This window comes from Blennius ocellaris (assembly GCF_963422515.1).
Source record: "Blennius ocellaris genome assembly, chromosome: 4".
Lineage (NCBI taxonomy): Eukaryota > Metazoa > Chordata > Actinopteri > Blenniiformes > Blenniidae > Blennius > Blennius ocellaris.
In genome coordinates, this window is record NC_137653.1 from 9,565,171 (window position 1) to 9,685,563 (window position 120,393).

The 120,393-nt window shown below is 38.5% G+C and overlaps 1 protein-coding gene across 1 annotated transcript; it reads left to right on the forward strand.

Moving 5' to 3' along the window:
- Nucleotides 1-15,904: 15,904 nt before the first annotated feature.
- On the forward strand, nt 15,905-113,391 carry LOC308129339 (A-type voltage-gated potassium channel KCND3-like; the record flags this gene model as incomplete). Its single annotated transcript, XM_080495263.1, has 6 exons — nt 15,905-17,007; nt 90,130-90,292; nt 100,816-100,917; nt 107,119-107,211; nt 108,989-109,248; nt 113,148-113,391. The coding sequence occupies 6 exons, from the start codon at nt 15,905-15,907 to the stop codon at nt 113,389-113,391; spliced, it is 1,965 nt and encodes a 654-aa protein (XP_080351389.1).
- Between the last annotated feature and the right edge of the window lie 7,002 nt (nt 113,392-120,393).

Below are 120,393 nucleotides of genomic sequence, written 5' to 3' on the forward strand. Positions count from 1 at the left end.
AGGTCCTTGGTACCAGTGTGTGTAGGTCTTGATGAGACGATCAATTGTGTTTTGGTTTCATCTCTGACATTCCTACGGGCCATGGTCGCAGTTTTAGTGTTTTAAAGTGGCCGTTGTAGTGTTTGTAGGTGGCGCGAGAGAGCACATTTTGGCCCTCTGGGGGTTATTTTTTCCATTTCCTTACTGTTTTCGCCAGTCTTGATAAGCGTGCCAAATTTGGTAAAATGCATACATACATACATACATACATACATATATACATACATCAAATAAATCATGGTGGGCTGACTTTATTGCCCCTACAGAATAGTTTTGCAAATTGTCCAAACTAAACTGTACCCTCAGTCTTTTACAGAATAATGTGTCATAATTTGTACTGGTACTGAAGAAAGGATTGTAACAACCAATCAGGTGATAATTTTGGTCTTTTTCAATATAATTAAGCTAACAATGTAATAATTTGCCAATAGTGGAATGCGATCTTTGATGAAACAACTGCAGCCAATTAAGTAATATTGAATAAATAGGTCTGCATTTCTTGGAAATGAAAGTGTTTTGTTTTTTTTTATTTTGTGTTGCTTGCTTATGAAAAATAAATATGGTGGATTGAATAGTCATCAAATTCATTCATTGAGGATACACACTCTCTCAAATTCACTATTTTATTACATTATTGGCAAATTATTACATTATTGGCCATTATTGTGTTATTGGCTGGATAATATTGGAAAGCTGCTCTGCTCTTATCAAAGTTTCCTGTTTAACTTGTTTCTGTCTTTGACGTTTGAAGCCCATCGGGTTCATAGCATGCATGTAAGCTTTCAAGCTACTATCAACATTGTCCGTGAAAATATCATCTAAATGTCATCACAACATCATACCTCACATGTCTTTGTGCGGGTGCAGCCACCGACCTGTGGCTGATTGGGCCACAGTGTTCACATGCTGGTATGAGAGTGTCCTTGTCTTTGATTTCTGCGTTTGTATTTTGAAGCCTCACTCAGTACAACGTGACGCCTACTGAAGCCCACTCTCACACACTTCTGTAGGTTTTTGCACACGGTTAGTTAACTTAATTTCTTCATGCTGTCAATCAAAGTTCTATTTTCTCAGCTAAATTTGCATCATTATACAATGGCATTTGCATACATTTCTATATTTAAAAAAAGAAAAAGCACATGTACACTACAACTTGTCCAAAATGCTTTAGCAACTGCACAATGTTGGTTGGAGTCTGCTTTTAGGCCTTTAAACTTTTTTTAAATCCCTTTGAAAATCCTCCTCATTATTTTTCAAATTACAAATGAAGATATAGTTGTATATTTGAACTGTGAATATTTTTTGTTGTTAGTCTTGATGCTTTGACTTGTGTTAAGTGTTCCTGGTTCAAAACCTACTGGGAATATTCTGCGTTCAGTTTACACATTCTACTTGTGCCGATGTGGTTGGTTTTTTTATTTTTTTATTTAATCTTTAATTAGATGTTTACTGCCTATAATTCAGCAACTGCAACAGACCAGGTCCTTCTACTTTGTAGTAAAAACGTACCTGATCGAAATCAAAGTATCCCAGGAATTTGAACCTATTAAAACAATTGCTAAACATGTTAACACAAGAAAAAAAAGAACAGCTCCACTGCAAATTTGTACAACTATAATGCAAAAATAAAGTGCTGAAGGCAGCTTAATTATTATTTTCATGTTGATGCTGTAAACTGAGGAAAATTCCCAAATGGTAAATTATCAGCATTATTTTCACATGACTCTGTTTTTGCATGGCGGGCTCCAAACTTTGTCATTACATTGCAAAAGTTATCAAACTCAAATGTCAGAGATTTGAAAATGATGTAAAAGTGAGAAAATGAAATCAGCAGTTCATCACATCAGTGAAAGTGGAACTGAAAAACATCAGTAGCGACACGGCTCTGGGGAGAACAAAGTTGGTCTCTCGACCAGGCGCCTCCGCGCTTTGATCCAGACTTAAATATCTCAGCAGCTCTTGGATGGATTAACATGAACTGTGGCAATGATGTACACGGTGCCCAGAAGAGGAATCTTAATTACCCCAGTGGTTCACCAACACATACATTACGAGGAGACTTTCATGATTTAAAGACGAGCCATGGTAATGTGAGGTCCACCTCTGTAGGTCTAATTGAAAAATGCCCACAGGTTCGATACACATGAAATGTATTGCACATATTTACATATTTTATGATCCATTGTGACTTCTTCAGGACATTTTGTCTCACAACCAAAACCGCATCCAACACTGAGATGTCCCAATAAAAGATGTCAATTAATTAACTCCCCTTGTCAACAATTGTTGCTCAGCTTGCCTCCATCCAACAACAATGATGTGACGTCTCTGAATGATTGTTAACATAATGATGCAAACGATTAGTAACTAGGTCAAGACAGCAGAGACCTGGTTGGACTTTTACAGCCTCCCGCTGTCACTTTGCCATCCTGCAGTGCAGCTTGTGGGTTTTCTGCTCATTAGAAAGGCCAAACATACATCTGTTTAAAAAAAAGAGAGAGAGAGGGAGAGCGAGAGAGAGAGAAGAAAGCAAACATCGCTGACTCCCACATGAGATCCAGCTGAAGCTGGTCAAAAGGTTGACTCTTTTGAGCCCATGGCGGGTGACAATTTTGTCAGCCAGGACTTCTATAATTGAAATTATTCATTACTGTATGTAATTTATTACTTTGTCATAAATCAGCCAAGGAGTCCTTGGTCTGTGCTCATTAAAGTTTTAATTAAACCATAGAACAACGATAACGTTGAAAATTCCTGAAGGGAAATAAACGTAATGGATGGGGAAAAAAACGTTATCTGCTGTTCATTGTTTTCTGATGTATAATAAAAGGTATCACCATATTGAACAATGTGTTGCTATTAAATTAAGTAGACATCTCCTCTATGCTCACCGTTTCTTTGTTTGCAACCTGGAAAGTAAGATTCTATGAAACCTATTGGGCAATCTTAAAAGAAAATGTGTAGGTTGAGAGGCAGTGAGTTGTATATATTTTCTGTAGAATTACTACTAAGTGAACCATAACTAATAATCCTAAAAAAAAAAAACTAACAAAAAAACCCAACAACTAAACACCCCATTAGCCTTGTCTAATTAATGCCTTCATTTAAAAAAAACATGACATTGTCCATATTTGAAGCTTGATTTCTATTCTCAAAAAGAGGAAAAAAGCCCAGAATGTGAGAAAAACAAAACTACGACATGAGCCCTCATGGGTAAATAACAAACACACTTTTGCATTTACATTCCCTTTAATATAAAATTGCTTATATTTATTCTCAAAAACACCTGCAACCATTTGCTGTTGACTGATGAGCTTCTAAAACTTTGCATCGATGCTTTCTTGTTATCTGTTCAGTGGATTTATACTCTATTATACCAGGATATATCAGTTTTCCCGATCTGATTTGAATGTGTGAGTTTTTGGCTGCTTTGAATTGCACATAGAACTCTGTATGCTGTTTGTTTGCTCTGCAGCTTAAGAGGTTCCCGCAGTAAAAAAAAAAATTCATTTCAAGTGGATGAGCTTTCATGAGCAGCTGCAACACGACAGCCAGCCCGGTGATGTTGGTCGACACTGCAGTCAATCCATCTTTTGTCATTGATTCTGAACATCTTCAGATCGGATGAATGGGATTTACAAATATGTGCTGTTCTGTATTGTGACTTGGACTGTGCTTTGGACAATGGAGGCCGGGCTCAGTTGTTTCATAAGTGAGTCATCAAATAGCTGTTTAAAAACACAATCAATGCTTTTTGGTTTTCATGTGAACTCATTTATCCATGCCCACTCTGTCTATTCAGCCTCGTAGCCTGTCAGCCTGCTGGTCGGTCTTCCACTCTCTCTTCAAGATATGCCTCTCTGCATTTCTAGGCTCAGAATTCACACCTCGTTTCTTTAATCTCTTTCCTGTTTAATTTCCCTCTTTGTGCTAATGCCTCTCACGCTGCCCATGCTCTGTAACACTGTTTAAAGACACCTGTGGGCCATATCCACAATCTGACTCTTCCTTTCTCCATTGAGTTGTCATGCCTCAGCTGCTCTGTATGATTGTGAACGTTTTTAAGGTATTCATTGAAATACTTTGGAATTTCAACCCTGAAGAGTTGTTTAAGCAGCTCTTAAGACTTTCTTAAAGTTTGAAACTTAAATCAGCTTTTTTAGATGCTATTTTGCCAGAGCCTTTATCTGATTTTCCTTTCTTAGCTTTCATTTGTTGTTACCCCTCTCCTGTTTAGACTAAATGGTTTGTATTCACGGTTATTTTCTACTTGCATACATATTGAATCCAACCAACATAGAAACCAACCAACAAGAAACCGACATATTGATTTCTTGTCTCCAGTTAATGTTGGTGTGTTTGTGCTTGGGTCCTTCCTCTTTCCCCATATATTGTGTCTTGTCTTGTGTTTTCAGTCCATCCCACTGCTGGCCTATCTGCTTTATTCTGGATGATTTGAATCTCTGTAGTTTCTCCCTCATTTCCTTGGATAAATATTACTTTACTTTAACCAGGCTGGGAATTTGAGTCCTTTGTCAATCTGTCAGACAATTTATATACGCAAGTATCAGTTGGAAAATATGAAATCAACCAAAAATCACAATTCAAGATTCAAAACAAGATTTCTGTAAAAGACTGTTGATAATCTCACGAGTCCCATTGTCTTACAAAATAATCTTTTTGCAACAAAGATGTGAAAATATGACTTCCTAGAATCTTTGGATGTATGTCTTGTAGCTGACATGACATTCCACTTAACTTGGAAGGAAGTTATCAGATAGGGTCACTTGCTTCAAATTGGTTAAGTTGGTAAGTGGTTTGTCCTTCACTCCACCAGTTGATGGTTCAATCCTCCTCCTCACCCTGTCTTTTAACAAGACACCAAATCCAAAGTAATTCCCAGTCGTGTGCGGACACTAAGGCAGCCATTGCTGTGTGAATGTCTCTATCAATGTGTAAGCAAATGGATGAACGTTACGGATGTAAAGCACATTGGGACAGACGACACATTAAACTGTGCAATATAAGTCCATTTATCCTCTGCCTTTGATTTCCCAAATCACAGTATTGCAGTTTTTTCTGCAAACAGCAGTGTGATGGATGATAGATGTACACAGATTCCGACCAAATAAAAAAAAAAATCAAAATATCAAACCATCTATATTTACAGCATTTCCACTTATGATGAATATTCAATAGGCTGGGGCTTAGCAGAAAGATTGCATGAAAGCATTCGTGATTATCATGGGTCATATGAGGCATGTTTTATATATGAGTTGTGCGGCGTGAGATGGTGCAGAGTAAATTATGAAAATACAAGCTCCTTTTGGTTTTAATTTCCAAACCAAAGATTTTAAACAATGAATGACGATAACGACGGCTTGGCTTATTGCAGTCGTGCAATGGCTCTCTGATGTTGAAAGCAGCTCTATTCCTACATTTAGATAGTTAGACATTACAATATTCAAGGAAAGGAATTTATAATCACACAATAAAGTCAGCAAGTCTCTGAAGATTGTGAGTAAATACGGGACTCATTTTGTCATTAATACGCTGGTGTAGGCTACCCACACTGCCATTAATATGGCAATTTTCTGTATGTAAGTTCGTTTTTCTTTAACCCATTTTGCCTTCTTCGAAAACGTCTTGATTTTTAAAAGTGACACTGTCAAAGTAATAGCATACGACTGAAACTTTTCTGTGGATCTATGAACTCTGCCTTCAACGCTTCAGAGTCTTTGGAGGATTTTTGAAAGACAGCAAAATCAGGACATTTAAATGATTCCACTGTAAGGACAAGGATCTGTGTTTTGGATTTCACATAATTGCCAATTTGTTCAGACCTAGTTGCCTCAGCAAAATCAGCCTAAAAGCCAAATTGTTGATAAAAAAATGTGTGTCAGATAGAACAACCCTGAAAGTATATTCCTGGTTCTGAATTATGCTTTTATTTGTATTGATTTTTCAAACACCTCCACGCACAACAAAACAAAAGATTGTTCAAACTCTGTGGTTTTCCACTGGTTGTTTGTGACCATTGCTCATTGCAGCTTGCACAGGGAGCATGGAAAAGTGACAACAAGATGTGAATCAGTCCTTGGGAAAACATGACAATGACTGAATACTCAGAACTTAAACTTAAAAAACCCTAAATGAAAAATAACCACAAAAAAACCCCCACTAATGTGGCTCAGAGGATTAATAGAAGTTAAAGTTTTAGCCTTTTTTGCCTTCACCAATTTAATAATAAGTCAAAGTAAATTTCTGCTTTCCAAAATCATTTACATGCACTTGATATTTTTACCTCTCACGGTTGGGTTGAGCTCACCAGAGCACAGTCAAAAAGGAACACTTTTTTAGTACTCCACAAAGTCTTATGTGTGTGAACAAAATGTCTGGCTTTGAATGACTTTAACCCATTTAATTTCTCTCAGTTCAAAAATATAATTCATAAAACCAGTTTTTCTCTCCAGTGATAATTCGACACGTCACTATAAACTTCTCTTTTTCAGCTGAAGTGTGATGCTGAATGTGGAAAGTGTCGCAGTCAGCCGCTCGTGAAAGGAGGTGTTGATAACCATTCACTTCAGTTTTATTCTCACCGAGGAGGTGAAGTCAAGGTAATAGCTTGTAAAAGTTGTGAGTTCAGAGAAAATTGTGAGTAAATGTTGTGTATGACAAGTTCTGCGCACAAGCCAACACACCTCCAAATGTTATGTTATTCCATGGAGCTTCAGTGCAACTGAAGAGTGGTGATGGAAAATGTTTGTTCTTGTAACAATGAAAAATATGTGGAACAGAGACCGAAGAACACTTTCAACACAATGGTTATCAAACAACTGAATACATTGTTTTTTTTAATTGAACTCAGCTCAATCAAACATAAGAGAGTTCAGATAAAAGGGCGCATGAAGGTTGTATCAGTTTGAGTATTCTTGTGGCACTTGGGCAATGTGCATGGTCGCTATATATGAAGTTTTAAAAAAAAAATGGTTGTCAGTCAACCAGCAAACTGTAGCTTGGTTCAGCACTGCCAGAAGAAAAAGCCTGATGTCTCGGCTGCATTTGCGCCGGTCAACTGAAATTCAATGATGTGATGTGACAGAATTGTTAACAATTATATTGTAGGATTTACATGACATGCATAATAAAATGATGATTGTTTATATCTGTTTTTCTAAAGGTCAACGCTCTGAACCGATTAAATTTAGCTTTATAGTGCACAGCTAAATGACACACGCTGGTGCATTGTATTGTGACTATTTGAGCATTAGTATGACCAGATGCATATACAGTATAATGTGTGTGTATGATGTGTATTACTCTGAATATGTATGCAAAGTACACTTCATAGGTACACCTTGCTGTACTGACATGAAAGGATGGATCTATCCTGCCTTACAATGCAAGAGTGTAGTGTGTGTAGAGACAATTGATTTCATGCAGTTGGCAAGAGCAAAAACAATGAGAAAGGTGAACAAAAACAAGGAAAGATAAGAACATGAACACATTACAATAAAACACTGAAGAAAAAAATAATACAAGGGTACACGATACAGTGCAACATAAAACAAATGCTTGCTTTACTGAAGGTCTTCAGCCTGCTTATATTATAACTCAGAATTGTGGATTCTCTGCAGGTCTCAAGGATGTCACCAGTTCAGATGGTGTCATGCTGTAGGCTCTTTCTTGGAATAATTTATTTTTTTTTTATAAACTTCATTCTCATTCTGATAATTACAGTAGAGATGCATTGCAGAACGAAAATTCAATGCGGTGTCAACGATAAAACACACAAAATGTACAGGGGATAAAATTACTTAAAAATTCGTGGCATAAAATAAGGTTCCTAAAATACAGTGCAAGAATAAATGAGTGGAAATAAGTTAAAATAGAAGAATACATAAGTATTTACAGTCCTCTGTTTAAAAGACGGATAGCGGTGGGAACCATCTATGTGTCGTTCAAGCGCCACAGCCTGTAGCTGATTATTGTTTCACACCCTGTCCATTCCTTTATAGTGACAGCCATCTTCAGATTATTGTTCTTCAATGGCATCCACTGTCATCAGATCTTAATCCAATCCAGTACCTTTGAGATGTGCCGCGACGGGACATTCACTTCATGGAGGTGCAGCCGGCAAATTTGCATGTGTGTGAGACGCTATCATGTCAATATGGACCAACATCTTGGAGAACTCTTTCCAAAACCTTGTTGAATTAAAGCACCAACAATTAAAGCAGTTCTAGAGGCAACAGAGGGTCCAAACCAGTACTGGCAAAGTATACCTGATCAGGTGGCCAGTGAGTATACTGTAAACTGTAAAAATAAAGTAAACACACACACACACGTGCACAAATTTCATTCCATTTCTTTCATTTCACTTTCTATCTCGTCTATAATGGTGCAGCTGTGACATACAGATTTCCCCTGGTGATCATTTGATTTACTCTGAACAAGAAAATTCCCTTAAAATATCCACACAGCAATTTATTACAAATCAGCACCAACAAGCAACTTGTTTATTGACTTGTTGGCAAGGTATAGTGAAAGAAAAAACAACCCTGATGGATTAGCAGGGAAACAAGAAAATATGCTGCAGTAAACAATGATGCATTACCTCAACACAACTTTCCAATACTGTTGACATAATTGTTTTTCTTTTAGTCATTTGCACACCAGTTTCTCTCTCTGCGATGTATTCTCGTCTGACTTTCTCTTTTCTGTACTTCATTCTACTCAGATATTCTTTTTTTTTTAATATTAGAAAGCCTTTACTGTCACTATAGCATGCAAAGAACCGTAAAAAATTGCAAGTAAATGTTCTTCTCTAAAGTTCAACTGCCACCCCAGAGGTTTGAACATGTCAGAGAAAGGAGCGAGAGTGGGAAAAATGATCCGCAGTATAGACGGCAGTATATTGGCATTTGGCAGATTGAGGTGATAAGTGAAAAAAAAAAAAAGAATTATTCTTCTGCAGACAAATGACGGCAATGTCAGAAAGTCTAACTTCATTGTTTCAGCTTTGATTTGTTTTGTATGCACTAATATTTCTTTCAGAGCTCTGTGAAGCAGAGAAGGTTGTGATATAACTGTGAATATTGGTATTGTCTAAATTTATTGTGTTCCAGCTTCTGCTTTAATGATACAGTGTTGAAGCAAGCCTATGTGGTTAAACCACAGAGCGAAATGTAAAAAAGAAAATAGGAAAACACACCTAAAAATATTTCAATCTAACACCCCGGGGAAGAGAACAGATAAAACAAAAAGAATAGTCTGTTTGCATGATAAACCATGAATTAAAATATGTTCAAAGACTTAATACATGAATATTTTACTTGTTGTGCCAGAACTTCATCTGAATATTTGAATGTACTGGAGTCCATCAATAGCCTCTCTGTCTTGGAACTGACGTCACACAGCCTTCTTGCCTCTTCCCCTTTTTTCTTTCTTTCTCTCTCCCCTCTGCCTCTCCTTTCCAACGGCCACACACACAAGGCCACCCATTCAAAGGCCCTCGTCATGCAGCCACAGCAGCCCCCTGAGGTGTCTCTGTATGGACCGCGCTGGATAGAAGGAGCCAGTAGGGCTTGTTTCTTCTTCTGCGCATGCAGGCAACGAGGCTTTGCAGGGCTTTCTTTGACACCCACTCTGTTCTGCTCAGTTTCATGATGAAAGCATGCTTGAGAAAGATGCAGACGAATGGTGCTTTTCGTAGTGGTTAACATTTATACTTATATCTTGTGTAAGAGAAAGAAGTTGAAAGCATCATTAGACGCTGACACTATGCCACAGCATAGCTCAAGCTTTAGAAAAAAACAAAAAAAAAAAGTGCCTGGCTGGATTTATTTTTGTTGTCGTGTGTAGAAGTCCATAAGGAGAGGGAGCATGCTGTTTTGTTAACTACTACACAATATGCATACTGCAATTTCAGGATGCATTAACATGAAAGCCCAAGGATGGATAACCCACCAGACTGAGCAGGGAACCGCCCCATTGCTCTAAAACTTTACACCGATATAATTGAAAATTTGTTGAATAATATGCAATGATAATGTTTGACATTCAGGGAATGTTTTTTTTTTTTTTATATTCTTTTTTTAAAATTATTTTAATGCTTATATTTTGAGTCCATCAAAATTGTCTAAAATGAAGACTCACAAAAGGTTGGAACATTTAGTGTTATAATAGTATGTATCTATATGTTACATTTGAGGGGGAAAAAATTGCAATTAATGCCATTTTTACATCCTTGTTTATACCATAGTCCTATCTTTTAGGACCTCTTTCTACCAGCCAACTAATGAATATATAAATAGGAATAAATCATTTTGTGTTAAGGGTTGTTAGCCTATATGTGCGTGTGTGCATGGTTGTGTAGATTGGAAAAATATGTCCATCTTTCTTCGTTTAGAGCTGTGGCTCAGTACGAACCGTCTTTCAATAACAAGGTTGAAGGTTTGAGCCCACATCTCCATCGGCCTATATGTTGAAGTGTCCTTGATCAAAATGCTGAAGCTCAAATTGCTCCCAATGGAGGCTGGGTGCCTGTCTTTTGTCACTCTCTTTTGTGTGTGTGCGTGTGTGTGTGTGTGTGTGTGCGTGCGACCATAAATAACGTTGAGAACATCTTGCGCGGTAAAAAAAAAAAAAAAACATTCCTGCTTTCACATAATTTAAATGTGCAAACCTACAGTCAGTACAAATACAATAACGAAGGTTAACTGTAGTTCTGAAGATCGCTCGACGATGCGAGCCCCTCCACCATGTCCAGGAAGGCGATCATATTTCAGTATAATTTTTTTCATTACTGTGTCTGGAAAGAAAACCAAAGCACAAAGTGTCCTGCCTCACAGTGCTACATTGTTCGAGGCAGGATTGTAATGATGGCAGCGAGGAGATGATTTGAGAAGAACCCTGCTCACAGAGCGAATGCCTGAACATGAGAGGATTAGCTTTTGCCGTATAAAAGTTGCATGAGTTGCCAATATATTCAAGTCCATGGCGAAAACTTTTTCACCTTGATTTCTGTGTATGAATCAAGGTGCCTGCTTGGATACAATATCAGCATTGCCTTGTTTCCTTCTAAAACACTCCCCTGAAGCTCTCTGCTTTCTGGCTTTTGTGAAATTGAGAAATTGCCCTTGCTTGTACACTTAAACTGGCACATCTTGTGGTATGGGTTTATAATTCTGAATGAATGGATGAATGAATGAATGAATGAAGCTTCACGAGCTCCAAAAGGAGGAGGAGGAAGAAAAAGGTTATTCAGTCATATTCTTTCTCCAGTCAGTCTGTTTGTATCCTGTAATTGTTTTTCCTGATTTTCTTTACTCCTCCTTTCAATCACATAGTAAACAACCATAAAATAATAGAATAAGCAAGTAAATAAACGCAATTGCAAAGCACATAGTGCAGGTTACATCCTTCTTCTTTCCTGTACTTTGTAAACACCATTTGTTTGTACTGCTGTCTCATGCCTCGGCTCCACCGTCAGTCTGTTCCACAATTTCACTCCACAAATGGAAACACAGAATGTTTTTAAGGTTGTGTGAGCACATGGATTTAACATTTGGCTTCGCTTTCTTTTATATCTCCCCTCTCTTTGAAATAACTTCACTGGGAGTGAGTTATCTGATGCTTTGTGCATGATTTGTGCAGTCTGGAAATGAACCAGATCAGTGATTTTTAATGTTTTAGGGATAGTGGGTGGTTTGTTTTCTGTTATGGGTGTTGTGAATTATTCTTATGGCCTTTTGTTGGAGTGGAAACAATGATTCCAATGTACATTTGAAAGTATTGCTCTGAATCTCTGCATATCTGCAATATTAAGGACTATTGTGTTAATTGTGGTCCGGAAAGTGTTTTTGACAGTTTGCCTTGCACGTGTCTAACATGACATTTTTGGTGGACATTTTTCATCACATATGAGGCTCATGTGATCACACAATGTAAACGCCACCTATCTCTATTATTGAATAAGCATTCCTTTTAACATATTAGAAATTTTATATGTCATTTATATTTCAGGAGTCAATGATGGACTCAATAATGGACTCAATACTGACCCCTGGGGGACGCCACAAGCAATGTCCAAGTGTTGTAACCATGCTAAAGGCCTTAGCCAGGATTTCTTTAGGGGAGGGCTGAACTCAACATGTGGTATGCATTATACACAGCTTTCTTTATGAAAGGTACACACAGGTTTTCATAAGTCATAGACATTACATGTATGTTTCTTGCATAATTGCCCACAATTTGAAATTGTTTAATCAGACTAAACGCGAGTGGGAAAGAACAGCCATAGCCAGACTTTTTCAGTGGGGATGCATGGAAATCCGTCCCACCCCATCCCATCCTGCGGTGGGACCACTGTTAAAAGTTCCATTTTGAAAAGCCGGTCTGAAAAAGTTAGGTTTGCAATGGATCTGAGCACTGGTGTCATGTAAACAGACCCCCTAAAAATGAAAAAGGTTTTGCAGTTGCCCTCGCTTTCAATGTCATGTTTGTGTCATCTTTTTATGGATTTACTTAATTGAGTCCATTAATGACAATAACATTACACTGTTTCATGGAACAACAGAAAGTAATTCATGTTATTGATAAATTTGTGATTCCAATTTGTGATTTTTTTTCTTTCTGATCTGCACACAAAGTTCTTGCAACCTATCATTCTTTCAGTATTTGCCAGTCACCTGGTGTGGGAGCCCTGGTCTGCATACCCAACTGGGGAAAAGTGTGAAGTCAGAGTCTTGGCATTGGCAAGACCCACCTTCAAACCTCCTGCAGCTCTGCAAGCAAACTCCATTTAGTGCCAAACTTCCTATATTCCCATGCACAGAAGACAGTTGAAATTAAGCATTTAGCTCAATTAGTATTCACAAAACATGTCTAATGAGCCTTTTTTTTCTCTCCGAAAATGTCCAAAATGTTCACTCTTGTGTGCCCATAAGGAATGCTCATTATGTGTCTTTGAGAATCAGACCTCAGTGGGCAGTTGCTGAGAGTTTAACGGAGTAACAGAAGAATGTTTCCTGCTCTGTGTGGCGTCTTCATAGAGAAAAGGCTTCAAGGATGAAGACAATATCTTCCAATAAAACCCATGTAACACAGTGGTTCAAGACAAGGAGTCATAATTGAGAACTAGATCAGAGACATGGCTTGATCTTTATACAACATCATTAATTTTGAACAAAAATAAATGTATGTTGTTTGGATATTGTTAACATTACTAACTTTAATTGTCAATAAAGCTACTGTAGAAAGATTGTAAGAAAATTAGGGTGAAAAACATTAGACCATATCATCTGCTGGAAGCTATGTTTAAAGTATATCAGTGCAAAATTGAATGACGCATAAAGTGAAGAGCAAACTCCTTTGTTGAGAAGCAAAACATTGCATACACTATATTAGACACTTGATTTATGGGTAGATGTATGGCATCACGGTTTGCACGCACAATATTAATAGAGTATATAAAGAGAAAGTGATTATATTTATATAGGAACAATACATTTCTACAAAAGCTAAACTAAGTAAAAACATTATATAGTTTAAAGAGTGTTGAGATCATTGTTAACAGAGATCTCTTGATCGCATGTTTTTGGTTCTTTCTACTGCTTCTTATTCTGCAGTGGCGGGACTGGAGTAGTAGGAAAGCCAGACTTCGTCAAATTCCTTTCCAGATAAAAGTCATCCTCAATGTACTGCAACAGTTCAACTGTATGTAAATTGTTTAATTTATATTGTAGTTGTTTTTATTTTTTTTTACTCGTTTATTTTTTCTGGAGTGATTTTCCCCTTCTTTCTTGTATTTGGTACACACCAAAAACTGATCCTACAAGTGATCATTGAGGTTGAGGTCAGGATTGCTATTTCATTCTCTCCACTTACAAATGTCAGAGGTATGCCTCTGATAAAATCCACTCTGTGGGGGCGACCTGGATAGTTTGGGCTCAGACTGTGGAGAGATTGGACTGCTACTGGTTGCAGAATCTCATCTTGATCTCTCTCTGCATATAAACGTGCCAATCAGATATAGGTTGTGCTCAAAACAAGAATGGATAACAGCAGAAAAGAGAGCTGTATCGCACTGGCAGGGAATATTTCATATTTTTACTGCTGATTCCACAGATATGGCACAATTAAACAGAGAAATAATCAGGCTTTCAAGTTGTGTGAGATGCATAATTATAACAAAGAGAGATGCAAAGATTTCAGCTGCTCTGACCCGTCCAGCAACCTTTATTACAGTACCGTATTTGAGCTTAATTCAATAAGCCTATTAGCGCTCCTTTAAGTTCACATGCTTTATTATTTTTAATATATTGTGTCGGTTTTTTTTTTTTGTTTGTTTTTTTTTTGCTTTAACCAACACAGCAGAGCCGAAACAATATTGGATTCAGCTGGAGTGGCAGGTGAGTCTGTCACAAATGCTGGTAAAGTGAGGCAGAGGAGGAGGAGGAGGAGGACTGGAGACAAGGAGGAGGCGCAGTGAGGGAGGAGAGACGCACATTGTACTTTGTGCAGGAGAGGAAGAGGAGGCACGCGCTGTGGCTCCTCACCACGTTTCACTTTACAAACACTACTGACGGGGAAACAAACAAGCCAGGATGTAATGATCCATCAGGGGGGACAAAAGCCCTCGATTCCCGCTGCAGACAGTTTCCAGTGAGTCCCGCTGAGTATCCGTGCCTCGGGGGTTCGGGAGCGCTCGGCTCGGCTCGGCTCGGCGCGGCGGAGAGGCGCTGCTCGCTGCCTCAGCTCGCTGGATGGATCCGCGCTCCTTTCTCTCACTTGTAACTGACGACTTCGTGCAAACTCTCCGGTCTTTGTTTGGAAGAGTTGGGATTTTGTTCCCTTCTCCACTCTGCCTGATTTCGGTGAGTGTTTCGACACATCTTTTTTTTTTCTATCTTTAATCTTTTCTCAACTCAATTTCAGTGTTTTGGAAATGTTTAAGATTTGTCATGTGTCAAGAAACCAGATGTATTTTCTTATTGACTTTCATCGGGATCGGAAGGGGGATTAACTATGGAAAAATAGCACAGCGGTCCTTTTGAATGCAAAAGGGATTGTTAAACCTTGTTTGCTTCATATGACAACTTCATGAGATGTTCAGAGCCAAATATGATCGTATTAGAATAAAAAATAAGTATATATATATATATATATATCAGGATGATGCTGTAATATTACAATATCAGATAAACCTTGTGCTTATTTACATTCAACAGGTTTGTCCCCCCCCCCCCCCCCCCCCCCATCAGTGAGTCTCAATAATTCTGCCATAAGACAGCGTGGTGATAGAGATGTCATTATTAATAGTATGGACAGTGATTCAGAGCTTTTCATTCACTGTACAACAAACTGTACTTTAAGCAGACGTGGCTTGACTCACAAAAAGGTATTTTGGTTCACAAATGCAGCTCTACAAATGGGTGTCAGTCGTGCAAACTGTTTCAGACACATTGGATTTCATTACAAGTGTATTTGCATTATGTATAGTTTCCTTTTCTGTGAGCTGCCCACGTTTCACGGTTGGTTGACATTTGTGCTTTAGTTGTTGCCATTTGTCAGCTTTCTCTTTCAAATTGGGTGACATTTTGAGCAGACACTGTTGGATTTGGAATAGAGCTGCACAGAGTGAGAGAAGATATAAAGAGGGTTGAAACTGTTTTGGAGCCTGAAATATAACACGCTTCAATACCACCATTGCCAAAGATTGATAGCTTGGTCTATCACTGCATGTGCAACTGGTCATTTTCACTTGTTTCTTATCATTTATGTCCTTCAGATGCAAGTTCAGCTTGAGGACAGTCGAGTCTGAAGGACAGGGAGACTGCTTCCAGGACTCTGCTTCATCATGGCAGCAGGAGTCGCGGCATGGCTCCCTTTTGCCAGGGCTGCAGCCATCGGCTGGATGCCTGTGGCCAACTGCCCCATGCCTGTTTCACCACGAGACAACACCAAGAGACAAGATGAACTGATCATCCTCAATGTCAGTGGCCGTCGTTTTCAGACCTGGAGAACCACATTGGACCGTTACCCTGATACCCTGCTGGGCAGCTCTGAGAAAGATTTCTTTTACAACGAGGAGAGCAAGGAGTACTTTTTTGACCGAGATCCTGATGCCTTTAGAAGTATCCTCAACTTCTACCGGACAGGGAAGCTGCATTACCCTCGTCACGAGTGCATCTCGGCCTACGATGAGGAGTTGACTTTCTTCGGCATCATCCCTGAGATCATCGGCGATTGCTGCTACGAAGAGTACAAGGATAGAAAGAGGGAGAACTTGGAGCGGCTGCAGGATGATCAGGAAGAGAACAAAGACCTGAAGCTGCCCAAATTGAATTTCAGAGAAACCATGTGGCGAGCCTTTGAGAATCCCCACACCTCCACCATGGCCCTTGTCTTCTACTACGTCACCGGTTTCTTCATTGCCGTCTCGGTGATCACTAATGTGGTTGAGACGGTGCCCTGCGGTTTAACGGCCAACCAGAAAGACATGCCTTGTGGCGAACGCTACACGGTGGCGTTCTTCTGCATGGACACTGCCTGCGTCATGATATTCACGGTGGAGTATCTGATGCGCTTGTTTGCTGCGCCGAGCCGTTACCGATTCATGCGCTCCGTGATGAGCATCATCGACGTGGTGGCCATCTTGCCGTACTACATCGGCCTGGTGATGACCAACAACGAGGACGTCAGCGGCGCCTTTGTGACGCTGCGCGTGTTTCGGGTGTTTCGCATCTTCAAGTTCTCCCGCCACTCACAAGGCCTGCGGATCCTGGGTTACACGCTGAAGAGTTGTGCGTCAGAGCTGGGCTTCCTCCTCTTCTCGCTCACCATGGCCATCATCATCTTCGCCACTGTCATGTTCTACGCGGAGAAGGGCTCCAGCTCCAGCAAGTTCACCAGCATCCCAGCTTCCTTCTGGTACACTATTGTCACCATGACCACGCTGGGGTGAGTAACCTCTAACACACTGTAAGCAAATGTGCCCTTGAGCTACATTTCTATTTGTTAAAGGACTAAAGTGTTGGGATTTGGGTTTTTTTTTCTCTAAGGATTTTAGTAAATACTCTCGATGCATTTGTGGAGGAAAACTGCTTTGCATTTCAAATAAACATTAACCCCCGATATTTAGCACACTACAGCTTAGTTGAGACTGCCAGTGTGAGTAATGGTGGGCAGTGTAGCGTTTATCTATCAGCACAAACACTCGTGGCATTTTGTATGCCTCGCTGAGAGCTCGCCAAATAACGAGACAGTGTTTGAATACATACAAAACATCCGAGTAGTGAATGGATGCCCAGATGCTACACAGATTTACGCGTGGACTCAGCATTTGACTGATGTGAAGCTATATTCAGTGTCGACTGCTTTCTGTTTTTGGCTCAGGCTCAAATGACACCTTTTGTGCTCCATTTCACATGTTGCCGGACCTGAAACGTACCCCCGGGCTCCATGATTATCACGTTTATTCTGATGATGGGAAAGAAACACTTTATTGTCAGCCAAATTCGTTTAACTAATACTTTTTTCAAAGATGTCCCATTTTATTATCTCAGTGAGGAGATTGCATACATTTCATTCTTTGACTTAAGTCAATATTTATCTATTCTGATGTGTGTTTTAGGCAGATTTCTTCACTGGGTCCACCATAAATATCGCCCCAGCATCCAGTGGAAAAATGCTTTGCGAGGGAAATCATTTTTCTGCATTTTAAAGTGAGATCTCTTCTCTGTATGCCGGGAGGCAATGTGTCCCACGAGACATCCTCTGTCACCTTTATTATGATTCCCCTCTGTTCTTAATCTTTCCTTCAAGCTTGCTGGGATTTCACTGCCATGAATGGCAAGGTGAACTTAAAAGTGTTCCTCAAGTTTAGTGCTCTTTCATGAAAGGCAACGTCAGGAATAATTATGAGTTGCTAAAAATCAGTCCTTCACTCAGGCTGTCACTGTAGATAACGCTGTGGATGTTAATGAAAAACGTCCTTTTCAGACACTAAAATAATAATAAAAATAAAAAAGGCAAAGACAAAATTAATTTAGGTTATTTCAGTGACTCAGGTGAGTAATATAACTCCACATGAAAACAAATGGCTTGATTAACAGAGGGGAGAATCATTCCCACTTTGCAAAAGGTATCAAATATCTGTCGATGTTTCTCATACTAACAGAATGAGGCTATAACCAGCAATTCATAACTCTACTAAAACCTTGATGATTGTATTTACCACTTGTTGGTGGTTTGAGGTTCAAAACACCAAAAAATAAAGAAAAGCTGCCATATTTCTTTAAAAGAGCTGAATATGTTGACTTCACATAATATTTATTATGTTTGACCCAAAGAAATGGTCCAAAAATATTATTATTTTATATGAAAGCAGCAGTAGAGGAATCAGCCTGTTATTGTTTGCTATTTTTAAAATGGAAAATGACTCACTGATGATGAAAACAGCTGAACACCTCATCATCTCGGCCCATTCTGATTTATCTTAATATCTAACTTTGCTCTTTGTGTTGTCTTCGAATCACCTGAGTCACCGTTTGAAAATACAAAAAACTAATGTGCTTAACTTTGAATTACAAGAGCGACATAGTCGCTTCAGGTAAAATGTAGAAAAAGTTTCAGAAAGGAGATCGTCGTCATGCATGCTGCTGTTACTGTGCCACAGTCTGGACATTAACTGTTTCTATTCACCTTCATATGCAATCCGCTCCAGTTTAATTTAAGCACATGTGGACATTTTTTTTTAAAGCCATGCAATAAATATTTCTGCATCAATCCAACAAAGACACTTGGAAAAAATATTAGCTGTCAGAAAGAAGTAATACATTATTTGTATGATTTTTATTGAAGCCAGTGCCTTCTTATGGATTGTAAAAGGGAGTGTGGGAGGGTGTAACGCAGTGTGACTGAGCTGCACGAAAGGGATTTATTAAGTGAAAACCAACTTTTTTTTTCTTGTGATTTATTTTACAGACGTTCCCTGAATGCTGAGTGTTAATCAGGTGTCGACTCATAAAGATGTGTTTATGCTGTGATAGAAACTGAAACGTGTGTGGAAGGAAAAGTTGCATTCAAAATCGACTGTTTCCACACAAAGTATTAATTGCTTGAGTTTTAATAATGTGATTCTGTCAATGTTTTCTCCACCACATTGCTAATATCTCCTCAGCATATATTCTGTCACTACTGAAAAAACCTTTACCAGTACTTGGAACTATTTCACTGTAAACCTCCAGAGGGCTATTTTTTTCCTAATGTTTGTCATTGAAAACTATCTTCTCAGAGGCTGTATATACTGGACAGGACAATGCACAGGCAGCTCCTTATTTGGCCTTTAGCGAAAGACCTAATGATGTGACCTTGTGGCTTTTACGCTTTCTAACAAAGTGTGTTAAGCTTCCTTGTTGAAGAGTTACACATTCTGCTGGCAGTCCCTAAACTTTCCGTCCTTTAGAGGTGGCATTGCAGCAGTTCTTTTCAGAATCATGACCTGTGGAAAACCGCTTCTTTATTCCTCAGGTTATGGTCAGTGTGTCAGAGATTTGTCTTTGGCAAAAGGACAGACACCCAATAAAAAAGCGAGCATGAATCTCAACATCAGAAAAGCTCTATTACTCACACTGCTGTGTAATAGCTGAACAGATTGCCTGACCTCACCTGTGCGTGCGTGCGTGCGTGCGTGTGTGTGTGTTATAAGTGTTACCTTTTGTGTCGCACATACAAAAGGACAGAAATGCCAGGGTGCAAGCATTATGTAAATTGTGAACCTGAACAATGTGTTTGAGTGTGCAGGCATTACATTTGACACACAATAAGCAATTGCACTGAGAGTCTATCCACGGCCCCCCTGCCGTCTTCATCACTGGCCAAGAACGATCATTTGTAATCATGATCAACTGATGCATGGACCAATTCCATACAATCCCTTTTGTGATTGCTGCCATTCAGCGTTTTATGTTCAGTTTTAAAATACCTATAAAATACATTTGAAATGTGAGGCCAGATGCTTTCAATAATAGTGTAACTTAAATTAAAAAAATCCATCAGTCAGCCTAGCTTCATGGGTTGAATTCAGTATGTTCATATTTTCATTTGCCTTGTGAGACAAAAATTTGTCGTGTGAGACAAAAATGTGTTTATTTTTCCTTGAGTCAGAGTGAAAGTGGAAATTGTCAAAAAAGCTGATCTGACACATAAAAAGCAAAAAGAAAGTTACTAGAAAATGAAAACCAGACAGTAATACTGGAAGAGACGAGAATTATTCACACTTTAACACAAGCGCTTTTGAAAACACTCCCTCTTAAAGTGATAGTTTAATATAAGATTTTTATTTTTAACTTCCTAACAATGGTTGTGTGTTTTTTTTTCTTAAATATGCATACAGGATTTTTGTGTTCACAGTACATTGCACTTTAACCTTATTTGATGAAAACAACCAAAACAAGCATTTTTTTTTGCAAGTTGGGAACAGATATTTAAAAAAGAACCCATAAATGTGTTTTTATAACGCACACAATTTATATCTCTGTGCACCTGATATCACTGTATATGGCCACTGATTCACTCAAGCTTCTTTTATTGTGCAGTAAAAGGAGTTCAAGTATGTGTAATTGCAATTCGAGGTGAACAGCCAGGAGCCTTTTATAAAGCTCAGTACTTCCTCCTCCTTGCTGTTGCCTGTCGATCTGCTCACCTGCAGAATGGACATATGCTCAGGGGATGGGGTCACTGACATCCCATCTGTCAATGCACATAAACACAAAGAGAAGGAAATATTGTACATAATGCTGATCCTGATATCAAGTGTGTCTGAAATCTCTCATGAGAACAACTTTGTCCAAGTTTTTCCTCAATTCGTATCAGTCGTTTTTTTTTATTATCTCCAAATCATTCTCTGCGTTTATTTTGAGACCATCATTTATCAGATACTGTCGGGCTCTAAATGTGATTTGTTGTTCAGTAGTTCCTCAACCTGATTTTGCCAGACGTGAGTCACAGTCCTGGATGGTTTTAATCTGTCCCTGCTTTAAACAAACCTCAATGAGAGGATCCTAATCAGGCATTCTGTGGAACTTCGCAAAGATTTTTTTAAAACTAAAATTCTATTTGGCTGTGTTTGAGCATGTTTTTTTTTTTTTTTTTTTTTTCTCCAATGAACGCAACTACTGGTTTTAATTCATTCTGTCCTTGTAAGAGTAGTAGTGTTTTGCACGAGAGAGTAACAACTTAATGTGAAAACTGCAAACATTTTTTTTATTTAAAAAATATACTTGCTCATCAAAGAAGATGCAAGCTGTTTATAAAGACAACTTTTTCCAAGCCCTTTGAAATAAGCGGAAGCTTGGAGATTGGCCTGTAGTTTGCAGTAAGTGAATAATGTGTAAAACAACAGATGTCATTGACTTATTGATCATGGCAATGAATAAAGGACCGGTGGAATTTTGTCGTGGAGTTGGAATGATGTCTGATGAGCTGGAGGAACCAACCAGTTGATAAAAGTCCTGTAAGGTAATGATAGAACAACTTTCAATAATTGTTGGCCAAGACAAAATGGGCAACAGAAGACAATCAGTTGGACTTGTGTTTGGCCGAATGGTGGTATGTTTGTTTTTTTTTTCTTTTTTAAGAAAAAACAAACTTGTTCAGGTATTGTAAAATGCTATTTAATAAAATGCACTGGTCCACCTCTGCACTGAATAATTGTCAGTATTCATCTGTTATTATGAAGTCTTTTTACTGCTCCAGTCCACTTAAGATCAAATTATCCTATGCACTTAGATCAGTTTGGATGTCTGCTTGAAACAAACATACAGGTCTGTGATCCTCCAGGACTACTGAACTCTGCTGTACGTTTTGACCCAAATGAGCTAGAAGAATAACAGAAAGCCCCAATAAGCCATCAAACATTGTTATCTACCCTCTTCAAACCACGGTCATTGGATCTGGAGTATTTCTAATCCAACAACGTGCCACGAAGGGAGAAAATGCAAGTTCCACACAGGAAGGCCCTTGGACCACAGTCAAACCCAGATCTTCAGGCTGAAGTGTCAATCACTGGTCCTCCTACTCACTCGGTTACAATATAATTGTCATCACCTTGTTATACGCAAAGTATTGCCAAAAGATGCAGTATATAATCTATTCTTTGCGCAACAGATAATCATGTCCCCAAAGAAAAAGTTTGTCAACATTTGTCTCGCCAAATGAAATAGTTTTCAGTCTGTTCATCACACTTCACTCATTTTTATTGCGGCAGAATGGGGGTTGTCAAGCCGACAGACCAACGCTGTCATAAAAATCTGCCATCTGCTTCGCAATTACCTGACAAATATATTTATTTCTTTTTACAATAAAATATTGATACAAGACATTTGTGTATTCATGCATAACTGCTATGCATATTAATGTTTGAGTCTGTTTGTACAAGTCTAATATCTCATGAGTGTAGCTTTAACTGGAACACAACTAATTCCAGCCTTGAGTTTTAATCCATGTCGCTGTGGCTTTTATTGTTATTTTTAGGTAATCTTTATCCTAGTAGGTAGTAAGGTATCATGGAAGACATAGCTGGTGCAACTTTATTCCAACATTAACCTAATTATACAATATAGTGCTATTGTAGTTGAAGATGGGGAAGACACATTAACAGAAGACATTTTAGTTTTTTCGCTCACAGGCACCACTAGCATATTGACCACATAATTGTCACACTTCCTTTTGCTGCCTTGGTAACAACTAAAACCTTTCAAACTCCACAGTCACATTTTATGTTGCAGCTTTTCAAGTATCACAGACTGTGCCTATTGAAATCTATAAATGTGTGCGATTCCTGTGGAGAGTAGTTGTCTATAATATTGGTAAAGTGCCCTTTTGAATTGATTTAAAGATGAAATGCATAATGAATCTACATTCAATAACGTAATATTTCTCTATGTCTCTACTAAAGCTCCATTTCTCACCAGGGTGTCAAACATGAGGCTCGCAGTCAAATGCTGGTAGCTCAAAGGTTCAGAAAAAAAAAATAATTCACTGTAATGAGCATCCATAAAAAACAGAATTATGTTGAAATTGCAATTGTTTATATTTACAAAAATTAAATTGACTACCTCTGTGTAATTAAATGTACATATTTTCCAAACTGTTTCACTCTAAATCAAAACCATTTGGAGTTGTTGTCATACCTCTGTAAGTTATCCTATTTGAATCCATATATATCGATGTACTTTACAATGTTTCAGATCATATTGGGCTGCATGTGTAAAATGAGTCTGACACTTTGGGGTTAAACCGTAGGACAAAAACTTCAACATTAAACACACAAATGTCCATTTCTTCAGCCCCACTGTGAAACAAAGCTGCAGAGCTTTGATGTTGACAATCAAGCCTCTCTGCTATTTATCAGATGAGTGAGGTATATCCCCTGAGGAGCAGATTCGCACGTTCAGATGCTGATTCATTTTTCACACAGGAATAGTTAGTGCCTTTGATCTTGTCTGGGCTTTATGACCTGCCACCGTGCGTCCTCTCTGTGTCTGCATGAGTCCAGACAGCAGAGCGCAGCAGTTCTGGGTAATGGTCTGGAGCTGAGGGAGATGAGGGGGGAAAGTCACTGACTGGCTGTATAATCAGCCGCTTTCACTGTCCAGGGCCAGGGGTGTTAAATCAACCTCAGGTGGCTGATAAAAGGATCTGGATTGAATCTCGGCAAGGTCCGCTCCCGGCGGCCGACGCCGGCACTGCCGGAGCCAGACGGATATGTGGCCACGGGCATCCATGGAGCGGGATCCAAAAAGATTGATGAGGAAGGAAAAAACCCTTTCTCTCACTCTTTTATCCCTCTTTGACTGTCTTGCGCTCCTTGTTCCTCCCTTCATCCCCCGTGAGTCTCCCAGGGGAGCAGCTATTTTGAGAACACAGGCACTATGTGTGAAAGGGAGTTTGCAGTTTCAACTATAATCTGATACACGATCCAGACACAATGGACGAGAGCAGCCCGACAGGTGCACTGTGAAAGCAAAGGTTCACTGCCACACCACCGGTTCTCCTAGGTCTCCCACGCCTTCTAAAAACATGATTAACCCAATAATGAGAGAAATATTAATGAGGTGTGCATTGAAATCTGACTCTGGTGTTATAATTAGAGTGATTCTCCCAGTTGTGGAGTCCTGGTCCTGGACGGAGGCTTGTTCTGTAGCTGAAAGTGAGAGAAAATGTTGTTATGCATGTAGGTCATGTTCCCATCTCTGCCTTAATCAGTGGCTATATATAATCTGCTTCTTTCTTCAGAGAGACTTTTAGCTCACTCCCATCTGTGTTCTCTGCTCAATGTCTCTACTAGACAAGGTGGACCGGGCCTGGGGGCCGCAGCTCGGATGGGAGAGTTCATCGAGTCAGGCCTCAGGTTCACTGAAACGCTATAAAGAGGAGTGGTGCTTAATCTTTCGTACACCAACCACAATCCTAAACTTCACAATCATCCATATGCATGTGGAAGTACTGATTAGTTTCCCGATCAACCTATGAGCTAATTTTTTTCTCTCGTAAGTCCATTAAGCCTAAATTACAGAGTACAACTCTGTGCAGCTGCGAAGGTCCTTGAGATGTAAATACTGTTTTTTGTTTGTGCCTGGAAAAGTTTGTCTGGATTGTAAGATGCAGCAATAAAGTCTGTGGATTTATGCCACAACAAGTGTGGCATAAACGGAGATGGTAACGTCTAAAATTTACCCTCAGTCAGAAATCAGTGTAGAGTTTATGATCTTGTATCGTGATTTTATGGAATCAGTGAACTTTCTAGTGAGGAAGTATGAGAACATTGGATCAACATGATTGTTTTTGAAGTGTGAATCTGGTTTCTTTTAACTCTGAGCTTTCATCACAGCATGTCAGTTTCCAATTAAGTGGTCAATTGATTTAATTTATATAGCTTCTATACTGATTTAACTTTACCCAAGGCACTGAACCTGACCAATGGGATTGATTATGGGTTCAGGGTTTTGCTCAAGGATAATTTGACATTTGGTCAGGGGGTGATTGGGGGTTGAACCTGCAGCCTTGCAAATGAAAGATGTCACTACAGTGACCCCACTTTGAACTTGCATACATTAAAGGGCCTTTCACATTGGGATAGTCCGGGACTCGGTTCACTTGGGAGATAGGGGAACTGAGAACTTTCACACCTTCATTTGGTTTGGGTGGCACTCACTTCCACTTTGGAGACCAGATCAAACCACCTGGAAAATGTCACTCAATTACCACAGCTGCTTGTTTGGGGGCGCTGTAGCCTGAAACAAACGCTGACCAGAGAGGAAGTAAAGAAGAAACGTGGCTCATTGATTGGGCCAGACCAAAACCGGAAGTCCTGCCGCTTTAGCCCGTGGTGGCTTGGCGAGTTAGCTCGTGGCTAATGGGTCACCACAAAAAAATTGCAATATATATTCTTCAGACCAGATATCAATAAGTGCCTTTTTCACCACTTCTTGCTCACTACTCCACATCAGACCACGAGATATTTTCCAACTTTTTCTTTCTGCGTCTAATTCTTCTGATACGCGTGGTTCGCTTTGTTCGTTCACTACCCAGAATGCATTGCGTCACGTCCTCTTACCTCGCCCGCTAAAAAGGTCGTTTGCAAAGGGACAAAGACCGAGGTTTTTAAAGGGACTAGAAATCTCTCGTTTGCTCTGGTTCAGAGTTCGTGGGCGTGTTCTCGTCGCCCAAATTAAATGGGTTGTTCCCACTGCAGTCCGGACCAAACGTAAACGTGAATACACCCTATAAAGCAGTAAAATTTGTATTTTGGTTCATCACTCTTCAATCTTTTTGTTCGTCACGCATGCATCCATCATACCGCTCTACCCTACTTAATGTAGAGGGCTGTTGGAGCGAATCCCAGCTTACTATGGGGGAGGGCAGGCTAGACCTTGGACGGGTCTCCAGTCCATCACAGGACAAACTCAGAGAGAGACGGACAACCACACACACTCACATTCACACAGAGGGAAGTTTTTGGACTGTAGGAGGAAAATAAAATACTAAGCCTTTTTTATTCCAGCCATATTGACAGATATCGCTTGTCTAAGCATTAAGGATAAACATCCCATAGTCATATAACCATGGTTTCTTTAACTAAGTTGTTTCTGCTCAGGAAAGAAACTTTCATAATAATCACAGCAGTTGTAGTGAACTAACTAGTTAAATTTTTCCTGTTTGGACTTGTAATTAGTTTTGAAGACAGTACCGGTAATTATTTGATTTTGTCATTAATGGGTCAGATCAGGCGATTTGAGTAATGTAAGTCTCCTTATCATGCAAAGCGCCATGACAAAAGTTACAGGGACAACCTCAAGAAATGTCCCGTTTCATTCCCACAGTTGTCAGTACTAAAAGGTGCTTAGTGCAAAACAACTTTTACCAGCGAAGCCATCAAAACTTCACATTTAACAAATGTGATCACAAAGTAGTGACAAGCATACTGAGTGAAATGCTGCTTGTCAAACGTTTTATCAATTGACAGATTATGTTTAGTGCTTCATGATATGTTTTGTAAAGACAGAGGGAGAGAGAGGGAGAGCGAGGGAGAGAGAGCCTTTTATCTGTTTTAGCAGATCAGCATTGCTGCTTAGTCACATCCTTATGAAATTTGCATCCTTCAGCAGCTGATGAGCAAGATCCAGCCATTCTTTATCGCCAAGTTGGTGCTCCCCATGAATATTTCACAACATGTAAATGAGGTTAATTGTCTCACTTGACCAATGATCCCCATGCTGCCTGCACTGCTGTGGAACTGCAGTAAGCAAGTCTGGAGCAGTGAGTTTGGTGACTGGAAAAGTCCCAGAAACATGCACTGGGGGTCCCTGACCCCCAGTCCACCCAGCTCTCCAGGACACACTTGTAAAAGAGACTAGTAATCTCAGTGTGGTTCTGCTGGCTAAATAAATGTTAAATAAAATAAAATGAAAAGAGGCAAAAGAATATTTTATGAACTGAATTCTTAGCTCGAATCCCAGTTCGGGATTAAGGGGTTCAATAACAATGGGAAGAACAACTTTCACCATCAGGCTGAATTAAGAGTCTATTCAAATACTTTTAACACGTATATTTGATGCCTGCCAATTTTTCATTTTATTAAAATATTGTATCCTGCATGTTAACATTGGTCTGGGCTGCCTTTTGTAGTTTGATATGTGTAAACAAATCTATACGTTCAAAGTATTTATGCATTGTATATACTTTGTGTCCATAATAATGAAGTTGGATTGCATTAAGGGAAAAAAAACAAATGCTAATTAGGCTTGGAATGACATACATTGTATTGTGAATAATTCAGGATCCCTGCACCAAGCTGAAACAGAACGGGGATGTAGTGCTACATAGTTTGTAAGTGGTAATGTTCTTTCACACAAATCATCAGAGGTTACAGATTGTGGTGGTTTTCTGTGGCAGTCTGCTTTCAGTTGGAATTAATGGGCTATTTTGTTGCCTTGCTGAACCCCTGGGGTCAAAATGAGTGCAGCTTGTAGGAAATTAGAAATATTTCTGCCTTTATCGGGCCAAGATGCTCTTGGAGCCAATTTCCCAACACAAGGCTCTTTAATAGGAACCTTTCTAATGATAGCTGTGGAATTTAATTTAGCTCTAACATGGGTTCATTTAACACCTAAACTCATTTAAAAGGAATTAAACTCGCAAAGGATAGTGGAGTCTGGCAAGCTTAATGACCTTTACTCTCTGTAGCTATCCCTCTCTTTTCCTCTTGCTGGTGTGGCAAAATGACCAAAGCCCTTATCCCATTGTACCACATGGTTTACCCTTAACATTCGCACAGGCACAACGCTGACCTCTGGTTTTACAGCAGTAAACAAGAGAAATTGGCTGATAACGCGACAGCGCTGTGTTTTTATTCACACTGCATTTAACCTGCCTCAGTACCCCTGTCACTTCTCCATTGGGGTGCAGCAGCAGCGCAGCCGGTGAACAAAAAAACATTTTAAAAAATCCACTGTCAAATTATTGAATTGTGTTGCTTCTGCGTGAAGCACATTATAAGATTGGCCATTAGATTGACAAGCTCTGACTGAAGCTGTGATAACATAAGTACTCCATCAATTCCTTCAGTGCAGCTGGAAAAAGAATTGTGCGGTTCATGTGGCACCTCACTGCCTCATGTGGTGAAGATGGATGGATGTCTGGCATTTGAGGCCATTTGACATACTAGTATAGTAGTATTGTATGAAGCCAATGACATAATAACTTGCCAATATTGTAATGAAGTAGTATAAATCCAACCAGTGCTGAGAAAGAGTGCTGCATAATATGTCCTCAATGAATTAATATGAAAATGTTTCTCTTTTTCATATTTACACTTCCAATTACGTTCCTTTACATTATCTCTTTCATTTCTTCAAGTTATATATTTGTGATACCCAACCATGTATCTGGATTTTCAGTAATAATACAAAAGCAAATGTATACTAAGAAGACTATTAGCAAAGGTTTTTTAATGCTACATCAATAAAGTAATAACCAACCAATAATGTTCTAACAATTAAATATTTCAAAGAAATAGTAATATACATACATCAATGATTTTATTCACTACTGGTAAGTCACTACTCTATTAGTTCGTTCCATCACATTTAAAATAGACAAAATTGTGTCATTGTCAGATTTTGCTTTAACATTGCATTGTCGATGGCCACATATGTAATCTAATCTTTATATAGCGAACATATAATATATATTCATTTATTTGTCTATTTTTTAATAGCAGCCAATTCTTCAAATCATAAATGGATGGATATATGGATTGGACTCTCCTCTCCTCCTATGATATACTTGAATTATTATTCAGTATGGAAGTCCTAACTTAACATGAAGTCATGCAACGATGAACTAAAAGGAATAATTAACGTAAATGAAGTGTTTTGTACAAATAATGACGAAAGAAAGTCGTAAAGTCATCAGACTTTTCATATTAGCAACTGACAGGGTCTGAAATAATAATGCATTTCTTTTTATGTAGTATATTAATTCTTCTATGACTGTTCATCTGAAAACTCTTTGGCCTCATTGAACAATCCTTCATCCACCTTCAGGGCAATTCAACTTGAAAAGGCTGAACTGTTCACTCTTATTTTCTGCTGTCACTGGACTCCAATTTTTTACTTTTATCTCTTTTCTTTTATCTATTTTTCTCTTTGTAGCCCTTAATGTTCAGGACTCCCCTGCTGCCATTTATGTATAATGATTGTATATATATATATATATATATATATATATATATGGATATAATATGACCCTGATTTTATTACAGACTATACAGAAAACGATAATAGCTTTATAATCAGCACAGTATGTTCTCCTGTTCTCATGTATGTTTGTCTGAATGGTCCAGTAAACATGACTCTTCTATAGCGAGAACTTTCTTGTATGAAAAAGCAGATTGTGAATATAGTTCTTCATTCGAATTGTCAGTAGTTATGTCATGAAAAGAACACAAGTTCAAGGAGACTGTCAGATCTGCATTTTGCGAATACGCTGGGTTTTGCTTTGTGTCAGCATGCTTACAAAAGTCTTTCTGCTGTAATCAAGAGCTGTCAGTGTCTCTGATCCTGGTTCCCACCTTCCACATCAAATACGGAGGCGGCTGCTATTGTGTGCATGCTTGGAAGGAGAAATCAATTTTTCGTGACAAGAACCAACAAGAAGTTTGGTTTAGTGCCTCGAAACACGTTTGAGTTGTCACATTCGAAAATGTAAAGTCACAAGTGTTTGGTTTTTCTGCTTTACAAGGCTGAAAAAGGAGCCCTGGCGTGTTTTCTGAGCCCACTTGCAGCGTATCAGCGGCGTCTCATGCTCAGGTTGGCTGTGTGGCAGTGGAGTGGTGTCATGCTGATTTTTAAAAGTGAGTTGTCTGTAATTGATTTTGAATTGCTAAGGTCATGAAAGTGAGGGGAAGTGAAGGAAGAAAATTAGGTCACGAAAAAGGGTTATAGTCTAAGGTGGCAAGAGGAGAATGGAAAAATGTACAATTTCACAGTGTATAAAAGTATCTTGACAATGTGACATGGGAGGAAAAGGTAAGCGTTAGATTAGAGAAGGTAAGAAGAAAGCAGCAAGTCGTAGGAGGAAGGGGAAAAGGACAAGGGAGTGAATGGAACGTCAAATTAAAAAAAAAAAAAAAAAAAAAAAAAGGAAAGACAGAAAGGCCAGCTGCATGGAGGAGAGAGGGTGCGATGCTATCTCGTATAGTTTCCGACATGCTATCTCAAGATGTTTGCATTGGGGCACAAAGAGGAACCTTGAATGACATGGCACGCTCTGTACCCCGAATGAGCGTCTTATTTTTAGATGCTTGGCCCCTTATCTCACTACACAGCTGGCAAGAGTTTGGCTCAGAGAAAAGGTGACGGAAACGTACTAATAACCTTCAAGGTGCTGTGAAGGAGGGAGGGAGGGAGGGAACGGGAATAAACGGGACTGGTACAGTAACAGTCTGACAGGACTGTGAAGGTTAATTGACTGCGTTAGAAATGAAATGAAGCGCATTGAACTGTGGTGGAATACTGTTAAGTGGTTCTTTCCCTCAAAGTGAGGAAATCCACACTTTGAGTTGTACTGAGTGGTGTAGTTTGCATGTTGTTCCCGTGTGTGTTCAATGATCTTCTAAAAAAAAATGCATTTGAAAGCGACTTGGTAACTTTAATTTGCACGCATGTGTGAATGTGAGTGAGTGTGGGCGTCTGTCACTCGACCTGTCCAGAGGCCTGTACTACAAACCATGATGAACGTATCCAGGATCTCTCTCTGTTTCCTGGGTTGACTTATCCAGACAAGCACGATCCTGATAACCGTTACTATGAAGCAGGTTTTCAACTCACAAGTTCAATCCAGACCTCCGATGCATGTTCACATGAAAGGGGCGGAGTTTGCAGCATTGACCAATCACACTTGTGTGAGTGTTTTGTTTTGGAATATTAATTCATCACTGTGATGACATGGGTAGTTGTGCGTTCAATAAATCCATGTTTCGGCCGTTCTGTCAGGTGAGGTCATTAACCTCATTATTACAGCTCAACCCTCGTGGAGATAAACAGACTTGGAATAAGTCAAGAACAAAAACGTCCTTCAAATTGTCAGTGACGAGGATTTATTTGATCATGTCAAAAAGATCGCTCTGAATTACTTTCTCATCTCATCTCTGCTACAGCTCAGCGCTGAACTTGCGCACCAATCACCATCATTTATGAACGGGCAGGTTCTCTTCCAAGAGATCTCATTGGTCAGGAGGCGGAGCTCTGACTTCTTATCGAGAACGTAACCTGCTCTGGGGCAGGTTAGACATTCCGCGTAAGCAGGGGTGATTTAGAAGTGAGTGAGCGTCATAGTGTGGAAAACCCAGGGTTAATCCTTGAAGTTATCTCGATAAGAGAAAACCCAACGTCGTAGTACAGGCCTCAGGTTGTATCCTGCCTTCACCCTTGGTTTGCTAGGATCGGCCCCACCCGACCCTGAATTGAATAAAGTGGTGTAGAAGATGGATGTGTCCATGCATGATACGAGAAGAGAGATAAGAAAGAAATTTGATTTTGCCTCACAGGTAAATCAAATTTGAATTGCATGTTAGTGAATGTTTTATGACCTTTGTATGTCAATCTTATCTATGCTTGAGATGCATATGCCGGTGCCTGCATTGTAAATCAACCCCATATGTTTATTTATGTTTTCTATTACAGTCCCAAATGCAGTCCCTCAATACAGTCACATGCCTCCCTTTTCTATGTACCTTTAAATATCAATATATATGCAGTCGGACTTTAAAAAGAAAAAAAAAACGATAGTTGTGAGATTTCTTGCATTTTTTTTTTAAATCCTGTGAATTATTCTTTAGTATCAGATTTGAAAATGGGGAGATTGCTAAGTCTCTTCAATCAAACTGAGCCATTCGACTGCACATCAACAATAATCCATCGTCGTAGCGAAATGCTAAGCTTGTCACAATAAAGGCATGCAGTATATTGAATTTGAATGGAAATGTTGGCTTTGTGTGCCCTTAAATCTCGACTGTGTCATGTTAAATTTAAATGAACGCACCATATATTTCTATGACATAATATTTTATTCCTAATTTCACATGAGAACATATCACATGATGAAAATGTTGCTATTTCATGGAGGATATTTAAATGCTTTGAAATTGATTGCAGCTTTAGATCTCAGAAAAAGTTGAAACTGGGACAGTATTTATGAGCATGTGTCATTCCACCTTCATTGAACAACTTTCTTTAAATGTCTGGGAAGTGAGGAGACTAGCTGCTGGACGTTTTGAGAAGGAATATTGTCTCTTTCTAGCAGCTCAACACTTTTAACATCTGGACAGCAGGCAGGTCAGTTCAGCACCTGGGATTTTGTGCTAAAGCTACGCTTTGTGATGGATTCAGTATGTGTTTTGCTTGTATTTGTTGAGCTGTTGTTTGTTGTGTTCTATTTAATGCTATGTTTCTGTATTGTCTTGCTGGATTTGACAAGGTCTCTGAAAGCCACATCGGTCCTGATTTACCAAAGTCCTGCATAAAGTGTTAAATTGCTCAGCTGACGAAACAGTTTGTACTTTAATTTTGCATGTTTTGCATGTGAACAGGAGCATTAGATGCTGTTTTCACAAGTGTAACTACATCGTGCACTCGGTAGAGCACATACCTTCACCCCCACCACATTTGTCATGTTTTCATTTTTTTCCTTAAGTGCTGTGGCTTGGATTCAGGAAATATCAGTATTTATATCAGTAAATATCTTACCTTTCCGGAAGTTGTTCGATCCCAAAATCTAATCGATTGGTCTTTGGGATTATGACAAATCATGCCTGAAGATTTCATGCAGATCATGTGAGTATTTTTTTTTTATGAAGAGTTGGTAAAATACATACAAACCAATCATGCATGTGGACAAAAACACAACCTTCACCCCAACGTTCGTTCCATTCTCTCAATCTTTTTATGATGTTCTACAGTGTAGAATCTACACTGTAGTGGGTTGCCAGCCTTCTGTAGCCTGTTCCAACTTTATAGAGTTATGTGACTCACATGAAATTCAAAATGAAATATTATTTAATGTGAACATTTCAAATGGAACGTAGTGAAATGGTGACATTTCTCAGTTGTAACATACATCTTGTTTACCGGTATTTTCTTTTGGGAATCATATATGAGAGTTACAAACTTTGTATGTATGTTTAATAGAACGTCTCAGTCGTTCTGGAATTGGGGTTGTATTCTGTTCTAATTACAAAGTAATCAACTCTGGCTCAGTTTCACTTACTTAAAAGTAAAGTGTAGAACATTTTATGACATCTAACGGGAAGCGGCTACTGCCTGCAACCTACTAAATCCTCCCTTTCCTCCCACATCCTCCCTTGTGTGTGCAGTGAAAAAACCTGCACAAGATGAAAAAGGTACTTTCCAGAGTCAGTTTTTGGTTGTTCATGACAATGTGATGCTCTCCTCAGAGAAGGACTTGCTCCTTTGGTACTCGCTATAAAAAGCTCATAACAATGCAACAAAACTCCACTTCTTACTTTCAGGTAAATATGCTCTGATGAATACAAAGCACAGTCCCCTCTTTTGTGAGCATTCCCTCATAAATCTCACATATTGGTCCTTTTAGCAGTTGCAATTTGTGGGGAAAAAAGTGTTTGTGTAATTTAGTTGTAATATAGCCTCAGACAATTTTTATAAATAGCCACTCATCGGATTATTTTTACTCCTATATGTCCCCAAAACTCTCTTGTTCTTTATGGTTCACACTGCACAAGTCCTTGGTATACTGTACACTTTACTATCTAAATCAACAAAAACTCATCATTTACAATATGGGCCATGACGACTGCAAAGCAATATCATTGTCTTGGTGTGAGAGTGATACTGACACAGAATAAAGAGTCATTAAGATGTCAAATACTACTACTAGTAATACGTTTCTCTGAAAAACAGCTGCATGGACTTTTGAGATTCTATAAAACACATACAAAGTTTGTTTTATCTCTAGAAAGGAAAACATTTATTTTTTTTACAACTGTTTGAAAACATTTGAGATCATTGCTTACGTTTTTCTTCAGTCTGTCAATTGGATACTTTCTTTTTTCCTTCTTCTAAGCAAGTTCAGGTGGAAAGTTTGACCCTGCAGCAGTTTTCTTCAGTCCAATTCAGGTAATTTGGAAAAACCTGTAACCCAATGGGATTCTGCATTACCTCAAATTGGTAAATACAGGTTTCGAAATAAATCTCAAACCCTACCTTGAAGCATCAGGCTCCCTCTGTCTTTGGTAAATACACTTCCGTATAATCACAAATCCAAATAATCCACAGGGAGAGTCATTTAATCATTAAGTTTCACTTCAGTGATCTAAAAGCAAGAGAAAGTTTCCTCAGAAATGTTCGACATTAAAAAGAGACGGGTCATAAACTGTGAAACTACATAGAAGTTACCTTATAAGGTAAGTCAGATGACAGATTTGAATTTGATACCTAATGTCTCCATTTTTAAAACAAGCAAGAGCCAACCATCTTTTAGCTGAATGAGGAGCCGTGACATTGATACTGAAAGAAAAATTAAGAAGATAGGTGTGAGGAATTAAACAGATGTATCACACAACAACGATGGCAACAATGTCAAACTTGGCAGCAAGTAGTTGTTGTGTTCAGCTCAGTATTTGGGTGCTATGGCAACTTATAATACATCTGTACTTTATGCAACTCTTTGAGGCTGTGACACTTTACTTTATAGTCTGATTACTTGGATAGCAGTAAAATTGCATTCACAGAACATGGTTTACTTCTATGAAAGGAATATAGGTTATTTCTTAGTTATTGTCTTTATAATTCAGTCCTATTGACAGTACAGTGACCAAATTATCCTTAACAGTATTACATTGGGTTGTAGAAGGAAACCAGCATATCCAGAGAAAACACATTTAGCCACAGAGAAAACATGCACACACACAAAAGTTCGAACCGATGTCTGCTTGACATGAGGCAGGAGTGCTCACCACTGTAACATCACCCGTCCATCTGGAGCCGATTCCAGTCAGTCACATGACGAACACCTAAGAGGCAACTGATGCCACTTTCAGAAAGAAAGTGAAACGAGACGGTGTTTGAGACACGTCAGCGTTTCACAAATTTCACATTAGCACTGACCCGGGTTTATATCACAAAAGATGGATTGCACTCCTTACCCCCTACCGCTGCTGTGCAAGTCAGGATGTCATAACTTTGCTGCCATGATAGCTGACAAGACACAGCAAGGTCAACAAAGCGGAGCAGGATGAATACTAACAAGAGGGTTTTGTACTTTTTGTGCTCTCTTGTCTCTGCGACTCAATCTATGTGATATCTGGTAATGGCCCTGTGTCCATTTACGATGGTTGTGGGTGCATTATAATCATGTTTAAGGCCAATTTATGGTAATGCATCATATCAACGATGTCACAACACAGGTGATTTCTGACTACATATCGAAGCAACTACATCACTTTTGGTATGTTTTTCCAGTTTGTTGTGTAGACACAGGAACTAAAACAATTTTTGGTAACAGTTGGATGTTTATTTCTAATAAATCATATTTTTATCAAATTGCAAAGGCTTCAATCATTGTCAAAGTGTGCCACGATGCACCATCTCGTAAATTAAACACTCTTCCGATGAGTTTCATACAATTTCACAACAGATCATTCAGAAACACCCCCCCCCCCCCCCCCCCCCCCCCCCTTTACTCCGCCGTGCCTTGTTATGCTAATTTGGCATTATAATAAAATAACAGTTCTCCAAACTATGAAATAAGTCTTTTCCACAAAACATGTTTAATTGAATTCAAGAGATTTTTAAGAGCGGTTTTGTAATCAGACTTTACTTGGAAGAATCATATCTTGTTAAAAAACAAGACAACACATTGTTTACTTTTGTTTTTGCTTCATTAGTGCACTTTCCAGAACTGGTACCTGCTGTGTACGTTTAGTTTTTATCCGCTTTTTCCATTAAAATTTGTACGTTGTTCACTGGTAAAACTTTGAGTGACATTCCTGTCAAATGTTGCTGGCAGTGGAATAGCTATAATGCAATTCAAAGTATAAATAAAGCACATAAACAAGTAACTCAAGCTTTTCTCAATTACTGTTTGAACAGCCTCAAAGCCTTGTTGAGAGGCTCCATTCAGAATCGTTATCCTCTGTCAAACAGGAATGTTCCTCCATTTGTGGCCACGCCAACATGACACATCTCTCTTCAAGTGATTCAGCTGCTCTCGATGCCAATTATGTAGACATCCCGAGGCTAAGATGACCTCCCTGTGTCCTTGCAGTATGAGAAGCCTCTCGAAGGCTTGTTATTCTCACACTGGCGGAGGTACTTTCTTCACCACTGCATTTGTGCTTCGAGTTCAGGTGCTGGTGAAGTGTAACGCACAACGCCATTCATCTCCGGATTATTGTTTTTTCCTCAAGCTTTTATTAGGCTTTAAGATTGTGCTCCAGTTTACATTTGATTCACTTTGGAGATATGCAGTTGTCAGGGATAGCCTTCCAAAATAATAGCATAAGTATGCAGTCGCTTTCTCACTGTTCAGTCACTCTTTTATTAAACTTTTGCCAGTTGGATAAAATTTTATTGCACTTTAAAATATCTCATGAAGTAAACATTCATTCATGATTCAATGCAGTCACTGTGTTGTTTGGTTGCTATAAGGTAATTGCAAAGTTATGTAGGTATAAATAATTATCCTTAACGAGCAAATCTTGAAAGGGTGGTTCATTTCCAAACATTCTCAAAGGTTGGTAATGCCTTCCTTGGCATTTATTGACTATTAGACAGATTTACATTTTAAAATGTGCCGCACAACAAAATATTTCACGTTTTTGCATGTTTCTTATTTCCCATTATCTTTTTTGCTCCAATGCCATTGTCATTCTTTCCTATAACTTTTCCCTTATGCTGAAGGTGCGATTAGTTCCGAGGAATAGGGGGGTATAGATCCCGCATCTGGTTGACGCATCCCACCTTCTGCTGAATTATTTCACTGCAGGGGGGGATCAAGTATATCTCCCTGCATAGTGATTAAAGCTACTTCACCAGCAGACTGGAGCAAAAATAAGACATCAAATGAAATAAATGTCCTCATAAATTAAGTAAACCAGAGCTGCCACCTATCATGCGTTGAAAATGAAACTCACCAATTTACACACACACTGGGTATTAACCCTGCTTGGATGAAGTGTGTATACCTTGGATTGAAAGAAAAAACAAATCAAATTGCTGACCCATAAACGGTAATTGACAATTTGGATGGCTGATTGTTAGATTATTTTACTATCTAGATTTTTAACTGTTGCAGCTGCAACATTTATTATGGTCAGATATTTCATTTAGACTGAATTAAATTTACTAAACCATATAAAGATGTAAAGCCTATTTTGAATGAAATTGATATTTTTACCCTCCATCTACTGATTTTTTTTTTTTCATGTTATACAGCAGCCCCCAACCCTCCATTACCCCTCCCACATAAACTCAAATGTTTCATCACATATTGCTTTCTGCCTAGAGTGGCTGCACCTACAAGCCCAGTTTAAATCACCATTAAGTAAAATAAACTGCCCTTATAAAAGATACATTAACAGCAGGTTTGTCTGTCATCGACGGGTACACACTTTCGCAAGGTTTTCTCACAGCAAGAGTCGCTGTGGTCATTACTGTCATGCGCTGAGTAATTGTGGACATTTTTTACTCGTTTACTGTCACTCCGTTAATGACAGGAGTTTGTTGCTGGCTGTAGTATCCCGCTGTAGTAAAGATACTTGAACGTATTGCCACGTCCTTAAATTTCTCTGACAAGCACACTTTTTTGGCAAGTATTGAATTTCATCTATTGAATTCAGCCTGGCAGCTTTATTAAATCCATTTAGATAGTTTAAAATGTCAAGCTGAAAGGCTTGAAATATGTAGCCTGATGGAAATAAAATCCCCCACAGGCAGTCGGTTCGGCCCACAGATGAGACCAAATGGTGTATCTTCACAGCAAGTCACTTGAATTTGCAGCAGTGCACATCAGAAAAGTGTCCTTTTTTTCCTGCCCTGAGTGCACCTTTATTCCTTGTTCTGAATCCTTTGACTGAGCTGAACTTGTTTATGAATCCCAAAACCCATCTGGAAAAGTAATGTCAGCTCAGGGAGGTGAAATCGAGAACACAGATAATGTGTTTCACAGTGTGTCTGTGTATTTGAGCAGCATCAATGCCTCACAGCACTGCTGAACGTCTGTAAAATTCAGATTTAGTGAATCTGTGAAAATGCAGTCCCACGACAGCCTCTCTTTTATGTAGCCTTGCCCTGTAAGTAAACTCAACGGAAAGCTTATGGTTTATCATTTATTTATAGATTAATCATGTTTCATCTACTCATTCTTTTAACAGTCCTTCTGAAAGTGTAGCGGTCTCTGTACTCTGTAATTCAATTCTTAACCCAGTTTGATGTGTGTGAGATGACTCTGCATGAGAGGTCATAGGTCAGAATACAAGGTTGTGGAAAAGCTCTTTATTTATTCAGTTTCTTCTTTGTGCTCCATGAAATTCTTAGCATACGTTGAAAATGAAAGAGGTGAAGTCACGGAGGGTTTTAGTCTACATTTATGCCTATGTTTGGTTCAATTACAGTTAAATTTGCTCCTAATTGCTCTGTTGCTCTGAAAAGTATGAATTCTGCCATATAAACAATGGATCAGACATTTTAAACAAGTTTCAATGAAGCGGTTCAGTTCAAATCTGTAAGCAAGCTGGTCTGCTATTAGTTCTCAGCAGATCCTCATTACTGTGTGAGAGCGAGGCATTTCTGTTGCCGTTTTGTTCATCACATGAGTCATCAGCTAATTTAAAAAAAAAACACCACTACAGTCCCAAGAGGGCACACAATATAAGGGTTATTGCTATGGAAGTTACACAAGGAAAATGTGTCCAACATGAGAAAGTCATAAAAGGCTTAAGCCTCAGGAGGTGAAAAAGCACTTCCTCTTTCTTCTATGGAGCACAATCTATTTCAAATGTATTCTTATCAGTATATCAACATGCACAAAATATATATTGTAAAAAACATACTGAATTGAAATCAATTGCTTCTATGCACTGTGCATTCATGTTCCGCAACTTCAAAAACAATAGGACTTTAAATATGAAAGAAAAGTATGATTAATTATCATTAATTCAGAAGAAATGTGTGATTAACTTGTTAAAAGATTTCTTATGACTGACAGAGAAATGGCCATGTTATTTGGAAGAATGAGTTTCAAGGCACAAAGACATTAACATCATCAATAAATTAATTGTGGAAGCAGACAATAATATCACATATTGTATGTGTGTGTGACATCGTTCAGCCCATGTTTCTTCGTGTTGCCTAAAAAGATGCTTGTGCTGAGCACATGTCGAACAAAAGAACAATAAATGGGAAGATATAAAGTCATTATTGCCCTCGGGGAAAACTTGTTCTCACGGGCTGTCATAATATGTAAGAATATAACATAAGGTACACAATGCCCACTCACCATTAATTCACTCAAATTAATACATACACATGAGGATTACCACAAGGTTACGGGTTGTTGAGGTCAGCGATGGCAGAAGCGAAAAATCTGATAAAAACAAGCCAGTCTCCACTCGTTCTTCACCGACAGACTGAAAATCAAAGAGGTGAATCCACGGAGGGCTTGAGGCTGCTTCCACGCTCACGTTTGCTTTGGTTAAATTTACCTCTGTCGCCAATTGTTCTGCTTGTTGGGATTATTTGTAAAAGTATGAACTCTGCCCCACAAACCCCGCAGGAAATGCTTTAAACAAGCTTCACTGACGCGGTTCGGCTCGAGGGAAAGCTGCACAGAACAACCCGCTATCAGCTTGCAGCAGATCTTCACCGGTGTGTGTGATTGAGAAATGTCTGTTCTTGTTGTGATTTCTTTGTACAGTTTATAAGCGATCATTTGATAAAAGATTGAGCACCTTGCATGGCAGGTGTAGCCATTGGTGTATGTGAATGTGACTAAGATTGACACTGCTGAAGCAGTGAAAAAGCACACAAGGCTTTGCATCTACTGGACTGATGAAGAAACAATTCAGGTAATTTTTTTTTTTTTTTTTTTCTGTTTCAACATCCTAAAACTACATTACATTTCCTGCTATAATAACAGTTTTCAATGACTGTACACTATGAAGGCTCAGGATTTCTTACTTCCATCTTGAAGACAAAAGCTCTTTTCTCTTGTTGTTAATAAATAAACTACATATATAGTTTAATCATACTGTAAACAACTTTCGCAAAATGGTTCTGGTTTGTAAAGTCTCAAGTACCATGAGTAGCTTCTGCCAAACATAGCAAAACACTAAAAGTGAACATAAGGTAATCTTTTTCAAATGTTAAAGGAAACTTTTTTATTTTATTTTATTTTTTGTTGCACTGTGGGCTTTTATTTTCCACCACTGTAATTTAGCACAAAAAGCTACATTTTGAAAAAAACAAAAGAAAGATAAACAACCAAAAACTAAAAGCAGAAACAGGTTTTTTCCGAAGCCACTTGTATAACACGGTGGTCAACAGGATGTAATGATCAACTGGAACCGGCTGTGGAGTGAATTGACCAAATAAATTGCATATCAAATTTGAATTTCAAAGAGCTGCCTCCATTTCTGAGCACTTTATAATAAATAGCAGCTTGGGCTGGCAGATTGGTTCTCCTTTGAGTAACAGAATAATCATGTGCCATGTCCAGTATATTAAATTGAATATCAGAAGCCAACAGTATAATGCAGCAGGTTGTCACACATTATGCCACACTGATTGACTTCTGTTTGGCTGCAGAGAGCCAGGATCTTGATGGATATGCTGTAACACCCAATGCCTGATGCAATGTATTAACTATTATTGTAGATGATTATTATCTGTTATATTAAATGTGACTGTGGTTGATTCATAAATAATTTTATTTTGGCTTTGAAAACTGCATCATTACGTTTAGCTACTTATCCTAAAAGCAACATATGTATGGTCGTTACTTTAAAAGCTGTCTGACTGTGTCTATGAATAGCATGGTTTGAATGTGGCCTTGGTCTTAGCTGGAGCTTCCTTGTGCCAGAGTACTCTGCTTACTGTGCTCGTGACATACTCGCTGGGACTCTCAACCTTTAAGTACATCGAGCACCATCTGTGCCTTAAACTGGATCTTGTCCACTGTGACACAGCATACACTCTTCAGTTTGAATCTCATCTGGAGTGAATTTGAAAAGTCAAAAGGAAGCCGGAGTTGGTTGGGGTGATGAGGAGTGGTCACCGTGTTGTTGATAGCAGAAAGCTTGCTTGGTGCCAGTTCACTGTGGCAGGTTTATCAGTGGGGTTTTTCCTCTTTAGTGAAGTGGGATTTCATTCGGAGGCTTCTGTTTTCACCACAGTGGTGGTGGCTGGCGTGCAGCAAGGCGTGATTCTGAGACCTGCAATCGGTTCTTGGTGCTGGTATTACACGGCTATCGTAGGCCCCTGCTGAAGCTTTGCCTTTAGGAGGATTGTGGTCATCTTGTGGCCCTGTGGGCGACTTGCAGACCAATGGGGTTGTTTCCTGGTGCCAATAACTTGTGCTTTGGGTTGCCAGCGGTTTCTGGCTCACTCGGAGGGGTTCTGCTCCTTTCCTCTGCTCATTCAAGGATGGCTTCTAAGGTTCCTGGAGTGCTCGTTGTTTCACCTCTAGTCCTTTCAGTGGTTTCCATGCTTGTTGGGGTGTGATTTCTTGGGGTTCCCACATCCTGGGGTGGCAGTCACTCTGCCTGAGTGATTGCCTTCTTGTCAAACAAGACCTTCTTGTCTCTATCTGACAGTCATCACTCGACAACTAGTATTTGAGTGGCTGGAGTTAAAAACAAGGAGCAGGGTTCAATTGTTATGATTTGGTCTTTTCTAAGATTGCCACAGGTATTGGGACCATCAGAACGATCTGCTGCGAATACAAGTGGTGCTAAACCCCTGGAAAAAGTTTCCCTTTAAATAGGCAGGTGTCACAATGTCATATTTCACAAAACTACAAAGAGGGAGTATTTTTTTCATTTTCCACAACCAGTTATACTGAACATTATTTATGTCAGTGCTAAAGTAATTGGTTATACAGTAATCCCATCATTGCACCTTCATCCTATCGATAATTAATTTAAAAAATGTTTTCTCAATGATTACTTCAGCAAGTTTATATCCAGAAGCTCTATTGTGGCTGTGGTTGTGCATTGTTTCCTTTTTTTTTGAAAATGTTTTTTAGCAGTGGGTGCTGCTGTTCCACTTCTGCTTGACTGAGCTGTGATACTGATGCTCGGTCAGTTGCTCATTTCCAGAGCTACAAAGGAATTGCAAAGCATCCTCTGGCTATTATCACATTCCTATATCTTTGTGTCTGTTCTCTTGAGTAGATTTTTTTATTGTTGAACATTTTTGACAGTGAAAGATCTTCACAATAGACTCAATGTGTTTCCCACAGTTTTATATGCGTATTTAACTGAGGGAGCCTCTAAACTTTCTTCTACAGTAGTTTTGGACCATGGTCCCTTCTGATTCATCAATGGACATACAAGAGTGAACCCACCACTTTGTGCCTTCTGAGGACTTTTACAACTCACTTTTGTCTCATCACACTGCATTAGACTGCATTTTAGCATCCAACTGAAATACAGAGCAAATGTGATGTGACTCCAATATTAGTCTTGGGCTTTCTGGACCATTAAACTCATTATATTATGGTGTATTTTTGATTTGCTTGTTTGGACACTGCTGTGGATTCTGAATCTTTCTGAGTGGCCCATAACAAGGCACCAATGTCAGCTGCCCTTTTGGCTTAATTTAATGGCACCTCTTAGTGGCAAAAAATGAAATATAAAGAGCACACCCAGTGGCCCCACTGCCACCCCCGCTTATGACTTTGTGTGTGGGTGAGCCAAACAAGCCCCCTCTTGCTTCCATTTATTATACACTTGTGAATTACTGTTTGTCAATTCTTTATGGAACTCTTCAGGAGATTGCATAGATTTGTTTTCCCACACTCCTGTCACCTCGCATCTAACAGTGATTGCCACTATTGATTTTCTCTGTGTTTCCAGCCACAGGAGAGAACATCCCAGTTTGTTGTGTCTGAGCATTTTCTTTGTTTTAATAATTTTAAAAAGGATTTACAATATGGAAGAGTAATGTCTGTGCTCGCTGGCAGATGCCACTCAGGCAGATGAAGCGATATGAAGTCAATTCTCAAATTACTTTTTTTTTTTTAATTGTTGGAAGTTATAAACCATGAGATCAAGAAAACATGAGGTTTTGAATACAAAATGATAGCTCTCCTGTGGAAAGATCTTGTATTTTTATGGTCAAGAATTCCTAATTATCATGCCTGTTTCACAACAATTGCCCAACATTTGTATGTTCATTGGAGTCACAAGCACCCAAAAACATATATTTTATCTTGCAAATGTCCGAGGAATCTCACGCAAGATTTTTGCAAATGCAAATGAACTCTGGGTGAATTTTGAGCCAATTTTATGTTGGAAGTTTGTGCGGCATTCACACAATTGTCACACATGCAAATTACCTTTTCAGTTCGAAAACACTTTGGCTTGTGAATAAATACACGAAAATATCGTATTGATATCATATTGAATGCATTTAAAACTGGACACCCAGGTTTGTCCAACTATGCTTCCATCCATTCATGTTTCATTCTGTATATTATACATTATATACAAATTAGTGCCATGCAGAGCTTAAACATCCCAGCTAATGAACACTGTACTTCCTGGATGGGTTACCATCACAGGCTCCCTCAAAGAGGCAGACACACAGAAATGTGACCCTCTGGCCAATATAGGGTTGATAATTAACTTACAATGCATGTGTCAAAAATGTGGGAAAAGGCCAAAGCACTGTAGAAATGTATGTCATTTCATCACAAAGTGAAAGTACTCACTTTGTCACTGTGCAGCAACTGCACCTGTATAACTATATACACTGACAAAAATTATTTGTAAGAACAATTAAAAGCTCCATTTCTTTAACATTCAGTACAGTTACACCGTGACGTGAACACAACTTCTATCACATGAAAAGATGTTCTGGTGTTGGGTTAACACATTTTCCCCATTAACCTGCAATGTATTCTTGAATTATATTTAAATATGCCTTTTATGGCAGAAAAATACCTGTCATAAGCAGTGTGAGTACATTTGAAGTAGCAACCTTATGACTTTATCACTTTCCAACCTTTGCTTTAAATTGAGTTGTATACTAGTTTAGATCTTAAGACATTGAATTAACAGTGATTGTGACGAAACGTGTAGCTGGTTGGCATTGCTTATCACGATGGCATCAACTAGCTGGTATTGTTGCTCAGAGTGCATTAATGAGTCTTAAATGGACTATTACATTTCTCTTTGCTGCATAATTGTGAAGAAGAACAATATCAAAACTATTGAGGTATTGTAATAGAATAGATTCTGATCATATCGGTTTTTACTATTTTACTATTCCCGATATCCACTATTACTCTGCTGCTATCACAAGTGTTTAGCTTTCATACACAATCATTATTCATACACAATAAATTTAGACTAGACCCCAGTGAGTCTGATGTAGGGGAATGCAATTTATAATTAAATGCAGTTATGACGCACTTCTGTTATTTGTGGAACGTTCCCTTAAATGCATATGCAAAAAGAGATACGTGCACTTCACTGATACACAAAGTGCGCCTCAGATGTGGTGCCAACTCTGCTCCCGGGCTGGTGTGTCTGTTTTGATGAAATGCACACGGAGGGAGCAGAGCTCATTTCAAATGAGGGGCACCGTGACCTGAACAGCCCGTAAAATTAATAAATACTGTTAAAGAGTAAAGACTGTGTTTTACAAAGCAATTTACAGATTTGAGTTTCAATAATAATTTTTTTAGGTGCAAGCTAAGTACTTTAAAAATATCCGTGGCATGGGTCATTGCTGATGGGCTAACAAGCATTTGCTAAATCCAGACTTTTTTTTTTTTTTAACAGAACATCAGAACAAATAGTTAAAATTCTGGATGATTTGCATAATTGAAAGGATCCCATCTGTTGAAGCTATGCCCTGTGAGGATTTCCTTTTTCTTGTTGCTTGAAATATCTCTCTCCTCCTCGTCTTCTTCTCAGCGGCTTCACCCCTTCATCCTGGAAATCCTTGAGATCCCTTTTATGAGGTTACATGGGAGCGCTCACCTCTATATTTAGTTAATGCTATAATGGCAAATCTGTTACGCCGAAAGAACTCAATTACATAAACATAACATTTTCAGAAGTGCCGCTATCTCTAGAGTGAGTTCTTACCGTGGGGGCGTGAAGCTTTTACTACTAATAAGGGAGGATTCTTTGCGCTGAAAGTTTGCTTTGCCCAAACTCTGCTGAGTTTCTTTAAAGGATCACACAGCGCGGTCCTCAGTGACTAGTTTGCTCGCTTCTTGAAGGAGCTGAAACCTAAGCACCAACTTCTTTGTGTTCTGTCAGTAACATGACGTTTCCAATGTGTCACCTTACAATTGTTGAGTCACATACTCCACTCTGTATTTTTATTAGGCCCTGATGCACCAAAATCATTGAATCCAGTTCGTTGCTGCTTCTGGAGCACTTTAGCTCAAGTCCCTAGATGTTTGAGAGGTTTGTTGTCTTTCAAATTGAATTTCAGTCTTGTTTGAATGAATAGAAAATCCACATCATGCCAAAAACACGGACATTTTTTATCTGACTCAGAGGAGCCTTTGTTATGGGAATAATCTGCCATAGCCCACAATGCCATGCTGGGAAGTCTTTTAGCCAGAGCCATTTTAAATGGAATAAAACCAGTAAGAACAGTAACCTGATATTTTGCTAATAATGCAATAAATTGAGACATTAACTTGGTATTACTATTATTATTATTATTATTATTATTAGAAAAGACAATTAAGTTGTTCCTCATGTTAACACAGCTTTTGTGTATTAATATTGTTTACGTATGTCCTGATCATCACAAAGATCATTCCTGATCACATTACCGAAGTATTAGACTTTTTCCACAATATAAAGCACACTTCCAGCGAGGTAGAAAGCGGGAAACGCACTGTTATGGTCCTCCTTTGTCCTCATAATCATAACCACACTCTTTTTGGTGTTAAACTTAACGTGAAATTGTTTCCCACATTCAGAGCAGTTGTTGTAACCCAGCCGAATAAGGTGATATTATGACAAGATCATCTGTATCAAGAAGATGGTTTAGGAGTCAGTCCCCCATCGTGCAACCCGTCTTAGAGCGTCCTAATCTTTGAGAGAGATTGTCTACATGGAGATTAAACAGCATGAGGGACAGAATTCCACTCTGTCTGACTCCATTTGCCAATTGAAGGTGTTCAAAAGATGTTTGCCCCCCCATCTAACTTGCATATTTTGCTTTGAATACCAAAAATGCAATGTCCGTATTAGATCGGTAGGACCACCTCATTGCTGTAATTTCTCAAATAGCTTGCCACGGTTGATTCGGTCAAATGCTTTGGAGGCATCTGGAAAGCACAGAAACATGGTGGAGTTCAACATGTCAAACATTACTGACTGCAGGTGTTACATTTTCAACGGATGTTTTTATGCTACTTCAATAATAATCAGTCAATAATGTAATAACTTGTTATTGTTATGTTGATAACTGAAGTATTTTATTACACACTTGGCAAGTTATTATACCATTGGCTTTATTGTATTTATGGTGACCCAAGTCATTATGCTATATGGTATTATGTTATTGCCTCTTATTGCATTATTGGTCTTTTTTTGTGTTTTTCCAGCGTCTTACATATTGTAGAGTGAATATAATTGGATATCAAAAGAAAAGGACACTTGGTTGAGTTTACTACTTCTATTATATTCAAAGCTACAGGTATTGCTGGTTTGCTACGCAACCCTAGCTTAAACTATTTTTGTTTGCTCTGAAGCTATAAATTAATATCTATATCATAAAACTCAGCAGCCCCATTGAAGACAGGTTGAGTAAAGATGTAGTATGATATTACAGAACACGCAAGCACACAAAGCCCTAGAGTTGTAGTTAATCATGTCACATAGATTTGGAACAAAAGGCTTGTCATAGACAGTGTTCGCTGGTTTTGAGCCCTATTCCCTTAGTCAGACTGTCTCTTTAAGCCGCAGCTGGCTCTGTTTGGCCTTCAGGATGTCACTGAACTATTTCTTTCACTCCGCAATGACTCTCCGAGGACCAAAGTAACAAGGTAACCAAATGTGTTTTTTCCCTCACAAGGGCATTCTATTCAAGGTGTTGTACATGCGGCAGTAGCAGCACCTGCTGCACAAGGACATGAGTTTCATCTTGGTAGAAGTCACAGAGTGCACTCCTTTTAAATATCGGAAAACCCAAGCCTAATGCTCACATATTTCAGCCTGTGCTCACCAATCTACTCTAAATCCTTGCACATCTCACCATGTCCTGCTGTTGATTCAAGTAAAAAAAAAAACACACACATGATGACATCACACACACACACACACACACACACACACACACACACACACACACACACACACACACACACACACACACACACACACACACACACACACACACACACACAAATAGTTTCTTTCAATGTTTAAGGTTTCTCTTGTTTTATTGTTTGAACTTCACAATTGCATTTAATTTTTTATTAAATTTTTTTCAAATTTAGTGGTACATCTTAAAACGTGTTGCCCTGTACCTTGACTTGGGGACCTAGATTTGAGAAGGAGAATGTGAATACTCAATGAAGTCCCAATTGGTGAGACAACAATTGATTAGGATGTATAAAAATTGTGGCGACCTGCTTGGAATGTAGCCCGCCTTTGCGGTCCCTGTCTTAGGTTGGATAAAGCGGAATGATATGGCGTGACACATTGATTTCTGCTGTATTGAATGCTAAAGTTATTCTGAGGGGCACAGAAATGCATGAGTCGCGAGAAGAAATTGAGATGTGGGAATTGACTTAATGACTCCTAGTGCAGGATAACAGTTGAACTGCTCCTGCTTCAATGCAATGTTCAAATGCTGCCTTCCCTCCATATAAAAAAAGGATCAACTGACATTGGTAATATTATGCTTCGACCTATGCTCAAAACTTTGTAGTTAGTTCAAATGTAATTTGCCATCAGTCTTTCTACCAATAACATTTTTAATAAATTTTCTTCTTAGTGTAATCCACCTATCTGATGGGCCTTATAATGAAGACTGGTTAAAATGATCAAGGTGATTGATTTGATGCTTTGTTACAGTACAGACATAATTAAACAAAGCACAAATATAATTGCCCTTAATAAACTCTAATGGTGGTTTGTTATTACTCTCTCCTCATAGCAAGAAAGTTGTAGGTTCAAATCCAGATGACACCTTTCCGTTTGGGGATTGGGTGTTCTCACTTGTACATGGTCTATTGTATGAACTGCAGTTTTCACTTACAGTGCAACTATACGTATTAGGTTAATTGATTACCTGAAATGTCTGTAGGTGTGTGAGTATGTGGGTTGGATGGATGGAAGGAAAGATGGAGGGGCAAGCACAAAACTCCAGTAATAATTTCCAATGATGAAACATTTGGATGGCCCGCTTTATTAACTGAGCCACATCTGCCCGTCAAACATCAATAGAGCGTATCCTGTACCGAGCCACACAGCCCTGACTGTGAAGGTTTACTTTGGTGTGGAAAACATTTACCCAAAAATAACATCCCGCAAGTTCCACTGCCTGATGGTGATCTCTCTCAGTACTCATCATTGTGAGGTGATGTCTATGTTGAGACGGAGGTGGAAGCGTCTTGTTAGCCCACAGTCAGACTGAGAGAACCAGGCTAACTTTTCCAAGTGAGGAGTCACCATGGAGACCGACGGACTCGGTTTTAAATTGTGTGTTGTGGCCTTTTCTTTTCTGTCATTGTCTCTTCAGACGAAGCAGCAGCAGCACAATGCTTCATTCCCTTGAGCTGTCAGGAATGTGTTCCTCGACTGTCCTCAACACAATAGATGAGCTGTCTTGTTTGGTGCTCTTCCTGGAAAGCATTGTAACTGTGGCTCACATGAAATATCACCACTGCCATAGAAATTGTTCTGTCAGACATCACATTTTCACCCAAAATTGCCAGCGACTCTAAATTCCAGGCAAAGTCATCCACGGAAACTTGTTAAGTTTGTTTTTCACAATAGACCCATTGATTAAGTCTAATGATTTAAATCACTTGTTTGAATTTTCAGGTAAATCTTGCTTCCATATCAAGTCAGCAATTTGACCGAGCCCTAAAGAGCCAGAGTGAGGCTCGGCTACTAAATACATGCTGCTGTTCTCTGCACACTTTTTCAAAATCCAATACATTGGAGCAGTGGTGTTGGGCTGGGAACTATTCAATGGTATGGTCGATATCGAGACAACCTGTTGGAGCAAAGTTTGCCAATGCAACTCATAATCATCATCATCATCGCCATCATCATCACATTTTGTTAAATTAAACTGCAACAGGGTTACCAGAGTTTTGTTGTTTTTGCTGGTGCATTTCAGCTGATCCCTTCAGTGTTTGCCCCAGCAGACCATCCAACATTGCATGTTTGATTTGGCACAGTTTTACACCAAATCCCTTTTCCTGACTTAACCTGAGCTGTTGTGGTTCTTGTTCAGGGGCCCACAATGAAGGACTCAGTGGGCCACCACAAGAGAACGTGACTGGTGCTATTATTATAATACTTTTAAGCTAGGCTGCACTCACTTAACTTTTCCACAAAAAACCCATTCAGTAACCATCTGTGCTTCAGTTATATTATTGTGATAGAGAAAAAAATAGACATAAAGCCACTGAATAAAACAGAATAGCACAATTAAAATATGTTGTCTTGCATTGTGGAGCTGTGTTATTATAAAATAGCCCCAAAGAGCTCATTTGAATTTTTCCGCAGAATTCATTCCTGCAGTCAAGTGTTTTTGCTGTCTGATGTTATCTCATCATTTCGCTCTTTGGCTACCTCTCATATTGCTTCACCATGGTTGTGTCGATTTTCAGGTGCAATTTCCTCTGCCGCAGTGGCCAGTATTGAATGAATCAGATACAGATACCTAATGTCCTCCTTTCATGTTTACAACTACGTACAGAGACACCTTGAAATACAAGCATGCCACACAATCTCTTTCGACAACATTTCACCCGAGTCATTTAGAAAACAGACAATGGATCCAAATTCTTCTCAATTGTATTTGGAATAGCTTAACTGCTGTAAATAGGGAATATATGGGGCAAGCAGTATAATTAACTATTGAACAAATGACATCTGTGAAAGTAAAAACTGTTTCTCACAGAGCAATTGACCCATTTTAAAAGAACATGAGCGATCATAATCTAATCACTGATATATTAATGAGTCATCTGTTGAGGGTGGCACATGCAAGGATGATGTAAAGTGTGAATATGCCCCTGGTAAAACTCTTTTTTTTTTGTTTTTATCAATATAAACCCAAAAGATAATTTGGTTTGTTGGTTCTACTTCCCATCTTTGACTAAAAGAGTATAATGGAGCAGAGTTCCCTAATATATGTACCAACGAGTTGTACTTGAAAGGTTTGCTTAATCCACAAAAGACCTATGATCGTATAGCTACAAACTAATTTGAGTGTTTTTCTGTTTAGATTTGCACTCAAATGTCATACAAGTCTAATGCCAGCATGTGCACAAGGTTTTTTTTCTTCTATTGCTTCATCCAACTGAGGGAGCTGATCTTAATGAACAGGGCACATTAAATATGTCACAGGGCATACACAGAATAATTTTTCTTTTCAACCTTCAGTGTGGAAATAAATCAAAGAAAACCCACAGGAAAATAACACAAACTCTGTTCACACAAGATCCAAATTCAATTCCAGTACCATCTTATTGTAAAATGAGAGTGCTAACCACTACTTCAGGTTTCTTAGATATTTGCATAATACTGTTTGCCTATGAAAACACTTTCCTGATATCAGTATCCAATTCTCTTTAGCATCCAGTCTTCTCAGTTTTCATGCATGCTGTGCTGATAATAAAGATGTTGTATCCCGGTCACCTGACTGCAATGAGCAGTTCATCATTGGAGTTGCTGTAAAGCTGAGTGATTGCACATTCATTAGAGGAAAGAGTGCTAGACCAGAGACATTTAGCAAACAGGACAGCAGCCGTTCTGGACCAAGATTCAACAAATCTGGCTAATAAGAGACACAAAGGCTCGGCACATTTAGTGCATGAACAGAGTTGTTAAACTGTGGCATGATGCTCATCATCACTTTTTAAAGACAGATCCTGGAGACATTTTAACCATTGACAATTTATTACAGTCGTATAACGTACCCTTAGTAGTGTCGTTAAAGTCGTGTCGAGGACATTTAAGCAGAATCCCCGAGTCTGCTTGTTGGCAGAGTAATATTTTAGACTTTTAAATGCTTTATGTCCTTCATCAAACATCTCATTTAGCTCTCACCTACAGCTTGCGTTGCGTAAAATGGTCCAAACAAGTGTTACTCACCATCTTTGTGCGTGCGCGTGCGCGCGCGTTTGTGTGTGCGTGTGCGCGCGCGTGCGCGTGTTGCTAAACAACCCTAATTCACACTTTGCGTAGTATCAGCAGCCAGATAGAGAGGGACGGTATTGTGTTAATGGCTGAGTGGCTGATGATGGCTTGGCCCTTTTATAAATGAGCCACAAGATGACCACTCGAGCACAATGAATGTTCCAGGCTTTCACATGAACTAATTGAGCTCACAGAATCAAAGTCTTTCTTCATCTGTCTCACTCCCTTCTACTCTCAAATTTACATTGAGACTCAGTTTACTCCACAGAACAATACACCGTCTTTGAAAAGATTCAGTTAACAAGATGAGTCACTGGTACAACCTACCCTCTTTGCACATGGACAGGTAAAAAAAAAAAAAAGAGAGAGAGAGACCGATTTTTAAAGACACATTCACTCTGATGTTCAGCTTTTCATGAGGCCCCAGGGACACAATTTCAAAAAACAAGCAAACGACACTGATGGTAACTGGCACCAATGTCTTTTGTATTCACTGTGGCAGATGAACATAATCACTGCAGCATTTGTAGTCTTATTTTTCATGCATAGAGCATGTATTGTGGAATAAGACACCACCCTGATGCTGCATGCATGGTTTTACTCAACCACATGACGGATTCTTATTTCAAGGAGACGTTACACATGCCTGATTTTATACCCTAAAACCAATATCTATCCAGAGTGAAGGACTGTAATGATTATGACTCTGTAAGTCAGCATCTATGATGGATGTCCACCCACATCTAAACAGGTGGCATCCTGTAGGCGCAGCAATGCAAAACCTCATCAATAACATGTTTGCTTTTGGATATTCTGTCTGTTATTTTTACTTTCCCACACATTCAGATACGTAAAAAAAAAATGCACAAATGCATAAATCAAGTATATACAGCCACATAGTGGAACAATTAATATAGAATGAACCTTTGGATTGCAGTCAGACTTCTCCACTATAACTATGCAGGCTGAGAGCCTAAAGACCACAGGTCATTAACGGACCAGACAGACAAGAGCGGAAATGAATTTGTTGACCTTTGCGGAGATTTGTTGCATTGCATCCAAACACTGGAGCAGTTCAGGGCTCAGTGTGTGCACTTTATCGTTCTATTTTCTCTTTCTTCTGATTTCAGAGGGCCTATACTTTGAGTGCTTGATGTTTTTAGCGTGGCGTTATTTTCAGCATAAAGTGTATATAGGAGTGACTTGAGCCTCAGGGTTTCCCATTTCTGTGTAGTCATCTAGGTCCACACATTGGCAAACATTCCACCCATTCAGTTGTATTTGACAAAAATCAAAGAAAAAAAAATAAACGGTGCAATTGAGGCCTTAAAACATAATGAAACCAATAAGAAAATAAAGAGCAATTAGGGCTTAAAACTAATGACAGTTCAAAAAAAAAAAAAAACACCACTGCAATGGCAATTTCAGCTAATTCAGTGGCGTTCAAGCTTTAAAACACAACACAACAAGTTAATAGGCCCAGTAAAAGAAAAAGTGGGGCAAATGAAACAAAACAACTAAAGCTGAGTGACAGGTTCAAGCGCGATGGGTTCTTCTGTTCTGTCATTATAAATACAAGTACATTGAAATCGGTTTATAAATTCAAATCCCCCATATATTCTTGTTCCCCATCTGAAAAAAAAAACCCAAACTTTAACCAGCCTCTGGTCCACCCCACCAATCGTGAGCTTTTCATTAAAATACGCCTTGACTCAACATAGGATGGACTCTCACCATATTTCATAGGAAGAGGCAGCGGCTGATTATAGCCCCTCTGAGCTTGACGCTTGTTCATTTCTCATGCTCATCACTCTCTCTTTGCTTTCGGCTCAATAGTGGTTAATCAATCTTGAAGGTCATATTTTATTTACTGTACTGTAGTTGTAATAAATAATGATCTATCAACATCAGTGAAGGGAGAAAGTCAATGTGTCCTGATCCATTTACTCTATGTAGAAGCGGTATGCTGGTTTTATTGGAAAAGTTCAAATAGGCACCTGGCTTTTATGATAATTGCAAGATATAGAGAAAGAAGTTGTCACTGTCTATGCCTTTGTCCCGGTGTCAAAAGAAATATCAAGACCGGTGGAAGTCAACCTAGTCATTTCAATCATGCTGAGAATCAGACACTGAAGTTTACCTGATGGCAGAAGTGAAAGCTAAGACTGGCCTTGATTGAATCTGGAAACACACTTCATGTCAGATAGAAATTTTAGCGAGGCAACCATGCCCAACAATAAACACCGCCCGATGGATTTATCCAGAAAATAAACATAGCTGTTAGGTATATATATATATGTATATGCCAATGAGGACAGGTGTAAAACTGTGATTGAACAAAACAATTATGACATTTAAAAGTCATTAACCTGTTCTGTATTCCCTGTTAATGAGTTTTGCTGCTGTTCCTCTGGCCTGGTGTCTCATTGTTTGAGGAAAAAAAATCTGTCATATGTGGCCTAAATTTCATCATCACATGGTAGTACAATTGGTACCACAGCCAGTCGAGTCTTATCTTGAATTCCACTGGTCCAAAAAGAGACAGACATTCACAAGGGGCCTTTTTTTTTTTGCAATCGATCGTAAGCAGCAGCAAAGCAACATGGCAATAAAAAAAACACAAAAATATGCAGTTCACGGAGTGACGGTAGAACCTGAAGCTCAAAAGAAGCAGCGGAAAGCCGCGTTAGTATTAATTAAAGTGCTCCAGCCAAATAGGCCATCTGTTAAAGTGAGTTTAACTGTGTGGTGGGGCAGTGTACATACGCTATCTAATGCTAACACAAGGCTTTGGTCCCCTGGGCTGTAGACAGAGGCTGAGCCAGATGAGTGCCTGATCACACTGCTCAGTGATCCCCCGGAGAACGCCATGAACGCTGAGTTCAATGCGGGCCGAGTTTAAATGTGCATTCATCCTCGACTGCCTAAACTGAGAGCTGTGACTACTCCTCGGCTCCACACCAGACGTGAAATTAGGTTTCTAATCATGTGCTCTCACACTTCCTGCAGTCTTCACACAAACTGCGCATCCTTCAAATGTTGCATATAGCCAGCATGCAATTACACTCGAGAGTAAAAACTCAAAAATAAAAGCAATACTATAACATCGCTAAACTGCTGTGTAGTCTGATAGTGAATACACTGTACGCTGCAGGCTGCTGGAAGTTATGCCCAGCTTCTGAATAATAAATATGCCAAGCTCCAACTTCAAAATGTAAAATCAGTTTTGTTGCTCTATTTGAGGGCAGCCGGCAGGCTGAATTGTAAATTACCCAGCTGCTTAAAACAGTCTGCAAATGAACAGTATTGTACTGGAAACTGGACAATAGCCATTATATACTTCTGCATGATCCCTGACAATATTCCTGACTGCATTGCAAAGTTCTGTATTTTACATGTGTTTAGGACAGAGGGACAATTAGCAAAAGTGCTGTGAGATCAAATGTGTGCTGAGGTCAGGCTGGTAAGGACAAACTTTTATGTCTTTTCAATCTCTGAATAGGTGCCATAATGTCTCATACAAAGGTGCCAAACAGTAATGGAAAAGAACTTCCTGAAGAACTGACAAGGGCACATGGTCAGCGGAGGGACAGAAATGTAGTTAACCACCTATTTCTCAACTGAAATGTCGGGAACAAATATTTCTGACAGACGCTGGCTGTGGTTTAAAGTGATAAACTGCTGCTCCGTGTGGTTAAGGCTGTGACACCCCCGGCATTCAGACAGAGAAACAGTACTGCACCAACCAAACACAATAAATGAATAAATCAATGAATGGTGCTGCCCAGTGGCACCCTTGGAGGTTGCATGTTCCCCCATGTTTCCCTTGGTGGATGGGCAAATAAATAAATCTCAAGGTTTTTGGGTTGTTTTTTTTAAAAGGAGTGAAGGTCTGATCTGGGAATCTAGAATGGAACAAGTTCAGCTGAAGCAGCAGGATCATTGCAAAGTGATCAACTGATGATTAGAGTAATTGCATTGAATAATCCATTTTTATTGATTTATGCTGTCAAATTTGTCAGCCCCAAACTAAACAAACCAATCTGCTTTGAAGCAATTTTTTTTTCATCTTTTTTCAAACATGGCCTCAGGTTATAAAACTCTTCAAAGTTCGTCACAGTTAAATAATGAAGGCTTTCATCGCAGTCTTTGTAAACAGCAGAAACGCAGTATTTACGTTACAAGGTAACATACCATGCAATTGTTGTTGGCATGTTGCAGGTTGGCTGTGACCTTGTGTCTTTGTGTATTGCATCTCTGAAGTCAGATATGCTCGCACTGTTATGTTAAATCTATGAAATTCACTCCAGCGCATTACTTGGAAATACATTGCGTGCATCACTGATCAACACACAATAAATAAATAAAGACAATAAACTATATCTCAGGGTACTTTTGCAATTCTTTAATTAATTATTCACAATGTAGCTGCTTTTAAAGATGAAAAAGAACAAGCATTTTTCTTGTGGGCTTAATTTATAATGTTTTGTTGGAGGCGTTTCGGAGCTTATGGTCCCGTTGTTTACATTCTGTACATAGACTTATAGCTGTGAGGCCACAGATATTGAAGCGCATTGCTTTGTTTTTAAAGTTAATGATTTCGACCGCCAGATTCCACTGGGGGTATATGTGTTGTATTGAAAGAAAAGAATGAGTTGTAATCTAAAAAAAAAAAAAAAAAAAAGATGGGCGGGGTTGGGAAAAATGGAAAATATTATTTCCCCTCTGACTTCTGTGTTCCCCATACGGTGTGTCATGAGATTATTTTTTGAATCCGAGTGTAAACAAGAGAAAATAAGTTCATCTTCACAGCTCTCGATCCTTGGTTTTCTGTGGCCCAGTGGAGGGAGAGGCGCCACTAAGTGGCTGGATGTAATTTGTGGAATCTGCGGTGCTTCTGCTTGCTCTGTTTGATTGCGATAAACAAACGTCTCTTTCAGCCACTGACGGCTGGACACCAAAAGACGCCCCCAGACAGCAAAACAAAGGTGATTTGTAAATTACGGGGCCTTGTTCTCGGTGAATTGCACTCTGTACCTGTGAGTGGTGGCAAAGGTTGGCCGAGTTATTTGATTTCAGTCAAAGCTGCTCGTCTCTCTGGAGAGCAGAAGTGAACAAACTTAAAGTTCAAATGCTTTTATTCAATGCCACAACAATACCCAGGCCTTACGTATTGTGTCACCAGCCTGAAATGGTCCCTCTGTTTTTGACCATTCACAGATAAACAACTTTATTTTTGCCAGTCATTATACAGAGAACACAATAGAAAATCAGCCATTCAAGTCCACATCACAAAAAGGTTACAGTCGTGATTTAGGTGGGCAATAACATTTCAGTACAATGCCACAGAAATGAGTCCTTAAATCCTGAAAATTCATTGGGGGTTGTTAGCAATTCCAGTCAGTATTATTAGTTTATTATTTTTTGAGTGGGTCACCACAAAGCCCAAAGCAAACACATAACCAGTCTTAACATGAACAGAAACAACAAATACACACCAAATAGCTTTATTGATTTGTGATATACTCTCGATATACTTAAGTGATTATATCACTGTATTAGACAATCCCATTCATAGTTAACTTTATCAACACATATTCATATAGTGGAGTTTGACTCCCTAACCCCAAGCACACGTTTCTAAATACTCGGAGGCCTATAACCTTTATGAGCAAAAGAGACAATTTTGCCTCTTAGAACCAAATTAGATTTGTTTGGAGCAAGAAAACATGTTATACATAAATTACCAATGATGAATACATTTGTATTTTATATAAAATTATATTATAAGTAATATAATATAAATACCTATTCACATTTTTGTATTAAAACGCCAGAACTATATTGCTTTAGGAAATTCCTCTTTCGGTTGTGGACAAAACCAATAATCTGGTGTGAAGCTGTTTGTCATAGATGCTTATTATGGGCAATACGAGCTCAGAGAAGTGATGAGACATACACAACCAATCATGCCACACCAATCTTTCGGCATTTAGTTTGCTCATGGTCTATTTATCCAACCAGGTATCTGCAATAATGTTTCTTACGACAATTAAGCATCTGCCTCTGCTCGATTCTACATATTACCTACAGTTGTGACTGCCTCTCGTCTGTCGAGAGGATTTTTGGTTAAGGGTGGAAGCGTTCAGATCAGCCTGGTTTCAGGACAAGAGAAGAATGAAACTGGAAACTCTAAGAACTGACACTGTCAACACTTTCACACTTTTAGGTATTACTTTTGTTTGTTTTCTCGGAAGACAAGTGGCTATGAAGTGTCTCGGGATTACACTTTAAAGCCCCAATAATAAACAATAAATGTGTTTTTAAGTCCTTGTTGCGTTAACACCCATTTTCTCCCAAACTGTTGAACTTGGTTGTATTTCAAGATGGTGCCAGGAGAACAGGCTTCTGTAGGGAAGGTTGCCATGCTAGATTTGTAAGTTGTAAGACTCAAACATATTTTAACGTATTTGCCTTCTACCTCTTCTTATTGCCCTGAAGAAATAAGAAAACAAAGATAGCTCCTGAGTTGGCAAGAAGTAGAAAGGTATTGTCCCACTGGACCTCAAACCCAACAAATGATTACTATTTTCATCCTCTGGCTTAAAATGTACATCTAATTAACACCAATTGCATGTTTGGCTTTTTAATTTTAAATATATGTCAGTGTTGGCATTTCCCCTGGTTTTTCCTTCTGTCAGTGGCTCAGTAGCTTTCAATGTTTGATCCAGACTTCATACGGCCATTTTTGTCTTCATGTTTGGTGGCTGTGTGAGGCTCTTGCATTGTTTATTGTAATTACTGTGCTTCGACTTGAAGCCAGATAAATCAGTAAGTCCCAACAGCCAGGCTGCTTCTCCTGTGTGCAGTACCTTCATGATTACGCTCGTAAAAATCTTTCCGCCATCGGCTCCCTTCACACATCCCCCACCTGCCCACAGCCCCACAATACTGTACTTATGCCTCCCTGGGTATAATTATTATTAAATTGGTCATGTGAATTAGAGAATAATTAATCAATCAATAAATCAATCATTCAGTTTGTTTCAGACAATTAAGAGCAATTCAAAGCACTCTGAAAGCATCAAAACGAAGCATGAAATTAACCTGCGCATAAATATTTTAGTTCACATGCAGGCATCCAGAGTGATGAAGTTAAACAGAGAGATGAATACATGCCTGGAAGAGTTGGTTTATAGCTGATTACAAAGTGCTTCAGGTAACTGAGGAAATTGCACATATGACAGTAGCTTATTTGAATAACTTCTATATGGAAATGAAACAAACTCATTTACATCAAACCATACCTTAGACAACACTTAGCGGTTCAAAACAACCTCTATGCGGAAACATAATATAATTCTTGTTCAGCAAATACATTCAGAGCATTGCACATCTCGCCTCTACTGGCAGTAAAACATACATGTGCAGAACCATTTGATAAGAAATAAAAAAATTGTCTTCAACTATTCTAAACTGGTCAGCCAAAATCAACTAAAGTTCCCCTTTGCGGTTTATTAGTGTTTCCAATGTACAGTGAACGTAAGGTAAAATCAGTATAGCTGGTAGTATTGAATTGCATGGCCTGACATCATTTGGACACATGACTACACAAATGATCAATATTTAACCATCGTTCATAAGGTTCCTTGCTTTTAAGGCACCGTGAGTATCATGCCTGCCCTTGTGAGGAATATTTATCGGCCTGGATGCAAAAACAAAGAAGAAGAAAACTTCATTGTGCGCTCAGCTGCAGGACTTATTCTGCAGGATCCTCCGCCTCTAATGTAGTTTGATATTTAACTCTGAGTAAACGGTTTACACTGTTCTTAGCACCACGGAAAAAGAAAAAGAAAAAGCAAAACCGTTTTTTGTTTTTTTTTGCAATTATTTTATATGCTGTACATGTGTTTCTAACATTTACATAGAGGCTGTCTCTGACATATGTGCTCTTTTGTCTCTTATGCTCTCCCACTAGTATTTCTAAAACATACAGGCATATATTTGAATGAATAAAACCATAGTAAAGGTCAAAATACAATGTTGTAGTATGATTAAGTGGAATTGAGCTAAATTACAAATCATGTGTCAGATCCTCTGGTAGAATATTCCTGTGGTTGGAAATGCCATTACCGTCTTTATTTGTTCTACTTTTAAGAACAACAATATATTGAAGAGCCAGGGAATCTGAGGGGTCACCCAGGTTCATCAATTAAAAACACTTCAGTCATGCAGTGTAGACTGTGTAGATCTTTTTAAACTGATAAATGTTCTCAAATTCAGTATGAAAACAAACAGGGTCAGGGGCCACAGATTTGATCCAGAGTGGACCGGAGTAGTGAAATTATATAAATAAAACCTTGAATAACCACCACTCTTGTTTTATTTATTTGTTTGTTTGTTTTTCTTCTTATTTTTCACATTTGGTCCAGAGAAATACAACTTCATGAAATTTGAAAGTTCATGAAAGTTTTTTTTGTAAAATATTGAAATTGATCAAGAAAATTAGGTGAAATTTCAATATTTTGCCATATATTTCAAAAATCACAATTCTATGTCTCTTTCAATTTTATAGCAATTCAATAAAGGACTTGAATTTCTTTGGGTGTAAAATTTGTTCTCTGTCATTTTTGCACTTTTGCACGTATGTTTGACACATTTTTACTTTAACTTGATTTACTTTACTTGATTGTTTTTTGTCATTATAAATATTCATGTTGCTGGATTTAATTACAGTTGATGGATTGTTGTATTTACGGGACCTGATAGGAAAGTCCAGAGACCCGTTAGTGAGGAAGACATGAATTAACCCCAGCTCAGAGACTTGTCACCGCTTACTTTGACTTTAGTCCCTCTGTGCCCAGAATTGCTGCCATTTTCCCTTTTGGAGCCTTTGAACCACTTGATAATTGTTTCGATACTTAAAAATCTCAGTGATGACCAGGTGCTATTTTTTAAATCTGAATTAAATGCGATCATCAAGCTTTTCAGACCCGTTACCTCTTGTCAGTACATACATTTTAGTTGATAGCTATCCCTCTCCACAAAGACTCCACAGACACTGAGTCACAGGTAATTTTCTTTAACTTACCCACTTTACATGGAACCTTTCAAACCTTTGACAAAATGATAGAAAACCTTTCAGTGACTGCTCTGAAAAATATTTCTTAGTATGTTACAGTTCCTTACCAAGCACAGTTGGTTACAGGGCGAGTGTCTCCTTGTGTTTGTCTCACTCTCACTGCTAAAGGTTGAGGTCGGACTGAAAGGTGCACAAGGTGAAGCCTCAAAGCCAGAGAGGGACGGGGGCAGGTGTACTTTGGAGCTTTAGACGCCCCCTGCGGAGGACCACAGTGGGCTGATGGCCCTGAATTTACCACGGACACACCAAACCCGGCCTCTGTCAGATGAAAACAGGAGGATGATAGAGGAGACGTGCGGTGAGAGAGGAAGCGTGGAGCTTCAGAAGAATCAATAGCGCAGTATTTCACACTGTTGTTCTCTGCCTTTTGTTTTATTCCTGGCAGTCAGACAGACCTTTTGCATGCCCTCGTGTAACCTTTCTTCGTATAGTCTGTAATACATATGCGCTTTCCGCCAAATGTAAATATACCGCTTGTCATTTCAATCATTTGATTTCCCCCCCTGCCTCCAGCCATTATGGAACAGATTTCATTAAATCCAATCTCGCACTCACTTTCCATTTCGGCTCTGCTCCGTCATTAGGTACAAACTGCAAGTGTCTCTGGCTCCCACCTTGCCTGTGAGTTGGAAGTGATCTCAAGAGATGAGAATGGACATTTTGTTCCTTGTCACACTTTGAAAAAGGAGTCTGGCAGAATCCCCCCACCCCGCCACAAAAAAAAAAAAGAAAAAAAAAACTTTGAAATTCTTTTTCAAAAGCACCTCGGGACTGGAGAGCTAGCCTGCAGGCACTTTTGAAGAGATCCAACCTCAACGTAGTTATTATAGTCATTGAATAACTCGCTGAAAACTCAAGAATCCGTATGTTTCACTGTCTAATCTTTTTAAAAGTGCTTCAAAAATCAACTTTGAGAACAAACACATTGTTATCTGCAACTCTACAACCGTGCATTTTTTCCTTTCCTTTGGCTTGAGTTGATTTTGCAACGTGTTACCATGGAAACATCATAGTAAGAGAAATATATTTTAACTTTTGGAGTCACACATTTAGAGACGAGCAGTGGTGGTCTTAGTGGTTTGCACGCTCACCTTGCAGTGGGAATATTCCTGGTTTGAGTCCAGCCTTTGAGTCTTTGCTATGTTTAGTTGTTGTTTTCCATTTGGTGCGTGCGGTTTTACCAGGTAGTCCAGGGGCCTAAACGACGACTCTGGATTTCCTCTGACAACTTATTCTGAATGTCTAACCTGCTCCAGACCAGGTTACGTTCTTGAAAAGGACGCGTCGAGTGTAACAGCACCGCCTCCTGACCAATCAGATCTCGTGGAAAAATGCCCTGCCTGTTCTTTAAAGAGCCTCATTGGTGCGCGGATTCAGAGCAGCAAGGAGCGGAGCGCAGAGAACGAGGCTTGAGAGCGATCTTTTTGAAGATGCAAAACATAAATCCTCCTCACTGAGCACTTTGAAGGATGTTTCTGTTCTTTTACTTGACTTGTTCCCAATTACAATTCCAACACAAAATGCACTCACATGGAGGAAAACTGAGACTCAAAACAACTTGATGTATAATATCAACTAATAGAGGAGCAGTGAGGAAATTCTGCCCGACACGTTTCTGCTATAATAAAGTAAAACTGAGTGATCACAGTGCCGTACATGTCTTTTTATTTTATTAAATTAGTTAATGCGTGACTTTATGAGATTATATAATGTTTACAAGTTGGGAATTTTTTTACTTTGGTGGTGGATGTGATTTAATTTGTCATATTTTCAGAGAATAATTGGTCCTCTTCAGTAAAGTAAGTAAAAAAAGATCTCCTGGTTATGTTTATCATGGATCGTATTATAGAATGCATTTATTTACAAGCTAGGAATAAACCCATAAACAAATTCTACCTTTTATCTATTCAACAATCAAAATGGGTCTTCTAACATGTCATGAACATTTTTATTCAGAAATCAAAAGATCTCTGGACAAGTGTTAAAGTACTTTCAAATCACTGAGATAAACCTAAATACACCCATACTTGTTTCACACTAATCACAGCACAAGAAGGTAATTTATCTACTTGAATAGTTCACTCTTTTTTACTTTATTTTTTGTTGTTTTCTGTCATCTGATGTCAAACCTCACATTGATGAAGTTCAACGTTTATTGAGTCGTACTTCGGTGGCGTGCCGGATCAAGTTCTGACCTTGAATGTGGAGGTAAAAAGCCTGACTCAGGAAAGACAACGTCTGCTGTGTGAGTTGCAATGACTGGTCTGACCGACGAGTCGTTTTCATTGTTTTTAGCATAACTCTCTGTCCATAACGTTCAGATCTATAATGACTTGTTTTAACTGATGAATCCCCTCTTCAGTTCTTTCAATGTAGATGACCTAAAGTCATTTGGTATGGAATTCCCTCCACTCCGAATTGGAATAATTTACAATATATTTGTCAGTCAAACTATACCTGTGCCTCATTCCATAAGAACTCCACTATAAGCATCAGGCAGTCCTTATTCATCCTTATGCCCTTCATCATTTATAGATCTTCCTCCCATCCTCCTGTTTGCACCCACCTGTCCCCGCCTGCAGTGCACCAGGAGCCCAGACTTTAACAGCTTCCTGCAAACACATCATGAGGTGCGACCTCTACACGGTGACATTATTGGATATAATCAGTGTGAGGCACAGGTGCACAGACACAGTATGTACGATGAGTATCTCTCCTTCAGGGTTTGACAGCTACAGAATTGGCTTCTTCTTTTTTTTTTTTTTTAATATCCTAAAGACTTTGCTGATTGATAAAAGCTCATTTATCATGTTTAGAAAAATTTCCAAATAGGGTCTCTCATGATTTTGTCATATTATATAATATAATTGTGACGTGTCAAAGCAAGTTTTTTTTTCTACACATTGTAATTCAGAAAGGACTCAAAAACCAATGACTGGTTTGTTAGTAACGAGACACATATCTGATCTGATCCAGGCACGTCTTTGTTGTTGGTGTTTGACAGATCTAATTGGTTTTCTTTGAGATGAGAAGAAGACAATGATCAGATAGCCAGTTTATTAAGATTTACTTGATTTTGATCCCGAGCAGTAGCTACTGTCATTCACTTTCGCTTCTTCTAATGAGACTTATAATTGTATAAGATTGATCCTACATTATTGCTCAGAGCAGGAGTGTCAAACATGCGGCTCGAATGTAAATCAGAGGGTTGAAGTTGGCCCGTGAGATGACTTTGCATAGTGTGAGGACAATTAAAACAACACAGAAGTGAAAACTGAAAATATTAAACTAGTTATAAAAAAATCAGTGATGCAGCAGATAAAGCTTGTTATTGAACTTGCATTAGCATTGAACCGAGGCCATGAGGTTTTTGAAAATATGCACACTGAATGCTGCAGAAATCTTTTCTCACATTGTTGAAGAGAAAAACTGCTTTTATGGATGAACATTTTAGGTCATTCCCAGTATTTGTCAGCATGTTTTCAATGTACTCGTTTTGGGGTTTATTTTGCATTTAAATTTCATTTTACTCGCCCAGGACCAGTTCAGATCATCCTCAACTGTCTCAACAGGCATTTGACATCTTTGGCTTAGAGGAAAAACTATTCAGTGATTACAAACAATGCAAATAGCTAATTTTCAGATTTATTTGACATGCTTTTAAGTGATATCCACAGGCTGTATACTGAAGCTAATAGCTTAGTTTAAATCCTCTGAGCAGTGGATTTAAGCACTTTTCATGTACGACGTGTCAGCATCAACTATGCATTGTCAAAACAGCTTAATCTGGTTTTCAAGGTTCAAACAGACAAATGTTTTGCTTATTATAGCTAATTATTGTAACATTTTCTTTGATCAGTTTGAAACTGACGAAATTGTGTTTGTGTTTTTTTTTTTTGATCCATCTGTTTATTTGCACTGTGTGCTTTTAATTAAATATCCACACCCATGGATGGAAGTCAAATAGAATGGGCATAGGTAAAAAAAAAAACCTGCTCCCTTCCCTAAAAGAATGTCGATAAAACACATATTTGTAACTTTCAAAAGATTTTTCTTTAATTGCCCCTTACTCCCAACACTATAATAGAATTTTCAAGCTCTTGCGCTTAACATGATTGTTTTAAATTTTGTTTTATTTTTTGTTGGTTTGTTTTGCAAGTTGTTATGTTTTAGTTCTGGCATCTGGTAAGGCAAAAGACTCAGGGTAAGTCCATCTGAGGCGGTGAATAGCAAAGTATGCCTTGAATATTCTGAGGAAAATAAACCATCTGTGACCCAAATATTCAGAAAATTAATCCAAAATTGCATCTCTGGATTTTCCCACATTCTAAAACAACAAGGAAAAAAAAATGTCTTTGCTCAAACTGGGACACATTAGTAAAATATATGTTGAGGTTTTGTTGTGTTGAATCAACTCCAAAATAAGTGTGTTTTGGGGTTCATGGTGTTTTTTTAGATCTCCTCAAAGCAGGTTGATCCATCCCAAGTTGGCTTCTCTTTCCGAGTCACGACCGTGTCCTTTTTCTTCTCCTGCTCTTTTTATGAGTATTTCTTTCCAAACTCATAAATGCCACAAGGGCGAGGGCTTTGTTCATGTTTATATTTAGGATGTGTTACTCTTGTGCAATCACATACGATTGCGCGATCAAGTCAACACATTGTATGCTGCAATTCAGCGTGTTTTTTCATTGTACAGTCTGCACGCAGCAAACTTCATGTCATGGCCTCAGGTTATTTAAATTTTTGTCGTACAGTGTGGCAGGCTGTGACTTATAAGATTGTTAAAATTGCACAGTCTGCAGGAGCTTGAAGACAAGGAAATTACACTTCTTTACCATTATATTAAAGCCTGTGGGGGAAAACTGCACGCTGAACGTTGCAGAAATGCTTTACTTTTGGAAGCAACAGGTTTTTTCCCATATTAATCTGAAGGAAAAACAACACAGGTTTGGGTACAGATTGCGTTGTTTTAGTACATATGTTTGGATTGTTTCTAATAGATTTGGTAAGATGTGCAACAATTGTTAACTTGTTCAGATATACCTATATTTTCACTGGTCCGGCCCAAGGCAGATGAAATTGTATTTGATCTGTATTTAAATGAGCTTGACATCCCTGTTTCTGTGGAATGAATCCTTAAATTAATTAATCATGCCTGAATGCATCATCATTTTAAATTTTCAACAATCAGATTGATTATTTTATAAATAATTCTTACTAAATAAAAGACAATCTGTGGTTCTTTTTTTCAGTAACATCTGTGTTTGCCTGCTAAGAAGAGTTGTCACTGCAACAGGTGTGTAAATAAATACTGACATGTTCATGCTTAGCACATTAAGAAAAAAGTTTGTTAATATATTCATCAACAGAGATCAGTCACATTGAATACCAATGAAGATATGCTTTTTCATGATGCCCATGAATAAAGTCATCTAGTCCAACTGGAGCAGCTGGAAACCATCTTCATTCTACACATGAATCAGATCTACGTCTTCCTTCCCTGTTGGGTAGCTCACATTTCCATGCTATTACATACTGCTCACACTTCTGCTGGTGGCAGGAGCAACCCATAGGGAGAGAATGATTGAGAGATGAAGTTGGAGGATGAAGAGGCTGAAATGAAATACACGGTGAGAAACAAAGTCGAGAAATATCAAAAAAATCACCTGGGAACGCAGCCAAAACCTATCAGACTGGATTCATAGATCGTGTATGTTCATTCACAACTTGTAACACATACACATTAAGCGTAGCAACAGGGGGGAATGAATGGATATGAATAAATAATGCAAAAAATAAAGTGTTTTTAGTGGCACAGAATCCCAACATTATCACCCTCATGGAAAATGTCAAATATAATTTATTCTGTGACTGCCACATAGCTCGGGGAAGCTTTGCTGCCTAATATTTAAAACCTATCGCAGCTGAGCAGATGTTTGCTCTGGGAAATGGCAGAGTAAATACTATTTGTTAAAAGCATCGTACATGGGGCAACAAGCACAAGCAGATGGTAATAATCTTGGAATTACCTCAAAATGCACCTAAAACTGACATCATAACAACGTCCTCATCTGGGGCACAGTTGTGCCTCACATAATAGACGGCTAAAATCAGCTTTTGTTATTGAACTGGAACGTGTGCACACTGGCCTCATCTGACCGCCATGTTTCAGCTCGGCTACAGTATTTATTCTGTGATATTTAAGGTCAACCTGCCACGGTGCAGCTCTGACTTCAGTCCCATGTTCCTCAGATCAACAAGTACTTTTGTGGCACCGAATGCATTATTTTTTTTAAGTCATCTGAAAGAGTATATAATTACAATACGGCTGTCAATACTGAATAATTAAGGAGTTTTGACTTTCAGTCTAATTTAATTTTCTCAACTGTCTTATTACAGTTCACAGCACTGCATGACTGTGTGCAGGAAAATCTGATTTATTTCTCATATCCCAATCTTTAATATTGACTTTCCCCCAATGGTGTTTGCATCAGATCAGATTTCAGGCATCAGGTATAATTAACATATATGACACAGTGTGTCTCTGAGATAGATATAGGTACAAACATGACTGTTTGTATTTTAATATGTGCTATGTTGTATTCATTATTCATGAGAGTATAAAAGTTTCAGACCAAAGATCTGTCCAACAGTGTTGGAGAGGAAATAGACGATCGAGAAGGCCAGATGTCCCCTCCGTCCCCTGGAGTCCGCTCTTGGGTCTGCTCAGGGTGCAGTTTGCCTGGGAACGGCTCGTGATCCCCAGAGACCCTTTAACATGAATAAATGTATCAAACATAGCTATATGATCTATGTAATTTAGCACCAAGGCTCAGGGTATCAATTTCATCAGTAGAATTTAATACAATTTCTGAACATGAGAAAAATGTTCAGAAATTTAGAAGTTCAGAAGTATTTGAGTCGGCTCCTATTTTAAATTTGGCTTCTCACAAATATGCTCAGTTGACGCGATATGTTCTTACCTTGCTTGCATGAAGTTGGATCATCTTGTGCCTGCAGAATGCCTTTATTTTTAATAGCACTGGCTCAATAGCATTCTGGGAATTTCCTTTCCAGATTATAGTCTGTATTGATATGATGGCATCACAAGTTGCTCAGTTATTGTCTGCACGTCCATCAATGACATGATTCTTATGGACGCAATCATTGACCACCCCATCATATGTGCCCCCTGTAGCAAGTAGTAATGTAACAATGACCAATACTATAATAATTGTGTCCATTTTTAATATTATAAAGTCAATTATGTGATAACTTGCAGACAGTGGGGGGGGAAAAACTAAATTAAGACAAACAACATAATAAAAACATGTTGACAATAATTTAACAAATTATTACATTAATGAGGTCGCAATATAAAAGAAGTATGAAAATATAAACATTAATTATAGCTGCGAGTAGCATTTAACGGGTCCGTGCACCACTGCACTTTGGAACGTGGTATTGTGCAATACAGACAGAGGGCTAAGGAAATCTTGGCTCATAATATTACATTAAAGTGCCAAAAATGCCAAATTGTCTCCCCTCAGCAGAACCTCAAGTCATTGTTGCGATGTATAAGACCCTATGTCAGATTTCCCTGCGGGGCCTGACAGGGTCCCTCCAGTGTGGACCTGCATCCCTACTATTCTCAAGGATGTCACAGTTTGGGACCATTTTAGAAAAATATAATTCCTTAAACTTCACTATAGATATTAGCATATGGATGTGATCAGGGCAGCACTGCGATGACACGCGTGACATTTCAGATAGAATGCAGAATGTAGAGCAGAGTTATACGTCACTTCCTGTTTCATGGTGAAGCGTCAGATATTCATTGGAGCACTTTGCGCCCTTTGAGTATTGAGCAACATTTTGATACGTTTTCCTCACGAAGACCTATGGTATATATTGTAAATATTGTAAAACACTTTTGACTCGTGTGTAAATTTTCACGAATGTTTGAGCACGTTTAGACCGTCAAAAATGCAGCAGTTTGAGCTGTGGTACAAAATGGAACAAGAATAAGTCCATGCATTTCAATAAATTTGACCAGCTCTGCTTGGCGGCTCGGACCCTAATAATGTCACAATGTAATAACATCTCTTTGAAATAAAACATGTTTTTGTGCAGTCTACTTATCAAAAATAAGTATAGTATGATGGAAGGCATACTTTTTGTGAGGAGACATAATTTGCAGCACAGTTTTTCAATTATGGTGGGAAATAAATGTTGGGTTTTTTTTTAGTTGGCTCCTGTTTTCAATATGCTGCCCTGAAAGATGGTTACCTCATTGCCAGCAAACATACTTTTGCTTGTTTAGTTTTTTTTGTTTCTTTGTCATTATTCTGTATTTCATTATACTGTTTTATTAAATCTGACCTCAAGTTGAGATTGTAGTAATTTTCAGTAGTAACTATTTAGTTTTGTATTGAGACATTTTCATCACATATATATTCTCACAACAAAGAGAAGCTTTAAAGTTAAAATTTAAAGGGCACTATTTTACAGGTGTGTTTCACTCAAGATGAAATTGGGCTATATGTTACCCCTGACAACCTTAATGTAAATTAAATGAGAAAAATTTTTTTTAAATGCGAGTGGTGTTTGTTGAAGGGCTACGATTTAGCAAAGTGATAATTTGGCAACTGTGTTCATGGACGGATCTTAACTGAGTCAACGATACTGGACTCCATAGTTTAACTTCAACGCCGTATGTCCTCACTGCTGGTTACAGTCACATTCACCATCATACCCTGCATAAGAGGGGCTGTTCCCACCTCAGCCTTCGCCTGTAGACCACCTTCAATCTGAAAACCTTTCATCTACGAGAGTCAACCCGATCTGAGCTGCTCAAAATGTTTCATCACAACAAAGAAACTGTGGAATCTGATAAGCTGCTGTCCTGATTTTCACCCAAGTTTCCACATCAAGAGCAATGCACTGTCCAAACATTTGTTGCGCGTTCTTGAATTAATCTGCAAGATGATAATCTGCTATGCCTCCAAGATGTGAATTTAATCTAAAAAGTTGTTTTTACCTTGTTTTCAATTAAACAGTTTTTGTTTGCCGAGTGTTAATTGAGCCTTGTGGCTGCTCAAGTTTGGCTGCAGACATTTTGCCTTGGTTAATTATTGCTGAGTGTGTTTTTCTGAGATAAGGTGGGATCTATTTGATGCCTGTGGGGGAATGAGATCATTGCATTACCAACAGTGATAGTACAACAAAATATTACAAAACAAATCAGTCTGATACAACTAACTGACAAGGAGCCAGTTTCTGTGTTGAGATTCATGTTTGATTTATTTTCGAATTTACATATCCTGGGGTATTTGTTTGGAATTCATTAGAGGATTTAATGTGTTTTACCTTGGTTTTCCGTTTCTACCATCACCTGAAGGGTATAACTGAGTTTTTAGCTGCTAATTCTCCCCATAGTTCACCAGCTGTTGTGATGTACTGTCTGTCTGTTTGATGCTTCACGTGTCTAGTGCACTGGGGTTTCTCCTGTTTTAACAACAGCAGGGTTTTTTTTTAGCAACAACAATAACAAAAAAAGTAATGATATGAATCAAATCCTGAAATATATAACTACACTTTCAGGCTGTTTTAACATCTGATACATCCTTATTATGAACCCAAGTATGAAACTGGGAAGCCGATTAGCAATGGAGCTTTGTTCCATTCATCCATACTTGAAATATATATTTATGTAAGTGCAACTATGGTTACATTGTTTCAGTTGTACCATTTACAAGAAATGGTGCTGTACAAATCCAAACAACTGTCAACATTTTTGTTGCTTTTCAACCACATTGTTTTGCTTTGCTAATCCACTGATAATCAAATAATTTCTTATTAAAGCACTCATATTCATAGAACAATAAAACACAAATCTTGATATGAATTGGAACCATTTTCTATAAATTAAGGTATTGGCAGATGAAAGAGAATAATATATTAATTGGCATTATGGGCAAACTCAGAGACTTTTAACAGGATTTTCGAGGTAGCAAAGTAGATTATGTGGTGTGATTTGTACTTAATTAGGAACTATTTCCTATCAATCTTTCAAATATAGTTTACTTTCTGAGGATGAAATCTCTCAGTACCTATATACATATCGTTTGCACAGCATATTATGAGCTTAACATTGAACATTGTACAACAACCTGAAAAAATATATCTCTATATTTACTATTGTAATAATTATTATATAATTACTATTATATTTTTATATTTTATATATTACCTGCATACATATCAGTTATGACTTGTCTGTAGTGGGCTTTAAATGTATTGATATTCCTGGAGACAAAAATGTAGAACAGATTATTTTAATTATCTTCACATTTTTCTTTACATAATTTGCACATATGTTAATCACGTTCTTAGTGCATTGATTAGTTTGCTTTAACTCAGTGTGGGTTTTGATGATGCCTGAAGTTCAACTGATGCATGATGTGCAGAAAATACTGTATGTGAGTTTGGTGGTTAAAAATTATGAATGAGTGTTGTGTCAGTGGCGGTCTCTCTGGACCACAGTGGCACAGTCAGTAGTGGCTCCAAGCAGGAAAAACCTCCCCAGTTCTCATTATTCTTTTTTCTAATGGTCTCCACACACCAATGTAGTAAATCACCAGAATAACTCATTTCATCACCCCCTTATTTTGGTTTATTTACTTCCACCACTTCTACTTCCAGGTCCAGTGAATACTCAAGATGGGGTTTTTTTTCGTCAGACAAACAGATTATATCTGATTATACGGAACATAATATGTGGCAGTCAAATCAGGAAAGATTACATTTGACTGAAAGTTGTAACAAGGCTATTCCTAATATCCTGTTTCTGGCCCGTCTTGCATTTCTCATCTTGGGTTGCAGTCAATGAGCCAGAGGGCGAAGTTTACTGAACCAACATGAAAAAAAAACAAGGCTAAGATTTTTTTAATTAGAAACATCAGAAGTCAGAAAGTCATTGTAAATTAGTTTGGTAGAAGAAGCAGTGATAGGAAGAAAAAAAAAAAGCAATGATTTATATTCATCACGCAAGATTATGCTCAAATTGGGATGAACTTCATGCAGCAGAGATCCAACTATCCCTGTGTAAATATTGTTGCACTATACAGTTGATTTTGGCTTAAATATCACACATTTGCACAAATGTCTTTGAATCCCTGTTGGTAAGTAATTCTAATTCAAATTAATTTGAATGAATGGGAACACCCTGAAATTCTCAGGAAGTTTGGTCAAGATTGACACGATGATGAAATCTCTAGAAACCCACCTCTTTTTTATTTCTTGTTTTTTGACTGCTGTGGAAGAGCTTATTTAGTGATATTTTACATTTTTGCCTTATAAAAATGATACTTCCAATAGTAGACTCAAAGGCCAGCTCTTTTATATTCCTTCTTTTTGTTTTTCCTTTCACTTTAATTAAATTCTCATTGCATGAATACAATTTTAAGAAGTAATATATATTTTCTTATATTTATAAAAAGCCTCCATTGTTTGTGCCGTTCAGGTTCTCATTTCATTGTTTACAAGCACTTCTTTCATTAGTTTTGCCCCTCATAAAACAATAACTACATCACTTGTGCTATTATCATTTCATTAGATTCTGTCTCTAGACTGTAATTATAGTGTCTCATTAAATCACCTCCATTTGGCTGAATTTAGTTTAAATAGCTTGTGAAGTTAAAAAGTTGTTCTTCAGGTTTATGAGCCTTGGTTGTTGGTGCTAACATTTCCTGTAGACTCTTATCGATAGGATTTGCTTTTAAATGTTTGTTTGTTGTTGTTGTTGTTTCATTATTATTGTGCACTTAATTTAAATTTTTAATACAAATGAATGAATGATTACTCGGCCAGAGAACATAGTCAACCAATCATCTGGCAAGCTTCATACCAAAATAAACACTTTCACCAACTGGTACGAGTAATCCTTTGTAAGTGTTAGTAATATGGAAGAGATGGTTATTGATTTCAGCAAGAAATAACAACATTCAGTCATGTTCGCTGTGGCTATTTCTAAGGAAGTTGTGAAAATGATAAACCAGTGCAAATACAAGGGAGCAATTTATCAATGACATATTGACCTTAGAAGCCAACATGGACTCGCTTTGTGAGACGAATCATCAGTCAATTTGTTGTTATTGGAAGCTCTCTGGTTTGAATTTGGATTCTGCTTTCATGAGAATATGTTGCTTATTTTATCGAGTTTTCATAAATGTTTAACTTCAACTGCTGGTTTGTTTTTTTATTGTGCAAGAATAACAATGGACTCTTGAGCTTTGATGAAATGTGCATAAAAACAGCTTCTACAGTCTGTAATTACCTCACTGTGAGGTAAACCCACCAACTAACCAACGGTTCAGTCAGTTCCACCAATGAACTTACCAAATGTGTGAACGAACCAGAGGTATAAACGAATCAATAATAATAATTGTAATGACTTGACTCTCAATATCTTGACTGTTGCTAACATAAAAAATCTGACTATTAAATTGATGTACGGTAGTCAGATTACAGTAAAGGGAATCTTCAAAGTCAGCTTCAAGATGTGGTATACAATTAGTAGTTGTTGGTTGTGTGCTCCCTAACAGCCACACCCTCCACTATTTTTTAGCCTTTACAATTACAATTCTAATTAAACGTCAATTGATTTTAATCCATTTGTTTCTATATATGAAATAAATCAACTAGTCCTTTGCTGCTTGTCAACGTAGACTCACTTTATGCCCAGTGGATTACCACAATTAGTTGAAGTTAGAGTACTTACTGCTATGGGGTTCATGACATATCTTTTTAGAATTTCATATACCAGTTATGTGAAGTACACAATAGCCTGAAGGTTGAGGTCAAACACAAAGACGTTTTCTTCAATCAGATCCACACAGGTCTAGTTTCAGACAGAAAACCTCTGTTGCATGTCCTGTGTATCTTTTTTCTTTCTCTTTCATCTCTCTATATCTCTACAGTCACGATTAAATAAAGATTTTTTTTCTAAAAAGGCTTTCTTCACATTCATGGGTGGGTGGCAGTTCAAACAAGCCTTGGGCTACTAATGGTGAGTAAAATTACCTTTTTATCACTGCCCTGCTGCATAATAGCCTGCATCCGCTGCCCCACAGAGAAATAGAGTTGTCTTTTGCAATTTCCATGCTTAATTATAATTTAATTAGTGAGGATTATCCCTATTATATTATAGGAGAATTAAATTGGTTAATTCAAATTAGCGACAGCTCAAATGAAAAGTTGTAAAGGTAAAAGCTTGTGTTTTTAAATGAAATGTGATTTTATGTGGTTTCAAACAATTTATGGTTCTTCCAGTTTCTTTAATACTATTGTTTTGGATTTGTGCATTACCAAAGTGAGCTGGAGGAATCATAAGGAGTAATTTTAACATTTTCACATGATCGATTGCTTTTTAAAGAAAGGGTTCATCAGATCATCTCAACATGCCTCATTTAAGAAGGGGCTTTTGCTGTCACCTCCCTTTGGCTGAGCCCTGCGCTCAAGTATACATTTGTGGCCAAGTACACTCAAGGTGCTGTATCACAAACACCACATCTCTCTTTCCTTTTCCTCCGTCTCTTTATGTGGACTCCTGAAGTGGAATGCCACTCCTCTTGAGTGATAGAACAGTAGCTCCTTGGGTCTCTTGAGCCTCTCCGGCAGCCTACTTTCTCATGTAACCTACTTAGGAGGCTTTTTAAAAAGATCCCAAAGAAAGCTTTTTCATTTCTCTGCTCATCTGGTGTTCTCTATTGGAGCCAGATCGAGAGGTAGCTGATTGGAGGCTGAACTTGAGAAGGGATATACCTTAAGTGAAGGTACACACGTGGGACAGCGCTTGGTGGGAATGTGTGGCCGCAGTGGAGAAAAAGGAAAAGCAAATAGCATTGCTTCATCATCAGGAAGCCTTTTAGCCATTATAACATTAGAGGATAAAAGTTTTATCAATGAATAATCTTTAGTTAATATTTGCATCACAGAAGGAAGAAGGTGTGCAAATGCTGCTTCGTTACAGTGATCAGTAATACTAATGCTAAAACACACCTCTGCAGAAAGTCTTCATTATGTGGATCACGGTGCAATTTCTCGCTCAATAAAGCAGATGTTTCATCTGTAAAGCTGCTTGCTGTCACTACATCCTGGCAGTCAAACACAATTTGTGGTTTTTGTTGTCTTTCAAGAGGCTCTAATCATAATTTATATCTGTAGATCTCCCCTTCATTTTGTCTAGGTTTGTTGAAATGTTCCCAGAACTGTGAATCTTGTACATCGGGGATGAAATGTACTGAGCAGCTGTTTGGAAAGCCTTGTCAAGAAGAGTGGCCATTTTGCAGTGAGCCGTTCGGCACTGTCACTTGCTCGTGATTAGTTGTGTCTGCTTGACCATCTGGATGGATAACAGATTCTTACTCTGTGACTTCATCATCCAATTTTTTTGAGTTTTTTTTCCCCCCTCTTCATACTTGCCCTGCTCATTATGCTGTCTGCCTGGTGTCCGTGTTACAGTAATGCAGCTGCAGTAGCTGTATGTCATTACTCTGGAAGAGGTTGAATAAGTCCTTTTATTCGAAAGGAAAACCAATTCAGTAATGAAATTGGAGAAGTGCTGGAAAAAAACGTGTTATCTCGAGACCAAAAGACAGTAGATAATAAGATTTTCTTTTGAAGACAATCATACTGGTCTGTCTCGGAGGAAAGGCGATCCTTGCTGTTTTGAATCTCAAAACAAGACATGAAAAGGATGAATGAATCCGTAATTACTTCCTTTAATTGAGAGGGGTTTTTTTATCATTATGTCCATGTTAGTATGTTAATGTTTGCATTAATGTATGACTGTCTTTAATTCTGTGAGCCTCATTTCTATCCATTATTTATGCCCATATATAATTGTGAGGTATTCTCACTAATCCTGCTTCATCAAGTCATTGCTGAGGCCACATTTCAAGGTGGGTTTCATTTTATTTTTCCTCATCACACCAGCTGTTTCAGAGGCATACCAATTGTATCTGTCTGACTAATCATCAGCTGATTCTTTCAGAAATAATTTTTTTAATTGGTCTAATATGTTGATTTTAACCAATAAGTTCACTTGCTCAGAGCACTTTGCATTAAGTCAAATTGAAAGGATATAACCACAATGTTAGCATGAATGTTACCATGCGCCTCTCTTTTCAAAAAAATCTTTACCTAATACTGCTAAGTGGTAAGTAGAACACGTAGCATCTGGGTGGGTGTTTAATATAGTTTAAGCACGTATGAGAGAACATGTTCAAGATTCAACATGTTTAAGATTTTATAACAATGTGGCAGAAGATTTTTTTGCTGCATTTCCATTAAAATGTCCAAATCCACCGTTAATTTGACATCAGGTTTGATATTGAAATACACCGGCCCTGTGCTAAAAATGTACTTTCTTACTCCTATATTGACTCATACTGTTTTACCTCAAACGTGACACCTACCACCAGTTCAGTGGAATACATATGCAGATGATGACTATAAAGCTTTGTAACAACAGTTAGAATAATATCTGCATATGTCCTATGCAGAAAACAGATTGCATTTCCTCCCCCAAAATTGTTTTTATTTTTGCAAAAACAGTTTGTAACAAGTTATTGTCAACTGCAGGCTTGACACTGTTGATTACCAGATTAACTAGAAAAACGTTTCCAATTATGCCCGTATTGTGTTACTTTCTGCACAAAAACTGAAAGCTGGCTGGGATTAGATTTCCAAACACAGCAGCAAAATGCAAACTATATGCAAATACAATTTGTAACAGAGTGGGTCAGCACCATGCATCCAGCTGTCCCTTGATATTATGTCAATTCAGCCTGGCTCCCACACAGCCAGGGCAGAATTTGTTATAGCTTCAGTGATGGAGCTCAGTCACAGAATTACCAGATTGGCCCATTAGGGAGGGAATGACAGGACAGCACTTCCTGCTTATTAATTGCCACATTTTCATTTCCTTGCCCCTGATACGACACAGGAGGCAAGTTCCCCAGATCCACGTCTAATTGTGAGGCATTCCATCACATCATGTTGTAGGAAATTCAAGTAGAACCAGTGAATAAGAGCTATAGCTCCCTTCCACTGAATACAACCATGGTAATGGTGATTAAGGCCAGGGGGAAGAGAAGCCGAACTCAAACAGAGATGAGAAACTAATAGGTTGTGGGTTATCGCGCTGGCTGCAATTACAAGTCCTCTTGTTCAACATTAGATTCACCAGATGGTACAAATTCCAACTTTAGAAAGTTCAAACTGAATGTCCTTTTTAACGTAGAGCACATAGTACCTTCTTATGGAGAACTTGTTCTTACTGTTGAGACATAAAAATTGGCTTGGCTGCCTGCATCCCTCTAGGGGCACGTGTCACTCAGAGAAGATCAAACCCAGGAAATATGAATAGTTTTCATGAGCTGCAGCAAGCTTTTTATTGGAGTGATTGAGGAGACCCTAAACAGTGGTTGCTATTTATTGAGCAAGGTTACAGTGGTTAGTACGGCGATGCAGTACTTGTATTCCCACTCACTACTCCTCGATGAGAGTGAGACTCTCTCTGTGTCTTTGTCTTTTTTTTTAACCAAGTATTTCATCATCATTCCAAACATGCTGAAATTTTCATTATTCTCTTCTGATAAGGACCATTCATTGCAGTCCTATAGTATAATACTTTAAACCCTGTATTCACACAGAGGAAGCTTGGGGTTTAAAATAAAGCCTGCAAAAGAAACAGTACTTTGGAATTGTGTTTATAACAGACGCCAATGAAACTACGGGGGTTTAGGGGGCTTAATGTTGTTTTTCATGAAGTCTTTTTTATCACAAAAAATAAACGTCGACACTGATCCTTTTACCTTGCCCACTATTGATACACAATTGCTCCCGAACCTTCTGCTGCCCTGAGCTGCTTCTCCTCTGCAGCAGAGTGAAGCACAAAAGACAAATATGAATTTCCTGTCACATCCTTGGGACACTATGCTTCATTACTTGTGATGATTGTGTGGCTGAAATTGTCAATGAAATCTATCAGGCAGCACGGAGAGCTCCATGATATAAGCCCGTGCAGCATTTATGAACAGGAGACAAAGAACCGATATTGATGACTCAGAGTTATGGTCCATCAGGGTGGAGGGGAAACTGGCAATACATGCCGCACTGTGCTGATTTAAAGAAGTCTTGAATTTATGTGGATCAAGTCTGTATCTTGTTGGTGTTAATCTTTCACTTGTGTCTGCGAGATTTGTTTTATGAGCGTCAGATTCAGCAAACCCACTGACAGGCTCCCAAAAATCATACCTACAGTATATAAATTTCCACACAAGCATTTATAAAAGCCGTGCAGTACAGAGCCAGCTTCAGGTGAAACTGCTGTTTGTTTCTTTAATGACCCTGAGTATATTTATTTCCTCAAATTATTATTGTTGGAATAATGTCTCAAAATATTCAGCCACCTAATTTGTCAATCCTATTTTGTCTTGATTCTTGAAAGTGCATCATTTCCCTTTCAATTACTGTTGCACAGCATACAAGGAGAAGTTTCTGCTAATGGAGTGATGGATTTTATACATATGATGAACAAAAGCATGTGTGAACCATCACGATGTGAGGAATTAGGAGCTCGGTGGATAAAGTGTGCTCTCTGATTCATGCCTGATTCTTTTACAGTCATTGTGTAATAGCTTTTAACCAGATTTAAAGAGTTGACGACTCTCCAGGTTTCATTTTGCCAGTACAGCTTAACTGAATGTAGCACTTTTGAGGTGCTTTTAAACACGTACACTTTATTCTTGTTTCTGACAGCTGTTGTTGTTCAGTCAAAGTGACAGAAACACAAACAATGGCGGCAATAAAACATCTGACCTCAAGAGGAAATTTTGAACCAGGCTATGCATTTCCTACAATGGATTTGTTTGTAAAACATTATGACTCTTGTAACTGCTGTGCATACACTAAGCTGCATATATTATACCATACTGTGGCAGTGCTTCCAAATATAAAGATAAAGTCAAGGACTTGGTTTGTTTTTATTTTTCTTCTATAATTGCCAGCAATATAAGCCTGTTATGAAATTTTTTTTTTTTTAATAATAATAAATAATATTTGTACCTTGAACAGAAATCAAATTTCTTTCCAAATAAAAGACGAGTCACTAATAAGATACAACAATTTATCATGTGTACAAGGTTATGAGGAGGCACTCTGGTGGTGTTTCGCCTCACAGTTGAGAAGACCCAAAGTTCATTCCAAAGTTTGCATGTTCTTTCTGTGCATGCATTGAACGGTTCCCCTACAGCAATTGGAAGTTGGTGAAAAATGGCTTCATTATTCATACTGCATTTCACCACATGTGTCAAGTACTTTCCCTGCACATGAAGAAGGTTCCTGGTTGGAAACTGCTTTTGGGTCTGAAGAATCCATGTTCTCCTCGTGCGTGCAGGTACACTGGGGAGCTACCGCAATGCAAAAAAGAGCAGTTTGTTTATGTGGACTATTTCTGTTCTCTGCTCTTCCACAACCATGGTCTATGCAGGTATAGAAGATGGATGATTGATTGTTTTGATCGCATTTTCCAAAACTGTACATCATGAATGCAACATTGCTTTATATGTCCAATGTTGAATGAGAAGCTGCTCTGAGGCCTGAAAATCGCAGGCCATCTGGGGAAAAAAAAAAAAAAAACGGAAGGAAACTAAACAAATGAGTAACTTAGAAGCGCTCAGTGGTATTACTGGGCAGTTTCTGCACACAAGGGGTATGCATATTAAGTAGGGAGTTGAAATGGACATTGCACGGTTAGGAAGTTTTCCCTGAGTAAATAAAGGTTAACGAAAATGGCCTAATTCACAGTTTTTATTTTAAGCTATTGTGCTGCAGTCGGGCCTCTCATACATCATCCTGTAGCCTGCAATGAACCACAGTTGAACCTGCTTTATTCATGCTTTCCCCCCTCCTTTTTTCTTTTTTCTTTAAACGCGCCTCTGTTTACGCTATTTTCATCGGCCCTCTGTGCCCTTGATGTTAACTTCCCCTGTTGAGATACACCGGCCTCTAATTTAAACGGGAGCTCACACAGGTCATGATGGATGGTGCTTTCTTTCCAGTGGCAGCAGGTCACGTGCACTAATATCCCACATCGCTCACATGCCCACGTGTGTAATAACAGACATCAGGTTATTTCTTTTTTTTTTCTCTTCCTCTTTAATCCCACCTCACCCCTCTCTCTTTCATTCGTCCTCCTTGTTATCACCCTGTCTTTTCCGTCTCCTCAGTTGGAAACGGAGAGATAAGATCGTGTGTGAATATCAATACAGTTGGTCGTATCACCCCACTGTCCTCCCGGACGGATGGTCCAGTCAGCTATTTTTCATGTTTGGCTTTCTTGAGATTAGTGGAGCAGATTGGGTTCAGAGTTGGCTGCAACAAAGAGGAAAGGGTGTTGAATGTGTCCCGCAACATGAAAGGGTGTCGGTGCTGCAGGGCGGTGGTTGACCTGTGAATGCTGCTTCACCTGCAGGCAATCCACAACTGTGCTGAAGTCATGTTTAATTCACCTCTCTTTGAAAATGAGGTGTCAGCTCAGGTTTCAGCAGAATTTCTAATCAATTCCTCATGTGACTTTGCACTTTTAGATGTTTAAATGAAGGAATATTGCTACAAAAACAGAATAAGTGTTTATGTTTCCATAGCAAATATGAAGGTTTGGCACCATATATTGTAAGTTCATCCTTGTTGTATCAATATGCAAAATATACATATTGTAAACATAGTTGGCCAAAGAGATGGAGAAGCCACTTCTTTAGATTGTGTGGACAACAGGTAGTGTGCAATTTCATTATTTCAACATCACACATGGTGAAAAGTTAAAAACTCAAAAACACAAAAGTACAAAATTTTTGTTGTTTCTCTGGAAGTTGTTTCTCATATTTGTACATAAGGGTGATTTGGTGGAACCAACACAGTTATTCAAACCTATGCATCTACAGGGAAAACATGCAATCTCAATATGGAAGGCCCCCCAAACCCAAAGTGAGGATCTTCTCACAGTGTGCTGATATTTCAAACCACTACAACACTGACTGTGATCTATGACGTAACTTCATTCAATCTGATCAAATAATTCATTTAATATCAATATTACTATTGTGATTTAATGCTCTAAGCTCTTTAATCTCACAGAAGAAATTATACAGCAAATTTTTTTTAAGTGAACATTCAGTGAAGTTAATTATAGATACAAATAAACATGTTGTGAAATAATTGTTTTTTCTCAAATCTTTAACATTTTGTGATTTCCAGTTTGTTGTTTAGCATGCCATCCAAGGACATGTTGACAAAGAAAAAAATGGAAAACGATCAAAGGCAACACTTAGTAAAATGTTTGAGTGTCTGGTTTAGATAAAATGAACCGTTGCCTTCCATGTGCTGAGGTCGTTGCAAATATTTGTTTCTCACTCCTAATTCTGGCCAAAAATTACAATAAAAAAGGTGCCAGGCTGGAGCGGGTCGAAGTAGCAATGCCTCACCTTGCAGGTTTGGTTTGATTTGTGTTGTCCACTGTTGCCGCGGTATCAGCCAGCTTTAAATGCTGCACTCCTTTGCATTCATTGAGCACACCATAGCAGATTTATAGAAAATATATTAGATTGTGCCGTACATTATAAAGAAGTCATTTTAAAGTTTTAAAATCTGTGTATAAAATTTGAAATGATTAAAATATGTAATGCATGTGGTTACCTTCATGAATACATGAATTTGAGTCGTGTGCACCAAAAGCAGCACCTGGTTTTTTGTGTGTTTTGTTGTGGTGGTCGTTCCAGTGGCTGCCAAAGTGGATTGACATTCTCCAGGCTGCACACTCGTGTCTACAGTGGGATTATCCCAGGCTGATTTGAACAGCGTACGATCAGGGACATTCAGATTCGAGGCAGATTATGTAAACATCACACTAAGATCTTCTATTAACCTGCACTGTCACACAGGTAACGTGTGTGTGAGAAAAAAGCAATCACGTTTCAGCAGCTTCGCAAAGAGAGTGAGAGATTAATATAAATTTGTTATACTTAATCCTTTAAAGACACGAAAGGATGATCCACCCTCATTTAGCAAATGGCTATTTTCAAAATGTTACATCTACGTGCATCAGGTTATAAACAAGGTGAATCATTCCCCCTGGCCTTGGTATTATTACCCGGTCTCTGATGCTTGTTATTTGATAAAATATTAATGGAATTTGTAGAATAAATTTAACTCCATTAGAACAAATGTCACCATGTCTAAATGCTCCTTTTGTGCTGGTGTCGCACAAGTTACACCAGCTGTCTTTTACTTCTTCTCTCAGGGAATATCTTTTATTTCCCTTACATCAGCCTATGCTTGCTGTCAAAAACAATAATAATTTTTAAAAAATCCAGTGTACAAATTTTTGCTTGTGTGTTACTCGTTACTTTCAGAATGACACAAAATGAATCACAGAAACAAATGACGATATTCTGTAATGAGTATAATGAATTTGTGCATTGGATAATAATATATGAACCATCCATCCTCTATACCGCTTATCCTGTTCAGGGTCCCGGGGAAATGGAGCCAATCTCAGCGTACTTTGGGCGAGGGCAGATTATTTATTTATTTATATTTGTTTGTTTGCATTTGCTCTGTATTGTTCTGCTGTAACTGCATACGTCACAATCCTGCATATACTTTTTTTTCATGATTTTCTACTTTAAAAAAAAAAAAATTATTATACAGAGACAACTGTATTCTTTCATCGTTCTTTCACGTTCGTATGATAAAAATGAACTGAATGTGAAAAGTAATGAATTGAATCTGTGTAAGGGTTAGCCGAGCTATCTTCGATATTCTTCCTTGGAATGCTCTCTTTAATGAAAAATACTTTTGATCTTTTTTATCAATGGACAAATTGTTCATTTTTTCTCATTCTGTGTCAAATATCTGCATCCTCACATCAAATTCCTATAATTTCTCTCTCTTTTTCATACTGTCAAACATTTTCAAACTTCGATAGACTGATCTTGCTCTTGAGGTTGTTTGTTTACTAAACCTGCATCTAATAGAAAAGCGTATGCAACTTTGTACATGTCTGCACTGCACCTACAGTCACACCGTCTTCTGATATCAGCTTGAAATGACGTTGCTGCGTAATGTGTATTTAGTGTGTTGCAGACAAAACAAAACACCCTCAAGTAAAAGCGAATGAATACTTAGACGTTCTGGTATAACAAACAAGTAAAGACCCTCATGATTAACTGAGACACAGCTCGGGTTTGAAGAGTTTAGTCTCAGTTCAGGGACAAAGCATTATTCGGTAAGCAGGAAGGATGTCCATCTGAGAGCGGAACCAGGCTTGATCGTAAAACAGGCGAGGGTCAAAACACAGACTCAGTAATCAAAATCCAACATGAATGCCAACAAGATGAGCAAAAACAAGGTTGGAAGTAACTCACATAAGACACAAAGGGACGAACAGACGGCTCATACTACAGCGGGGAGTGTGGCGCTTCCAAGACCTTCATGACAACAATCAAGGGATTAAGGATGCTGCAAGAAGCTCAGAGGACGACACAAGGGCAGGGACAGACAAGTAGCTGACATGAGAGGAGAATCAATGTCACAAAAACACCAAAACCAAAGAAACATGACCAGGGAAAACGAGAATCAGTCACTACATTTACATGACGCCGAGAAGAAACAGATGATTGTATTAGTGCAACTAAAGTGTGACTGTAAAAGTGCAAAGACGCAGTTTAGCTCCAGTGAAACAGGTTCGGTGTTCAAGAGGTTCTCTATCCAAAGTAGAACATCATGTAAAAAGGTAATAACAAGCTCAAGTAGAAGAAAGCTGCTGGCTGCAACCAGGCGAAAACATGTTTGGACAGAGAAAGACACTCTTCAACCTGTTGAGGTCTGTGATGCTGTAAAATAACTGTGAAGGGCCCAAAAAAAAGTTCAAAAGCACATGTTGACACCTTTTGTTGTTGCAGTAACATGATTTTATTATTATGAAGAAACTGATTACACTTTGGTTCACATAAACTTTAAAAACCAACAGTCCAGTACATCATACAAATTAATGTGTCGACGATAAAGCTCAAATATTCTACTCTTGATTGAATTTTTTTTTTGCTATTTTAAAAATGCATTGGTTTGCAGGTATTTGCAGTAGTTCAGCCTTTTTCCAGGTTCACTTTTGATCTCATTCAGCTGTTTGTGTTTTGCTTTTAAATATTATTGAAGAAGATCAAGACGGTCAAAGCAGTGTGTGTGTGTCTGTCTGTCTGTCTGTCTGTCTGTCTGTCTGTCTGTCTGTCTGTCTGTCTGTCTGTCTGTCTGTCTGTCTTATGGAGCCATCCATAATCAATCTTGTAGCACTGCATTATGTTATAATGGTGCAGAATGGAATAATGTATTCGATTTTCACCTCATTATGTAATAATGCCTCATTTTGTTATGAAATTCTTGAGCACATTTTGTAATAAACTTTGCCACGGTTTGTAATAACTTGTTGCATATTACAACAGTTATTACAAAATATAGGTGTGTAACACCACATTGTATAATAATGGTGCAATATGTAATATTGTAATAAATTTTCCATTCATTATGTCAGAAAGCCGCATTTTGTAATAATGTGTTACATATTGCAACAGTTATTACAAAATATGGATTTTCCACTTTTTTTTAACAAGAAAATGTAATAATTTGATGCATTGTGTCAGAACATTTGCCCTTATCCATACACAGGGTTATATCTATCATAATGAGGAAAAGAAATCTCTGTCAAGCTTTGCTCTTTGCTAATATCCTGCCAACATAGCAATAGTGAAATGCAGGGCACTAAATCAGGTTTAACTTTTTAGATCACCTGCCATTGTGGCTGGTAGATTTTTTAAGGATGCAAGCCAACCAGTATTTCCACCAGCCATTTCTTTTTCCTGAAGAAATGAAACCAGATTGTAAGTGTCACTGACCGCATTCACAGTAATTGTTTAGCCTGCGTTTTGTAATAATTCTTGCTATGTGTATTACAAAAAGATCATTGCATATTTCCCCATTATTACATAATGCAGTGCTCCAATTTTTAAATCCTGAACATGGCATTTGTGGAGAGTGTGAACTCTGACAAACACTCAAACAGCTGCCTTTAGTTTCGGGGTGAGCATGAGATTGGGCTTGAGATGTAGTTGTAATGGTTGAGGTGAGGAGAAAGCGCCTCACAAAGATAGATCTGCAGCCATGAGTGTTCAGGTTCGTGATTGATGACCAGTTACACTGGTAATTTTCTTGGTTTACAGGGTATTTTTCAGAAACTCATACAGGTTCTCAGTCTTCATGAAATATAGAAAATGACAAATTACAAGTCTCACAAGCACCTGGCAACCTGGGAGCAGCACAGGTACTCAATGATTGAAAACCAGCTCTGTCTTGTGTTTGCTCCTGTAATAATTGTTTAAATGTTCTTCATTGGGGCTTTGACAAAGTTTGGCGTTTTGTTTTTTATGTTGCCGCCTTCGATTGTGCCGTACATTATAAAGAAGTCATTCAGCCACACTTGATTGCTTTGGTTTTGATGACGCCTTTCTGACGCGGCACGTCCAATCCAATTCAGATTGATTTGATTCCCATTGCAAGGTGCACGATGTTCCTTAAACACATTGTGCAAACGGAAGAGCTTTTTTTTTTTATTAAAACCAAAACAAGTAATTGCTGGAGAAATATTTTTTACCTTAGTAAATTATTTTTTTCCACCTGCTTAGCTGCCTGCTTTATATCTCACAACAGAAGGTGGGGAAATGAAGTAATGATATAAAAAAAGTCGACGTAATCAATGCTTGTGGTCAGTTTATTAGAGAAATGGCCTGACTGTTGTGGCCTGTTTTGTATTGTGTAATTGCTCTTTCAACCTGAGCAATTAATTGCTTTGCTGTGTCTCTTGTGGTTTATCTTCATATTGATTTGAACGGCCAAAAAGATAAAGAAAATAAGAAAGAAAATAACATATTGACCATGTCTGCAATACAAACACCTGTCTGACCTTAAATGTGTTACAATATTCAAGCAAAAACATTTATTGTTGTGATTTTCAGTGACTCATTGACTCCATAATTAATCAGTTGTTTGTGTGGGTACGTTTCAAATTCATGACATTTCACACTGCAGCTGTCATCTTTCCGACCGAAGTCTACTTTCCAAAATGATGCAAATTTATACACTTGCTAATGCAAAGTCCAGCCATGGGGATAGTGAAATGCCTCGACAAAGCATGCTACAGAATAATGTAGATTGCCATGCTGAGCATCACATTACCACATACTACAGTTTTGTTTACTTCTATGAGTATATTGAGAGTATTTTTTAAAGTGAAAAAAAATCATTAAATTCACAACCGGACACTTGAATCATGCTACATTTATTTGTAATTTTGAGCAGCCATGCTCAGTCCAATGAGTAGCTGGTCATCTGATAATGTTTACTGTAACAGGAAATTCTTTCTGACTGAGTTCAAGGCAGAATAATGGTTGGAGCTGCATCAGGTGGTTCAAGGAAGGCCTTGCCCTAATTTTTTTTGATGTTCCTACAGTATACCTGACAAAGAAGTCTGTTAAAATTTCAATTACTGTTGCTGCAATGTGAATAAATGAGCACACAGGAAAAATAAACAGCCTTGCTTTTGCAAAAGCAATGCACCAGTCGGGGGACATGTTGCTTCAGCTACCTGTGACACCACCAAATAAAATCTAGTCTAATTTTAGTGAATAGAGCTGCAACGTTGAAGGCTGCTCAGATTGATCCAATCAAATCATCGGCAATTATCTCCAAAGAGCCCACAGAAACATTTTAAATACAGAAAGGACAGTCTGGAAGCTGTAATTTTGATTAAAAGTACGTTTATATTTTACACAGCAGGTAATCACTGCTTTGAGGGAAGGGGTGGCGCCACACAGTCAAAACCTATTTTGTGCCTCAATGAAAGTATTCACAACTAGCCATTCATCATCATCAAGGATTTTTGCACCCTTTTTTTCTTTTTCTTTTTTTTCCTTGAAGTAGACCTCCCGTTGTGAACTAATGCATTGCACAGAGCAAAGTTTGGACTAATCCGCGACATTGCAGTTGTAATGATGTTTGACATATCATAGTGTGCGCGTGAAGTGTCAAACATTTTTTCGGAAACGCAGCCAGGAGAATGTCATCTCTCATCGGCGGACGGACTGCAAGTAGAGCAAGCTGTGAAATCATTTGTCTGCTTGTCTGGCAGCCAGGAGTAGCACTGAGCAACAATAACAACAAGCCCTGTGGTCAAATCTCCATCGCTTGTTAATGATCCTTCAGATTTCTGAGTCTTCTCAGCTTGCAGTCCACGTCGGCCCGCATGTCAGGTTTTCAAACGACATGGGGGGGAAAAAACTTTTACTCGCAGAGAAACTGTCTGAGTTGCAGTTAAGTGTGGGAAGAGAAACGAGTATGACGAGGCTGAGATCCATCATAATTACCATTTCCTCACCCGCCTTCTTCTTTTGTGTTGATACTTCTGTATATCTCTTCATTTATGAGTAGGTAATATTATGATGCATCACACCAATGTATCTTTTTTGTGGTTGTGTCATAAGTTAGATTTTGAAAACATCGAAAAATAGGCCTTTTAATATTGTGGTAAATTCCTATTACATGCCACTAAAATTAAGGAACTTTGTGTTGATGGAATATTCCATTATTGTTGCACTGCTTTGTGGTCATTCAGATAGAAAGCATGTTTATTTTCCTTTGAATGGAGCCACATTTGTTAGAACAATGCATTTGTGGGATGGCAACCAAGCTCCTTTTTGTAGAAGACCCCCTTCAAATTACTCAGTCCAGTGACAGGCTCTCACACACACACACACACACACACACACACACACACACACACACACACACACACACACGATGAAGCTGATCTATTAATGACAGAGTGACTGACTGAAGATCACTTATGGCTCACCGATCAATGTACAACACACTGTGATTTCCCTGTCTCTGACAATATTTGTGTTGTTTATGACTGCCACCGTTTTAAAAAAGGAGGTAAAAACCAGCTCAGCCTTCTGCAGAGACACTGCTGTTATTGTGATTTAATCAGCTGAATTGCTTTGAACTTTTGTTTGCAGACTTTACGATAATCCATTTTTTGGTGGGTTCGACTTCAAATTTTTATGTTGTGATATATTATCTCTTGACTTCCATTTTACCTTTCTTTATTTGTCTTTGCAGAACTCAGATTTGTTTTTTGCAACTCTGTCAAATGACTGACTCCACCAATTTATCGAACTGTCCAGTTTGTGAGAGCTTGGACATTGAGGTTAAATTGTCACCGGGGTGGCAGCGCCGGTGGTGAAGTGGAGGAATTGAAGCCAGATTTATCTCATACATTTAGTGTCTTCAAATATCAGACTTACAGATCCACACAATCATAAACAGCCAAACAGCAGTGCTCTTGATGTGTTTCTTTAGTGGAATGATACTACTGTAAAATTGTGCGTGCAGATTTTTGGGGGGTGCACGCCATTTTCAGCTTTTGGGCACATGTATATTTTTAGTAGTAATCCTCTGCAAGGTTTTATCAATGAGGCTCCAGACTTTTATCAAATTATGTCAATATTATCACTCAATTATTTACATGTATTTAGGATTAAAAAAAATATCTAGCATATCATCTTTTTTATGGTTTGTTAAACTTGTTTTTGTCTATAATTGTGCTTCACATAAACCACTTGTTTCTTCAGTATGTGAATAATAATAAAGATAAAAACAGAGGATTTGAGCAACATCATCCTCTTCCCTCTGGCACATATTTACTCAGGCAGAGCAGAAGGCTGGGTTCATGATAATCCCTCAGCTCTTCATTCTTCAGTAGTAAACAGGAGGGAGGTAAGTCTCGTGATTATGGAGCTCTTTCAACAGGAGAGTAGGGCAGAGTGGGAGGTCTGGACCGAAAAACAATAATTGGGGAGAAAGTGAAAAACCAGAACACACCCACGTCTGAGTGGAGCGCAGCCATCAGGAGGCTCAGCGGTCAACAGTGCATGGGTCTTACCTGTCTGGAGTCTCATTGTGTGGAGAACGCAGTGCAGTAGAAACTCTGTGGAGCCAAGCAGTGAGAAACTAAGAGGGAGAAAAAAAATGTCTTTTTGACATGTGCAAGTGTTTTAGTCGAAAAGAAAACCTAGAGGATTAAAGCCGACCCTCCATGCTTCATCAGCTTCTATAAAGTGTCTCTTTTAGCAAATAGATCTGTCAAGGACTCTTGTGCCAAGAAAAGTCCCAAATTCCCAAGTATTCCCTTCGCTGTCTTCCTTATTTCTAAATGCCCCATGTTTCCTTTCTAAATGCTGCCTGATGTGTGTGAGAAAACATTGTTTGCCATCAAGTCGTTTCACAGTCTCTAAACTTGTCTCTCCGCGAGACGATTTCAAGGCCTTTATTCACCACCTTACGAACTTGTCCCAGACGTGTGCTTTTAAATCAATTTGTTCCACTGCATGCCATCATGGCTCACAGCTTTCACCAGCAATTGGGCTTGGGTTTCTTCTTAGCCCGGAATCCCACTGGCAAGTCTTTGTTATGCCCGGTCTGAGCTGTACAGATAGCAGTGCCTCTATCTCTCTGCTTCTGTCCACCTGTTACAGCAGTCATTCACCTGTGTAATCAAATCACAAGAGGCCTGAGGGAAACGGACAACAGCGGGCGCTAAAATAAATGTAAAACAAAGACATGAAAAAGAGACAATGATAATGTGTCAGTCGTCACTCATTTACTCATTCAGTATCATGTTAAACCTGCTCTGAACACTTTGATGGGTTAGCGGATCATACAGCTATATTAATGAGTAAATTAAAAAAAATACCTTAAAAAATATATATACTTTGATTGTCATTACACCACATGCAGAATGGAATTTTGAAAGGCTTTGTCTCAATCATGTAAATAACAGATACAGGGCCTGATCTATTAAGACCCTGCCTAAAGTGTGCTTAATTTGCACACTCATGCAATTGGATAGCATTGATAGAATTGTTCAAGTTGCTGGATAATTACATTTGTTTTAAATTCAGTTTAATCACCACACATCCAATTCATAAACAATTAAAAATTCGTCTTGATTATTCCGTCATATTCTTTGTTCCATATGCCTTTGCATATATGCTCTTTGTCAAAGTCTTTTCGTTTCTTTCATTTGTAGGTACGGAGACATGGTACCAAAAACGATTGCCGGAAAGATCTTTGGCTCCATCTGCTCCCTGAGCGGCGTGCTGGTGATCGCTTTGCCCGTCCCTGTTATCGTGTCCAACTTCAGTCGCATCTACCACCAGAATCAGAGAGCAGACAAGCGCCGCGCTCAGAAGGTAAATCAATAAATAAATAAAAAGATGTTTCTGCTGTGAGGGGGTGGGAGGTTACCTGTGGGTTAAACGCCTCAGTGCATATGTGTATTCAGCATGAGCACACGCATATTGCCTAACCATTAGCAGTAGGCGCTGCTGATTTTCGTGAGGCCAGAGTGCCTCATTATTAAGTTAATGAGAGAGAATGGGAGTTTAATAAAAAAAAAAAGCATTTGGGTGGGCGGATACTAATGGTTAAAACTTTGAAGTTCTTCTTTTCATGGTCAAATCATCATATTGGTGATGGGCTGAGAGAAATTCTTGACAGATGAGTTTATTTTTCATGAAAAATACAAAACACGCATTTCACAAACGCACACAAAAAAAGGCATTGTGAAGTAATTTGACCTCAATCAGGAGCTCTACTATTGCGTCCATAATAGTGTCCTTCAACCGACTTCAGCCCACGTCTTTTGGCTCCATCACACACAGGAAATGTGTCCCTTTTCAAACACATTTATTTAATGCCCTTTTACACATTCCCCTGTCTTTCTCATTCTCTGACACACACACACACACACACACACTTCAAATCCAAGGACCAAATGTTTGCCATGCACTCACCACAATCTCCCAATAGACTTGACCTTTCAATAGGGCTAGATAAGAGTGCAATTAAGTTAGAGAGCAGCTGCTGATAGCTAATTGAGGACGGTATAGTTTGAGTTGAATCCACAGTGATGCAAGTATACTGGATAGGTGGTTTTTATAATTAATATCCGCATTACATTTTGGTTCTCTTTAAAAAAAAGAATGGTGTTGAAGCACTCTGACGCCATCACACAGCTCTGTGTCTCTTCCATTCAGTTCAGAGTGTAATATGTCCGACTGCAAGCTGAAACATCATCAAGAAGTAAACGTATGAATGTGGAGGGATTTCAAGGAGGGATGAACCTGAATTTATTCATTTGGTTTGAGAATCAAATCACATCAAACAACTTCAGTCCCAAACCGGCTTTGGCAATATTTGATGGAATGTGTTTGAGGAGGGAGAATTATTTACTGACATCAAGCCTTCCATGAAACAAAAATAATTCATGCTGATTTATACTAATTGTTTGGCAATAATCTGCATGAAAGACAGCCCACATGCATGTGATGGATGGAAACCAATAGATGAGGCACTGAGACATTTTTCAAATACCTTTCTGACTAATGAAGTAACTTGGGTTTTATATTATTGAGTAATCACACCACAGATACACTGTTGAACACTTCTGCTCACATAACAAATGGCAGTTCAATATAAGCTGTTGTCTTTGATAAAATGTATTTAGACCGACAAAATGAAGGCTGCTTATAAATCGGCTTGTTTATATCTGCAGGACCAAATCGTTGCATAGAAACGGCAGGAAGGACTCATGGTAGATATTTTAAAGGTCACTTTGACAACCTTGGTGTGTTTAGAGGAAAAAAAGTTTTTTGTGTCCATGTGCCATGAATTGGTATTGGTGTTATGTTTTGTTTCTATTTTTCATTGATTCTTTTTTGTTGTTGTTGCTTTGTCTTGTTGGGGTTGTTTTTTTGTTTGTTTGTTTGTTTGTTTGTTTTTTTTGGGGGGGCGGCATTAAGTTCTTTTCTAACAAGTTTAAAACTGAAAAAATACAATAAATCAGGTTAACATGCATAGCAAACTAAGGATAGGAAGACAATTATAAAATGAAAATGAATCAAGCAAATTCTAGTGTGACCTGTTGGAAAATAGAGCAATAAGACAATTACACTTTCATATTGTTTCCCAGTTTTGTTACTGTATACATAACTATTATTAAATGCAGCATGTGTATTACTATACTCTGTATAAAGCTATATCAGTATATTTCCCATTCCAATTACACCCCCCCCCCACCACACACACACACACACCACATTATTTTCAATTTCACATTGAGAATGTTTCATAGTGTTTTTGCTGTGAAATGAATTGAACACAATCTGAATATCGGCTGATTGCCCACAAACTATTGCAGAGACGAGAGCCACATGTGGAGCACTGGCTCTCAGTGGCCCACATTATGTCTAAGTATGAAAGAAAAACATCATGGGCACCCCAAAATTAACCTTTTGATTGTGTAAAGAGTTGATACACTCAGCTGTGTGAGAAAACTGATGTAAAGTGAAGTAATTGAGTAATTTTAACGGATTCAGAACCTTAATTCAAACCGCATTGGAGGGCATAATTTAGGAAATCATTACATACCGCTTAAAGACATAAACTCTGCTCATGTTTGTGTTTTTGTTGTCTTGTACAAACAGCCTCTATGAGTTGGAACAAGTTCTCTTAAAGGAAATGCATCTGCCTGCTTCCGAGAAGAGGCTGTAAAACCCATTTTAAACCTCAATGGAACAGTAAATGTCACACTAATGAAGTTCTTCTAGCAGTTTCTTAGCAGCTGCACAGGCCCACCTATCACATTAGAGCCCTCAGAGGAGTAACTCGCTGTAAATTAATTTAGAAAAAATAAGAAATTTACTAGAAAGTAGACCTATTAGTCTCATGAATGACTGGAACACTCACACACTTTTTTCCATTTTATGTTTTTTAATGAAAGTCTTCATCCATCTTTCCATTTTCTATACCACTTTATTTAAATTAGGACTAGATCGGATCCCGGCTGACTATGGGTGAAGGCAGGTTACATCCTGGACCGGTCACCAGCCCATTAACACACCATTTGGAGACACATGATGGTTAAAAACTGAGGTTCGACATTTAATTACACACCATTTATTAAGAAACATTCAAATGCTTGTGGACAAATTCTCCTCAAAGCCAAGTAAAAACACTTTTGTTCACATCCATTATTGCCCATGAGTCAACGTCAGGGTTGGTTCAAAATAATTATACTAATCTTAATGTCAAGTCTGTGTCAGTGATACTTATTATAAATGAAACATAGAACAAAGAAAGGCTGAAAATCATGATAAATGTATTCAGTCGATTGTTATGAGCAGGGAAAATAACTTCCATTTATTTTAATACACAGGTTGAAAATGCAGTGTGTTGTACTGATGTGTTGGGAACTTTAAGCCGGCATCTCTCTTTCCTGCACTGACTTTATTTACTTATCAGCTAAATAGTTACAACGGCAAAACTCACGTCATCTGTACATCTATTTTTATTCACCCGTTCGTCCAAATCAACCCTTTTTATAGCGATATATGTACTGTCTGTGTTCCCCTGTTGTGTGAGTTTGAAAACAGAACAAGGGAGAAAAATGGGGAAACTGGGAGACTTCTTTTATGTTTATATAACCCTGCGCTTCCAGTCTCGCTCCCTGGATAACAGTTTCTCTCCTGGCCTCCCCCTTCTCTGGATCTCATTCGTCTTCATTCTTCTATAACAACACACTGTTCCAGGCTCCCATTACAATTATGCAGTCACCTGGGGATTTGCCTTTTACAAAAAGGTCCTCTCATGTACCTTCCCTCGCTTTTCAGTCAGAAAATAGAAAGCAGAGAATCCAAATTGGATTTAATGATAGTTATTGCCTACCAACTATTGTAGCGAGTGCCTCAGCACAGAGCAGCGTGTCTCTTTGTCAGATTCAGTAACCCACCAGAGACAAACCCTGATACTAATGCTCTTAATTCCCTGACAAGTTGAAAATGAAACTTCCAGAAGAGGAAGAAGGCAGGTTTCCTTTTCTACTCAAATCAGCAGTGCAGCATAGTCGCCATCAGAGTGGTGGTGAGTGTTGAAGCAGTAAATGGACTGAGGTCACACCGGTAATGGGACAGCAAAGTCAAGTGGAGCCACCCTGAGAGATGGCAGGTTGTCAAGAGGGAGAAAAAAAAAATAAAAATAAAAAGACTAGAGACGTGAGGGCAAAACAAGATGGCTGGAGAAGAGAGAGAGAGTGGACAGACGAAGGCTGGACGAGAGGAAAAAGAGAGGAAGAGGACACAGAGAAGACAAAGAAGAAACGGAGACAGTCGGAGAGAGAGAGGGAAGGGTGATTGGGCTGGAAGAAAGAAATGAAAGAGGAAGGGGTCATTGCAATAGTTTCAAGGCTCAGTTGTCGTGGAGGTGAAAATGTGCAGCCTTTCTCTGTGGCTGTCTGGCAGCATGTCGCACTGTGGGAGCTAATGTTGGAGCGCGTAGTCTTGATTTGTGCGGTCGACAAAGACCACCAAGGAAGTAAAATCACCCGAATTTATCATCACCGGGTTTTATTCAGATTGTTGAAAAGGCTGAAGAGAGTTCAACTTTTCTGCAATTTAACTAAAAAAAAATTGGAAAAAAACTTCTCTTTTTCAGGTTTTCATCAAAGAGTTTGATGAATCTGTGAATGTGTAAATTTGGTGATTAGAAACATTAACTGGTGCTTTTGCCCCATTGTTAATCAATGTAGATTTTTGAGAGTTGTTTTCTTTTTTTTCATTATACCTCTTGAAAGTAATATTATTTCTAACTGTGTTTAATATCCATATAAGCAGAACAAGCTGTTTATAGTGTATTTTAATGTGCTTGTATCAAAAAACAAACACTTTGACACACAGAATAAAAAGTAAATCCATTGGTAGGATAAAAGACACACCACCACACAAAACAAATACTTGCTTTAATGCAAGGCAGCTTCCTCAGCTCAGTTCTTGTGAAGGGTTGAAGCCATCCTAGAGGTTTCGCTGAGCGTGTTGGTGCATAAAAACTAAAATAACATCTGTTTGGTTCTGACCGTGGGAACAAAGCAGGTTAAACTCAGGCCACCTGAGATAACAGAGGATCAGAATTGTATAATAGTCATGTAGAGCTTTGTAGACCAGTAGTAATATTTCAAAGTCAATTCTCTGAGCGACAGGAAGCCAAACACCGTGTTTTTCAAAGAAGTCCCCTACTTTTTCAAACCGGTTAATTGCTGTGCTGGAGAGGCTCACTTGTCCAAGAGGAGCAACGAGGTCCCTCAAAACAGGAGTCATGTTACAGGTAGAGGAATTTAGCATTTTCCTTCCCCTCCTTATCTGAATAGACTGATTTTTTTTGTTTGTTGTTGTTTTTACTTGTTTGCTTTTGGCTGTGGCTCACTGCTGTAGCATTGTGTGGTCCCTGGACTGTACTATACAGAGGTTTGGGAGGTGCAGATGAACAGGTCTCTAGTATCATATTGCTAAAACTGTATTAAAATGTAGTCACAGATTTCAGTTCATTTATATTTATTGAAGTAGTATTTTCATTGTCTCAACATCTGCATTGTTTGAAGTCAGTAATACAAATCAAACGAAGAAAGCCTCAATGTCATTTCAGTGGATTTCTGGACTTTAGAGACTGCATGAAACGATAGACATAAAAAGAATGTAACTTTTACATTCATCTGTGAGCTTTAACAATCAAGGTCAAACAAACAGATTGTGTTCCATTTTAAAAAAAAAAGAAAAGAAAATATGAGTCAGAAAACATCACCTGCACAACTGAATAGGTTGAATACAACTGATGTCGAGTTTTCTGTGATTCTCATTGTACGTGCAGATGACAATACTTTAGCAATGTTCTGCTATTAACAAGGGAATTAGAAGAAGAATTGTTTGGCCACAGTAACAACAGGATTGTTTGACAAAGATAACTCGGCAGAGAAAATTCAAACGAACTGTGAAGCACGGGGGTGAAAATGTTCCATTTCTGAATTGGTTCGCTCGCCTCGGGGACTGAGCAGCTTGTAGACATTGATTCGGCCATGAATTCTGTATCATATCAAAGAGTCCTTGAAGAATATGTGAGGCCATCTGTCGAAAAGATGAAGCTGAACTGGAAGTGGACCTTTGAACGGGATAATGATCCTAACCACTGTTACAAATCCACCAAGAAATTGCTCAGAAAGAACGAACGCTGGGTTATGGAAACCTTCCAGGACATTAAAAAAAAAAAAAAACACTTCGGGTCCCTTTCAGCTGTTGTGCAAGATTGTGAAATAAACCATTAAACCCCTCGCAAATGAATGATTCCTAAAAGAAAGAGCAGTCAAATGTTTAAGCAGGCTACATTCTGAATTCAGCCTGCTTTAATTATGCCAAACGCCTACGAGTAGTATCCTCTGCTGAAGAGGGCAAGGCCAGCTTCTGAGGCCAAAACTGTACTTTTTACACCCCTGAAGATTTTTTTTTTTTTTTTTCTTCGTTGAGTCATACTAATGAAATGAATTGGCTGTCTTTGAATGGGAGAATTTCTATTTGTAAGCTTTGTTTCTTTGCGCTTGTGCACACATAACTAAAAAGCCAGCAGGTCTCATGGGATTTGTTTGCTTTTTCTTATAACTGTAAGTGAAAGTTTGCTCATTTTCCATGGATTTTATCAAATCAATGGAGGATTGTTACTAAATTAGACTGGTGAAGAAATGAGTAGGTGGCAGACACAGTTAAAAGCAGCGAACTTATAATAAAGCTTTTCGAAGAACTGTTTTCAACACCAAATGATTTATGACTGTATGTCTCTCTGTGTTTGTGTAGCCCACCTATCCTTACTGTGAAAAAAGCTGTCCTAAGTTTATTAGAATGGGGAACATATTTGATATGTAGCTTCGACTTGTACCAAAGAAATAACAAATCAGACTTACAGATAGGAAATTCTAATATTTAGGTTTTTTTTACATAAACAGTACAAAAACATGTTTATTTTCCAATATATGTTAACAAACGCAAAATGATCAAACTTGAAGGGGCCCACTCCACCTTTTTATGAAACCTATAACCTAATAACTTTATTGTCTGAGTTGGTTTACTACACAAAGTTTATTATTATCATCTATGAATTTACTATTTTTATTTCACTAAACTCACTTTTGGTTACACTAGGTTTGATAAAACATTATCGAAGATGGATTAAAGTTCAGGGCCACCAATTACCTCAACAACTTGAGACAATATGACAGTAAATGTATCATAAATTCAAAGTTCAACCGGATCAGCAAGCAAATTAGGTATCTATCGAACAGGGAGTGGAATATGTCTCTGTGGTTGTAAGAGTGAAGTGCAAAACGGCAAAACACCAACATAAGCCACCATTACACAAAGCCTGGTGCTTGTAGTCAGCAAGGGGGGCGAGAGGGAGAACTGACAGGCTGAAGGACCTTAAGTAACTCCTACACTCTTCTCTCAGGTATGATAAGTTCGTAATGAGTGGAACTGCAAGAGAATAACAAGTTTGACACTCCTGGTAGGAAAACTCATGATAAGATCAAACCTTCTCTTTCTACATCCGGGTACTAATGTCCAAAGCTTTGAAATATTTAAATTCAATTTGTATTTTTATTTCCTTTTTGCCCCTCTTTATATCCCCCTATTGGGCCAAAGCTACAAATACAGCAGGTTATTCCTCTGTGCCCTGTCATTCATTGTCATTGACATCAGTGAGTCACTCTGAGCTGCGTGATACATTATCTGACTGCAGTTTTTGTGAGTCAATCCCACACATGGAGACATCCATCTCCTACACCATCTCAACCAACTTAGAGTTGTGGGGTTCTGGATCTGATCAGTCACAGGGCAAACACAGAGAGACCCATGCTCATATGCACACGGACAGACAATTTCGAGTCATAAGTTTAAATGCATGTTTTTGGGACTGTGGGAGGAAACCAGAGTACCCAGAGGAAACCAAGCATATGCAGTGAGAACTAAACAGAAAGACCTCCATGGTTATTTGTGCTGTGAGATTAGTTCAAACCACTATACCTTTGTCTGAAATTTGTTAAGCATTGCTTTGGCTCATATGAAAGAAAATGCTATTCCCAACTGCATATGGAGATTATTTTCAGTATCTTTGTGTTTTAGTTGTTGTTATGAATTGGTATTGTTGTTTAACACAGATTTTGATTGACAGTTTGCTTTGTGAGCATTTTAATGATTAAGATTTCATACAAGAATACAGAATAAAAAAAAAAAAATAGAAGAGCTTTATCTTAAAAGTAATGCTGATAATATTTGGGTGGTTTTGAAAAACAGCTTGAGACATACATGATGATGTCACAAAATAAAAATGGACACTGCGGTGCCCATTTGGGAAATAAATATTTTTTTTACTGCCGGGAGACAAATATTGATCCTTCTGTGACACTTTCATCAACGATTTGGGAGCTTGTTTTTAAGCCAGTGTGACTTAAGATCCGTCTCAATCCTTCAGACTGAGCTCGGACTCTTCCCGGGACTTCAAAAGCAGCCGAGATTTCATCAGTTCTGAGTGTGTTTGGAATAAAAGTTTCTTCGACAACCGCTTGCGCTCAGCAGACCATCAGATAAGACAGGATGCTCAGCAGAGCTTCTATGCAACCAATTGCATAGCTCTTGCACTTAAACAAGAATCGGGGTTAGTTATTCTTTCATATATTTTCCTCTTTCTTGTGTCAAGTAAAGCTTTTGATCAATAAGGAACGCGAGCAGCCAACGACAGCGATTTCACTTTCAAATTCATTCATTCTTCAACTGAGGCACACGTAGAAAGAAGCCGTCAATGGTCTTCTTCTTTCTGTTTCACATCCTGCACACGTACCCGCCATCATTATTACATCTCGGATTCCTGCATTTCTTGCACCTTCACAAGTCTCTACAATTTCTGAAGCTTCCAAACTAATCCCATTACTTCTGATTCATGTCTGGGAAGAAGATATTGCTCTGTCTGTCTCCGGTTTTTGAAATGCATTTATAGGAGAATGAAGAAAGAGCAGGAGGACCAGGTTAAAGTTCCCACCACCCCCATGGATCCATAGGCAGTTAAGGCAGCACAATGCAGTCATCCTAATATGCTCTGAATTTAAAAACAAATATCGGTAGATCTTGGCTTTCAATTTCTGTCGATCTTCTTTGTTCTGTTATCGCATCTTCGGATTAAAGGGGTTTTATCTTAGTGTTACACAGAGAGGAAGAAATACGTGCAAAAAATATACAAAAGAAAGATTTTTTTTTTTTTCCCGGTTTGGCCACTTAAGAGTAAAATAAACTGATAAATGACACCTGTTTAATGTTCACCAGACTGGTGCTTTGTTGTGAACTTGTACCCCCTAATAAGCACAATCATCACAAAAGTAATTAACTATCCATTAAAGATTAGTGCTGTGTCTCAATCACAGGTTACCTCAGCAGCAGTACCTCAGCGTTCTTGCTGGATTTGCGTTTTTATTAGTTTTCACATATTTTCTTAATTTTTTTGATAATGATGATGACGATGATGATGATGGACAGTTTACACCAAGCCTGTAACATAATCATCTTTTAAATTGAGAATTCTGAAATGTTCATGCTGAGAAACTTTGCAACATGTTGCAATCTTTGCACTTTCCAACAGAGACATGCACAATTGCTTATGTTTAGATGTTTTGGTGTTTTGGGACTCCACATAAAACTACATGAGAAGCAAACAGACATTTTTAAAAGAATGTGTGGGGAATAATAGTCTTGAAGCAATAGGAATCAATATGAAAAGCATTGATTAAAATATACATCATGAGACAAAGAGAAGAGAGAAGAGAAGAGCGAGACTGCCACATTTTTATTTATTTTGTTTTTTTACAGTTGTCAATTACTTGTTTTTCTCTTGTCTTCTTTTCTGAAATGTTGTTGATGATAAGAACAATATTGATCATTGAGTGGTCAATCCTAAAGGTGGCGTGATCAAAATATGTATATTGACCTTTTTTACCGATAATATAATGATGTCCCACTGTCCACTTTACCAACAAATATATATGAAATATTAGTTTCACCTATGGTGGAAAGAAAATGTGTGTGTGTGTGTGTGTGTGTGTGTGTGTGTGTGTGTGTGTGTGTGTGTGTGTGTGTGTGTGTGTGTGTGTGTGTGTGTGTGTGTGTGTGTGTGTGTGTGTGTGTGTGTGTGTGTGTGTGTGTGTGTGTGTGTGTGTGTGTGTGTGTGTGTGTGTGTGTGTGTGTATACTGTATATACACATCTCCTTTCAGAAATGCTGATCTTTTAGTACATTTCTAGCTGTTTTTAGGCATTTGTCATGTAGTATCCCTTGAGGGATCAATGAAGTGTCTATCTATCTATTTAGTTTCTGTACAGCACTTTTCCCTCCATCGCATTTTATGCCACAGTGTTTACATCACGTGGCAAGAGTTGATGGTAAGCTCTTTTTGTTTCAGCACAATACTTTAAGCAAAATACATAAAGAAATTGCAGGATTGTCCAGGATTACACCGTTGAATGGGTGTGAACATGATGCTTTAAAACCCAAGGTTACAGTTGTTCTTGTTCCTAAATGTTGGCAAGTATCTGTTGAAATATTCATTTGTTTGTGGAAACGTGTTTGCAAATACCTGATGAAGTGGATCGTAATATCTCAGGAGAAAAATGCTCCTCGCGGTCAATAAAGATAGAAATGTGAAGGTGTGAAGCAGTGGAGTAGAAGCTGTGAAAATTACTATTGCGCTTGTGTGATGAGTTGGCAGATTTGTTTCCATTAAATCAGGCGTTAGTCATCTTCTTTGACCTCCCACCCACCCTGTCTGATGTTGTGACCTCTTCTTCTTCCCACGTCCAGAAAGCCAGACTGGCCAGGATAAGAATAGCCAAATCGGGCAGCGCCAACGCCTTCCTTCACAGCAAACGCAACGGACTGCTCAACGAACTGCTGGAACTGACGGTGAGAATGACCTCTGACCCTTACTGAACACTGACAACCACCAACAGCAGAAGCAAGGATTCTTGGGAAGTCGTTTCAAATGTGTTCATTAAAAGTGATGCGCAATGCCACCGCGATGTAATTTGGTATGAAGCATTAATCACACTGTTCCTTGTCAAACACCCTTCGACTAATTATTTCAGTTCACTGCAGCTCGATTGCTGGGAAGCAACAACACCACATCTGCCGTGCACACACAAACAAAACGACAACAGTTACTGCTATAATTAACCCAAGGACAATTCAAAAGTAATTTAGAGGCGATAAAGGAGCAGCAGAAGTTGGTGTCATTACTTTTCTTGTAGTTACACGGGGGCAGAGGCGATGGAGAAGTCAAGCTAATAATCCTCTGCAGAAGTGTAATCATGCATAAATACTTTTCCTGGTTGACTTTCTGTCTAAGATTTATAACGCAAGGATGGTGCCGGCGAGGTTGAACAACAGAGGTTGTTTCCACTTGCCTGGCGAGTCGCTTGTGGCGATAATTAACCAGTAAGTTCATTAAAAGAAGCTGAAATAAACTTCAAAACAGCACAGAGTGGTAGAGACTTTACAAATTAACTTTAGGGCAGTTTTGAACTTTGGTCAGACAAAGGCTGTTTTTATGCGTGGCCATGCAAATAATCTCCTCAATTAAACTTCCTACTTAATGCGTGAACATGGCAAATGTTTCAGTATTTTCCTCTGTCTTTCATATACAGTATGTTATCAGGCTGGAAGCCACTTGGAATTTCCCACCCACTGGTCTCTGGCATAATGTGTCTCAGCATCAAACTACTTCACGTCCTGATCAGACAAATTACACAAAGTCAATGTGTATTTAAAATAAAAACCAAAGTGAGGCAACAAATTCATGCATGCATCAAGAGCAAAACTATATCAAAACGAGCTTTTAACAGCATTTTTTTTTATTGTATGCTTTTGTATCATAGTTAAATTCCTCTTCAACTTTTTTTTTTGTAATGTGGGTTTTTTTGTTGTTGTTGTTGTTTTTTCTAGATGTGTCCATTGGCCGCTCATCTACAGTAAGCACAGCACTCTTATTTAGCATAATGAATTTGATTTTATGAGAAGCAGTGGCCTTGCCTGCTAAAACAAAAACCCTACAACTACCCCCATCAGCCTTGTGTGCATGCTGCCTGAAATATATATCTTTTTTTCAGATAACGGTCAATGTTTTAGAGGAAGTTTTATACAGTGGGAACTGTCACTGCTCCCCGCTTTGCTTCAAACTCCGCTGGACTTTATCCAGTCGATCCTACTACACCCACTGCTGACTCGATCCAGCTATCAATATAGGCTTAATGGCAAACTGTCTTTGCTTCCAAGTTGTTGGTGGCTGGAGTGACCTGTTCACTGGCGAGAGACGATGACTCTGCCTGTGCGACTCCTGGCCCACACAGACCAGCTCACTCACTCACCGTTACATTTTCGCACCGTCAATGGCCTCCTCTGACATATTTACTGTTGTAACTTTGGAGGCTCGCTGAGTGTGTGTGTGTGTGGGAGCAAGAAAGACAGGTCTGCTAAAGGAAGAAGCAGAAGGAGATCTACTCATTAATGAAGAGCTTCGCACACAGCGTTCAAGTCTCACTGGACAATTTCCCCGGTTGTATCATATGAGCATTTTAACATGATATAAAAATTGATTAAAAATTTTTTTTTTATCATTCTCTCAGTTATCAATACTGGCATACAGTATTTCAACAGTCTGCACTCCAATATCACGCATCTAAGTCCAAATAATGATTTTCAGTCGAGGCAAACTTCCAGGTGGGTCTTTAATCAAAAGATATCGTCATGTGCCGTCACAATCCAATGGCAATCAATGACATGTTTAAGATAGAAACGCCTATGGCACCTGTTACGCACATTATGGGCAATTAAATATTTCAATGTTGTCTTTATTTCTAATTTCCACATTAGTATACATTGCAAGTTTTAATGACTTGCTGTGGTGACCTTGTAAAAGGGAGCAGCCATAAAGACCAGTCTATTTAAGTAACTTCTTCTTTACTTATTGAGTTAATTTTGACTCACTCTCATGCTTTTTTTTATCATGATTACACAGAACAAGGCATATTGTTAAATGCATCCCCTCCTCTTGTCTCTGATTTCCTCAAAAACATCACCCCACAGGTAATCATGTTTTTCAAAATATCAAATAATTCTCAATTAATGACATTTGTTTCTGTACATACACCGACTTTTCACTCCTCTCAGTAAACAGCCACTACTATGTTTGACTCGACTTTTAATCTTCTCTTTTGGGAGGGAGGAATAAAAACTGTCACCACCATGGAAAAATGTGTTTGGTAATGCATGAGCAAATTGCCTATATCCTTCCCATCCAGTCCATCACTCTTGCATGCAGTGACACACTCCCCTCCTTGCAGATGGTTACTAAAATCCATTTGGATCTAATCGAGTCCAGTGCGAAAGCTCATGGGTGTCTGGAAGTGGTTAGAATTATCATATAAATGCCATCTGTGAGTGCAGAGCGACCCCCATCCTTCTGTGTGTCTGTGATGAGGCTGCCAGAGTCCTTGCGCATCAAATTACGTCGGTGTCACTGCTGACAGTCAGTCGGTTGTGCTGCATCGGTCTGTGGAAGAAGTGTGTGGAGATATGAGTGACAAAATAACTGGTTCTCTGTAGTAAGATTAGAAGTTCATTGCCAGTCTGTTTACATTTTTGATTTTTGATTTTTTTTTCCAATGTTTTCACAGTCACTTATTTGTTAACCAGATCACAGACTCGTTGTCATGGAGCGCTGGTTATCAATAATCCTGTCAGGTTTTACGGTCCCATACCTTCGGATGCTGTTTACTTAATTTACCCTTTTTCATATCGCAGTGACAGGACTTCTTTAGCCTGGTGGGTAACGCTTTCTTACTCTCGTCATGTACATCGGAATAGTTATTTATATGTCAGAGTATAGTGGCAGGTGTGACGTTTATTGACAGACGTCTCAGTGATTGGAGAAAAAAAAACAACAACTTTGAACTAATCTGATCACTGGAGGGGAAAAGAGAGGAATCAGCAATGAGAACATCATGTTCCTGAATGTGAAAAAATTACAAAGCACAAACAAATGTTAATTAGAAACAAAAAAAAAGTCGCAAAGTAGATCCAAGTATAATCATTTTCTAAATTTGAATGCAACTTTTAATTAATCTGATTTGCATTTGTGTAGCTGCAGTAAAGTTAAAAAAACAAAAATGAAAGAACTGGTTAAGGAAATATGATTATATGAGCATTTTATTGTAACTTAGAAAATGAGTAAAATATTAAGTGTCATTACTCAGCATGACATTTTCGTTGGTTTCATTCTAACTTCATGGTGAGTACGCAGGGCGGCAAGGAGGCAGAACTGCAGGGAAGTTATTGTTTGGAGAGCCAGATCCAATAGGCGCACACCCACCTTCATGCCTCTGTGATAATTTTCATTTTACCTCTATTGTTGTTCTCATCATATTCTTTCTCGCCTGTCCGCTTTTACAAGCTTTCTTAAGTCCCATGTTGGCTTCAAGAAGAAAATGTCACAAGAAGTCTTCCCAAAAAGTTACAGTAAAGTTTGGAGGGTGGGTTTACTGAAGCACATAGTGACGACGTGATGCTGGTTGTTGCCGAGCAACAACCAGCATAAAAGAATAGAATAGAATAGAATAGAAATACATTTTTAATTCTTGATGGAAGTTCATTTACCCCATCTCTCCACACAGAGTAAAACATAAGAAATAAGAAACAACACTATTTCCAAATGTTATTCGCGACCTTGAAAAGGTGCCACAGGTCACAAGGTTGGTTTTTTTTTAGATGTTTTTTAGATTTACATGTCTATGGGAAACCATAATAACAGATTTTAAAAGTAGCAGACCTGGCTGAACTGCCCTTTACTTTTTTGTGAAGGCTCCTACTTGTGTTTGTAGGTAATATTTGGTTTCACTGTAATGTTTGTAAAGCAGAGATCAAACAGGCTGCCCACAAAATTACAATTTCAGCCACACAAAGAAAGAAAAACTCATGTTCAACTAAAAAAAAAAAAAAGAAGGAAAAAAAAGTATTCTTGGTAAAACGTTCTTGAATTATTGTCTAAACCAAACCGAAGGCGCATTTAAAGATTTTCACACTGTCATGCACAGTGTGATATCATTAATATTAATATGACTGTAAATGATGACAAAAGCAAGTTGTTTTGTGCCTTTCTGTTTTTCTTTGCAATATGATTTAATATCAACCTGCATTATTTTAACCATTTCCTCAGCAGCAACTGAAAATGTAGCAACAGTTCACTCTGCAGTATTTCCACTCAATATAATGTTCGTACGAAGAAAAATTAAAAATAGATTGATAATGGCTGATCATTCAGCAGCTTAACCAGCCTTTCTACTGCACTCAGCTCGTCAGAAGTGCCAACCTCACTGTAACTTATGTTCCTTTCTGTCGGAACACTGTCACACAACTTCCACCAGTGTCTATGTTCAATCCAAACAAAGTAAAATAAACAATAAGTTGAACAAGTCGACCTCTGACAGGTAAGATCAGCAATTTTATGCAAATTCAAGCTGAACAGCTTTTACACAAATCATCACAAATCGTTGACTGATTTAAAGGCTGATTTGGGAAAATATGGGTTTTTTTATTGCCCGTTTAAAGGATCAGGCAGATGAGGAGTGAGCTGAATACTGTGAATCATAATCCCACATGATACCTGACATTTAAGCTTCAAAAACAACCATAATATTTGTTGTTAGTGTTGAAAATGCAAACTCTTTTCTGATTGCAAGTGATTTTCCATTAATCCTGAAGTCATTTTTGAACATTGTACAAATGCATGCCTTTTGAATGCATTTAATTCACTCAATTATTCCAACACAATCGGTCCTCCTGAAGCAGTGTTTTATGTATTTTCTCGGCTTAACATTCTTGGATCATTCTGTCACTCACAGTGGCATATATGTAAACGCGTGGGAAACTGCAAGGGCTCTAATTGGTTTCCTCATCATAGTTCCCCATTCAAACGTCAGGGTACATTAGAAATTATCAAAGTAAACATGTATGAAAAGCTGATCCACACAACAAAATGTTCCTTTCTTTTGCATGAAAAGCCATCAAACTTTGATTTAGGCCACAGGTCTGAGTCCAAGGCTACATTTAGTTCATATATTGGACCTCTGGTCGAGAGCAAATCCACACACAGAAAGAGCTCAGAAAAACATGCAGTTCTTTTTTCCATTTTATTGTTCATGTTCCTGGAATCTGAATGAGAGTCCTTGGGCTGGATCTCCTCCGAACCCAAATCCTCTGAGTGAAAATGCATGCTGTGGGGAGAGAATTAATTTGCTTTCAGTTTTCATGTTATTTGGCAATTGTGATTACTTTGAGACTAAGCTATATTGGATGCTGAGCTTTGAAACCAAGTCCTGCTTGGAGAACTACCAACAAATGCTTCCATAAGTTTCTCATTTTGTTCCACCTCAAACTCGGCTGTTTTTCTGTTTCTGAATCTTAAAACATCAATAACTATTCAGTTGCCTGCAGCATCAGATAAAACTCAACGGCACCTACTTAGACAATTAAGTGGAAAAACTGGCAATACCATTTTTTCTTTTCAGAATTTATGCAATCTGTTCAATAAACTAAAAGATGTGTTTTTTTTTGGGGGGGGGGGGGTTTCCATCTCTCTCCAACTCACAAGAGAGAAAAATCAGTACCGATGGCAGAAAAACTGCACAATATGAAAACAGAACATAAACAAACCATTTGCCAAGGTAGACCTAAGACCTAAGGATGAGAGATCAATTCACATCCAGCAGAAATGAGGTCCATTATGTAACTAATTGGCTAGTAAATGATTTGAAAGCAAACAGCAGGAGCTGGTGGCTATCTGCACATAATAGAAATGAGAGCGAAGCAATCATGATCGAGATAGTTGAGCTGTAAATGGGCGACGTGAAGCAGAACGGACGCGTCACATCACTGACTTTTCATTACTGGTGACAAAGTTCATTTTCCTCAGCAAATATTAAAGCGTCATTTTGGCTTGATGTGTCCAAGGCTGTACGAGAAACATCCCGAGTCGTCTGTAAACACAAACCCAATTGTCTGCGTGTGCGTGCGTGCATGTGTGCGTGCGTGTATGCCTGTGTGATTAATCAGGGTACAGAGGAGGATGAGAAGAAGCTGACAAAGTCCACGTCTTTGTTAGCGAGCCAACACCACCACCTACTGCACTGCCTGGAGAAAACCACCGTGAGTGCACTTTTCTCTTATTTAACTTTAAATTCCTCTCGAACTTAAAACTGACACACACACACGCACACACTCCATGTGTTAATGCTTGTCTCAATATGCAGTTTGTTTGTTCTGTTTTTAAAACACGCTGGGTTCTTTAAAATGGTCACAAATCACACGTTATTTAGAGTCACCAAATAATCTCATTTCCATGTTTGAGGAGGCAGCGGGTGTTGAAGTGAAACAGTGATTTTTCAAATCTAGACTTTTCTGTGTGGAGTTTGTATGTTCTCCCAGTGCCTGCATTGTTCATCGTTTCCATCATCTATAGGCATAGTTGTCAAGTTAATTGTTAGATTTGAATTGCCTGAAGGTACAATGGTAAATTAGTAGGTTTTCATAAGGCGTGTGTGTCGATGAAATGCTCGATGAGCTGGAGAGACGCGCAGGAGAAAATAGATGGATAAAACAGCAGAGGAGGACTGAGAGAAATGTAATTCATTGGAGGGGGTCTTCAGGTGAAGGATAAGAGGCGAGGTTGAACTTGTGAAATGAGGGATGGGTAACAGAGTTATGTGGGCGAGAAGGACGAGTCCATGAAATAAAATTTAAAAAAAAGATATGCAGGTGAGGGATAATGGAAGAGGGTGAAGTAGGAAATGTCGGGGGGGGGGGATGAATGAATGAATGAATGAGAGAAACCGAGGCAAAGAGATCAAAACAATGGCGACGAAAAACGCGGGGTGGTTCGATCAATTATAAGATGATGTGCCAGACGAACGAAGGGAGTGACTGAAGTGTGACCCTGCTTCCTGCTCATTAGTTAATCTCATTGAAAAACTGACCTCAGCTCATCCTAAGTTATTATCTCCCATTTGGCAAATTATCTCTGTTTGTGTATCTCTTTGTTGTTGTCAGCATCAATTTGCATTGTTTTTGATGGTTCAATCAATAGTACAGCGTCTTATGTGATCATTTCTTTTCTGTTTTGCTCTTGTGTAATTCATTGCATTTCAAATTATGGATACACTTTCTTTTGCGATGCAACAAAGGGAAAAATAAACCTGAAAATAAAGGACAAAATAAACTATAATCACGCAACTGGCTTCAAAATATGCTTTGGGGAAAAAAACACATCAGAACTGTAGTAGTTATTAACAGTGAGAGTAAAGGAAGCTATTGGAATAATTGGAGAACAGAGGAAGTATGATATGATTCCTTAAAATATGGATTTTCATGAAGTGGTTCTGATGCACCACTTCTAGCAATGAAGTGCAAACTAAGGCTTTTTACATAGAGAAACCTAAAGAGCTACACTACAGGAAATGGAAGTTATTCAGACTCAGCACTGTAAATGCCAAGGCTCAACCTCCTACACATAAAACTGCTGCATATGAAAAGACTTGCAGTAGGGTTGCATTCCAGATCAGATAAAAAGTTCCCGAAATGTTGAAAATTAATACAGTCGTCTGTAGAACGGTTGGAAATAGTCTCATAATTAAGTTCACAACCTTGAATTTTAGCTAAATTGTATATGCTCATGTGTGTCTGGTTCATCAAGTATGTGACAATCTGTCCATTTTAATTGAGGTACAGTAATGAGAGGCAAGTTTGTGCTTGAGATACTAAACAAGCCCTGCATCCAATTTTGTGCGGGAGTCGAACTATTACTTTATTTATATGTTAAGTTTGAATTTTGTTTGATTTTGAAATGATATAGGCCAAGTGCTCTAGTGCTCAAGTGTGTTATATATTTCCTCATCAGTTTTTGTTTTTTATTTCTTGGTTTTTTTAGGCTCATGAATTTGTGGACGAGCAGATGTACGAGCAGAACAGTTTGGAGACGGCGCTGCAGACCTATCGCTCACGCAGCCCATCCATATCCAGCCACGACAGCCCCGCTGGGTCCTGCTGTGGCCGGAGGGGGAAGAGAAACTCTGCTCTGCCCAACACCAGCCTGCCTTCCTCCCATCCAGTCCCGTCGCACCAGGGCCCGCTGCAGGAGCTCAGCGCCTTGCACATGCAGTGTGGTGACCCGCTGTCACACCCGTCCAGGTGAGAACCAGCACCAGCAATGCCCCCTGAGGGGGGGAGTCAAGTTTGTTGGTGTTAATTGTTGGTGTTGCTTATTTTTATACGACCCGTCATGTAAGCTCTCAGGCGATACTGGGTAATATTCGTTTCACTCCATTTCTGTTTATGTTCTATTTTATGACCCTTTTTGCATCCGGAGGGAAGAAAAAGGCCAAGCTGCCTCACATGAGCAAGCTTTCTGCCTATACTGCTTTGGGTAAAAACATATAGAAGTGACGGAGAGAAAAGGATAGGGCAGACAGGATAGAAAGAAGCAAACCGGCCAACAGCAAACTAGTCAACAAACTGTGGACTTGATGAAAGCAGGAGCCACAGGTCACGGATCCAGACAGGGGAGATGCAATATAAGTCAGTTGCAATGGTGAAAGGAGGAAAGAAGCTTGGTCCATTAAAAGAACAGCATCCATCGATATAAACTTGAAGCAGGTTCACTAATAAAGCTTTGAATTGCATGTCTCACGTCAGAAGTACTCCTGTATAAACTTTCGCTGAGGTGGATAGAGTACTGAACATTTGTCCAGTAGAACTGTTGCTTTGTAATGTCTCCAATTACAAGTGAAATTACGGTTGTCGCAAATGATGCAAAGTACAATACAATACTCTTCTCAAAAACTTCTTTATTTTAATTGTCAAAGCGATCATTTGATGCAGCTGTTTAAAATATGCAAGTTCATTTTGTTGACAATACTAATCATGATAATATTAATTATTAGTAGTAGTAATAGTAGTAGTATTAATATATTTCTCTGCAATAATAAAGTTGTTGGTTATAAAACTGCAGAATTTGAAGTAATTCAAATTGAGGTCATACGCGGTTGCAAACTGTACATAACTGTGAGTATTATTGCCACAATACTCACGAAAGTGCAAGTAGCCCAAAATGTGTTTTTAATAAGTCCTGTGAATGGAAACAGAATATTAGTATATGTTATTATACAGCTGTGGTATTAAGTGCATGTTTTTATTGAACAAGACTTTGTCATTAACGGGTATAGAGGCTTTCAAAGCTCTATTCATGTCTGCAAACAACATTTTGTGATGCAAAACAAGTTGCAGCTGAAGCTGACCTGCATTAACATCTGCAATATCAACCGGTTACAAAAGTCACAATTTGTTCAAGAGAAAATGCTTTAATTAAAATGTAAAATGTCTTTTTATGAGATTTTTTTTTTTTTTTTTTAATGTTAGAAAACCACATAACGCCATGAGAACCACCCACAAAATTCTCAAATGTTATAAATGCCTGCATAAAAACCATTAAGGCATAGTGGAATAATGTCTTTCCATTTTTGGTCAAATTGGCTCTTAAACCCATTAAGACCGGAGGCAACGTTTATGTCTATTGCTTTATGATCACTTGTGCGGTTCTCCCTCCCAATCTGATGTACTTTTACATTTTCACACATGTATTTCTGCGGAGCACAATGCCTTAAACATTGTCATCGCGTAAATGTGTTTGCCAGCTTCAAAGGGAGTATTGTGTTTGTTTTGCTCCAGGACTTTGCAATTATCTGTCTCTGGTGAAAGCTTCGCAAGTATGTAATTTTAAAAAAGCTACTAGAGGGCACTCGGGGGATCATTACAATGCAACGTGTTTCTGTTATTAGAGTGTTTGAACAAATTGTGTGACACTAATACAAAAAAATAACTGAAGGTAATGTCATCTGGGTATCCCTTTGTGAAGACATAAATTCCTAAAAAAATTAATGATTCTTTATGAAGCAGCATAATTATAATACCCCCCCCCCCCCCGTTTTACTTGTCCCTACTGATTCAAATTTACTGGTATAATTTGGAAGGAAATGGTGTTCACTTTATCCTCAGACAGCCACAGTTAGTTTTATCTTTTTCTTTTATGACATTTTTCAGTCTAATGTGATATTCAGTGAACCTTTGCCCAGATAAATGTGTATACCTCTTCCCCTCTGGGATAAACAGTGGTGACATTTCTTATCTCCAACACCAGCAGATGCATATATATACATACAACTACAGCGATAATCCACAAACGCATAAACACTGATGCACTTTAGACACCGTGGATCATATTTTAATGTTGGAAAATGTGTTTATGTTGAAAAGAAGAAAACAAATATCAGTGGTCAGGAACTTATGAAGACAAATATGCCAGGTTGAGCTTCAAACTTCATAAAGTTAGTTTTTTTTTCCACAAAAGGATAGAAAACACACTTCTTTATAGTCTTCATCTTGTAATATTAACTGTAATATTTTGCTTAAAGAAATAGCTGAACTAAATAAAGGGCGTCAAAATTACAGTAGAGATCTCTTAATCCGTGAATCAAGTCTCTTTTGATCTGTTTACAGTTTTACATTTGTTCAGAGCTTATTTAGGCTGTCTTGAACAGTTTTGACAAAGGTCAGATTGTGACAACTGAGTGGAGTGCATTCGACAGTATTTGTCAAAAGTCACTTCAGTAAGGAAACACCTTGAACATATGATGGGCTCATGGGCGGCCAAGGCACAGAGATAGATGTTGTCCCACGAAGGCTCCAACTCACAGCTTCCAGGATTTAAAGGATGTTCTGCTCAGATCTTGCTGACAGATACCACAGCACACTTTTCAGACAAAGTCTGTTTTGGCAGTGAAAGGGAGCTATTCACCATCATGCAGGTGGCCCTGGCGCTGTGGCAGATTGGTGTTAATGAGAAACACTACAAACACAAAAAGGTTCAGTCGAATTTTCAAACGTGCCAGATTTTAATTTAGAAGTGCTGCAAACACACAGTTCCATCTCGTATTCCCCTCACAAGGTTACCCTTTTCACTTTTCCACGTCCTTACATTTCTTTGTTAAATCAAGTATCGAAAATATTTATATGGTGTCTTACGTGTCTTCATCTTCAGAGATTCAAAGGGCAGGAAAGAGAAAGTCTTCCAAAAAGACTCTCTTCCCTGCTAACAATCTCCTCAAAGTGTCCCTTTTTAAACCAACAAACACTTCACTTATATCACACCAGCACATAGTCATCTCAGGGCAGTTTTTACTTATTCGAAGAAAAACACAAATATTCTCAAATTTAGCAAAACAAACAAAAAAACGAAAGCTGAAAAAGAAAAACCTGATGACATGAAGCAACACCTCCCACACAGGAAGTCATCCTTTTATTTCTTCTTTTCATTTTGTGTTGTGAGGTGTTGCCACAGTGGGTCTTCTTTAACCTTCACTTCGCTTTCCTCCCTCCGCACATCAATCTCCTTCACAGCGTCCATGAACCTTCTCACTGGCCTTCATTTTCTCTTACCTGGCAGCTCCGTAGCTGTCACCTCTCCTGCACACATGGCAGACCCCTCCACCTACCTGGGACCCTTCTCTCACCAATCTTTATCAGTTGACAACAAATAACTCCTGTCTGATTGCTCCCCGGATCCTCAGTTTCACAACCCAACTGTCACCGCCACTGCAGGTCTGACTGCACATGTTAGCATGTCCATCACCACAGCTAACAAGAGGGGGCACCGAGTGATCCTTGGTGTAATACCACCTCCACTTTGAAAGCCCGTCATCACACCGACAGCACACATTACTGCTGCCAGACTCCCCTCATACTTGTCCTGTACCTGTTACTCATTCAGTACCACACTTCCTCTCTCAGGACGCTATCATCTGCTTTCTACGACTCCACAAAGACCATGCAGCTCATTCTGAAGTATGAAATCTGAAATAAATAAATAAATAAAAAAATCCCCAAGGGCTCCTGAGTTCTGAGTGGTAGATGAACTCAATCCGAGTGTCTTACGAAGAGCGAGAGTGGGTCTTATCAGAAAGGAACCTGAGATCAGAGGAGAAAGTGATGGCGAGATCTACAATCACACCCGGTGTCCTTTTGTCTCATAACAGCCGTTCAAAGCTCAACCTGAAAGCCGACGACAGCGGCAGGATCAGTAAAATCTGTAAAAGCGGCCGCATCACCACAGCGATCATCAGCCTCCCGACGCCTCCTTCTTTGACCCCGGACGGCGACGGCCTCCACGGGCCCCCGCAGCGGAGGCCGCCCCCTCCTCCGGGTCACCCTGCCGCCCCGAGCATCCAGACCACCACCAGCTCTGCAGGCTGCAACATCGTCAAAGTGTCGGCTCTGTGACTCTTCGGCTGACGGGCGTACCTCGAGGAGGAGGAGGAGGAGGAGGAGGAAGAGGGAGCAGGTAACACGATATTGTTCGACGCACAGTGTCCCCCTCTGCCAGAGTCAGTGAGAAGAGCACTGCTCTCCAGAGGAGTCACCACTTAAAGAACACAACTGAGGTAAAGGACTGTAGATATGTGAACTGAGAACCACGCGCTAGTCCTGCTGTATAATTACTGTAGATATGGAGGGAGCGGCTACATTTCTAATAGTTTCTAACAGCAGTACAGATGTTCCACAGGAGGTACTGTGGAAAAGAGAAGAAAGAGACTTTGTGCAATTAGCAGAAACGTTACCACAAATTCAGAGTTAAACAGTGAAAAGGATATTTGTTGACTTTAAATATTAAAAAAAGATGTTGACTGTGTTTACTGACATTTGATTGGTCTTGTTTGTGTCATGTGTTGTTCGTCTTGAATATTTTGAGGAGCAAAAAAAAATTAAAAATTTAAAGTTTTCTTTACAGCATCATTTGAAAAAGTCCCAGCACCCGATGCTGCTAACATCATCAATGGTATGTGTGCCGTTTGGTTTGTTGATGAGTGTTTTTGTTTACTCGTGTCGACGACTCAAAGCCAAATGTGATTTTCTTTAGTTGCTTCATGTTTGAAGATTCAGAGGAGACCGAGTGCACAGAGTGAGTCTGATTGTCTTTCATACGCACGTGAAACCGAAGCGGAGCCGAGGGTAAATAATCCACGAGACGATCGCAGTTGTTCTGGAGTGAAGCCATTGGATCTCCAATCAAAGCAGGAGGCGAGCAACACTCTGCATACATCCTATTTTATGTATTACACGTCTCATAAAAAGACCAACGATGCTTTCTTACTTCCTCTTTGTGGCACAAGCTCTCTTGGAATTTTGAATTTTTTGTTATTTTTAACCTCACTGGAGTGACTCGTTTTTTTGTTTGTTTGTTTTTTTTTAGTTTTTTTAAAGTCAGCAGTTCTTAACGGTATTATTTTCGCAAATATATATTAAATACCAGTGAGTATTTGCAGTGACTGATTGGACATTAATGGTAAACATATTTTAATGTGAAGAAGGAATGTGTGTAAAACAATAGAATAATGTCGCCCATCGTGGTATTTCTTAATACATAAAGTGATCCCAAAATCTACTTGCTATTGAACATTAGATAAGATCATGATTACAGTATAGTTGAACAGAAAAATGAAAATAAGAGAATAATGCCCCTCCCTTTTTAAAAAGTTTCATCTTAAGGTTCAGATAACAAATTAATTTGGAGCGTTACACTTTGGGGATGATAAAAAGACAAAAAAATCAGAATAGACGTTTTAAAGTCCAGCCAACGTTCAGAGCACGTTACCAGTCGGGCCATTAATGGACATTATAGTTCAACATTTGTCGAATAGGAAATAACAAGAATGCATCTCCACAACATGTTTCACTCTCTTTACCACTTTGAGAGAGAGAAAAAAAAAGTATGTGTTTCATTTGGCATCCTGATCTGTCTTGTTGCATAAAAGATTTTGTGGCCCAGGGTAAAGTAGTTGTCTCTGCAAGGAAATTATTTCACTGATGACTTGAAAACAAGCAAGATGGTTTGTTTTCCCCTTCCAACTTAAAAGACGAGCACAAACTTTAAGTGTTTTTTTTTTAATGTTTATAATAGAACTGGTAATTCGACAAATGAATGAGCAGCATTTGCAGAACAATCACAATCAACATAGTTTTGGGATGTTCAAACTATCTGCATGGTTTGTTTACAACAGATCAGTGAAGAAACCATTTATAAAAGTGTCATTCTAAATAAAGCTAAATCCACACTGAGATGGAAAAACAGGGAAAGCAAACGTCCACTTAAACAAGCTTCACTGAAACAGTGTTTTATTTATTTGTAGATTGTTTTTCACTTTTCGTTTGTGTACAGATGAAGGTTGGTTATGAAATCAACTGAATAATCTCAGCGATGCTCACAAGAGGGCAGCAAAGATGCATTGTTACACAGATAATAAACTGAGCCATGGTTCCTCTCTGGTATCACTCCTGCTGAATATATTGACATTTATGCTCATCTGAAATAGTATGTGACTTCTTGCCGAATGTGCTATAGTTGCTTGTATCAAATAAATAATGTGTTTGTCATTTGGTTTGGATTGCCATAGTAGAGATTTATTTAAATTTCAGGTACAAGTGGAGTTGTTTTTGTTGTGTTGGTATACTATGTGTTGCACTTTTGTATTTTGTCATGTTTTGAAACCGACGTGAAAGTTTTTGTGCCAAAAAGGTTGAGTTCCCGTCATCTTAAAGAACAGTAAAAGCACTTGTTCTCTTTATGCTGCTTTACAAAATTAAATACAACCGCAGACCCTTCAGATAGTCCTTTCCTCACACAGTTAAAAACAACATGCGACGGCTCACTCGTGGTTTTCAATAACCGAATCCTCCTCGCCCATGAAAGATTGTGTGGATTTTAGGTATTTTTGCAGCATCATAGATCAACACCATGTGTCATTTTTCTAAAGAGAAAGCACATCGCTCACGTCAGAGTGACTAATGTATGAAGTGTTGTCATTACATGATGGACTTCAGAGGCATGGTTGGGGGGTCACTTTTTCAAAAGTCTTGGCATTGCTGCTTGTGTTGTTTCTTCTCTTCCCATCCTTTTGAACTGAGCTTTTTTTTTGTCTTGTTTGCCGTGTATATTCTGTCCGTTTGTTTATCACGACTACAAGGTGTCAGATACAGATTAAAATCTGCCACAGCAACCAAGTCTCACGTTTCTTCTCTCTGCCGGCACACGTCATGTGGAATAGTTGCACAGAAATCTATATTTAATTTCACTTTCTGTTTTTCTAACTTCACTGTGTTCAAATATAACTTATAAGGTCACGAGGATATAAACTAACTGTACCTTTGTTTTATTTTATATCTTTGGCAAACTGTTTATTCACTGCCAAACACCATCAGATCTGTAAGTATACAGCAACCCAAAAAAAAAGATGTTTTGGAGAACAAAACCTTCAAATGATTTCCTTTTCTCATAAAATTAAACCACAGACTGTTAAAGCTGGTCCACTTTAAAGCTACTTACTGACCTTGTGAAAAGAAGATGTCAGTCTATCAATCAATATGCCTCAAATTAATAGTTTATTACTATTAATGTTTAATTAAAAAAAAAATTACATCTCTTTTAACTGCATGTTTGCTGAAATAATCAGTCAAACTTTATTTATATAACCTTGCTGGTACACTTGAGAGTGTCCCACAGGAAGGTTTATGCATATATCACAAGATGAGATAAGAAAACAGAAAATACAAGACAAGAATGGAAACTGAATCGTATAAAATGGTGACGTTATTGAGATTGAACAAGATTTAACAAAAGTAAAATAAGGAAAACCTGATGTTGAAACAAGATAAACCCATTTTATACGCATACAATATACTTGGCATAGAAAATCTTTTCATAAACAATATTGATTATATATATATTTATATATATAATCTGATTTCTCTCAGCACTGACAACTGATCCACTATTTAAGTTCAGCTGTAGTTACATAAATTAGTGGGAGGAAAACTTTATGACAGAAAAAACTGAAATAATTCACCAACATACAGAAAATGGCAAATTATTCTGAATAAAGTCAGGTGATGGGTTTGTCAGGTCCACAATGATTCTATCGAGATGAAGATTTATGTTATTTTAACCCTTTGCTCATACATTCTGCATGTTGCAGTTGGTTGAAGAGGCATTGTTAAGACTAACAACTTTCACACACAACTAAACGATTGAGTTTCAAGTTCTCTAAATATTGTTAATACATTTCTAATATTTGACACCAGAAGAAACCCATACAGACTCAGGAAGAACATATACACATTTATACTATGTTTACATTTCAGTACGGCCCATGTTGTAAACCATCACACCATTCAAAGAGTTTATGACTATAGATGTGCAATAATTATTATTTGTTTGCTGCCATGAACACAACTCTCATCATCAGCTCACAAATAATGTCAGAAAATCCGAATCAATATTAGATCTTGTAATAAAATAAAAGCCATAGCAACACTTGTAATGCCTCTGATGTAGAGACAAAGACCTTGGAGGCCACAGGAAATAAAAAAGAATCTAAATCTTCATGCTGTAACACAATATGAGGCACGCGATGTGACTGAAGCTCCACTTTCATGTGTGTAACCAGGTGTTTCTGTCTCACTCTCACCATCACCTGTGGTCCCGAACATGGTTTTAACACCTGTCATTAGTGGTTGTCTGACACACGCCATCACGCAGAAGAAAGGTGTGAATAAAACACGGTGACTAACTCTGCTCCACACCTGCACCTGGAACCTGCATGACTTTTCAGGAAAAACATTTTGAAACTGAATAAGGCTTTAAAGGTACAACGTGTTTGATATTTGTGTTCATTGTAATTCAATATAACATGAAAAAAAACCCAGAAGAAATATCAAAGGCTATGTTTGCCCCCTGGTGCTACGTGGAGGTACTGCAGCTGGGAGAGCGTTTACAATAAATACATACAAGGTTTGGAGAAAGAATTATGTAACTGAATTTGGTATCACTATAAAATATATACACATACAGTACATACTGTAGTTCTATCAGAAATCTGAACTGATTAAATTCAGGATTATTCTTCATTTGCTCTGACCAGTGACACGCGCTCAGGTTCATAGCTGGTGATTTACAAATCTAGGGACCCAATACAGTAGATTATTCATAATTTGATCGGCAGGAGTTAACAGGTTATGTTTCAGATCTCATATCAACATTCATCACAAAGAAAGAAAATGCTTTATTAGTCCCAGATAGAAATTCTTTAGCATTTACAGTGTTGTGCCACGCAGTATAACACACCGTAATAGAATGTGGATACAATAGGGTATTAGATATAGAATATCAAAGTTCAATGTCTTAAACATTAGTTACTGGGAGTCTTGCAGTGGCACACTCAGACCTTTAGATGGCAGTGTGGTAACATTTTATAGACTGACGGATAGACCATTTATCAATATACTGAATGTTTGTCATTACCTGAGAGCCACATGTACGTTATTATCACTATATACTCTACATGTCACGATTGTCATATTAACGAAGGTAAGGTATTGTTATTTCATCGTATATTGATTAAAATTGTCTAACTGTATTGATATTGTTAAAAGAAAATGTTGGCACACTACTGTATAATTGATATGATTATTGGAACTCAGGGTAGGGGTAGGACCGAGAATGTTTTGCTTCCTTTTTTATAAGATTTAATGTAGATATAATTTGTTCTATTTATTTGCTTAGTCGCAAATTTTATTTTGTATTTTTGTTATCATATTGGAAATAAAGATCTCAATCAATCAACCCTCCAATAGGTATGTGTTCTACACAACAAAAAGCCCGGAGTTGAATTAATTCCCACAGTGTTTATATGAGTCCATAAACACTGTGGGAATTAATTCAACTCTGGAGTTTTTGCTGTATACGATGAATTTATTGCATGAATATTTTAACATAATTCTTTTCACATAGTGTATTTTCAGTTGAGGTCTAATGGTCAAATTGTTAATCATAAAAGAAATATTATACACTTATACCAACAGATGAATGGGAAATGGGAATGGGCCATTTCTTTTCTTTTCTTTTCTTTTCTTTTCTTTTCTTTTCTTTTCTTTTCTTTTCTTTTCTTTTCTTTTCTTTTCTTTCCCAAAGTGATTCTTTTCAGATGTGCCATTATACACAACTGGGATACAAACCCAGGACCCCCACACGACTAAAATATGATTCAAAATATGAAATATAAACTTACGTGCCTCAAAAAAATAACTTGCCTGAATAAATACTAATAAGAAATATTAGGAGCTGTAGTAGTAAAACAATAAATGATTAAAAATGACAAATTGTCCATTTAATATACAGGAGAGAGACTTAAAATTCCTCTCTTTCGTCATATGATGTATTCATACAGGTAAGTAATTGTAAGACAGTTGTTGCCAGTCTCAAGCTCTGTTGTGGTTTTATTACATATTTAACAGTGTTGAGATGAAGACTATTACATCTTTTCTGGGTATGACACTGATGGGGCGACGTGACATCACACTGCTGTTCAGGCTTGTTTCTACATGAAAGCATGACATCTGTTCCAATTACTCTCACTGCTACAGTAAAAAAAGAGATGACTTAACACAGAGAGAAAACCCACTCTCGCACGCAAAAGAAGACTGATAATAGACCTGATGCATAATTTATGTGGACTGTGAATGGGGCTGTCTTGGCCGAGTTTGGAAAGGTTCAAAGTTACCAGATCAATTACTTTTGAACCTCGTGGTATAATTTTAGAATTGACACATTTTAAACAGTCGTCCGAGACAAATGTGCTGCAGTCATGTTCGGTTTAGGTTTAATCAATCTTATTGGGAGAAAGCTTACCTGAAAACTCCAATACCTTCCATTAACAGAGGTCGTCCTCTTAAGGTCGAACCCAAGTGCTTGTTAGGTTTTCACAAGATACAATCGCAGGAAACATGAGAAACCTGCAGATGTAGGGCCGTACGGTGGCTTGAACTTTCCCCTTGCAGTGAGACAATATGATTTCTGCAGAGATTGCATGTTCTCCCTGTGGGTTTTCTTTGAGCTTCTCCAACTCCAAACTTGTCTGAGTTCAATTGGTGACTGTAAAACTGTCCATAGCGTGACGGTCTGTCTCACTGTTATGAACTGGAGACCCGTCCAGGTCGTAGCCTGCTCTGAGTCCTGCTGAGTCCAGCACCCCGAGACCCTGAGTTAGATAAATGATGGTGATAACTGACACATTATGACCAATGATACCAATCAAGAAATCCCTTGAATAACACTGAGTGTATATGTGAGATTGATCATCCCATAAAGATAAATGGCCACAGATTTCAGAGAGCAGAAGATCTGGAGGATGAATGTTGTGTATTAAGACGTCCACTGGGTGAAAAATGTAT